Source organism: Panthera tigris, chromosome E1, assembly GCF_018350195.1.
Source record: "Panthera tigris isolate Pti1 chromosome E1, P.tigris_Pti1_mat1.1, whole genome shotgun sequence".
NCBI lineage: Eukaryota > Metazoa > Chordata > Mammalia > Carnivora > Felidae > Panthera > Panthera tigris.
In genome coordinates, this window is record NC_056673.1 from 41,632,678 (window position 1) to 41,749,182 (window position 116,505).

Sequence of the window (116,505 nt, forward strand, 5' to 3'; positions counted from 1 at the left end):
CAGAGGAAATCACCTGCGAGCTTGGCAATGCGGGATCTCAGGCCTTGCCCCACTCCTACTGAATTAGAATCTGCATCTTACCAAGGGATTTCTCCGCGTAGTAAAGGTTGATGAGTGCTGGTTTATCCCATGCTTTTTGCGCTCTGATTATATTGTAAGCATTTCCACATGTCATCAAAACATTGTCCCGTAAGATGATTTCTAATTGCGTAATTGCATAATATTCCATCGTGCGTGTGAACCACAATTTGCATATCGCTTCCCCTCTCGTCCTCCATGTTATAAGGAACACTCCAGGGAACACCCTTGAATCCACTTTGCTCCCTACCTCTGATGATTTCCCTGGAGCAATTCCTAGGAAGGAAATTACAGAGGCAAAGGCTATGGTGTTATACAGTGTTTTTCACGCTTTGGGGCTGCTCAGTACCTTTTGAATACACTTCTTATATCTGATAAATTTCCCACCACGTGAGTTCCATATGACCCTGGTAGAAGCCCAGGGGCGCCTGCATGGCTCGGTCGGTTATGTGTCTGACTTCGGCTCAGGTCACGATCTCACGGTTCGTGAGTTCGGGCCCCGTGTCGGGCTCTGTGCGGACAGCTCGGAGCCTGGACCCTGCTTCGGATTCTGTGTCTCCCTCTCTCTCTGCTCCTCCCCCACTCACACTCTGTGTCTCTCTCAAAAATAAATAAACACTAAAAAAACAAAAGAAATTTAATCGAACATTGACACAAGGGCCGAACTTAACCAAAAAGTAAAGTATAAAACCTTAGGAACAGGGGCGCCTGGGTGGTTCAGGTAAGCATCTGACCCTTGATTTTGGCTCAGGTCACAATCCCACGGTTCGTGGGTTCAAGCCCTGCATCAGGCTCTGCGCTGACAGTGCAGAGCCTGCTTGGGATTCTCTCTCTCCCTCTGCCCTTCACCTGCTCGTGCACTCTCTCTCTCTCTCTTTCTCTCAAAATAAAAAATAAATAAATAAATAAACAAACTTAAAATGAATAAACTCTCAAAATAAATAAACTTTAAAAAACCACCTTAGGAACATGGCCCACCAGACATGTACAAGGGTTCTAATCTCCTTACACCCTGGACAGCACTCACCATTTTCCATTTTCCTTTAAATTTTACATTAGAGCCCATCCCTAGTATGTGTGACATGGTATCTCATTGTGGTCTTGATTTGTATTTCCCTAATGTTTCATGATTTCAAGGTTCTTTTCATGTGCTTACTGGCCATTTGTCTATCTTCTTTGGGAAAATATCTGTTCAAATCCTTAGCTCATTTTAAAACTCAGTTATTTGTCTTTCCATTGTTGAATGTCCAACGTTTGTTATATATTCTTGATGCTAACCCTGTGAAGTATATGATTTGCAAATATTTTCCTTGTGGTTTGCTTCTTCGCTTTCTTGATAGTATTCTTTGATGCACAGTTTTTCATTTTGATGAAGCACAATTTACCTATTTTTTCTTTTGTTGCTTGTGTTTTGGTGTCATATCTAAGAAACTGTTGTCTAATCCAAGGTCATTGAGATATACAACTATGCTTTCTTCTAAGAATTTTATACTTTTAACTCTTACATTTAGGTCCTGGATCCATTTTCTTTTTCTTTTCTTTTTTTTTCTTTCTTTCTTTCGTTTATGTTTATTTACTTTTGAGAGAGAGAGAGAAAAGAGCGTGAGCGGGGGAGAGGCAGACAGAGAGGGAGACACAGAATCCGAAGTAGGCTCCAGGCTCTGAGCTGTCAGCACAGAGCCTGATGTGGGACTCGAACTCACCAACTGTGAGATCATGACCTGAGCTGAAGTCGGACGCCCAATTGACTGAGCCACCCAGGCGCCCACCACCCTCCCCTTTTTTTTGAGAGAAAGAGAGTGAGAACATGTGTGAGCAAGGGAGGGGCAGAGAGAGAATCTTAACCAGGCTCCACACTGGGCAGGGCTCAGTTTCACAACCATGAGATCATGACCTGAGCCGAAATTAAGACTTGGACGCTCAACCCACTGAACCACCCAGGCACCCCACCCCCCCTTTTCTGGATCCACTTTTTAGTCAATTTTTGTATGTGGTATGAGGCAGGACTCCAAATTCATTCTTCTGCATATGGCTATCTAGTTGTCCCTGCATCATTTTGTTGAAAAAACTATTCTTTTCCCATGAAAATGGTCTTGGCACCCTTCTCAAAATTCAACTGATGCAATAGCATCAAAGAAATAAAATACTTAAGAATAAACTCAACTAAAGAGGCGAAAGCCTGTACACTGAAAACTACACATTGCTTAAAGAAATTAAAGAAGACACCAATAAAAAGACATCTTATATTCATAGATCACAAGACTTAATGTTATTAAGATGTCAATACTACCCAAAGCAAATCTACAGATTTGATGCAATCCCTAACAAAATTCCAATGCCTTTTTTTTTTTTTTGCAGAAATAGAAAAACCCACCTTAAAATTCATACAGGATCTCCCAAATGATATTGAATAGCCAAAATAATTTTGAGAAAGACGAACAAAGTTGGGGGTTTTACGCTTTCTGATTTCCAAACTTACTACAAAGCAACAGCAATCCAACAATGTGGTACTGGGATAAGTCAGACATGTAGACTGAATAGGGAGCCCAGAAATAGACTCTCATATATGTGGTCAAATGATTTTTGATGAGGGAGCCGGGACCATTCAGTGAGGAAAGAACAATCTTTTCAACAAATGGTTTTGGGAAAATTGGATATCCACATGCAAAAGATGGGAGTTTGACCCTCACGTTATACCATATACAAAGATTAACTCAAAGCGGATAAAAGACCCAAGTTACAGTTTAGTAAGAACTAACACTACAAAACTCTCAGAAGAAAACCTTCATGACACTGAATTTGGCAGTGAGTTTTTAGGATATGACACCAAAGACACACATGACAAAAGAAAAATGGTAAATCGGACTACGTCAAGATTAAAAACTTAATGTGAGGGGCGCCTGGGCGGCTCAGTCGGTTAAGCGGCCGACTTCAGCTCAGGTCATGATCTCGCAGTCCGTGAGTTCGAGCCCCGCGTCGGGCTCTGTGCTGACGGCTCAGAGCCTGGAGCCTGTTTTGGAATCTGTGTCTCCCTCTCTCTGACCCTCCCCCGTTCATGCTCTGTCTCTCTCTGTCTCAAAAATCAATAAACGTTAAAAAAAAAAAAAAAAGTGAATCAAAGGAGGTGATCAACAGGGTAAAAAAGGCAATCCACAGGATGGGGACGCAAAATAAATGGACAAGCAAAATGAATGACAGATAAAGGGGTAAACAAAATGTGGTAAACAATACCGTTCAGCCTTGAAAAGGAAGGAAATCCTCTCACGTACTACAATACACCTGAACCTTGAGGGCATTACATTAAGTGAAATAAGCCACAAAAAGACAAATACTGTATGATTCCAGTTACATGAGGTCCCTAGAGTAGCTGAATTCATAGAAAGTAGAATGATGGTTGCCAGGGGCTGGGGGCATGCGGATGTGGGAAGTTATTAATAGGTAGAGAGCTTCAGTGTTGCAAGATGAAAAAAGTTCTGGAGACGAACGGGAAGTATGGCCACACAACAAAGTGAGTGTACTTAATACCTTTGAACCGTACATTTAAAAATGGTTAAGATGGGGGGCACCCGGGTGGCTTAGTCGGTTAAGCGTCTGACTTTGGCTCAGGTCATGATCTCGAGGTTTGTGAGTTCGAGCCCCACGTCGGGCTCTGTGATGTCAGTGTGGAGTCTGCTTCAGATCCTCTGTTCCCCTCTCTGCCCCTCCCCCACTTGCGCTCACTCTCTCTCTCTCTCTCTCTCAAAATAAATAAATAAACTTTAAAAAGACGGTTAAGATGGTGAATTTTATGTTGTATGTGATTTACTACAATTTAAAAATATATTTAGGGGCGCCTGGGTGGCTCAGTCGGTTAAGCATCTGACTTCGGCTCAGGTCATGATTTCGCAGTCTGTGAGTTCGAGCCCTGCGTTGGGCTCTGTGCTGACAGCTCAGAGCCTGGAGCCTGCTTCAGATTGTGTCTCCCTCGCTCTCTGCCCCTCCCCACTTGTGCTCTGTCTCTATCAAAAATAAATAAACATATAACATTTTTTTAAAATATTTAAATCAGGGGCGCCTGGGTGGCGCAGTTGGTTAAGCGTCCGACTTCAGCCAGGTCACGATCTCGCGGTCCGTGAGTTCGAGCCCCGCGTCGGGCTCTGGGCTGATGGCTCGGAGCCTGGAGCCTGTTTCCGATTCTGTGTCTCCCTCTCTCTCTGCCCCTCCCCCGTTCATGCTCTGTCTCTCTCTGTCCCAAAAATAAATAAAAACGTTGAAAAAAAAAATTAAAATATTTAAATCAATTCACCATACATGTATGGGTTTGAGAAACTTTTTTTTTAAGGACATTTTTCAAATGCTCAAAGAGTATACCGTTCTTTGTTCCAATAAGTGGCCATACCTTGCCAACCCGTCTTAGGATGTGGCGACCTCCAACATTTTAGCAGCTTGGCTAGCCACAAGAATTACCTCTCTCCCATTCCACGCGGTCCCAATGCCACACTGTCAGTTATGGGACACCGACCTCCCACCCCTGTCCCAGCTAGAGCAATCGGCTTAACCCCCAGGCATTTGGATCTGGAGGGGGTCATCAATGCGAAAGAGCAGGGATTCATGCCGTGAGAACCACACTGCAATGTCAAGGCCTTGTGGGATTTCTGAGAACCACACCCCATCTGCCCAGCTCTGAGACCGGCAGAAAGCCTTTGGGATATTCGCTTATGGGTTCAGTCTGGCAACATCTACTAATGACCCTTAAATCCTGTGCAAATGTATTTGAAGTGGCCCCGGGGGTTAAGAACCTGACCATTGTTTCTCCAGCAACAGCACTTCTGCCCCACAGCCTGAGGGATTTTCCGTTCTGCTTGCTATTAAATATTTGGTTATCGCATATTAATATACATCAGAAAGGACACCCTCTTTCAGCCTGTTTGGGTCACAGGATTGCAAAGTGGTACCTATCTTCTGGAAAGTGATCAGACAAAATACGTCAGGAGACACAGAAATATCCCCCTTGTGGGAAAATAGATAATCCTAAATACAGGAAAGTCGATTGGGGCAGGATGTCCAATGTCCACGGTGACACAACCGTCTGCCTTGTATCCCTCCAACCTCTGACTGGGGGACTCGTGACATAATCAGCCTCTTTCTGCTTAGGGTGGATCCTCAATGTGCCGCTCTAAAGATTTAGGATGCTAACAGATTCCCTCTCCTAGGGATGAAGATAGAGAAGGGAAAGAAGCTGACAGGGCCGGAGAATCCCATCCACCGTCCTGACAATAGTGAAAACATTACAAACCATCAGATGTTTCAAATGCCCTCTTGCATAGTCAGAGCAGGGTCCCAGGAGCTGGGGCTAGACAGGGGAGTTACTCTAAGCAACAAAGCATCAGATCTAAGCAGGGCAGGCCAAGGCCAAGGTCCAGGTCTAGAGAAGCATTCTGGATTGGCTGTTTTTTTCAATTGGGTATGGGTGTCTGGAGAGCCCTTATTCTGGGTCTAATCATCTCAATGGGTCTCACATTTAGCCTTCTGCTATTATTTGTTTAATGTTTTAAATGTTTATTTCATTTTGAGAGAGATAGAGCATGAGCAGGGGAGGGATACAGAGAGAGGGAGACACAGAATCTGAAGCAGGCTCCAGGCTCTGAGCTGTCAGCATAGAGCCTGATGCGGGGCTCGAACTCACAAACCACGATCATGACCTGAGCCAAAGTCAGATGCTTAGCCGACTGAGCCACCCGGGTGCCCCTCTGCTATTATTTTCAAATGCAGTTGCATGCTTAGTCCTAGACAGCAAGTCTAACAAGACCAAAAGAGGACATTTGTCACTTGGCCTTGATCTACCCCTGGACAGTCAGTACCACCCACGCTGCCTTATGAATCTGTTTTTTTCTTGTGAGTCTCGTAATACTGTTTTACCACCTTATTGTCTAATAAGAGTATTCATCTGTCCAATGTAAATATTAAAATTGCTGGCAATCTTCCTAACTGGTTCTCTTTCGGCATATCTTCATTTTGTAATATACTAGGAGTCTCAAAAATGCCAGGTAATTCAGGATTTTCCAGTCTTTGAGAGGGCCTTCTCGAGGCCAGATCTGAGGGTTGAGTGTGGTGCACAAACTGGGAGACGAAGCATAACATCTGCAGCAGTGAGGACTCAGGAGGGGGTCAGGGCATAAGGGGCTGGATTGACGGGAATAGGGCTTGGGGCTTGAACAGGGCTGGGCACTCTGAGTGGGGGGCCTGGCCCGGGGATAGGACACGGTGTGCTAACGGCGGGGCGGGAGTGGTGGTCAGAAGGCAACAGTCAACCCTTAAGGAAGCCATGGCCCATCATCTCAATGGCCCTGGCAGCCACTGGGAATAATGGCTATGAAGGCCCTGTAGCACCGTGAAAAATGCTTATGTTATCATGGAGAATACATAACTTTGTGGGCCTATATCACACACATACTCATGCAAAGGAAGCAAGACTAGGGCTTGTGCTGACTGGGACGGGTGGGACTGTGGGTGGGTTCATTTGTCCTGATTTTAAGATAAAATCATGGCACGAATCAGGAGATAACTGAGTCACTATCTCATCCAGCAGCCCTCAGACCCCTTGGGAGAAGCCCAGGGCAAGCCGAATTCCCACACCACGGCCGAGAAGGTCTGGGATGGCTGAGAGTCTCTCTCTCTCCCTCTCCTGGGACCCTGAGCCCCACTCCTTGGGGGACCAGGCGGGGATTAGGGGCAGATGTTGAAGCTGGCAAGGCCCGGCTGTGTGGAAGCCAGCATGCTGTGGCTCCTGTCCTGGTTCCAGCTCCCTGGCTGTCCGTCTAAAGCAGCCCTGAGGCCGGTCAGCCCTGCCCCACACATGCCCACATCCCCGGCCAATCAGGCCCAAGGGACCTCCAGGACAGCATCTTCCTCACTGATGTGCTGGAGAAAGAATCTGCTTCCTGTTCCAGCTCCTCGGGAGACCCGCGTGGGAGGTCCTCAGAGCACGGGCTGCGGTGGCACCCCACCCATGGATGGCCCTGAGCCCACCCACCATCCACTCATTTCTTCCCAGCTGCTTCCTTCTCAGAGTTCTCAGCATTCCCGGGACGGCAAGGAGACTTTCTTGGGGCCAAGGCATCGCTGGGCCTCCGTGTCCAGGCCAGGCCCCTGGCAGGGCTCCACACCTAACCTCTGCACTTACCCCCGCTGCCGTTCCCCTGGTGCTCCCCCGGTAGCCCTTTAGGAAATGTGGGAACATTTAAATCCCATTCAGGGCTTTCAGTGAAAGCAATATATGATCTCTAGGGACTTATAAATAGTTTGACAGTAATTATCGTTAATAAACTAGGTAAAAGTCATTAATTTTTCAGTTAGAAAAAACAAGAAGTTTCCTCTATTAAAGAATCCAACTCAGGGGCACACGGGTGGCTCCTCCCATTAAGCGTTGGACTCTTGGTTTCGGCTCAGGTCGTGATTTCACAGTTCGTGAGTTCAAGTCTCACGTCAGGCTCTGCGCTAACAGTGTGGAGCCTGCTTGGGATTCTCTTTCTCTTCCTTTGCCCCTATTCATGCTCTCTCTCTCTCTCTCTCTCAAAATAAACACTAAAAAAAAAAAAAAAAAAAAAAAAGATAAAGAATCCAACTTAAACTATAAAAAACAGAGTCAGCCCCCTCAGAGTCAACCCAGTGTGGTCAACTGCCTACATCAGAACCACTCATGCCGTTTGGTAAAAATTGCAGATTCCTGGGCTCAGCTCCAGAATCAGAATCTTGGGGAGGTGAGGGCTGGGAACCTGAATTTTTAAAAAATGTTTATTTTAAGAGAGAGAGAGAGCGTGAGCAGGGGTGGGGCAAAGAGAGAGGGAGACACCAATCCGAAGCAGGCTCCAGGCTCCGAGCTGTCAGCACAGAGACCTACACAGGGCTCGAACCCATGAACCCTGAGATCATGACCTGAGCAGAAGTCAGAAGCTTAACCAACTGAGCCACCCAGGCACCCAGGGAACCTGAATCTTTAACAAGCTCCTGTGGTCATTCTGGAGGACAGCAAAATGAGTAGCTGAGTGGCTTCCCTGCTGAGGGAGTCTGGCTCCCTCCCCTAAACCCCACACCCTGAGCTGGGCACTGGCCAGCCCGCACGCACCTCGGGGTCCCCAAGAGACCCTGAGAACCTGGGGGTGTGGATGACGCAGCAGGCAATGGGAGCTGTATTCCGGGTTTATGCCAAGTTCTCTAGAAGCACAGGAGAGAGCGGGACTCCGAGAGAAGAAAGATGTCTAGGAGAAAAGGTCTCCAGGGCCACATCACGAAGTGGCCGTAGAGTTGACCAGGGAGCAAGGCTGTTCCAGATCAAGGGCGCAGTGTGAACGGTTCGGGGCCAGGGCCCGGGGAGGGGGTGGGGTGAAGCAGGGATGGCTGGGGAGCTGCAGGGGGGCAGGAGAGGGGTGGTTAGGGGGTGGGGGAGGGCAGCTCCACGCGTTGGTTTGGCTAAGCTGAGAACCCCCTTCCCCATGGGGTCTGGGGCAGAGTTGCTCCAAAGAGGAACTTCCAGGAGATTTGGAAAAGAGAAGCAGCATCATGGCTTTCAGAGGGTTGTCTCCACCGCTATCTCCAGAGGCAGGGGCTTCCCCCCACCGGAGCCAGCTAGTTTGTCCTCGCGCTTTTCTGCTCCCTGTCCCGCCCGAGGGCCTTGCTGGGCAACGGCCCCCACAGGCCTCTCCATCGGCTCCCTGCACGCCTCCCCCTTGGGCAGCTGGACGCGCTTGGCGTCTCACATTTCCCTGCAAGCTCCAGCTTGTCACCCGGGCAGGACTTTCTCTGATTGTCCAACTCTCCTTGCTGAACGTTATTCAGCCCGTCCCACGTTTGGGTAAGGTCTAATGCCTATAATAATTCCCTTATTCCCATATAGGCTGCTTCCCTGGCTGGACCCTTTCCAAACAGTCCTTGTCGTGAATCTTTTTAAGAGCAGGAAAACCCTTCTGTGTAAGCATCTTACACACACACACACACACACACACACAGATGCACACAGCTCATCTGGGGCAGATCTCTTACTATGCAGGGCTAAAGAAGGAGAGGTCCCTCTCACCCTCACATGGTAGGAGAGCTGTGCCCTCTTTCCCGCCACCTGCCGGGGGCAGGAGGGTGGGGAGGCCTGGGTGGTCCAGTCCTTCACTGACGGGCCGTCCTCAGCTTCAGATCCTCTCCAGAAGCTTGGAGGGCTGTCCTCTGATGTGTCCTTCTGAAACGCAGTCATGGCTGCTTGAAGACAAGATCAGACCACAGGTTGCCTAGGGCCCCTCTTTTCCCAGAAGCCTCTAAACTCAAATCAGTTTCCCTCCCGGGAGATCAGATCTTCCTCGCCGGGATTTCGAGGTAAAGATGGTCCAATTTCTATCCTTCAAGGCTGACTCCTCCTGCAAGTTAAGTCACAGGATTTTCACATCAGGGGCTTCTCTGCAGTCCTGAGCATGACAGCCAGCCCCTGTCCTCGCCACCTGGCGATTCAAGAGCACTGTACCAAGAGCAATATGGGAGAAACTACATCGTGCCATGAGAATACGGGGGAGGGCCCTCACCTAGGCAGGGAAGCCGAGAGGGGGCTTCCGGGAGGAAGTGATATAAGCCGAGGCAGGAGCAGCAGGTGGGGCCGGAAAGGCTTTCAGGTGGGGAGTGAGCTGCATGAAGGCAGGAGGTATGGGAGAGGAGGGGCTGCGGGGAACTAAGTGGTGCCCAGTGAGGCACCTGGGAGGCGGTGGGAAGAGAAGGAGCTGGAAAGCTGGGAGATCTGATCAGGTTGAGCTGAGGGCTCTCTATTCTGGGGCCACAGTCAGCAGAGGAGGGGCAGGGTCAGATTCTGCTCCTTTGGGAAGACGGGCTTGGAGGAGGTGTGTCCGGAGGCCAGAAAACCTCAGAAGCCAGGACAAGGGAAAGGTGGCTGAATCAGGGGGCAGCCCTGGAGAGAGAGAAATGGATTCGAGGGTCATATGGCCGCTGGAAGATGGGGGAAAACCATGCACGTGGTGGTCGGTGGGTTGGAGGCCGGGGATGAAGGGGGAGCAGGAGGAGTCGTGGGGGATCCCGGGTGTCTGGCTGGAGCCCCTTGAAGGGCTGGAGGCGTCCAGTTGGTCGGCCGAGCGGAAGCTACAGTGTGAACAGTATTGTTGGTAAGGTGAAGTCTCTAACGAAGGCGTGACTATCAGGAGAAAAAAAAAAGGGAAAATAAGATGATCGAGGGGAGGGAAGCACTTCGTGCCTGAAGAGACTAAGAATGAGAACTAGAAAAGCTGAAAACGTGTTTCCGGCTCTGGGGTCTCTCACCCCTGCACCAGAAAGAGGGCCACGTGGACCGACGGAGGCGCGACAGCGTTTGGGGTGTGGTATTTAAGTGATGGCTGCCGTGGTGGGCTAACAGTGGCAGCAAGGCCCACGGCCACTTCCCCTTGCTGGTTCACTAACTCGGCAAACACCTACAAAGCACCTGCTTGCCTGGCCCTGTGGTCTCAGCACAGGGCACGCGGCCCTCAGGCCCTGCCTGATAGAGCTCCTGATTGGGTGCGAGAAGCAGACGTGAGGCGACACTGATACGAAATGACAAATCGTGATAAGCGTTGGTAAAGAGAAGAGTGGGGTCCTGTTTCAGATGGGGACAGGCCTCCAAGGAGGTGACATCTGAGCTGAGCTTGGAAGGCACAGGACTCAGGAAGAGCATTCCGGGCGGTGGGAATAGTGTCTCCTTCCCAGTGCTTTCGAGGAATGAAAACAGAGGCAGTGTGGGTGGAGGGGGGCCAGAGCTGGGTGAGGGTTGGGGACACCGATGGGAGATCGGCTGGAGAGGCGGCGGGCGCTGGCTGTGCTGTTTGGAATATTTTAGCCAAGTCCGGGCCAAGTGATTCCTCAGGGCCCTCGTTACCCCAAGTTTCAAGGACATTTTTTCAGAGTCATCCTGATCCCTTCTGTCATAACAGGCTCTGGAGTCTGTTTCCATCACCAGCTCTCCTCTGAGAAGAGGGGGCACTCAGGCTCTCACAAAACAGGTGACCCGGAAGATGCCCCTTGGTGCCCTGCCAACCGCCGGGCAACATTTTTAGAAAAGTTCCCTTTTAAACTCAACTTCTCTTAGCCAAATTGACCGGGGAAAGATAAGTCCCTACAAATAGCGATCGCCAGTGCATAAGGAGAGTCATTATCTTAAATTGAGGCTGGCTTCTAAGAAAAAAAGAAAAAAACCCGCACGCCACTGGCCAAAACCTCACCCCCACCCACCCCCGGCACAGACGTGAGCGCGGTGGCTCCATCACCCTCCTTGCAAGGACAGGGCTCGACATGGGCCTCTGTGTAAAGGGAAGGAAACAGGCAGAGGAAGGAAGGCCAGAGATTAGAGAAGTTGACAGATGTAAATAGCCTCAGAGGAGCCACACTGTCCCAGCGTTGCTCCCCAGGGAGCCTTTTGTACCAAGGAATCTGGTTGCCTGAATGAAAAATGATATCATTTATTTCTTTAGTCAGAGCTGAGCTGTTTTCTTCAGACACAGAAATAACTCAACACCGCAACACCAAATTGTTGGCCAAGTGCTAGAGGTATCTGTAATTTGGGCGCTTGGTAACATCCTAGGTAAAGGGCCAAGGACTTGGTTTCTTGGGAGGGGCCCTGCTCCCCGCAACAATGTTGCAAAGCTCAGAGGGACGGGAATGAAAGAAAAGCTTCTGCAAAAGTCCCAGAACTCTAGCGTGCTGTGGAGCTGGAAGGGGGAGCTGGACTTTTCATCACTGCTGCTCAAACCGTGCTCCGCCGACCAAACCTCCATTCATTCAACAAATATCCTACTGAGCACTGACTGGTCCAGCCTGTGCAAAGGCACGGGGGCTACAAATGTGCAAAAGCTGGGGCCCTGCCCTGGAGAGACCCAACCCAGAGGGGAGGCAGCCAAGTTCAGCCCGTGTGGCAGTCCCTGGGATGCAGTGGTCTGCCCCCACAGAGGAGGCAGCGTTCGAGTTGACTGGAAGACAAAGAGGACTTTCCAGACCAGCGAAGTGGAAAGAGAGTGTCCTAGATGGAACGAACAGCATGTGCGAAAGCACAGAGGCTTTGAAACTACCCCGGACTCTTTGGCAACTAAAAGAAATACAATATTGCAGGGAATAAAGTGTTAAGGAGGCCAGTGGTTGACGATGTGACTGGACAGGTAGGCAGGAACCGGATCCTATCTTTGTGAGCTAAGGAATTCAGAGTTTATCTTTTCGGTAATAGGGGGCCAAGGAGGAATCTTCAGCAGGGAAGTGGTACGATTAGATTTTTGTATTAGAGCACTCACTCCTTTCTGTCTTGAAACCTTACCATACATCACATCGGAAAACTAATGCAGGCAACCTCTTTACGGCATTGTTTGTAAGAGTGAGAACACTGGAAACAAAATAGATGTCCAGGAGTAGAAAAATGGAAAAACAAATACTGTGGAATTATAAAATGTCATAGGGCTCAATAGTTAAGATGACCCAGCATGGCTCGATCTTAAAAGCATGATTTTGAGTAAAAAAACAGGTGAGTTTCAGATTATGTATGGTATGGTAAAATGTGTGTAAAATTGAAAACCACACACGTTTGTATATCGTTATGAAGAATATATATGTAGAAAAGCATAGAAACATGGATTGGTGCTTCTGGAGAGTGAGGGAAAGGCATGAGGAAGGGGAGAAAGACCAAGAGGCATTTATCTAGAATGTTCTATTTGTTTTTATGGACAAAAGAAACAAGGGAGCAAAAGCAGTAAATTTCCTGCATTTAAAAAACTTTGAACTTTGTTTTTTAAAAAACCAAAGATCCATCTGGTGGTCCTGTAGAGGATGATACGGGAGAGGCTGAGAGAAGGGAGCCCAGGCTGGCCTCGCTGCCTCCATACGGCTCCTCCTGGTTGGGGGCGAGCTGGGGGCGGATCCGAGGACCCCCGGAGGGCAATGCACAAGGAAACACCCCACCTTCTTGGGCTGCTTTCAGCCTCTGGACAGAGCTGATATGCAATTCTGGCCTCTTGGCTGGTGTCCCTGGAAGACACGGCCACTGCTCGTCCCGTCCAGCTCACTGACAGGAATGTTCTTCAACAGTTCGAAGAAGTAAGAATGAATCCTTCCAGAAGGAATTCGTTTGTTTTTTTTTTTTAATTTTTTTTTTTAACGTTTATTTATTTTTGAGACAGAGAGAGACAGAGCATGAACAGGGGAGGGTCAGAGAGAGGGAGACACAGAATCTGAAACAGGCTCCAAGCTCTGAGCAGTCAGCACAGAGCCCGACGCGGGGCTCGAACTCACATACCGCGAGATCGTGACCTGAGCCGAAGTTGGACGCTTAACCGACTGAGCCACCCAGGCGCCCCCAGAAGGAATTCGTTTTTAGACAACTACTTACCTCTCAGATCTCCACCCCCTGACCTAGTGGGAGCAGGAGGAGCATGTATACATCTACATATGTTTATGTGTCTGGGCTAGAGCCATGGCAGAAAAGAAAAATCAATACATTTACGTTTGTGCTTTCCTGGGCCAAGCTAATCCTTGCTTCCATCGGAGCCTGGATTTTGTGAGCATCCAGTAAGGGAAAACTGACTTTTCTGCAATTACATACAAATCTCATAACTTAGGTGTATCCTAGAAGGAATACATCTGCCCAAAGCCCATAGCCTTACTTAAACAAACCTATCATGCTTTTTTTTTTTAAGTTTATTTATTTATTTTGAGAGGGAAAGAGAAAAAGCACCAGCTGGGGGGTGGAGGGCAGAGAGAGAAGGAGACAGAGAATCCCAAGCCGGATCCGTACCTTCAGCCAGAGCCCAACACAGGGCTCGATCTCACAAACCATGAGATCACATGACCTGAGCCGAGATCAAGAGTCAGATGCTTAACTGACTGAGCCACCCCGGTGCCCCTATCATGCTTTTTAAGAACAGAGGCATCCATAGCTACATAATTAATAATATGCAAATTATTCTTCTTGGGAGGGGAGGGAGGGCACCCCTTGGTCTTTAATACATAGAACCAGGAGAACATACCAAAGAGAGACTCACTGTCTTTTACACACACACACACACACACACACACACACACATACACACACACACACCTCCCCACTATAATTATAATTACCATGCTGGTTTCCAGATCAGGGGTTAATAGCCTTGGTATGGAGACGCCTGAAAGGCACCCAAGACAATTAGTGGTGTCCCTTCACCACCCCCCTACATGCTGTCAGAGCCTTTGCATCCCCCAGGTCCCTGTGTGGCTCACTCCCTTGCTGCACTTAAGTCTCGGCTCAAATGCCACCTCCTCGGAGAGGCCTGACCCGGCCACCTGGCTCTCTATCTGCTTACCGAGCTTTATTTTTTTTTTTTACAGAACTTTTCATTGCTGGGCATTATGCTGTGCATTTCTTTGTTTTCCAGCGTCCGTCTCCCTGCCCTAGACCGTGAGCTTCATGAGACTTCATCATCACAATAACATGTCCGGAGCCTGGGGCGGTGCCTGGCACACAGCTGGCATTCTGTCCATCATAGTGGGACGAATGAATGATCATCCCTCTTTTTCTCTCCATGCCTACTTCTCCTTTCCCCGACTTCCTCTCCTGCCCCATCTCTCCTGCCTCCGTCTTAAATCTGCTGGCAGGATCAGCCCTCAGGAAGTTGTGAGGCGGGTGAGGTTCTTGGCTCCTCTCCTCATGTCCCTTGCCCAGCCTCCCTCATGAGTACCTGTCTCCCACCTGACAGCTCCGGCCTTCTCAGGGGGCAGGACTCAAGCTCAGGCACGCCCGATGATTGTAGGAAGTTGGGGAGTGGGGCTGGAGGGAAGAGTGTAAGAAACGTAGGGCTCAGTCTCCAAAGCAGCCCTGCCAGGTCACAGAGAACAGAAGGTCATCCGGGGCACCCGTTAGCACCCAGGACCCAGCTTCTTGCCTTTCGCAAAGGAGCCAGCACTGCCATTGTAGGGACTCAGCCTCTTCCTCCTTGCCCCGGGTGCATCCTCTCTCCTGCCCCGATAGACAGTATCTGACTCTGCCCCACCCCCACACTGCTGTTCCTTCTGGCTTCTGCTGCTTTGTGTAATAAGCTGGGATAGAGAGATCTAGCTGTGTGCCTGGTTCCACGCCAGCATCACCCCCCACACCTGGTGTTTGTGCACCCCCCAACCCCGGCTCTTTTTCTTCCACTGCCTCTCCTCTCTGCCCCTCCTGGTCCTGGCAGCCTGCAAAGCTCAGCTCGGCTGGACCCCACCACTACCTTGCTCCCTGGAAACCCACACCCCCTCGGGTCTCTACCACTCTGGCAGCAAATGATCACATACTCCATGGTGGTATTTTCCACTTGATTCCCCAACAAGATTACAAACTGCTTGAGAGTCAGGGCTGTGTCTTCACCTCAGAGACCTAATCTGCAAGGACAGACTCAAGCTACTTCTTTTCCCCAGAAGCCAGATACCCTCCTCCCTCTTCCCAGCATCATCCATACATCCTGGTCCGTTCTATCCAACCTAATCTCACAGGAGAAGAAATCCTGGATAAACTGAACAACTGTGTAACCACAAGGCACATAGGCGCCTACTGTATGCTGGGTCCCGGCGGTGCTCTGGTAAGCAGCGACAGACCAAGAATCCCTGCTTTCCTGGGTCCTCCAGTCGGGGCGAGGGGAGAAATTAATCAAACACTTACATGATTAAATCTATCGTGTGACTACTAAGGTGAGTCCTTTGAAGGAAGGAAGCGTTGCTCATGAAAGGTGAAGCATGGTTTCGTTGGTCAGGGGAAGTGACACTTGTCTGAGGCCTGCGGGACAGACAGGCCTTGAGGAGGTACGCAAGGGACTTTCCAGAGGGGCCAGCATTTGAAAAAAGGCATCTGAGCCCCAGCCTTTCCACAGAAAGCTGTATCTCTTATACCTGCGTCTATAATAGCCATGTAATTTATTGCTCGAACAGGATATTTTTGAGGGTAAATGTGGGAGCTATTAATAATTTCACTGGGCCAATAGGTGTCAGTGCCTGGGCAAATCGGGCGCATGGTTCCATTAGTTAAGAGTGACAATCCCACCGCCTCCTGCCCCTTTAGCAATGAAAGGAACTTCCAACTATCGGGGTGGAAGCCGCCAGAAGCCTGAGGTTCACCTGCCGGTGGACAAGGGAGAAGACAGAGGATGCACTCTAGGAACATTGTGGGGGGTGGGGGGCAGGGAAGTTTACACAGGCCCCAGAGCTAGAACCAATGATCAGGAACTAGGGCAGACCCGCGTCAGGGGACAGGTGGGAGGTGGGCGGTGACACCAGTTTCCAAGGGCAATGACTCCAAGCTTGGCGTGTGAGCTCTCCGCCCTCTCCAGCTGCCCAGGTCCTGCCTGCTTCAAGGAAAATGGGGAAGTTTGGGTTCCTGTGGCTTCTTTGAGTTTCTTTTCCTTTACCTCCTTGTGCAAAGGTGGTCTGATTTGTACTTGGAGTGCAGGTAGAGCCTGATGGATTGTATGTGTGTGTGTGTGTGTGTGAGAGAGAGAGAGAGAGAGAGAGAGAGAGACCTGTTTCCCTCTGCCCCTCTGTCTGACTCTCAAGACTATTAATACAAACCCCATGTCTGGCTGTACCGCCAGAACATGCGCTCCCCACGGCAGAACGCCACCCCCCCCACCCCCCCCCCCAGCTGAGCCTGTTGTCTGTTCTGTTTCTGATCGGCGCCAGGCTCATAGACCCCATGTAGGTAGAATATAACTTTCCATAAATAACCCCTAGCCCGACCTACAATTTAGGCTTTGGGTTTTTTTTTTTCCCCCTCGTGGTAATGAGATTATAGCCTGGGCTGATCCCTCCTGGTCCTGGGGTCCCAGAAAGCGGACCCTAGGTCTATCTGGGGTTGGACATTGCTTGAAATTCCCCGGCTCCCCCACGCTGCCTGGCACATGGGGAGGACTCAGTGCATGTTGAGGAATGTGGTGGACCGAGTCTCACGCCCCCTTGCTCGGCCACGCACCTTCAGCCTCAGTGCCTTTGTTTGGGCCAATGCCCTCTGCTTAGAATGCCTGTGCCTCCTTCCCCACCGGGCAAACTTCTAAGCAGCACCCACCTCTGCGACAGCTTCCCTGAGCTTTCCTCCTCATTCCTACCACAAAATGAGTCCTCCTGCGCTCTGTCCCATAACGCTTTGTACAGACAGAGTGAACTGATGGCTTGCCCACGTGCCTGCCAGGCTCCCAGTGGCTTAAGTGAGTGTCAGAGCAGGAACCGAGCCCACATCTGGCCGCGGGCAGACATTTAACCCCTTGGTGCCCCCACTTTCCTTCGAATCAAACACAAGCCTGGCTCCAGAGCCTGTGTCCCCATCCACTGTAGCACATGGCCTCTGGGGCTGGACCATGTGTCTGTTTCCTACCTGCTCTCATTCCCCAACTCTGAGACATTCCTCACGGTGCATGGATTCCCTGCAGGCTCTCGCTGGGGCCTCCTCGGGGCCTGGAGGCAGATACTCACTGACAATTATCAAAAACTTGCTGCTGATGATAAGGAATTTAGGAGGGTTCATTGGGAGTTAAAGTGAAAAATCGGCGGGGCTGGGGAGGGCTTTGGGGTGGGGTTACCCCGAGAGGGGCTGGACTGGATTCAAAGCTTTGAGTCATCCCTCCTTGTGGCAATTGAAGGATATTTCCTGAGTGTCAGCCAGCGTCCAGCGCTGTGAGGCGCCTTGGTGAGGCCACGGCTGAGAGAAGGGCAAGACGTCGGCCCTGCTGGTGAAGATCGTTCATTTTTACCAGGGAGGCGTGAGATTCACGTTTGGAAAAACGCCTGAATGAGCCCCCTGTGAGCTGGAACCGAGTTGTACTTGGCTTTGCGTCTGTCCCAGGACTCCGCAGGGCTTGACCAGGTGAGACACACGTCCACGAATGAATATCGCACGGAAGACAGAATCAGGAAGCAAAGCAGTGGCATGGACAAGAGGCCTGGGGCACATGAGGAGAGATCAGTGGGGATTGCAACATCTCTGGAAGGTGCAGGCTCGGAGGTGACAAGGAACATGAACTCCGAAGTAAGAGCAGGCGTCATTGGGGGTGGTCTGAGGCGGAGGGCGGGGGGGGGGGGAGGATCAACTAAAAAGGCAGGGGCGAGTATAGTTCGGCCTCTCGGAATCAGGAAGGAAGTTTGGTAGAAGGGGGATGGGAACCCAGCAGGGGAAGGCTTCACGTGTCAGGCTGAGAAGCCCCAACTTGATCTTGGGCAAGGAGGAGCTACGGAAGGATTTTGAGCAGGGGTGAGGCACGATGAGAACAGTGTTTCTGGATGACAGTGTGGAGGGCAGGCTGCTTCAGGGAGACCAGGCTGAAGTTATTACAATGGCCGCGGGGAAGGAATGAGGTTTAGGTTTGGAAAGGAAGGGACAAACATGACTTTTCAAAGGGAGGACATAATTGCCACAAGGGCCACCACAGCCCAGGCAAAGGTGCCTCCAAGGTTGCAGTCCTAGCGCCGAAGAAAAGGATGTCAACTTTGACAGGAATGGCTGTGTGTGGTTGACAAACATGAGACCACATCCTCTCGGAAATGATTCATTGTCTTTATTAACAATGCCTCTGAAAAGAACAGACTGGTATTTCATAAAGCAATATTAACGTTGTCATTTCTCTACAAGAAAAACTTTTGCATAAATAACTTAAGTGAGAAAATAAATATGTAACTTAACTCTTTGTAAAAACCACGACTTTCATTCTTGTGGACAAATCCCACATGGAAGGATTGTGGAAAGGACCAGCCTGGCGGGATTTCACACGGCATGTGCTTCTGGTTTGGTGTGTGTGTGTGTGTGTTACACAATTAGAAACTACACAGAAAGTAAGAGGTGTCTGGAAATGACTTTCAAAAAGATTTTTGGATGACATCTATCAGGCTTTGTGGTTTCTCGGCATATGTACAGAACTTGTAATTTTTTTCCCCAAGTAATATTATTTCAGTGTAAGATATGACATCACAGGTAACAGCACTAAGAAGCTAGGTTCTAGACAGAATTGTGTCTGTGAGTGGTAGGCAGGAGGACGTCTGCAGAGGGATTCGCTGGTCTTTGCATGGGTGGTGGCTGCTCCCTTGGGCCTGCAAGCCCAGTGTCCTGGGACCTTCTCCTTCTCAACCCCAATCAATGGCATTGTTTCTGCATCCTTTGGGATGGAGGGGTGAAGACAGGCAAACATCTGGGGAGGGCCAGGCCGGGAGAGAACACAGCTTCTTCCAGGAGTTTGTCAGCCCTAAAAAAGACGCCAACCCCGCACCCCACCCCCACGGCCACACTTGTTTTTCATCTTTGGCTGTCAGATCCGGGCATCACAACTCTGAATTCTGGACGTGACCATGGCAGCATTTCAACCCAACCTCTCTCTCTCTCCTTTGCCCATTCAAAAGACACGCAAGGCCTTGGAATCAGGTGACCGTAGACTCCTCGAGATACAAATCCCACCCCCACCTCCATTTTCCGAATAGGAAATTGAGGACAAGAAAGAGAAGAGTGTGGTCCAAGGTTATCCAGCGCGTTAGCGGCAGAGTCCGGACTAGAAACCATATCTATGGACCCCGGTCCTGTGTTCTTGGCACAACAAGGCACTAAAGGCTTTTTGAGGGGCAGAGAAGTGGAGAGGGAATCTTATCGCACTTTCTTAACCAGTCCCGGGACTTTCCTCCTCCCCCACTGCCCCCTTAGAACCCCTGGGCGGTGAAATGCTTGCTTTTCTGCCTCCTCGGAAGTGGGACCAGCAAAGGTGGGCGGCCCCTGTAGGCGGGGCTGCGTGGCTCAGTGTCTGTGACTCTCAGCGCCCTCCCCTGCCCTGCGGGACCCCCTCGGAGACGAGGGAGTGGGGGCTCTGCTGGCGCCCGGGATCCGCAGGGCCTGGCTACCTCCTGCCGAAGCCCAGAAGGTCTCAGCCCCTGCCCTGGGTTGCAGGCATTTACAATGAGATACAAACAATCAAACCGCGCGCGGAGGGCAGAAACCCGGGCGCCTGGGCCGGGGCGCGGGTTGCGGGGGGAGCGCGGCGCGGCGGGCGGCCTCTAATAGGCGTTCTCCAGCTCGGCCTGGTTGGCTTTGGCGCCCCGGGCGCGGGGGCGCGGCTTTCGGCCCTTCTGCGGCCGCGCGGCCTCGGGCCCGAAGTCCTTGAGCTCGGACTGATTGTGGAAGCGGGTGAGGCGCTTGCACTTGCACGAGGCCACCAGGCGCACTTTGCGCGCGCGCGGCGCCGCGTCACCGGGGCACAGCAGCTGCACCCGCTGCGCGCGGTAGCGGTCGGGGATGCAGCGGAAGTCGGGTCCGCTCGGGCGCCACCACTTGCCGCGGCCGATGGCGTTGGGCAGCAGGCGCGCCGGGCCGCACTGGCCGGAGCACACCAGCTCGGTGACCGGCTTGGCGCTGCGGCAGGGCCCGTCCGTCACGTAGCGGGTGAAGTGCAGCTCGCGGCAGCTGTACTCGGACACGTCTGCGGGAGAGACGGCTAGTGAGGCCAGCCCGGCTCCCTCCGCGCCACCAACCCCCCCAGCCCCCAGCCCAGGTCTTTTCCAAACCTGCGGGCTCTCCAGATGGGCACCTATTACTCGGAGGGACGGGGTGGCGGCTGGTGGAAAGAACGCTGGCCCACCCTTCCCCCCTAAAACTTTGGAGCCAAGTGTCTGTTGCAGTTCGAATACCAGCTCCATCACTGTGTGATCTTGGGCAAGTCACTTAGCCTCTCTGTGCTCCTTATCAGAAAAACAGGTTGTCCTAAGGAGTTAGTTGCGTGTATATAATGCAGGGGACACTGTGAGCACACAGTAAGAGCCGGAAGTGTTGGCCGTGGCTGTGTGTTATTCTTCTTCTTCTCCAAGGGGGCCCTTTTCTCCAGATGCAAGTCACATCTGTGCCACAGAGTGCCTGGTCCAGGCAGAGTAGGTATTAGCCACACCCTTTACATGGTCTTGGCTTCTCCTAAATTCTTTTTCCAGCCACTTGGGAGGGATGGTGAGGGGATAGAGAAAGGAGTAGGGGTTAATTGGAGGTAATAAATCAGGGCAACTGCTGCCAAGGACAGGGATGGAAGGGGAGGTGGGGAGGAGAAGTCATTAGACGCGAAGAGAGCCAAAGGCAGCTTGTCCAACCCTCTCATCATCGCTGAGGACACGGAGGCCTCGAGAGGGAATAACACTTGCCCAAAAGGCAGAGTTGGGTCTCCTCACCCCAGTTCCCTGGGGCCCCAGCACCTCTGGGGTCCCACAAAGGCAGAAGCTATGTGCCTGAGCGCCCAGGTGGGAGGCTGGGCTGGGGGTGGGGGCAAAGGGCTGCCTTTTACTGCAGTTACTTCCTGCCCGAGGGGACAGAGCTCTGACTGAAAACCTACAGGTTCGCCTGCCACAAACATTTATTAAGCACCTGCTGTGTACCAAGCACTCTGCCGGGGACATCTCTTGTTTTGTGCCATTTAGATGGATCTCCGAGGGTGACACAGGCTTGTTCCTGGGTTGGGGGGGGGGGGGTACTGGGCTCTGTGGCCTGGCTTCGTGCCCTGAAGGCACCTTGATCAACTCTCCTACTGTGGGCTTAGACAGATGCCAGCCTGTCCCCCACCCGAGGGTCTCATGGGGACAGTTCCCATGTGACACAAGGGATGAAAAATAGCCCACGACCAAAACCAGAGAGAAGCAGAGAAGGCTCCACTCCCCAGGCCCTGCAGAATAAGCATGGCAGGGGAGATGTGGGGTCCGCCTTTCTCCCGTGGCTGACCTGGTTTCTGCGCTGGTTTGGCCTCCTTACCACTGTTCCCGGGCTGCAGGGGTAGCGTGTGGGGGTGGCCTGTTTGCCCAGGGAAGGAGGTGTTTTGGACTTTCCAAGAATAGTGCCCCTGGGTCAGGCACTTCCTCTGCAGAGGGTGACTTTGTTTTGAGCTCACAGCCTCCTCGGGGCCTGTGGCCTCTTATAGGAGCCTGGGGAAGTGGATGGTTTGTACTTGGGACCCAAACAGCAGCATGAAGCAGTTGCTTGAGCTTAATCGACCTTGCCCGGCGGTGGGGGGTGGGGGGGGGAAGGGGGTGATGTGCTGCCGCCCTCCTCTTGTGAAGACTTGAGGCCCCAGGCCTCCTGTGGGGTTCCCCAGCCTTCACAATTGTGGGGCAAGGAGGGATGGGTCGAGAGGGGCCTGGGCAGTGGATTCCTCACCAGCCCGCCCAACGACCGGAGGGCAGTGAGGCCCTCCCTCTGAAGTGTCATTCCGGCCCCTGCCCCCAGCCGTTCCTGCCAGCTGCAGAGCCAGCTGTCACCCCCGCCCTCCCCGGGCTTCTCTGCGCAGACCTGACCAGGAACCCAGATGTGCCCTCCAATGGGGCTGTTGCCTTGTCACTGGGGTCAGGCTCCCTCCCTAGGAACGAGGCAAGGCCTGGTCTGGGGGCAGAAGATGGGGGCACCTGTGTCCACTCCCTGCACAGAGGATGCCACCTCCCCTCCAGGGCCCGACCCCAGCTGCCGCCCAGGTCCGAGGCTAAGACTGTCCCTGCAGCTTGCATTCCTTCAAGTGCCAGCTGGCTGGGCAGACCGGGGGCAGGGGGAATGTCCCTTTCTCATGGCTCTGTGTGGGGTTTTCTCTGGCTCTCAGTTCCGCACCCCCCCCCCCACGATCCCCCTCCAGGGCTGTCTTGGAATGGGATCAAACTGGGGCCAAACCCGAGTTCTTCTCACTACCAAGTTACTTAGCGTCTGGAGATCTCATTTCTTTACTTGCCAGCTGAGAGGTCACCTCATGGGGCTCCCGCGTGGTGGATCCCTGGGGTAAGTTTCAGGTATGGCCTGGGTAAAGGATCTGCATCCGGCAGGTGCTCACAGCTATGAGGCTCCCTTGCCTTGTCCCCTCTCCCGAGGTGCCAGCTGGGGGACCTATCTCCTGTGATCTCCGGAGGGGATTCTTTGAAACTGTCTCCGTTCTGAGGCTCTGAGCCTGTCCCAGAGTTGGGCTCTCACCACCTCAGCCTCCTCAGCCTCCTTCCTGCCCCGGGCTCCCGCGGCCAGCCCCCTGCCAGCCCCGGGCCCCTGCACCTCAATGCCAAGGCTACTCCGTTAGGCATGCTGTCCTCCCCTGCCTCCAGGCAAGACTGTCCCTCCTGGAGCGCCAGCAGCGGAGGGGACTGTCTACCCCAGTCTTCAAAACCTCCCAGAGAGAACCCTCCCAGGCCCCTTGTGCTAAACATGCCCTCCTCTACCCCATACCTTTGGTCTCAAAGGGATGGTGAGGGGGTCTCCCTCCGTTCTCCGCTCGGTTCATGGTCTTGTTCTCCGGCTCTGGCGGAGGCTCGGGGTACTCGCCCAGCTCAGGGATGATCTCCGTGGCATCGTTCTTGAAGGCCTGCCAGCCCTGGCCCTCCACCACACGGAAGGCTGCGTGCACCAGCAGGCAGACAAGACACAGGGCGAGAGAGAGCTGCATGGCGCCAGCCAGAGGAGGGCACCCAGCCTTCCAGTAGCACAGGCTCCGGTCCCCAGCCTGGGACACGTTTGCCTTTTTAAAGCCCCCTCTGCCTCGTGCCAACCAATGAGGACAGGCTGGGGCAGGGCTGGTCCCACGTTTCTCTCAGCCCAGGGGGAGGGAACGGGTGTGCTCAGAGCAAGCCCTCCCCAAAGACTTCTCAGGCACAGCAAACTCCCTGGGAGCCGGTGCTCCCAGGTGACCTAGAGAGAGGGGGGCGTGTGAGGCGAGCCTGCCCTCCAGCACCTCCCACGTGCAGGCGGCTGTGGTTTTCGGATATCAAGATGAGCTCCAGCTCACAATCTTTACCTCCTTGGGCCCCTCGGGCTTTCTCAAAACAAGCTTTGGGCCAGCTTCACAAAGAAAACTACAGCCCGGAGCCCTCCACAGGGCTAAGCCCAGCCAAGTGCCTTTCTCAGGCCAAGTTCGTTTGTTACCCCACCGACAAGTGGCCCGAGGGGTATATCTTTGGCCCCCCACAGACCCAGGCAGGGGCAGAAGGATACTTTTTAAGAAACCCCATTGGTCCCGGTTCCATGAGGCTGAGCATCGATTACGCTGATCAAGAAAGCCCCCGTTGGCACCCTCTGGAAGGCAAGAGAGAAAACTGGAGGGCCGCGGGGAGAGTATCTGCTTGGGCGAGGGGGCGGGGATTCTGGTTCCAAGGCCAGGATGAGTAAGTCAACGGACAGTGGTGATGGAGCGCGAGGAGGAAACCGTGGGGATTCTGCGCATGGTGACAGGCACTTCTTGGCCAAGACACTCACTGCTGCTTGCGGACTGATGTGCCCAAGGCAGTCATTTCCCTGGCCAGGCTGTGGGTAGGAACGGAGAGCACAAAAATCCCTTTTCGTAGCAAAGACCAAGGCCGGCATTTTCAGTGCTGACATCCTTTTTTTCTTCTTCATCATCTTTTTGTTTGTTCGGCTGGTTGGTTTCTCAGACGATTCTATTTTTCAAAAACAGCTTTGAGTCCTATATGGAAAACCTTATTGGTCCATGCTATGGGGTGCATTCCATGAAGCCATCCCAGGTCCAGCTAGCCACAAAGAAATCAAAAGGAATTGCTACCTTAGCCCTGGAGCAGAACCAGGGGCCTGGGAGGGGTAGAGGCACCGGGGAGGAAGGTTCACACCTGAGGTGCAGGAAAAGAAAGGAGAGCCAGCGGAAGCTTTCACTGCAGATGGATTGTTCCAGGAGGCTGGGAAGAGGGCTGTGGCCCGGGTCCCCTTGGTATTTTCACTGGGCAATGAATCAGTATGCCCCACCTGCAGAGCCCCCGCGAGGCCTTTGCCACCTGCCTTGACTTGCAAGCCGCTGTGTCCATCTGAAGCCGTCTGTCCCTCCTTTCCTCCATCCATCACTCGACACATGAATGCAGCTGCCCTGACAGTTTTACAAGCCAGACAGAAGCCCCTGCAGGAAGGGCCCTCTCTGATACCTGCTTCCTAAGTCAGTTTCCTTCGGGGCAGACGAAAACAGCTGTGGCCATTGTTGGAGGTGATCTATCTCTCCCAACAGAGCCCGTGGGTGTTGTGAGAAGCCGGCCCTCTGCGCCCCCTCCCCCTGTCTGTGACCCTCCAGCCTCCTTTTCCCTGGCTCTGGAATGTAGACCATTAACCCTATCGTGGCCGGACAGCCGCCTTCTTGCCCTGGATTTGGGAGAGGGCAGTTCCCGATGCCCGGATTCCTGAAACTTGGCGCTGCCTGCGCGGGAGCCCCACCTGCTGTCCGGAGCTACAGACCCATCCGCCTGAACCGGAGCCCGTGGGGGCCCATCCTTGGGGCACTCCTGCCACCTGCTGGAGACCGAAGGGGGAGCCAGCGGCCGGAGGATGGCGAAGGATTTCATTCGGCTTCAGGGTTTTATTTGAAACTGAAGTGAGGTGAAAAGAAACAAGGGAAGAATCCAGTGGATTTGAACCGATGAAGTGTGTCCATCCTTTCGAATTCTTCTCTGCCAAGGTATAGCCGTGCTCTCCACGGAACGGCTCACAGATGTCATCGATGCTATGATGCTCATCTGCTTCACTTCCTGCTTATCCAGCTTTATATGTACTCAGTTCAGGAGTCTGTCTTTCTTCAGAGTTAAACCCCTAGGGTTTTAGCTCACTTCTGTTGTGGATACTTTAGGCTATTTCAGTGCTCCCCTATCCTCAGTAGGGATGCTATGAATTTCCTTGCCCAAAGCAATTTTTTGAGTTCAACTTTTTGAGATCAATTGTGAATTCACAGGTACTTATAAGGAATAATACGGAGAAAATTCCACGTACCCTTCAGCCAGTTTCTCTCTATGGCAACATCTCGCAAAGCTATAGTACAATATCATAACCAGGATACCGACATTGATACAATCCACCAATTTAGTTCAGATTTCCCATTTTACTTGCCTTCTTGTGTGCATGCACACGTGTGTGTGTGTTTCGGTCCATGTAAATTTATCACATGTGTAAGTTCAAGTATCCGTCACAGCTAAGATAATGAATCACTCTGATCACAAAGATCCCTCTCACTGCCTTTTTATAATCACACCTACCTTCTTCCCACGCCCTCCCTCTTCACCCCTAACCCATGGCACCACTAATCTGTTCTCCATTTCTATAATATTGTCATTTCAGAAGTGTTACCTAAATGGAACCAAACAGTCTAGAGCCTTTTAGGATTGGCTTTTTTCACTCCACATAATTCCCTGGAGATTCATCCTGGTTGTTGCATGCTTGTATCAATGCTCCATTGCTGGATAATAGTCCACAAAGTAATTGAACAGACAAACAAACAGAACTTTGGGGTTATTTCCAGAAGCGAACGCTGCGTCTGAGAGGGTGAACAGCTGGCTGTGTATTGCAGGGTTGTTCTCCAGAAAACTCAGCCAGGTCCCCGCTCCCACGAGTGACATACCAGTAGGCCTGTGCGTAGGTCAGCCAGGGCTGCTGAAACAAAGTACCACAAAGTGAGTGGTACAAACAACACAAATGCATTGTCTCCGGGCGCCTGGGTGGCTCAGTCGGCTAAGTTCTTGATTTCGGCTCAGGTCATGATCTCGCGGTTGGTAGGATTGAGCCCCGCGTCGGGCTCTGTGCTGACCCTGCAGAGCCTGCTTGGGATTCTCTCTCTCCCTCTCTCTGCTCCTCCCCTGCTCACGCGTGTGCACACGCGCCCTCTTTCTCTTTCTCAAAATTGAAAAACGAAAGAAAAAAGAAATGCATTGTGTCACAGTTCTGGAGACTGAAACTGTGAGACCAGTGTTGGAAGGGTTGGTTTCTTGTGATGGCTGTGATGGGAGAGTCTGCTCCATGCCTTTGCTCTAGCTTCTGGAGCCTCTCCTGGCAATCTTTGGTGTTCCTTGTTCCTTGACTTCTAGAAGCTTCACCCCGATCTCTGCTGTCACCTTCACATGGTGTTCCCCGTGTGTGCTTGTCTGTGTCCTAATTTCCCCTTTTTTATAAGGACATCAGTCATATTAAATTAGGGCCCACCCTAATGACCTCATCTTCTCTAATTACATCTGCAACAAACCTGTTTCCAAATAAAGGTCACGTTCTGATGCACCAGGGGTTAGGATTCACGATATGAAATTTAGAGGGGGCACAATTCAGCACATAACAGCATGTGTCTCCACGAGGTGGCCAACACTGGGTTTGGGCTAAACAATTTTTAATTGCATTTAGTAATTTTACTCGTTGTAACTAAATTTCTAGCAAGGCTGTTTTTCTTTTTCAATTTTTTTTTTAGTGTTTATTTATTTCTGAGTCAGAGACAGAGCATGAGTGGGGGAGGGGCAGAGAGAGAGGGGGACACAGAATCTGAAACAGGCTCCAGGCTCTGAGCTGTCAGCACAGAGCCTGACGCAGGGCTTGAACTCACGGACCGCGAGATCATGACCCGAGCCGAAGCCAGACGCTCAACCGACTGAGCCACCCAGGCGCTCCGCAAGACTGTTTTCCTACGTGATGATTTGCTGTTTTTCATTTCCACCGAGCTGCCTGTTCATATGCCCACTTGCCAAACATTTAACGAAGCAAGACCTCATCTCCTGCTAGGAGGTGTGGACTGATTCGTGCCCCCCCTCCAGGAGCTCCTGTACCAGGGAAGAAAAGAGTTCTTCCACAAAGAAAGCGGTTAGTGCCACTGAGGAAAGGTGCAGATGCTTTAGTTTTTTCTTTAAAGGGACAAAGTGTTATGAGCTTTCAGAGGGGAGAAGAGTCTCTCCCACCTGGGATGGATCAGGGATCCTCACAGGAAGACGAGGCGTTTGGACCACGCTCTGAAGGACAGGCTAAGTTTGGAAAGTAAGCTATGCTCCTTTGAATCCTCAGGATTACAGGATCTTTGATCTGAAAGGACGCTCCAAAGGCATCTAACTCTTTACTTGGTACTCAAGCCACCTGTCTATAATTCATGGGACCTGAGACTTCTTGTTGGCTGCATTTTTACACGGACTTTGCTCCCACAGGTCGGGGTAACATGGGGTCTCTGGATTCGGAGGGCGATCTGTTTATAAGCAGCTGCCTGCATTGAGGGACGTCCACACCAGCCTGTCTTTATTCACAGCCGAGAGATTGTTTCCTGGAGAGCACAGGGTCTCGGCACAGGTTGAAAGTGGAACCCTTTGACTTATTCAGTCAGCAGCTTCTGAGGGACAAAGAGGAGAGGGGTCCCAAAGACCATTGTCACTTACCCCCACCCCCTACTCCATGCTTAGAATGGGCCAATGGTTCCCCCAGCCCTTACAGGATGGAACCACCGTGTTCTTTCTGGAAACCAGGACAACTCATTCCAGAACCTCCCCAACGGCCATCCAAACTACCACCCTCTGCCTGGAGTGCCCCTGTCTGAAAACCCTAAAGAAACAAGTATTTGTGACACTTGTTAAAAATGGTAAAGTCAGGGGTGCCAGGCTGGCTCAGTCAGTTAAGCGTCGGACTCCTGATTTCGGCTCAGGTCATGATCTCACGGTTCAGAAGTTCAAGCCCTGCATCAGGCTCTGTGCTGACAGTGCAGAGGCTGCTTGGGATTTTCTCTCTCTCCTTCTCTCTCTGCCTGCCTCTCCCACCCCACTCATGCTCGCCTGGATGGCTCGGTCAGTCGAGCGTCTGACTATCCACTCAGGTCATGATCTCGCGGTTCGTGGGTTCGAGCCCCGCGCCGGGCTCTGTGCTGATAGTTCAGAGCCTGGAGCCTGTTTTGGATTCTGTGTCTCCCTCTCTCTTTGCCCCTCCCTGTTCACACTCATATTTCTCTCTCTCTCAAAAATAAACATTTTAAAAAGTTAAAAAAAAATAGAGTTCAGGAGAATATGAGTAAACTCTGGCCAAAGAGAGGTTCTATCACCCCATGTGTTTGGAGACCGATGTCCCTCTTCCAAGCCCAGCTGCACCTGTCCTCTGCTCTCCATTCTCTTTTCAACTCTTCCCTTCCTCTTCTTTCTGTCCTCCTGCCTCTCAGGGCGGCTGCCCCAGTGCTCCAGTGCATGGAGAACGTTCCACTGGAAGGCCATTTAGCTCATGGGCTTGCAGACCAGATCTCTCAAAACCTCACATTTCCATAGGGATGTCTTAACGTTTTAGTGTATGTGCTGCCGAAGAGAGCACTTAAGGTTTTAAAAATATGTACATTTCAATTATTTAAAAATATAATAAAAACACATTGATCATACATGGTGTGTATCTGCTTTTAATGAACTGGAGACCCCCCCCCCCCATTCATTGTGTTGCTCTAGGTTAACTCATTCTAGTGTAGACTGCCGAAATCGAATCTTTGCATTTGAACTTCTTATAAATGAGTCATCAATTCAGAAGGCCATGGCTCAGAGACTGCCTTTCTAAAAATTAGGCTTGGGCTGCCACCCCCATAAAACAATCTTTTTTTAGGGGTGTCTGGGTGACTCATTCAGTTGGTTAAGCATCCGACTTCGGCTCAGGTCATGATCTCGCGGTCCATGAGTTCGAGCCCTGTGTCAGGCTCTGTGCCGACAGCTCAGAGCCTGGAGCCTGTTTCAGATTCTGTGTCTCCCTCTCTCTCTCTGACCCTCCCCCATTCATGCTGTCTCTCCCTGTCTCAAAAACAAATAAACGCTAAAAAAAATTTTTTTTTAAAATAATCTTTTTTAAAAAAAAAGTCATCTCTGGGCGCCTGGGTGGCTCAGTCGGTTAAGCGTCCGACTTCGGCTCAGGTCATGATCTCGCAGTCCGTGGGTTCGAGCCCCGTGTCGGGCTCTGTGCTGACAGCTCAGAGCCTGGAGCCTGTTTCAGATTCTGTGTCTCCCTCTTTCTCTGACCCTCCCCTGTTCATGCTCTGTGTCTCAAAAATAAATAAAATGTTAAAAAAAAAAAAAAAAGTAATCTCTACATTCAACGTGGGGCTTGAACTCGTGACCCTGAGACCAAGAGTCCCACGCTCCACCGATTGAACCAGCCAGGCATCCCCCCGGGCCCCTATAAAATTGTACGAGCAAATATAAAACAATCCTCCTTAGCTCTGAGCATGGGGATGTGCTTGACAACTGTGCCACCACGAGAGATGACAGAAATTAACAGGATATAAAGCAGATAAATTGCAACTGTCACTCACCTCATTTCGACATTCTGTGCTCCTTTAAAGCAGCCTGGACCTTTAAAATAAGAGTACAGGGGCACCTGGGTGGCTCAGTCAGTTAAGCGTCCGACTTTGGCTCAGGTCATGATCTTGTGGTCCGTGAGTTCGAGCCCCGCGTCGGGCTCTGTGCTGACGGCTCAGAGCCTGGAGCCTGTTTCGGATTCTGTGTCTCCCTCTCTCTCTGACCCTCCCCCGTTCATGCTCTGTCTCTGTCTCAAAAATAAACGTTAAAAAAAATGTTTTTTAAATAAAATAAAATAAAATAAAATAAAATAAAATAAAATAAGAGTACAGAAACGACCGTATACCATACACAGCGGAACGCTACATAGCAGTAAAATGAATGCTACTGTAAGAAACAATTGTCCGTTAAGCAAAAAAAGCCAAGTGCAGAACATTTTCTATGGAATCTCTCCGTACACACACATGTGCCTGGGATTTTCCTAGCAGGATATACTTCTTAAGAGTGGCTTCCTCGGAGAGGAGGGATTAAAAGTTTGGGGGTAGGAGACTTACTTTTTGTGATAAGCCTTTTGTATTGCTTGAATTTATACTATGTATATATAGCATTAGCTTTTCAATGAAAAGGTTTTTAAACTTATATTTTAAGAAACACTTTTCCCAGTCTCCCAGATTAGTGTTTGGCCCTAAAATCCTACGTAAAGATATAAAGATTATATTTGTCCAAAGAGACTGGACAAATAACGAGTTAGTCTAGGTGCCTCTGCTACGGGGAACGAGAGATGAAAAAGGTTTTTTTCTGTCATGGAGAAAAGGCACCCAACTCTTGAGTTTTTTATTCGGAGAAAAAGAAAAAAAGCCAATGTTTACCATAAGGGAGATAAAAGCTAATGGTGGAGTCCAAGGCGTCTGAGGGTGGGGCCAGGTTTGGGGACTGCCCATTTGCAGGACCCCCCAAACCCTAAAAATGCCACCCAGTCATCTTCACGTGAGGCCACCTTGAGACTGTCACCCCCAGTCTCCTACTGTCTTGGGAACATAGATCTACCTCCCTCATTTGGGATGGGCCACTCTAGTCAAGAATATTCCAGTCAATTATCCCTCACAACAGCTGCAATTTTTAGAAATTAAATAAATAAAAAGATTATTCCTATCACAGGAAATTTCTGGTACAGGGAAGATGTTTAATAAATATCTACTGCATAGGGCACCTGGGTGGCTCAGTCAGTTGAGTGTCCAACTCTTTTTTTATGTTTATTTATTTTTGAGAGAGACAGTAAGAGCACAAACAGGGCGGGGGGCAGAGAGACAGGGAGACGCAGAATCCGAAGCAGGCTCCAGGCTCTGAGCTGTCAGCACAGAGCCCCACGCAGGGCTCAAACCCACGAACCGTGAGATCGTGACCTGAGCCGAAGTCAGACGCTTAACTGACTGAGCCACCAGGTGCCCTGGAGTGTCCAACTCTTGATTTCAGCTCAGGTCATGATCTCGAGGCGATTTGGGCTCTTTGCTGACAGTGCGGAACCTGCTTGGGATTCTTTCTCTCCCTCTCTCTGCCCCTCCACCCTGCTCGTTCTCTCTCTCTCTCTCTCTCTCTCTCTCTCTCTCAAAATAAATAAATAAACATTTAAAAATAACGAAATAAATACCTACTGCATAAATACAATCATCATGGAAATGAGAACTAGTTCAGGAGGGCTAATTTTTAGATGATGCTTATTTTGAAAAGTTAGAAAAAGCAAACAGAAGAGCAGGGAAGAAAATCAGCTGTGGTAAGAAGGACAAAAAGACCATTTCTATGTAATGTAAGACATTTATTTTGGTTACAGTTAGTGTTTTAACACTGATTTGTGATACAACAGACGTTAAGCTTACTTTCCTTTAAAACCAATTTAATACCTTCCCCTTTTCTGCCCAGAAAATTCACACTTTCACAATCAAATCACCCTAACAGCTGGCAGGAGGTAAGTTAAGCTTCCGACGGATCTGCTCTCTCAACCGGAGAGGGTTCCTATTTCCAATCAGGATAAAACCTTGACTTGGAAAGACCAACACTGTTTGTTGGCTCTTCGGTGATTCCTGACACCGGTTTTACGACAGAAAATTTCCTGCGAGGAAAGTTCGTATCTTCATATAAGATCAGTGCTTATTTTAATTAAAACATTAGCATCTTAACATTAACTTGTGACACAAAAGGCACCAACTTTCCTTTTCAAACCATCCATCACCATGGGTGGAACACAGTGCCACCTGCTGGTCATCATGTTATTACATACCCTATAATTTCCAGGTGGTGGTAAATTCCAGGTGGGGGTTCTCAGAGAACCCTACAGTGTCAGAGCCAAAGGGACCTGAGAGGTCTTCTAGATGGGCCCCCTTGTTTGACAGATGGGTGGTTTCTGCTCTCCAGATAACTCAGAGTGGCAGGGAAACAGACCAGCCTGTGGAAAGTGTACTGCTTTAGATTTGAGAAGAAAGCCATTTGGTGCTCTAATTCGACCTATGTGAGGGTCTGCTAGTCAAAGAAGGGATCAGGTCAGGGGAGGGGGTAAGGGCACCCTGAGTTCCTATTCCACCATTTCCCAGGGGTAGAGAGCTGTCCAGAAACAGCTTCCACTCACAGCTGGGCATATGCTGGCTCTTACACAAATAAGAGTTTTATTTTACTCAAAAATTAGGAGCTAAATCTCATGAAGTAAATACGGGGTTTCTGGGACTAAAGACTACCAAGAAATCCCAAATTATCAGCATAAAAGTAGCCCCAGAGTAAAGGCAGTAATTTTCTCAATGGCCTTTTCTCCCTCATGCCCCCACAAAAAGGCCTTCGAGAGGTCTGGTTAACTAGCCTAAGTAGCTGTGGCCGTCCTGTGGGATGACCACTGCCTAAGTGTGGGAGGGGGAACCCTGGCCCCCCAGCCCCAGAGCCTCTTCTGGAAGCAGAGCAGAAAGCTCCAACTTAGGGATGCTACATGTTTCCTGGAGGAAGAGCCACACATTCTAACCGAATCGGGGACCCACGTTTTACTTCCGTTTCCTGGAGCAGGGATGGGTTTGTACCAACTCCCTCCCACCCGCGTGCAGACCCCCTGGGCAGTACAGCTTGAACCACCGTACTCCATCCAGAGCACCGACCGGCTCTTGTGCACACAGGCTGGGTCAAGGGCATGTTCAGGGCACCTGGGCACTCCCAGGGAGCTCCTGTCTTGGGGGAGGAGGGCAGCATGAGACAAAGAATTCAGCTTCAGGGAGCAGCAAACTTCAAAGTCTTGCCTTGGCTCTGCCTTAAGAGGCCGGGACAGCCTGGGGGCCATGCCCTCCCTCAGTCTGAAGCCCAGCTCCTTTTTCTTAAAAAAGGTAACCATACATGAAGAAGCTCTACCAACTTGATCGGGTTACTGAAAGGATCAAGTTAGATTACGTGGGACAGTGCTCTGGAAACCGTGAGGTGAGGTACACAGGTTAGAGAGGATGGCCGTTTCACTTAGGTGGGTCTACGTGGGCAGTCCGGTATCTGGAAAAGACGACAGACCCTAGTTTGTCCAGGGTGACTGTGGTCACAGAGAAAAGGGACCATGCAGCAACAGAGGTCACGACACCCATGAGGCCCTGCGGCACCCTGCTTCTCCTTGTCTGGCCGGACGTTCCGGACGTTCCCGGTCAACTCTTGAAAAAGGCACATTCCCCGCCTCGACAGGTCAATGCTGCCGGAATTCAAATTTAAAACGGAATTTTTAACTACTCAACAAAAGTCCTGGATTTTTCCCTTCAGGCCTTCTGGGAGCTTGATACGCCCACCAGAACAACACCCTACACACGTCTGGTGCTCCAAAAAAAAAAAAAAAAAAAAAAAAAAAAAGTTTAATTCCACCAACTTTTATAGACCTCTACGTGCTAGGACCTGGGGGTGTGGCTGAGGGCCACCTCTCTGCTGGCAGGGAACCTGGAGAGACAGGAACGCCTCACTTTCCACGGTGACGGTCATGGAAAGTCCTAACAGGACCGTGTTCGAAACAAAACTCCTATATTCTGACAAGCGTGTGCACGCCTGTGCTAGTGCGTTCCGACATCATCCTTACAAAGTCCTAAAAAAGGCTGTTCCTGTTTGTGGTTTGCTCTACCAGCAGTGAAGGCTCCATTTGGACGCGCTGCCGTGTTTCATTTCTGCCTGGCTGAGTCATTTTTGCTCCCGGGGCCCCAGGCTCGCTCCTGGCATCACAGAGCCGTTAAGAACTACCTACAAGCGGGCACGGTGAGGAGCCACTGGTCCATCCTCTGCCTGTGTTTCTGAGACACACACCCCCCGACACACCCACACACCCACAATGTAATCGGCCAACTTCCTCCCGTCCTTGGAATAGCAACCGAGACAAGAAAGCAGTTAGCACGAGAGGCTGGTGCTGGCCAACATGGTCATTCAGGGCAAACCCTTTGTAATTCTTCAAATGGTGGGGTTTTTAAATAGGCTGGAACTTCAACACTCTGTTTTCTAAAAAAATAAAAATAAAAATAAAAATAAAAATAAAAATAAAAATAAAAAAATAAAAATAAAAATAAAATAAAATAAAATAAAATAAAATAAAATAAAATAAAACCATGCCCAAGGCATCGCGCTTCTAACAGACCAAGCGACCTGAGAGCAGTCCAAGGGGAACATTCCAAAGCAGGGGATTCTGAACGCAAGTCCTCCAACGATTCGCATCTTAAAAACTATTGACTTAGGGGAGTCCTCCAGGGGGAATCTGTTTGCCCCTCCGAGGGCCTCTTCGTTTAGGTATCTTTAATCCTAAGGAAATAATTACAATGCAGTCTCTTCATGGGAATTTCCACCCGCTAACAACCGATGGCTTCTCCAGGCCAGTTCAGACCTCACGATGGGCCTCTGCCTCTGAGCAAGGTGCGGACAGCTGGGAGGAGCAGGGGGAGACAGGCATGGTGGAGGGAGAGGAGCCTGCGTTTGCATAGTTCCCTTACAGGGCTCGAGGTGCGGGGGTCCCCGCTCAGGAGAGGCCCCAGGGGTGGATGGTAGGGAGCAGGGGGGGAGGGAGGCAGGGGGCAACGGAGGTCAGGAGGGACCCCTGTGGGCATCTCGAGCCTTACACTTGCACGGACCTCCTGCCTTCGGTCATCCAGGAGAAGGACACATGCCACACGCCTTCCCCCTCTGCGCCCCCACCTCAGGGAGGGGACATCATAAACTGCAGGCACAGGACACACACCAGGGAGCAAGAACGCCCTCCTTAGCAAGCTTCTTTATATGCCCCCCAGGGGGAAAGTGGCCCAGGGCTGTGTTGGGACAGACTTGTGGGCGAGTGCCTGGTGATGCTAGGAGCAGGGTGCACTGTGTTTCCTAAACATGGTGGCTTGGGACACCTCAACCGGGGGCTCCCCTGTCTGCCTCTAGAGAAGAGGTGGCGGGAGTGCCCTAGAGTTTCAATTTCCCCTCCTTGACTAGTCTGTCATTGAGCTGGCAGAGTTGAGCCAGGAAACCATCGTTGGGGCCGATCTCACGGTTCTGCCTCACGATGCTCAGCGCAGACTTGACATCCATCTTCTGGCGCATCATGAGGTACGCGATGACTAGGGTTGGGGAGCGGCTGTAACCTTCCCGGCAGTGGACAAGCACCCGGCCTGTAAGAAACAGGGACACGTGAGCTGGAGCTGGGGCCATCCAATCACAGAAGACCCTAGTCAAAACTCTCCTGGGGGCACCTGGGTGGCTCAGTGGGTTAAAGGGTCTGACTCTGGATTTCGGCTCAGGTTATGTCTCAAGATTCTTTTTTTTTTAATGTCTATTTAATTTTGAGAGAGAGAGAGACAGAGACAGAGTGTGAGTGGAGGAGGGGCAGAGAGGGAGACAGAATCCGAATCGGGACGTGGGGCCCGAACTCATGAAGCATGAGAGTATGACCTGAGCCAAAGTCAGACGCTTAACCGACTGAGCCACCCAGGCACCCCTGATCTCACGATTCTCGAGATTGAGCCCCGCGTCAGGCCCTGTGCGGACAGCACGGAGCCTGCTTGGGATTCTCGCCCTCCCCCTCTCTCTGCCCCCTCCCCTGCTTGTGCTCTCTCTGAAAATAAATAAACATTTTAAAAAATGAAAAACAAAACCAAAAAGAAAACCCTTCCGGGGAAATGCAAATGAAAAGTAGAGTAAGAAGCCATTGTGTCCCCACCAGAATGACTCAGTGAAAAAGACGGAAAACACAAGGCGTCAGTCAGGCTGTACAGCAGCAGGACTTCCATCTGTGGCTGCGGAGGGGGCTGTGCGTTAGCACAGCACGCCAGCAAACTGTGGGGCAGTATGTGCTCAGCCTGGACACACGCGGCCCCTACGGCCGGGCGGGAACGTGCGCACACATCCACCAAAAGACACCAGAACATTCACAAGGCAGCGCCCGTCACCATAAGCCCCGCTGGCAACTCCCAAAGGCCCACCAACGGTAGAAGAGATAAAGTACCAAGAATGAACACCAGAAACAACACAGATATAACACACACAGGGCATCTGGGACCCCATGGAGCAGGAGAGCGGGCAAACTGCTCTGTGCTATCAGAAGTCTGGATGGTAGTGGTGGGGGGACTGGGAGGGAACACGTGGCGGGCTTTCTAGGGTGCTGGTGGTGTCCTGTTTTCGGATCCGGGGGCTGATACATGGGTGTGAGCGGCGCACTGATCCACACGCCTGTGATATGGGTGCTTCTCCACATGAAACTGCTATTTCAATCAAGAGCAGAACATGGAAACCACCCAAATGCCCGTCAACAGGTGAACGGACAAACCGGTACATCCACATGTTGGAAGACTACTCGGCATTAACAAGGGGCGAATTGTTGATACTTGCAGCAACAGGGATGGAATACCCAACAATTACGCTGAGTGAAAAAGGCCAGGCCAAAAGAGCGTACATATAATTCCATTTATACAGAAGTCTACGAAACGTATACTCAAGTCTGGTGACGAAAAGCAGACCAGTGGTTGGAAGGTGGAGAGGGGCAGAGCAGAGAGGTCACGAAGGCATATGAGGAAACTCCAGGCAGCGGGGGAGGGGATGGATGTGCTCACGATCTTGTTTGTGCTGATGGTTTCACAAGTGCATCCGTATGTCAAAACTTCAAATTGTAGGTTTTAAATAGGTGTGATTTACCGAATGTCAATTATACCTCAACAGAATGGTTTAAAAGATAAAAGAAACATGCATGTCAACTACAAACACAAAGACAAAAATATCAAAACACCCAGGGCACTTGGGTGGCTCAGGGGGTTGAGCATCTAACTCTTGATTTTTGGCTCTGGTCATGATTTCACGGTTTGGTTTGTGAGTTCGAGCCCCACGTCCATCCGGCTCTGCACTGACAGTACAGAGCCTGCTTGGGATTCTCTCTCTCTCCCTCCCTCTCTCTGCCAGCTCGGGCATTAGTGTGCACGCGCTCTCCCTCTCTCAACATAAATAAACCTAAAAATAATAATAAACCACACCAACAAAAAAACACCCTCATGGCCCTTCAAATGGCCCACGAGGCCCTACTAAAGCTGGCCCCCCACGTCCAACGCCATCTCCCCCTATCCCATTACTAACGTGATTAACGCTATGACTATCTAACCCCACGACGCCTCAATTTCCTCATCTGGGTTAAGAGCACCCATCGCATGATGTTGTTAGGGGACTGAAGGAAATGACATATGAAGCCTTTAGGCTAGAGGGGCGCCCGGGTGGCTCAGCCGGTTAGGTGTCCGACTTTGGCTCAGGTCATGATCTCGCGACTCGTGGGTTCGAGTCCCACACCAGGCTCTGTGCTGACAGCTCAGAGCCTGGAGCCTGCTTCAGATCCTGGCTCTCCCTCTCTCCCGCTCACACTCTGTCTCTGTTTCTCAAAAATGAATAAACATTAAAAAAAAAAATTATTTTAAGCCCTTAGGCTAGAGCCTGGCTCATGTAAACACTCAATAAATAACTATCATCTGGCATCAGGAGTCCTCTAGTGGCATCTAGTATCTTCCACTATGGCAGCCCAGCTCTATGTCCCTGTTGGCCTTGCACAGATCTACCCCTCCTCTGCCAGACTGTGAGTTCCTTGAGGGCAAGGCCTGTGGGGTATTGGTTTCTGGATGCCCTACCATCCCTCGTATACATTGGTGTTCGATGAGTATTTGCTGACTAGCCAAGTAAATGATTAGCCACCAATACATGTAGACTGCCATTACTTTGAAGGAAAGCGGCTGGTCCAGGGTCAAACACAGTCTCTTCTGTTCCCATCACCCCACCCCCAAGACATGACTCTATTTCCCCAGTGCCTCCCAAGCAGCAAGGGGAAGGCCTCCACTTTCCTGCCCATTCACTCTCCGGCCAGTGTACCCAAAGTCCGCAGAGCAGGGAACTCCCATCCATGCCCTGACCCTGGCAAGGGGACCATCTGCACAGAGGCTTTCTCACCACCTGGAACAGACTCAGAAGCCCAAGACGCACAGAACCAATGGGGAAGGGGAGGGCTCGACTCCCATCCTTCCAGGCCCCACCCAGACGCCATCCTCCTCCATAAAGCCTCCTTTGATCTTCCTGGCTGGAAACGACAGCTTCCTCCTCTGAGCACTCCTGGCTGTTCCCACTTCTCCAAAGTGATGGACAGCTGGTTCCCCTGAGCCCTGCACACTGTTGGAGGCCAGTGCATTTCTGTTGACTCACTCGGCCAATCAACCCCAGAAGCATTTACACTTGGCATTAGAGTCCTTGGAATTCGTTTTTGTCACTCACTCGGTAATTATTTGCAGCGTTGTCTGCTATGTGCCCGATACGACATCAGGGGCTGGGGAGACAGACAGGGGGACCCAGTGGACCCAGCCTGAGGGCAGGCTCCATGGAAGAGAGAACACTGTGCCCAGCGATAAAACGCAAGGTGGAGTTTGCCAGAGGACAGGGTAGGGAGAGGCAGAGAGAAATTTCCAGACTCAGCCCACATGGGCTCCTGCTAAGACAGGAGGTCACAAGAAGTCAAGCTATGTTCCTAGTTGTATGGAAAGAGGAAACAAAGTCAGAAAGTTCTAAGCTCCCCAAGCGGATGACCAATCCATACACAAGATGAGCAAAATGCACCCCCTTACCTGTGCCCCTTGTTGCCATCTACACAAGAATTCAGTACAGCCGAAGCCGGGGTTGGGGGACACAGGAGACCACGAAGGGCCTGACAGTGAAGTCTGCGGATTCCCTGCGTGATAACACTTCCCTCCTGAGCCCCAGATACGCCATAATCAGCATCTGGTACAAACTGGTCATTGGAAATCATTCCGGGGCGGAGGCCAGGCACAAGAAGCATTATGTAGCAGAGACAGCCTAGAATCAGGGGGACGAGGCTGACCGTGCCTTAATGGGGCGGGGGGGGGGGGCACTTCCCCTGAGAAGGTTGTGGGGAGGGGAGGAAGAGGCTGGGGGAAGCAGCTTGAAGGTAAAGGCAGCTGCTGAGAGAAGTAAGCTAAAAGCAGAAAGGGCAAGAGGCCCAGCCTGCTCAGCTGACGTCTGCCTTCTGCCTTCTAGGATTTCCCCCAGGGACACCTTCCCTGACTGCCAGTTCCTCACCAGTTCTGTTTCAGTCTAAGGTTTGGGAGCATTTAGAAAGTAGCTGGAAGACGTGGCCCATGGGCCACAGCTTGCTGAGCACCAGCCTAAGCCAGTCACGGCTGCCCCCATTCCTCTGGCCAGGCATTCATGTAAGCCAGGTCCAGCCAGCGAGATGTGAGGGGAACCCTACTGAGGAGTTTCTGAGGACCATTCTACTCTTGAAAGGAAGGAAGGAAGGAAGGAAGGAAGGAAGGAAGGAAGGAAGGAAGGAAGGAAGGAAGGAAGGAAGGAAGGAAACACATGAGAAACAGACGGCGGCCTCGTCTTTCGCTGCACTTTGTCCTGCTGGGATGTGGTGACTGGGTCTGCCACTGCCGTGGTGGGACCACTAGGGGACTGTCCAGCACGGAGGGTGGCAAGAAAGAGAGAGGAGAAACACCTTGTCCTGATGCCATCACTGAGCTGCTGAATCAACCGGCCCCAGAGCTCCTTCACCTCAGGACTTCTTACCACGGAAGATAAACTGTTATTGCTGAAGCTGTTTGAATTGGGGGCATGTGGGGAGTGGCTGGAAATGAACTCTCAGCCAAAGTCAACTCAAACACAAGGACCCCAGGGCTGCCACCCGGTGAAAGGTTTGTACGTCTTGTGTAATGTAGCGCCACTTGACAGGTTCCAAGAGGAAGCCCACTGCGGGCCTCTTTTCCAGAAAAAAATCCAAAGTTGCCTTTCACTGTTTCCTAGGAGGCAGGTGCCTTACCGTTCTTTTGAGCCAAGGCCTGGTCAATGAAGTCTGCAGCCCTTTCAAAGTAGGCGCTGAGGTTGAACTCCTGCGTGTCATTGGCTTTGATGCCCAGGTAGGTGATGCCGGAGTCCTTGTAGAAGTTGGCGTTGGTGTTGACGTGCATGAAGGACCTGCCCTCAGCAGCATTCAGAACATGGGTGATGCCTAGTTTCTGCAGCTTGGGGATGTCTTGAGCCACAGACCTGGACAGAAGAGAGCAGCAGGGAATGATTAACTGACCCAGTGGCAGCCCCGGGGGGAGGAAGACAGAGAAGATTCTAAGTCTCTTGGCAAAGCAAGGAACCCTCCACGCTCGGCCCCTGCCAGCTTCTCCCCATCTTATGACCCACCTCCCTCACGCCAGCCATATCTAATTACCGGCAGCTTCCCCAAATAGACTGGGTGGTTTCATACCCGTGTTGTTCCTGCTCTGGAATGCCGTCCTCTAGCTTCTCCATGGACACACACCCTCTCATTTTTCACCACCCTCTGCAGTATGTCCCGGTCACCCCTCCATTCCATCTGGCATCGTGTTCCCTATGCTGAGGCGGTGGTAGAGCCCAGTGGCTAAAAATGGGCTCCAGAGCCGGACTGCCTGGGCTGAGTCCAACTCTGAGACTCGCCAGCCAGGTTAACCTTGAGCAAGTCCCTTGACCTTTTTGTGACTCCAGCTTCCCCGTCTGTAAAATGGGGATGGTAACGGCAGCTACCCCCGGGGGTTGTCACTGAGTGTTAAATGTGCTATTGTGTAGACAGAGCCTGACACTGAGGACAGTGCTTTTCTAAAGCCTCATGGTGCTTATTTGTTTTCACGGGCAGGCTGTGAGCTCCTGGAGGGAATGACCACGTCTGCTTCAGGTCTGCATGCCTAGCACCTGCTACAGCACCTGGCACATAGTAGGTGCCGAATAACTATGCAGTGAATCAGAGAAAAAGAAGGAAATCGGCGCCACCTAGGCAGCCCCCCTCCTTGGATTATAAAGCACGGCAGCCCCGCCAGTCCCCCAGAGGGACCCTTTCGGCCACAGACCACCGACCACGGTTCTGAAGCTCTCTCGGGTGAGGAAGCACTTGGGGACCAAGTGGCGCCAACAGGACTCTGGGGGTTACAAAACATTTGATCTGAATAGTCAAAGGGCTCCTTTATTTCATCTCACAACAACATCCCAATTCAGACAGCAGTGTATACTTCACAGAAATGCCTTCTCCTACAGGATCCTGTTTGCCTATCACAGCAGCCTGTAAGGAAGCAAGGACTCGGCTTAGACTCGGGCCCAACAGGACAGCGGAAGGATGTGCTTGTGCTCACATGGGCTGCTTGGAGGCAGAGCCGGGAGGAGACCTGACGCCAGCTCTGTTCTGTCTTCCCCTCACTCTGCCTGTCATGTCCACATCAACTGCAAATCCTGAGTTCTAGAAAACAAGGCTCATACAGGATCCTCTCTGCCCTGTGAACCCTGATATGGTTAAGGGGCTCCCAACATGCGGGAGCACCCCCCCGCCTCTCACACACACACACACACACACACCCGTGGCCAAGTCGAAGCCAGATTCACTAACTGGGCAGGGGATGTGTTTTCTACAGTGGCCGTCCGCACTTGCCAGTCTGGCTACCACCAGACATCCACAACCTAGCTTTTCACTTGGTAAGTGGTGGCAGCCGAATGTGGCAAACTGCCCAAGACAGTGGGTCCCAAGGGTGCCAAGGCCACTTGCTGCCTGCGTTGACTGGACAGGGGGCTGGTTTTCCTCAGAACTCTGCAATTACTGAGCCCTCTGGCTGAGGCTCTGGGACTGTTTTAGCTTGTCCCTGCTCACCATACTGCACACGGTTGTATTGTAAGGCAGTGGTTGATGAAAACAAACAACTCTGAAGGTGAACTCCCATTCACCTCCCTTCTCTATTACTTGACATTCAACAAATTTACCATTATCATTAATATCCCTATGAATGTGCATTATACAGTGCCTGACACACAGTAAGTGCTCAATATGGTGAATGAATAGATGCAATGGAGGAGACGGTCCCCCATGAAGGTGGGACCTGCCTTATGGACCCCTTTTAGCCCCGCGATGATCCCCGTTTTTGTGGCACTCCTTAGGGTAAGCAGCAGTCCTGTAGTACAGGACAGGGGGTACAGACATGAACAAGACTTTGACCCTGTCCTCACAATCCCTCAACCACTCTGGGCCACCATTTCCCCCTGGGTAAAAGGAGAGAAGAGAGTTAGTTCTGGGTTTCCAACACGCAGACCCTGGCCCACAGAGCTCAGGGCGTTGGTTAATCAAACCCTATGTGCAAGTTAGGAAAAGGAGCGAGGAAACCCCGGCCCCGCTCTCCGGATCCCACATTTGGAGTATTCCCCCTTGATCAGGCCTGCCCAGCCGGGAAACTTCCACGCCCGATTTGTGACGTCAGCCCGTTGCCATGGCAGCGAAGGCAGACATTCCGCGGTGACCTCACTGCAGAGCCAGGCAGCTGTCACATGACGCGCGGGCTGGAGACCGGCCGGGTGACTGAGGGCCACCTGTTAAGCGATCACGGTAGCCCGACCCCGCCCAAAGCCGAGCCCCTAGCGGGTAACGGCTGCGGGCCGCACGCCGGGCTGGCCGAGCGCCCCGGGCTCCGTGCCCCCCGCGAGGGGGAGGACCTCGTGGGGCCGGGGCGGGGTCTAGCCCCTCCGCCCCCACGCACGGGGGCGGGCGGCGACTCCAGCCCCCTCTGTGTTCCCGGACGGCGACCACGCCCCGCACCCCCCCTCCCCACGCCCGCGACGCCCCCACCCCGGCTTTCGGGTGGGCGGGGCGCCCCAGCGGCGACTCACGCGTTGCCCACGTAGATCCTGGGGGTGACCTCGTTGCAGGGCTGGCTCGGCAGGCTGTAGCAGCCGCTGCCGTCCGAGAGCAGGTCGTTGAGATCCTGCACCGAGAGCTCGAACGGGCCCGACATGGCGGCGGCCGGGCCCAGCACGCCGGGGCAGCAGCCTGCGAGGGGAGAGCCGCCGGGTCAGCTGGGCGGGGGCTCGCTTGCCGGGACCCGCCCCGTCCCGCCCCGGAGGCGGGCCCGCCGGACGCGGGAAAAGGCGGAGCGCGGGCGGCCGACGCGCCCCGCTCCCCGCGAGAAGGCGCGCCGCTGGGGTCGCGCGGACGCTCGGAGGCCCCTAGGCACGTGCCCCGGCGGAAATGGCGCCGCCCGTGTTGGGGGGGGGGGCGGGGTCTTCGGCCCACCCGCGGCGTTTTCTGTACCATTATCCCCTGGGAAGTGCAGTGGCTTCATTGGACTAAACTCGGGACGCAATAAATGTTTCTATTGACCAGGCTCCTGTTGACACCACAGGTGTCGCTCAGTTTTTGCAGGATTACCGGGACACCAGGGTTGGGCTTGTGACCTCTGACTGCCTGCTGCGGGACCCGCAGCCCAGACCTCGCCCGGGGAGCTGGTCCAAAAGGCAGAATCTGCGCCCCAGCCCAGACTTGCGGAATAAGAATGTGCCTTTTACAGCACACACTCCCTTCCCCCACCGCGATTCCTACAAAGGTTAGAGTTTGAGAAGCACAACTCTGAGGCACGTTTCTTCCAACAGTTATGGAGACCCAGCATCGTGCCCAAAAGCTTGGGTTCTGCGCAGCCACACTTGGCATTCTGACGCTGGTCTCTCCGAACCTGTTTGCTATTTAAAAAAAAAAAAAAAAAAAAAAGGATACTATTGATGTGGGAAACAAAGACAAAAGAAAAAGTTAAATTTCCTTGCTACTCACAGCCCATTGATCAGTCCTTGAAACAGGCAGAGTGACCTTCCTCTGGGAGCTCAGCTGTCTCCACGTTGATACTTTGCTAAGGGCAAAAGAGAATCTTAGCTTAACGTTACCCCCCCCCCTCCTGCCAGGATCTTGTGAGTCTACTTTAAACATATAGAAATTCCTTTGGAAACTTCCTTTACCTCTACCCCCCAAGATGTATGTTAGCAATCATCCTCCAAGCATATGGCCCCAGGATATACATCTGAAAGGGCTCCTGACTTTTTTCCAACAGTAATAAATGACTTTTTCGTAACAATAGCTAGCCTCCTCAGGGTCCTGGAAATCTTGTTTCCAAAATTCCTTACAGACTTTCTCTGTCCCTGACCCCTCCCGACTTGAAAGTACATATTCAACTTTCCACAACCCCAGTGCTCTTTCTCCCCACTGGTCCTGCCCTCATGCTTTAAGAAAACCACCGATGGGGCGCCTGGGTGGCTCAGGTTGAGCATCCAACTTCGGCTCAGGTCATGATCTCGAGGTTTGTGGGTTCAAGCCTCGTGTCGGGCTCTGTGCTGACAGCTCAGAGCCTGGATCCTGTTTTGGATTCTGTGTCTCCTCCTCTCTCTGCCCCTCCCTCATGTGTGCTCTGTCTCTGTCTCTCAAAAATAAATCAATGTAAAAAAAGAAAACCACTGTTTTGCCCCAAAGATGTCTCAAGAATTCTTTCTTGATCGTTTGCCCCAACATTTCCACATCATTTGTGCCTCGTTCCTAGGGTTGTTTGAAAGATTAAACGTGACGCTCAAGGAAAGCGCCCAACACTGTGCAATGAGCACTCAGTAGGTGTTCTCCTTCTACTTTAGCCAATGTAATGAGCACCCACTAGGTGCTACTACACCTGTGCTACCGTGGAGGTGAATCAGGCTCCTTTGCAGCCGGTCCAAGAGCAGCTGCCAGCCCAGGGTTGGCCTCTCCTCATTTGCTGAGATCCCACTAAGAGCGGATGACGGTCTCTGTTCTCCCCCACTGCCGACGGCAGATTACCCACACCCACTCTTACCCCTCCCAAAACCAGATGTCCTGGGAGTTCAGGAAACCTCATCCTGAGTCCAGCCCTGCCACTAACTCGGTTCTTGAGCAGCAAAGCAGGCTGTGACTCTGGACTTCAGTTTCCTCATCTGCAAAAGGAAGAAATTGGATGAGATTATCCTTCAGGCCATCTTTCACCTTCCCCCCAAAGCTGGTGGTCTCACGGCTCCAGGGGATCCATCACGGTGGAGACTAGTTAGCTTAGAGTCCAAGGTGTATAACCAAGGCTGGACTCCTCCACCCCAGCCCCCACCCGGAGCCTTCCCACCCCTCCCAGCGCACCACGCCTTTCCCCGTAGTGCTGGCGGCAGCTGCCTGCGAGGCAGGTGGGAGAGCGAGCTTCTGAGTCTCACCCCTCATCTTGACTTGGACCTAGATTAGCTTTCAAGCAGAAGCCCAGGGGTGGCCAGGTATGCTCCGCCACTCCTCTTCCTTCCCCAAGACCCATCCCTGATGTCATAACTGGGTAACTATGACAACATGTCACGGGGACCGCTGAGGACCTCACAGAGGAGCCTGGGTGCCTCATTTCTGAAGTGAGACTAGGAAGAGAAGATGAACAATTGCCTGGATTATCTCGCCTACCCTGTAATCGTCTCTAATCACAGGCAGAGCACGACCTTCAGGAAGAAACTGGACTTTGGCCACTACATATTTCACAAGAATAGGATACAAATAGGTATGTGGGCCATTGGGGCAGGACACTGTGATTAGGGGTTCTGGAAGGGTCCACGTTAGAGAGATTGACGGTAAACCAGACCAGGACAGGGCTTTGCAGTGATGTGGCCTTATCTGTTGGGTTGGGTCAAGAGAACAGCGTCAGTGACAAAATTTATCGTCCACCGGGAGTCCAGTGGACGGAAATGCTCATTTAAACTCGTTAAAGCCAAAGAAAACTAGAGAGGCTCCCAACAGGCTAGTCCTATTGTGGAGGATAAGAGAGGCTCTTTTTTTTTTTTTTAATTTTTTTAATGTTTATTTATTTTTGAGAGAGAGAGAGAGAGAGAGAGCATGAGCAGGGGAGGAGCAAAGAGAGAGGGAGACACAGAATCTGAAGCGGGCTCCAGACTCTGAGCTGTCAGCACAGAGCCTGATGTGGGGCTTGAACTCCCGAACCGTGAGATCAGGACCTGAGCTGAAGTCAGACACTTAACCAATTGAGCCACCCAGGCACCCCGGGAGAGGCTCTTTCACTGGGTGCAAAGAACATTGATCTCTACGTTTTACTTGTTCCCGCCCTCACGTTCTTTCACGTCTGCTAAAAAACTCATCAAAGATGTCAGCTTGGGACAGTTAAACTTCCCCAACTAGAGTAAGGTCGGAATTCAAAATCGTAATGTTTATTAGTCGGACGGTCATTTAGAATGAGTGGGTTTTCCGAGGTGGCTGAGGGGACTCCTGTGTCGTAACGTGGCTCTCTTTTATCCTTCTCTAGTGAAGCCTACTGTCGATACCAAACCTCCGGTGGCACACACGCATCACATTTTAAAACTGAGCAAACTACAGGTATTTGTTCTTGCCATTTGCAGATGTACTTGACTGATCTTTATCTATGTCCTGAAGGGGTCCAGCTTCCCAGAGCCTCATAAATACCCACCTAACCCAGAGATTTGTTACTCCTCCCCTCCCCTTGCACACCAGCCATTTCCTGTGCTCTGCTCCCCGTCTCCATGGTGGCCCCCAATTTGCCCCTCCCCCGCCATCCCAGAGGACGGTGATCCTGAGCCGTTGGGTGTTGGATGATGTCACCATGCTGGGGTGTGGTTTCTTACCAGGGTGAACAAAAGCGAATCGACAAAATCGAATATGAAAACAAACAACTGTGTCAGAAAATCGCAAACGCCCATCGCGGCCCTGCCAGGGTGGATTGCTGGAACGAATATTTTTCCAAGAGGTAGTGTCCTTTCTCCCCTTTTCATTTTTGGAAAGTCAGAATTGACTTGCCCCTTATTGAATTTTAGTGCAAGCTTCCCTTGAGCAGGAGGACTCAAAGGAAGGTATCTTGACGGGTAAGCTGGAGAGACCAGATTAAGGAGAATAAAAACTACTCAAAAGGGGGACCTTCCTCTAGCGTTAAAGACTCCTAACTTTTATTGCATCTAAGAGACTTTTTGGAGTCCTATTCAGAGTTTGTCACGGGAAAATACCACATAGTTTTGTCAAATGGTGACCAGAGGTGGGACTCTGACACAGTGTTCTTAAGGATCGGTTCCTCAAATATTTCCTGAGCAATTACTATGTGCTAAGTGCTATGAATAGAGATGAAATATATATATATATAAATGATGAAATATATATAGATGAAATATATATATATTTCCTTGTATATCTGAAATAGTTGAAAGCTGAAAAGAAGCGAAGCAGAACTTGTCCCTGGCCCTTTGTGATGTATCCATAGGCAAGCCCCTTCCCCCATGACATAAACCAGACATTCTCAGTCCTGGTTTCACATAACCATTCCTGGGGTGCTGCTACCAAGTGCCAATGTCCAACCTGCACCCCAGACCAATAAAGTAGAATCTTCTAGCGGACATCAGGGTTGAAAAACCACTGATACAAACCTACCAATGCTGTGCACGTTCGCCAGAGTATAGTCGATTTCAACAGGTATATGGGGCCTCAGGGATCAGCAGGACAGTGTGTTCCCTGCCCTTAGGCAGCCTGGGTTTATGACATCACGACTTCATCCGAGAGGGGTATTTTATTCTTCAACCATCTCAGGATTTTGTGTTTTTCAGCTTGAACAGAGAAACAAGAAACCGGGAGCTAGTGAGAATCACCGTGGAAAACCAGGGCATTCTGAAGAGGCTTGGCGATCGAAAACCGCACTATGACCGCAGATCATCCGAGATAGATTGGCAGGCACGTGGATACTCCGCCCTATTCCCTCGCACACACAGAGTTCGCCTGTGTTCAGAGTAGAGTCGGTCTCAGAAGAGACCCCTGAGTGGCTGAGGGAGCGATCATGAGAAATGCAACAATCGGTAAAAGGGAAGCTGCCCAGAGCAAACAAAACTAACGACAGGAGCAAGCCACCCTCCTTGGTAGCAAAGCTGCTATGCGTCAGTTTCAGAAAATAATACCTCCTAGCGTCTTCCTTCAGGCTTTAATTCATTGAGGAAAGCCAAATGTACAAGCAGAGAGGAGGAAGGGTATACCATTCAGTGTGCGGGTGATTTCCTTCATTTAGGAATGACCCTTCAAGAAGGAAAAAAAGAAAAAAGGCATCTGCGGTGTTTTTAAAACCCCCCCACTCCCTGGCTTTGGTCTGTAAGCCTTTTCTAAGCTAGCCTTAGGAGTTAGACATTCAACTTAAAAAAAATTTTTTTAAACGTTTATATATTATTGAGAGACAGACAGAGAGAGAGCAGGAGCATGGGAGGGGCAGAGAGAGGAGGAGACACAGAATGGGAAGCAGGCCCCAGACTCCAAGCTGTCAGCACAGAGCCCGACGCGGGGCTTGAAATGACAAATCCTGAGATCATGACCTGAGCCGAAGTCGGACGCTTAACCCACTGAGCCACCCAGGCGCCCCTAGACCTTCTACTTTAGCACCAGCCCCCTGGCACTGACATAATTCTCTCTGATTTTTTTCTTTCAAGAATTCAAGGCGCTATATCAGAAATACAACAAAATATCTTCTCTCCCGAGATGAATAGGTATGTCTTCCCGTGGCCGCTTCTTACTGTGAAATAACAGTGATCACAGTTGATATCAAAGCCCTAAGAACTGTGTAGATGAAGAACAAGGGGCCCAGTTAAAGGGATGGATTTTGCTCTTCTGTTAGTATAAGGGAACTTAGGGCTGTGTCTTCTCTCCCTATGAGTAGGAAATGACTGGCTTTTGTCATCAGCTTTTGAGTCTTCATGTGAGTTTTAAGGGGAAGTGATTTGTTCCAATAAAACATAAACAGGAGGTCTCGTGGCTTTACTGTTGTGCCAAAAGTTGAATTATATGTCTCTGTCACTGTTCAAAAGTACCGTTGTGTTGGCATTTTGTATTATTTAACTTTATTAGTAATGGCCAAGTTTGGGATTTTTTTTTTTTTTTTTTTTTATCCCTGGGGAGAAGGATAAATGGACACGCAGGCTTTCCAAAGAATAGGTCTGTGTAATTAATGTGTCTCTATTTCTCTCCCTCTCTTTTCCCCTGAATACAAGGTTACTCACAGTGGAAAAGATACAAGAGAAAGCCCTAGGATTTCTTAGCTGCTTAGACTCTCAAAACACTCCTAAGTGGCTGAATGCTCAATCCTAGGATGCTACAATAAAGCTTGGAACATAAAATGAGTAAGTTACATTTAAGGTACCTGAAGGCTTTCAGTCCCATCCCAAAATGGAGACAGAGTGGGGCAGGCAGAAGGAAGGATACAACCATTTTTATTTGGGGCTATGAAAAGAAGTGTCTATGAGAGAGAAGGCAAGAGAAGCATACACCATCACCACCATCGTAGAGGGGAGGAAGGCGGGGTAAGATGACCCAGCCACAAACACAGCTCTGTCAAAATGGAAAACAGAAGCACGTGATAAGATTAAGGTCCTGACAACACAGAGAACAAATGCCATTTCTCTGTGAATACACAGAATTGGAAAAGAATGCTTCATTGAAGTTTCCGTGTACTCTGTTCATTTATAAGGGGGCGGCCACAGTGAAAATGTCACACGTATCTCAAAACATATGGCAAGACAACATTCCCTGACTGCTGTGACTGGTCATGCTGGGGTTGAGCCCGACTTTATTTAAACTTTTTGTTTCGAAAGAGAGTAGATCTTAAGTGTTGTCATCACAAATAAATGAACTGTTTGTTTTAAAATAGATCCACAGGAAGTTGCAAATAAAGCATGGGGTGGGAGTGGGGCACTCCTGCACCCTTCACCCAGCCTTCTCCGCAAGTTAGCATCCTTTTTTTTTTTTTTTTTTTTTAGCATCTTGCATAACTGACAAGATGTAGTTTCTAGCTTTTTGGACTATTACGAATAAAGCAGCTATGAATATTTGTTCCAAGGGTCTGCATGAAAATCAGTTTAACTTCCTTGGGATAAGCACCCAAGAATACAATTGCTGGGTTGTATGGTAAGTCTATTTTAAAAGGAACTCAGGGCGCCTGGGTGGCTCAGTCGGTTGAGCGTCCGACTTCGGCTCAGGTCACGATCTCGCGGTCCGTGAGTTCGAGCCCCGCGTCGGGCTCTGTGCTGACAGCTCGGAGCCTGGAGCCTGCTTCGGGTTCTGTGTCTCCCTCTCTCTCCCCTCCCCTGCTCGCCCTCTCTCTGTCTCCCAAAAAACATTTTTTAAAGAAACTACAAAACCATTTCCAGAGTGGCTATACCATTTACCTTTCCACCAGCAGTGGATGAGTGCTCCAGTTTCTCTATGTCCTCATCAGCGTTGGATATTATTCTTCATTTTAGCCATTCTGATATGTGTGCAGTCACATCTCATGTGGTCTTCTCATCTGCTTTTCTGTAGTGATTAGTGACGCTGAACGTCTTTCACATGTTTGTCATCTGTATATCCTCTTGCATAAAATGCCTGTGAATATCTTTTGCCCATTTTCTAACTGGGCCATTCATTTTTTTAATATTGCATTTTGAGAGTTCTTTATATATTCTAGACCAAATCCTTCGTTGGATCTGTGATCTGCAAAATATTTTCTCCCAGTCTGTCATTTGTCTTTTTGTCCTCTTAACAGGGTCTCTCATAGAGCAAAGCATTTTATTTTAATTTTTTTATTGTTTATTATTTATTTTTGAGAGAGAGACAGAGAGAGAGAGAGAGAGAGAATGAGCAGGGGAGGGGCAGAGAGACAAGGAGACACAGAATCTGAAGCAGGCTCCAGGCTCTGAGCTGTCAGCACAGAGCCTGATGCGGGGCTTGAACCCACGAACCCCGAGATCATGACCCGAGCTGAAGACGGACGCTTAACTGACTGAGCCACCCAGGCGCCCCAAGAGCAAAGTATTTTAATGTTGATGGCATCCAATTTATCAATGATGCAAGTGTTCTGTGTTTTGACTATATCGATGTCAATATCCTGGTTGTGATATTGTGCCATAGTAATGTGCTACCCCTGGGGAAAATGGGTAAAGGGCAGACAGCATCTCTCTGTTACTTCTCACACCCACGTAAAATCTACAATTATCTCAAAATAAAAAGTTTAAAGAATAAATCCATATACCCAAATATAAATTAACTGGGTCCAGTTTATCTCAGTTTGAGGAATTACCTCAATCTAGATTCTTCTAAACATCCAGGTTAGAAACCCGGGGTCATCCTTTACTTTGTACCTCTTTCTCCCTCCCCCGACTACATATTTTATTATTTTTTTAGTGTTTATTTTTGAGACAGAGAGAGAACGTGAGCATGAGTGGGTGAGGGGCAGAGAGAGAGAGAGACACAGAATCCGAAGCAGGCTCCAGGCTCTGAGCCGTCAGCACGGAGCCTGATGCGAGGCTCGAACCCACGAACTGTGAGATCGTGACCTGAGCCAAAGTCAGAGGTTCAACGGACTGAGCCACCAGGCGCCCCTAACTAGGTATTTTAAATCCAGCACTCCTATCGCTCTGTCTCTGGGTGTGCTGTTAGTTTCCCTTCATCTGAGAATGTCACTTCCCTTTCATTCCTTAAGGATAATTTCATCACATATAGAATTCAAGATTGACAGTTCTTTGCTTTCAGCACTTTATAAATGTTGTGTGACTTCTGCCTCCATAGTTTCCTTTATAGGCAATACTAAAATAGAACTTGAATTGGTATTCCTTCCTGGTTGTTTCCCCCCTGTTTTTCATACTTTAGCTAAGTGTTCAGCTTTCAGAAGATTAATTATGATCTGTCTAGTGGATTTCTTTGGTCTCAACCTACTTGGGAGTATATCAGCTTCTTGAACCCACAGGTTTCTAACTTTCACCAACTTTGGGGCGTTTTCAGCCATTATTTCTTTGAATACCTTTCAGCCCCACATTTCTCCTCTCCTAGGATTCTGATGACACAAATGTTAGCTCTTTTGTTATTGTCCCATGGGTCCCTTATCCTTTTTCTTTGCTGTTGGGATTCAGTAAATTTCATTGATCTGTCCTTAAATATCCTGATCTGATCTTTTGTCATTTCCATGCTACTACTAAGTTCATCCAAGTTTTAACTTTCATAGTAATTTCTCATTTCTATCATTTCCATGTGGTTCTTTCTCATAGCTTCTATTTCTTTGCTAAGATTTTCCAATTCAAGACAATTTGCAGTTGATTGTTGCAGCATTTTTATTACAACTGCTTTAAAATCCTTGTCAGATAAATTCTAACATCTGAATCATATCAGTATTGGTATCAGTTGACTGCCTTTTATTTACATTGTTGTTTTCCTGGTTTGGGGTATGATGAGTGATTTTCTATTGTATCCTGGACATTTAGGTCATTACGTTAGGGATCTTTTAATTCTATTTACATCTTCTATTTTAGCAGGTGGGAGTCCTATTTAGGTGTGGCATACTGGTTCTTTTATGGGTTTTACTTCCAACGACCGTTGTTTCCTTCTTTTCTTTTTCTTTCTTTTTCTTTCTTTTCTTTCTTTCTTTTTCTTTTCTTTTTCTTTTTTCTTCTTTCCTTCCTTTCCTTTCCTTCCTTTCTTTCCTTTTTTCTTTTCCTTCCTTCCTTCCTTCCTTCCTTCCTTCCTTCCTTCCTTCCTGTTTCTCTGACTTTTCTTTCCAGTTTTATGTTTTATTAACACGAATATGACATGTACATAAGCTGTCTATTTTCTTCTCTGAGCAGCCTCGCATTGGGGTTGGTGACTCCGATGGCCAGCTGGGCTCCTCTTTCCACAAGGACTTTGTGGTTCTTGGAGGAGATGCTGTAAACGATCTCTGCACAGTAAGGTTTGCTGCTCTTCAGCGGTACTTCCAGCTCCTTGGCATTGTAGACTAGGAACTTCCAGAAGCCACTGGGCAGCATGTACTTTGTTTTCTTGTCACTCCCATAACCAATGTTGGGCGTCAAGATCTGGCCCTTGAATCTTCTGTGCACCCTATTGTCAGCGCCTCTGGGTTTCCACCATTTGTACTTAACTGTGACATATCAGTCTGACTGGTGCCAGATGAACTTCTGGGTCCTCTTTTTCACGATCTTGGGCTTCCCCAGGGGTCTGAGGGCAGCCAGGGTGCCGAGTAAGAGCTGGCTGCCACCTCCACAGGCAGCGCCGAGGAAGAGATGGCAGTTCGGTTTGTTTTTTGAGCCCTTGCAATACTATTCTGGTCTGCGTTGTTCTTTTGGTGCAGCTGGGGTTCCTGCTCAATCCCTGCCGGTGTCTTCTGTGGTGTCAGAAGGTGCTTCCCTGGGTCGCATGGTGTTGCTGGGCCTTCTGCAGAGGGACAGGCAGGGAGACACAGGGCTTTGCAGCTGCTGTGAACAATTTGGGCCACCTGCTGGCACGCTGGTCTGAAACTAGGGCTGGGGGTCCCCGTAAGTCTCTACTGGGCTCCCCCTTTCTTGTCCTTTGGCTGAGAAAGCAAGCTTTCCACTTTTTTTTTTCTTCCTCCTCTTTCTATCGGTGGCTCTGGGTTGCAGGCCCCTTCAGAGCTTAGTCCAGGGTATATGGGAAAGGAAAAGAAAACCCAGGGAGATTCACCACTTTGTTGTTCCTCGACTCTCAAGGGCCCAAGCCAGCCCACCGTCTTCTTTCTAGCTTTCAAGGTTTCTAGCTATCATGGTTTTTAAGCTTTCAAGGTTTTTAGTCGTACTTAGAGAAGGAAAAACTGATTCTGCACCATCTGGCTCTAAAACCATAAGCCTGCCTTTTAAAGGAAGCAGTGGTTAGAGACTGTATTCAAAGGGCAGGAACAAATAAAATAAATAAATTGACCCACATCAACTCCCCCAGTTGGTTCCTTGGTTCTGAACTGTATGACTCAAAATTGGGCCTTGTGCTTGGTCTGGTCTGTTGTCATTAAATAAGTCATCAAGGGCTATCATTTTGGTATGCATGATTCCGGGGACTGGTGGCACAAATGGTGTGACGCTGGGTAAGTGGATGTAAAACTGTGATGGGCTACGTGTCTTTATGTGCGTATTCAAGCACACAATGGTTTTAAAAGCACAATTGGCTAAGGTTTATCATAGCTGAGCACTGCCTGAAGGACGGATGGTTGTAACTTTCTTAAACCCCTCTCCTGCAGAGAGTGGGGGGGGGGGGGTGGCAGGCATGGTTACAAATTACTGGATCAGGGATGGCAAACAGGATTAACTCATTTGCTAATTCTGCTGAATTGATGCCGGATACTTTGTCCTGAAAGATCCAAAAGCAGGGCTTAGATTCAGGGTCATGTTCCATGAGTTCTGTGTGCCATGGATACAGGAATGGGTGGTGGCAGCACATATGCCTCACCCGTTTAACATCCCCGATCTAGAAAAGTCCTCCAGAGCTCACATTCTTCCCATAGACACAGGCAGGGCTTACCTGAGTTTGAAGGCCCAAGGGTGGAAAAAAAAAAAAAAAAAGCGATCTATCTTGAAGAGTATGTAATAGAGAGATTTCTTGGCGTGGGGGCCCAGAGCGATGGGCTTTTGCAAAGATTCTGCCCAGTGGTTCAGCACGTAAATCGTTCTAGTTGGAATGAGACTTGGCCTGATATTTACACAAGTCCTACCAACATCTATTTGTAAACAAGTGCGTGTTTTGTCTTGTTTTGTTTTTTAGCAAGACTTTTCTGCTTTTTACAAAGAGTAGAAACACTTTCCAAATGACCTCTGACTCTGGGGCCCTACCTGTTCTACTCACAGACTCAGTAGCAGACAAACAGCCGTAGACACAGCTCATCTCAGGGGCCAGGAGGTGATTCGGACGGGAAATAAAGCAGGAATCACATTTCCACGCCTTGCTTCATCATATACAGGAAGAGAATTATTACCATTTTATCTGACAGTTGTGTAAAAATACTAAGAAGCCAAAAACGCCTGTTGTGTAAATGAAATACAAAAAAAAAGAAAAAAGAAAAGAAAGGAAAAAAGAAAAAGAAAAGAAGGCTTTAGGTGCTCAACCACTGTTCATATACTGGAGGAAAAACCTCTGGAGGGGACTTGGCTAAGAGTTGGTTATTGTCTCTCAAGGGTCCTTTTGACCTCTGCGTTTTCTGCCTCGGTGCTGACTTTAGATCCTGGCTCTCCTGTGTAACAACACAACTTTGTACGTGACATTCACACGTCAAGGGCCAGCTGCCTCCCTGCCCTGCTGCCTTGTGGAAGAGGTCAAGACTCATTTCACTTGTGAGGAATCTAGCGCCTGGTCAGTGCAAAGAAGTCTGCGTCCTTTTGCTTTTTTAGAATGTGATCCTGGCAGGTGGACCTACTAGGTTAGTGAGCTACAAAGTTGCAAAGGTGTCTTTGTAGGAGAAGGCAAAAATGGAACTTTCGACATGGGCAGCAAATCTCACGAGGGATAGAACTTGCAATGGGTAAGCAGCCACTTCACAATCTTAACAGTTACACACCCCCCCACACCCCTGCATTTTGTTGTAAATTCTAGCTGGAAACACAGCCCTCACATATAAGTCAATTCTTTAACGGGTAGCCTCAATTATGGGACCACAAAAGGACGAGGCAGAAGATACGGATTAATGACCATCTCTGGTAGGGAGACTTGAGTTCAAATCCTATGGCTCTGCCATTTCTTTAGAACTATGTGAGCTTGGACATGTTGCTGAAAACTTCTAGGCCTGTTTTCCTCATTCGGATAATGGGGTGATATGCCCACGTCATAGGCTTGGTGTATGTGTCAAAGTAATGTATATAGCGGCCTTAGCGTAGCTCCTGGCACAAAATCAAGACTTATACACACTGGCTATTAACAAGAAATCAAATTCTCTGAGCAGCTAAGATATATCACAAATCCTGTGACGTTGAGCACTTTTGCTCAAGGACAACCCATTAGGCCCGCACTGCATCTTCATACTTTGATTTTGACAGTCAGGACCGATTTGTCTTTGACAGGGGATATCATTTGGTTTCCCACGACCTAGCATGGCAAAAGCCTCTATAATCTGAAGGTGGGGGCAGGGGAGAAGCAGGGCAATTGTCAGGGACAAGAAGGACAAGTGATGGAACAGAACAGAGCAAAGCCAGGGCTCCATTCTAGGAATCTTGAGGGTATTTAGAAAAGGTACAAGCAGCCTTGTATTCCTCCCGAGTCCCTGAAAACACCACTGTGTCATCCAACAGCCCAGTGATTCATGACGACGGTGAAGTGTGCCTTAGGCTTCAGATAAAGTTTGTGCTCGATATTTAAGAAGGCAGAGAGCCAAGTTTTCCACTGCCAAGCAAACACTATCAGGGAGGGCAAAATCAACACGTTAGTGCTTGATGACAGGGGAGTCTCAGTTGCATGGAACATCTCGGTGGGCAAAACAACTCAATTCCCAACAAAGCTGAATAAATGAAGCGTCGCTCTGTTTATAAAGCTTCAACATCTCTGGGGCACCTGGGTGGCTCAGCTGGTTAAGCAGCCGATGTCAGCTCAGGTCATGATCTCACGGTTGGTGGGTTCGAGCCCCGCGTCAGGCTCTGTGCTGATGGCTCGGAGCCTGGAGCCTGCTTTGGATTCTGTGTCTCCCTCTCTCTCTGCTCCTCCCCCACTCATGCTCTGTCTCTGTCTCTCAAAAACAAATAAACGTTAAGAAAAAAAATTGTTTAAAGCTTAAACATCTCTGCGAATCGGCACTGCATAAATTCACCCCCGCCTCCCCCAAAAGACAGTGGCCACTTCACTTTGGTGCAAAGAATCAGGGTCAACTTGCCTGTGACACTTTTAATGAATGAAATGTGTTCTTTTGTGATATGCCCCCTCTCAATTCGTGTTTTCCGCTCCGAAGGGGCGCAGCGAAAAACAGCAGACAAAATCCAGTAACAAACAAGACCTCACGCACGTGCTCTTCTCGACAATGGAGTTTATGGAAAATTCTGCTCCTCTCCACACTTGAGGTTGCTTGATGGTTGGCCCGGGGAGGCCGGACTGGGTGGTGTTCCAGGTCCCCTCCGACCCGGCCGTTCTAGGATACAGTTACCTGACCCAACTAACAGGTACCCAGTGAGTGTCCTTGGTCAGCTTCTCTAGGAGCGCTCTGAGCTGGCTGTGTGCGCTCTGGAGGTCCTCCTTCACCAACACAGAGTCCACCAGGTGCCCGTAGTGCTGGTCTATGAAGGCGGCGGAAGCGGCCATCTCCCGCTGCTGTTCATCCTGCAAGGAAAAGAGGCCGTTACGGAGCAACTGGGTGGTTCTCCCTCAAAATAAGACACCTCCAGTCTTCTTCTCGGGCAGTGTTCCAGCCTCTCATTTTCCAGCGATGAGCGGGCGACTGTGGCCCGTGAGTAACCGACGGCGCGCACAAGAACAGGGTGTAGTGGTGACAACCCATCACGGCCCCAGAAATGTCGCCAGGCGGTAGACCTCATCATCGTTCGTTCTCTTGAAATACCTACTACGCATCTGTTCACCTCCAGCCATGGCATGTGCTCTGGGGGGGTGGCCGATTCTCTACCCGTGTGTACATCTATGTCAGTATCACACTTCCTGTTGGAAGAGATTTCCAAAGAAGCGGTACTGTCGTGCTGCACGTCAACTTGGTTGCATAGTTACAGCAAAGCACTACAAACACTACTAACTACAAGCAAAGCAAGCATTTCTGGAATCGACGAAGGGGAGAAAGGAGAATGAGTAACTCTAATGCCTTCTGAAAACTCCTAAAGGAGAATGAGTAACTCTAATGCCTTCTGAAAACTCCTAACTTCAGCACCTAGAACTGAATTCTTCTGGTCATTTCCTCAGACGCAGAGCCAAACACTAGCACAGCAGCTAGAGTTTTTTACGCAAGGGCTGGGATAATCCCCACCAAATGCCCCATTTCCTTTCATCAGACTGCTTTCCTGACACGTAACGGTAAGGGACAGGTAGCCAGTGACCCCTCCTTTGCTCAGCCTGCTCAGGGTTTGCTTCTTCATTCAAAAACACTTGGAATAAGCAGAAGCTCAAGCGGGTAGCTGACTGACAATGAGCTTGATTTGGGCGGGGAAAGGCCAGCGGCAGATCCTACTTTAAGTAACACTGCAAAATGAAAACGGGCCTCTGGCACTCACCCACCTCCCTTTCTATCTCTTTCCAGTCTTTTTTTTTTTTTTTTTGAGTTTTATTTATTTTGAGAGAGAGAGAGAGAGAGAGAGAGAGAGACAGCATGAGCAGGGGAGGAGCAGAGAGAAGGGAAGAGAGAATCCGAAGCCTGACGCGGGGCTCAAACTCACAACCTGTGAGATCATGACCTGAGCCTAAATCAGGAGTCAGACACTTAAACCTGACCGAGCCCCCCAGGCGCCCCCACCGCTCTCCAGTCTTGGGCTTACAGAGACTCAGTGCTTTTACAGAGCAGGGCGAGCTGTCCTCCCCCAAAGAGACCCACATTCCAAAATTCTCTCTCCTCCTCTTCTCTCTGTTGCCAATCAGCCCCAGACTCCTATTTTGGTTTAGAAGATATGTTCTAAAGGTCTAGGAAACAGGTTGGCATGCTACCACAAAAACGATAGAGACACGAGAAAGCCGAGGCTCCTTCTTCTCCTTACTTCTTTCTCCCAAGAGGGGAAAAAGTAGATGACACTGGGAGAATCTTTCCTTTTTTTGTAATTAAAAAAAATTTTTTTTAAGTTTGTTTATTTTTGAGAGAGAGACAGAGCACGAGCAGGGGAGGGGCAGAGAGAGGGGGAGACACAGAATCCAAAGCAGCTCCAGGCTCTGAGCTGTCAGCACAGAGCCTGATGCGGAGCCTGAACTCACGAACTGCGAGATCATGAACTGAGCCAAAGTTGGACGCTTAACTGAGTCACCCAGGCACCCTCTTTTTAAAAAAATTTTTTAAAGTTTATTTATTTATTTTGAGAGAGAGAGTGAGCAGGGGAGGGGCAGAGAGAATTCCAAGCAGGCTCCACACAGTTAGTACCTAAATCAGGAGTTGGACGCTTAACCGACTGAGCCACCCAGGCGTCCCCAGGAAAAGCTTTCTAAATCAGTACTCTCTCCCACAGGGCTCCTCCCCTACTCAAAAGCACTCTTCAGTAAGCCAGCGCTGTCCCTGGATGTTCAACCCCACCTCCCCATCCACCCCACAGACACACCTCCTGTGCACCTGTCCCCCGCTTCTGGAGTTTCCCCACCTCCAGGCACCCTCGTTGTTCATCTTGGAAGCATTTAGCTCTTTAAGAAATCATAGAAGGAACATTTTTGCCACTAAGTACCTCAATCCTCCTAATATTTGCATCTCGAAGGAACTCAAGTAAATCTCTCATGGAGTAAAATGGATGGCATTTGTTTTACAGCCATAAATCCCCTGAACCCTTTTCCTGGCCTGTAAAGGCGGAACTCAACCACCTGTGGCTTTAGCAAGAAAGTCACAGGGGCACCTGGTGACTCAGTTGGTGAAGCGTTTGACTTCATCTCAGGTCATGATCTCAGAGTTTGTAGGTTTGAGCCCTGTGTCGGGCTCTGTGCTGACAGCTCAGAGCCTGGAGCCTGCTTCAGATTCTGTGTCTCCCTCTCTCTCTGTCCCTTCCCCACTCACACTCTGTCTCTGTTTCTCAAAAATGAATAAACATGAAAAAAAAATTTTTTTTTAAAGACCGTCACAGTCCTGAACAGCAGACAGGACGGATTCCTGCTGTGCTGTCGTTTGCCCCATGTTGGATTCACTTGCTGGATCCAAGTTGGTATTTTAATTAAAAACTACTTGGGTTTGGCTTGGGAATTGAACAGATTCGTGTGATCAAGTTCTTGACAGATGTCCTTGATTTTCTGGGAGGGTGCTTATATGAAAGACTGAAGCGTGGGGAGCCCAGGCAAAGTCATTGCTGTCTGAACTGGGAGGAACTTTCAGATGCCCCGTTTTGTGCCTTCTGGTGACATGGCCATCTAAGTCTGGCCAACAGGCAAATGGAAAGACGGTCCTGTCCAGAAGGTACAAGCACCCTTATGCAGCTGGAACAGGCCTTTTTAGGCCTTCAGAAATGATCAACTTTAAACTTACAAGTGGGGCTGCTGTGTCCTCACAAGCTGGGGATGTAGGTGGCGTCTTCCTTTTTTCCTGTATTGCAGGCTTTACAAATATAACATAGGGCTTGAACTCTGAGGTCCTCAGTTGTTGCAGTACCTGTGAAAGAAAGTTCAAGAATAGTATGCGTTTCGGAAATATGTTATTGTGAAAACGCTTTTCGAATGCTCAGGAATGGTGTGCTTCATCACATAACCTCGGTGGCAAACGTCCTGAGCACACGGTCCTAGGACACTGGACTTCAGCCGAGCAGACCAGCTGCTCCTTTTCCCGTCCTCCACTTTGACACTGGACTTGGCTGGGCCCCAAAGGCCCACTTGCTGAGAACGAACGTTCCAAAGCTCCAAGAGTTGCCATTTCTTTAAGCCCTGACCCCACAAGCTCTGATTAACCTTCTTATGCCCTTCTCCACCTGCCCAGTCGTGACAGAAGAGGCAGCAAGATTCAACGTGCTTCTATTTAGTCAAATGTCGTCAATTTGGACTAATCCAAAATATGTGTTATCACACAGGCCTCCTTATGATATTCAAAGAAGAAAAGGTTTGCTAAGCAAATGAGGAGACGAAGAAATCATTTGAAACAAACCCTAAAGACTTTAGAAGATGTTCAATATGCAAATCATCCTGTTCATTAGCACATATGACCTCTAACATTAGGGCATCAATTTGGAAATACTGCTAAATGTACAATCTGTACCCCGGCCCCCAAAATCAAATAAATCACTTTTCAAAGAAAATGCTGAAATCTAGACTTTTAATTTCGATTACCAACCCCCAGTAAGTCCAAATGAGAGAGGGTTTTCCTCCCTAGACGTAATGTGCTTTCTGGAATCTGTTTCAAGCCAACTTCTGTAAAATAAAGCCTTACAGCTTATAGCGTAAGCTGTGTCTATAGAGGAAAAAAAATCCCCAGATTGGGTTCATAGCTTAGAAGTTTTTCTCAAAGACAAGGTTAAAAAAGATGGTTAGGTCCCGGTCAAACACACAGCATGCAGCGTGTGCAGAACTGGAAATGTTTTTGAAGCACTTCACGGGGTCAGGTCTCCCTCTCTTTTCCCTTTCAAACTGCTCTCCTGGTCGCCTCCTTCGGTGATTCCCTAAGTCACTGTTTCACTTGTCTGGGGAGGCGGGGGGGGGGGGGGGGTGGGTGGGAAGGAGGCACTAGGGATGTGGGAGGGGGGCGGTGTCCTGACACCGAGAGCTGAGCCCCAGCCTCCACCTGCGCATGGACATCTAATTCCCGGTCACGTCACGGGTGACCACTCGGTGCCGCCATCTACTCCATGATTTACTCCACGCAGAGGCTACTGTCCGAGGTCTGCAGGCCCGCAGAGGGTCCACGAGCGCCCTGCAATTAATGCGGCTTCGTGTATAGATGGGCACAGTCGGGGGTACAACAAGGCTTCCGTTAGATTCTCAAAGGGAGACTGAAGGACATGCAGTACTCTGGACTAGAAAACCCTAAAACTGAGGTTCAAATGTTCTGTAAAACGCACAGTCCTCTCGTTTACGTATTCCGTCAACAGAAAATGCCCAGCTGGCCCAGAAACTCACGTCCGGCTCCACGTCCACCAAACACACTTTGTTTCTGGCCATCACGGCCTGAATGGCGTCCAGGCTGGTTCCATAGAGATTTTCCTTATATTCACCATGCTCCAGGAACCTAAAACACCACCAACGGGGATCAGGCCTGTAGTTCCCAAGCTTGTCGGAGTGAGTGTGGAAAGACGGGCGGACTTTGCACCGCGAATTCTCTCCCGCTTCCCCCGTCTCTTCCGAGAGCCCTCCCACGAGGTCAAGTGGACCACTGGACACGCACAAAGAGCCCCAGCCGCGCCGGCAAGTCCACGTACTTGTTATGATGTAAGTCGGCCTCGAATGCTTGCTTAGAGACGAAGTGATATTCCACGCCCTCCTTCTCGTGGCTCTTTCGGGGCCTGGTGGTATCTTTTAAAGAAAGGAAAAGGGAAACTGGGCAAAGAAATGTCACCTCACGGTGAGAACAGCAGCAAGCCCGTGGCCGCCTTCCTCTCCGGAACCCATTGCTGCTTTGCGGATAAACCATTTGTCTGTGTCCCTGTGGGGCAGGCACAACCTGTGATGTAGGAAAAGGAGGCCTCCCACTTTGCAGGTGAGGACACTGAGGTGCAGGCTGTGGCTTTTATTTATTTATTTATTTAATGTTTATTGATTTTTGAGAGAGAGAGAGAAAGAGAGAGAGAGCATAAGCGGGGGAGAGGCAGAGAGAGGAGGAGACACAGAATCCAAAGCAGGCTCCAGGCTCTGAGCTGTCAGCCCAGAGCCCGACGCGGGGCTCGAACCCACAAACCGCGAGATCATGACCTGAGCTGAAGTCTGACACTCAACCAACTCCGCCACCCAGGCGCCCCAAGGCTGTGGCTTTTAATGAATCACAGAAGGGATCCCTAATCCTAACCTCTGATGTCCAAATTGTTTTTCTTTTTGAGAGCAATGGGGCCCCAAATAGAGAGGACGCTGCTGTATGCTTTTAATTCCTTATTCGGCTAGTTCTCATTTTGCAAGAAAAGGCATCAAGACAGTCCCGTTATGGACTAGATGTGTCTCAGCAAAGCTGGCTCTCACGCTAATAATTTAAAAACACACAGCGTTTCCCCACTGATTTCTCTAGCGGACTTGAGATGCACACTCTGGGGAAAATCCAGTCCTTCACAGAACAAGAGCACACATGAAGTAACACACCGTTTTCCGGAGCATTCCAAAAGAAAAGATGGGATCTTGAGGGACGTTTTCATGCCCTTGAGAACTACCCGGGGATGCTCTGTGCTCCAAATGTGGCATCTCTGTCCAACCTCTGGCAGAGCTGCGGGGTCACTTTTCTGACCATGCCATTCACTTGCTTAAAACGCTTTTTATTCACCGCCGATTACACTCTAAAGACCTTAGATGAGCCTCTCCTCCCACATCACCCACACTAACTTCCCCAGTCCCTAACGCTGCTACCCTGGGTCACACCTCCATCCCCGTGGATGCACAAAGGGAACTATTCCTTTCTTCTCTGCCTGGAAAACTCCTATTTATGCTTCAAAACTCAGGCTAAGAGTCACTGCCTCTCTAAAGTGGGAAGAATCGGGAAGCCCTCCTCGACTCTCCTAGTTCTTAAAAGCACGGGGGAAAGTCACCTACATGTGGTGTGCCTGGAAGCAGGTAGGCCGGACCATCCATATACCCCTGCCCCGGGGGCTGGATCTGGGGGTCTCCAAAGGACCAGAAGCAGTAGGCCACAGGCGAGAGGCCTTTTGTGTGGCCTCATTAAGGACACGACTGGGCAGGCTGCCCGGTTTGAAACTTGGCTCCACTACTCACCAACTGTGTGACGCTGGGCAAGTTACTTAACCTTTCTGAGCCCCATGTCTTCCTCTGCAGGACAGGGTGGTGGTAATCCTTCTCCTCAAGGGTACTGGGAGGGCTGTCCAAGCTACCACACATAAAAGCTCTTGCTACAGGTCCTAGACTCTTCATTCTCCTCTTCCTTATCACATCCGGAACCAGGACCTCCTGCCTACTGGCTCTCAGCATCCACAGCTGCTTCTAGACTCAGGAACTGGCAGGGGCGTTAGCACCTAGGAGGATGCCCAGCCCCTCCGAGGGGCTGGAATCCAGCTACAAGGGCTCTCTGGCTTCTCTGAACTGCTCTCTTACCCAAGCAGAGGGCAGCGGCCATCGGGGTCGGAGTCATTGTGAAGAGGAAGCTGGGATGCCCCCCTGAGGTTTCCACTTTGCCTGCAATGTGCTCTAGACTCGCCTCCCACCCCAGGAAGGAACTGGGCAAGTGGACTGGACTGAGAGTGGGCAGAAGTGGCCTTCTGCCTCAAAGGGTCCTAGTGGACCACTGAGAGTGGGTTTCTTATCATGTCTAGGTCTCATGAGCTGCATATAGCAGGCAGTGTGTCCATCGGTCCCTCAGACCCAAAGTAAGGATTAGGATGGATACGGGGAGTCAAGCCCCCATGAAATATCCATGCACGTGCGCGTGCGCACACACACGCACCGCCCCCCCCCCCCCCCCCCCCCCCACCGCCATGTGGGCCCTCTTCTCTTACGTGGAACAGCAACACCAAAGTGCTGTGGGTTCTCTGCCACCACCTTCTGCTTCAGCTCGTGCAGTCGGGCTCCCAGAGATCCTGGGAAACAAAGGGAAGGTGACCAGGGTCCCTGCTGAGCAACCTCCCCACCCTTCCAGGAGGAAACCAGGGAGGAAATCCTGCATTTGTCCCCGGAAATGCAGGACATCACCTACCAATCAGAACCACCAGGCGGGGCCGCTCACCAGGCTGGTGCTGGTACCTGGTTACCTCCTCATAGGTCAGCAGCTCTGGAGACTCGGCTACTGCAGACACCTTTCCCTCCTGGGGGCTTCCCAGTCTCTCCCTTCGGCCCAGCCGGAAGCTTCTCCGAAGACCAGCTTTGGGGGAAGGGCAAGGGGAACCGCGGCATTAGTCCCAGGATCTCCCGGTAAAGACTTTCTCCCCCTGGCCGGACATTGGAAGGGGGGCTGAGTCCCACCGGCCTGCATCCCTTCCCTCCCAGGGCTCTGCTCCCAGTGTCTGCACCCCAAAGCCCGGGCAGGTCAGCGCCTCTTCTGGCTGACAAGAAACTGAAGGGAAATGTGAGCCCCCCAGGCTCAGCTGTTCCTCAAGGATTCCTGGGGATGAGATCACCCTGCCTGGTTTGGGAGCCCACGGCCGGCTGTGCACGGGCAGGGCAGCGCCCCCACTACTTACCCACATAGTGCCCTTTGAGGTACCCCTCACAGTCAGACGTCTCTGGGAACCAAACAGAGAAAGGGCGGCCAGTGAGCCATGCTGGACACATACTCTGACCCAAAGGTTCCCGGCCCCCTGGGGGGCCAGGCGGAACCCACTGGGATGGTGTCTCAGGGGGGTCAGGAAGAGACGCCATATCCAGGCCCCCCAGGAAAACAAGTTCTTCTGTTTCACTCAACGCTCCATGCTGAGGCCCCAGACAGCCTTTCCAGGCCCTGGCAGGGGTTTCTGGGCCAGCAAGCCCCTCTGGGCTAGGATCAGTATGCATCGGGAGGGGACATTCACTCGCCCTGTCCACCCCCTGCAGTCTCCTGCCTCCCACCAGCACCGGCAGCCCAGCCCAGCCGGCGGGGGGCCCGTGTGCTAGGCGGGCAGGGAGGAGCTCTGTCCCCAGCAGCTCTTCACACCTCAGGGCACAGGGAGAAGGCAACAAGCCCTTCCAGACATTCTACAAAAAAGGAGTCTCATCCGGGTGCACAGGGGATAGATACCAGCCTACCTTTGTCACAAGGCTGATCATCTGCGGTTTGCACAAAAGACAGATGGAAGAGCGTTAGCGGAGGGGAACCCGGAGGCCCTGAGGCTGACAGGCAGCCGTGGCCTCGTGTGCGGAAGGAGCCCTCCATCTGTCCCCTCTTTCTTTCCTCCGACAAACCTGTGATCCGAGCTGCGGTGCACTATTAAACTGAGACTAGCTCTAATTAGTCTTCCTGTGTGTGTCTCATTAGCGGCCCCAAGCAAGCCAGCTCATCACCGGCGTTAGCAGCCTCAAGGCCAATTTACTCAGCAGTCCTTCTGACTTGAGAGCAAGTCTGGACGAGTGGCCGTGGGCGGTGGCCCGGAGCCAGCAGAGCGGCTCACTCCAGGATGCCTGCCGGCAGCGGGCTGGAACCTGCTCTCTCTTTTCCGGGGCTTGAGACCTGCCTGGGCAAAGGCAGGTGCCAGAGGATGGAGTGGCACCGAGCAGGGCTGCGGGCCAGCTGTCCCCCGGTCCCCTGACACCCGTTTGGCCCCCTTGCTTGGTTCCGAGCCCCCCTGAATCCGAAAGGCCATACCACGGGGAAGCTTCCTCTCTATACACGGCTCTAACCTGGACACTCTGGCCACGGGCCCTCTGAAAACCTGACACCAGCCCCCACTCCATTCTCCCATGTTGGAAAAGAGGATGTCCTGACTCCCCTACCTCACACTGTGATGATTAAAAGGCAAGGTGAGTGTGTTTTCGAGAAGGTAGGTGCTACACAGAGTAAGCTGCCAGATAAAAATACAGGACACTCAGTTAAACCTGAACTTCAGATAAACAACAATTTCTTAGCATAAGTATATCCCAAATATCGCATGGGTTACACTTATATTAAAAACTCATTCATTGTTTATCCGAAATTCAAATTTAACTAGTCATCCTTTATTTTTACTTGCCAAATTTGGGTCACTCACAGCCTTCTCCACTCCTCCACCATCAGTGGCTCTTGAATTGTCAGGGTCAGAAAGCCCCTTGGGAATCTAATGAAGGCTGTGGACACTCTCCCAGACAACACAAACACACAAACACAGACACACACAATTTGCACACAATTTTGGGAGAGATGTTTAACATGTCCCCCAGTATCATCTATGGGCCCCAAATATAGTAGCTTCTCTCCAGGGACTAGCCCCCCTGACCTACCCCATCGCCCCTCCGCATCCTTCTCCCCATCCCCTCCTTCCTCTGGAGGCCTGTGAGCTCAGACAAGACCCATCGTGCCCTCTCCAGTCCAGTGCTTGCTTCTTCGGGGCACAAACCCCCTGAGTCCCAACCCCGGCCCCTCCCTGAAGTGCTTCCCTGCCCATCTACTCACAGGGGGGCTTCCTGAGGCTCTGTGGGCTCGGCAGGGTGCCTGTGGCTCTCCGGTAGCTTAGTCGCCTATGAGAACACAAGGAGATGGGCAGGCCCATGAGCTGGGCCACAAAACCAGTCAGAGGGACTGTAAAACTTCTGTAAAACTCAGGGAAACTAAGGCCTGGATTGCACAGATAGGAACAGCCTGGTACTCCAAGGGCCTCCCAGCTTCACAGTCAGTTTCCATAAAGAGAGACACTTTCACGGGAGCTCAGTGGTTCACAAGGAGGAAGAAACCAAGTCTTTTGCTCTGGGAGAAGCAAGACAGTCCGGCCCAGGACGGTCAAGCGATCAGTCGGTACTTTCCTATGACTGATTCTCAAGGAAAGGAGGTCTTTTCCTCACTCTCCCCTGGCCTCCCCATCTCCAAGAAAGCTAGGAAGCAGCAGAACAACTCCCAGGAGAGGTCAAGGGCAAAAGTGACTCTAATTTAACAGCCTTTTCCCCCCAAATCAGAGAGCTCAGCCAGGCACGTTGCCCAGTTTGGCCATCAGTGGAGAGACTGTCACCAAGGCCTCATCTCTGATCTGAGAAAACACTCAGGGCTCTTAGAGGTGTCTAGAGTTCCATATTGAAATGCAGCTGAAGACCTCTCCCCCAAAACCTGTGAAACCAAAGACGCATATGGGTCTGAGGTTCCCCTGAGGGAATAGGGCAAAGGTTCGCAAACTTCGCCACCTCAGAATCACCTGGAATTGGGAATTGGGACACAGAGCTCAAGTCTGCCCCTAGAGCTCCTGATGCAGCAGGTCTGGCGCAGGGCCCAGGGGTCTGCATTTCTAACACGCTCCCAGGGGATGGTTCCCAGGGGATGCTGATGCGCCTGGCCGGAGACCACACACAGGGGCACCGAAACAGCTGAAGCCTGAAGTCTGTCCCTAGAGCATTCCATACCCCAAAAGATGGAGGAGGGCTACAGGCCTCAGAAGAGGTGACGCGCTCATTACTGCCACACCCTCTGAGGCACGATTTACGCTTTTGGAAATCTATCCTAAGGAAATAATTTGAAGCATGAGGAAGAGTCTAACGTGCAGGGTGATTCCTGCAGTCTCGTAGCACTGAAACAGTGCAGACACCTGAAAAGTACAGCCCCAGGGAAGCAGTGAAGTCACCCAGGTATGATCCTTCCCCAGAGACACCTCCCTGCACGCCCCGATGAGGGGCGACCCTCCTACGATGTGACCTTGCAGAGCATGGGTCCTCCTCCCCAGCACCCGCCACATTTATATAAAGTGTTCGTCTGAACCCTGCGTGACTTTCCTGCTAAACTGTCAGCTCCTCGGGGGCAGAAACCATACTTGCTGCCCATGAGTGAACGGTCTATTTTCTGATGCGATATTATACAGCCATTAAAATCACACAGTAAAGAAGAGGCAATAATGTGGGGAATGCTGACGTCAAAATACTGAGTTATATACACACAAAAAGCATGACTTCTGGGGCGCCTGGGTGGATCAGTCTGTTAAGCGTCCGACTCTTTGATTTCGGCTCAGATCATCATCTCGAGGTTCATGAGATCGAGCCCCGTGTCGGACTCTGCACTGGCAGTGTGGAGCCTGCCTAGGATTCTTTCTCTCCCTCTCTCTCTGCCCCTCTCCCACACACTCTCTCGTTCTCTCTCAAAATAAATAAACATTAAAAGAAAAGTAAGACTTCCAATGCTACGTGCATCACTTACATAAAAAGCACAGGAAGAAAATAAATGATGCTGTCTCAATAGGGGCAAGACTTCGGGCAATTTTCTTTTCCTCGCCCTTCCCTTCTGTATTTTTATGTCTTATTTTTCAACTTTCTTTAGGTGTGTGTTATAAAACATACGTTAATTTAGGAACATAGATTTCCATATGTTTATTTAAATCTCCAACAGCCATCACCGCTGGTTAGGGCACAGAAGACAAAACACACAAACAACCAGCACTTACCTCAGGAGCAACACCCAGTGCGCCCCTCCGGCCATGGTGGCAGAGATTTGGGGCTCTGCCAGCTACCTGTGCCTCTAGCCACTCCAGAGCGCCCCCCCCCCCCTTACAACATACCCCAGACCCACCTTTCCTGGAACTGCTTGGAGGGGATGAGACCGGCCCGGAGGTTGGTGTCCCCTACTCGCTTGGCCTGCCACCACGTGGGATCATCCTGGCTCACCACCTCCAGGACCTGCCTGCGCTGGAAAGGCAGGCCTGCCTCCTGGCAGGGAATGGCCCGGTCCTCCCGAGGGTTGTAGTGGAAAAGAGCCCGCATGAACACCTGAAGAGGGCGTGATCACAGACAGGTCTAGGCTGCATCGAGGGCCAAATGACAACTATCGCCCACGGTCAGGACAAGCAAGGAGCCTCGAGAGCAGAAAGCTACTCAGAAACATGCTGCACGTATTTTCCTAGCGTTCTTCAGCCATTTTGAATCTTATAGTCAGGAAACCCATCAAGGTTCAGAAAATTAATAGATGGGCTCTATATCTGAATTTCTCGTTCCAAAACTAAATATTTCCTTATTTACCGGATCTGCTGTCCTTATAACAACCTCTTAGCATAGACAAAGCGGCGATTAGTCCTGGGAACAAAAAGTAAAGGCAAGCACGATTTTAACTAAAATGTTATTTTTGATATGCTAACTGCCCCTGATGAAGTCAGCAGCCATCTGCTAAATAAGTAATCTAGATGTTTTGGTAAGAACCCAAATACTAACAAAACTACTGTTACTGACTCCTCACCATCCCCTTTCAGTGGGTAATTGACATCCACATTTTTTACAGCTCAGTCCTGCCTCCTCTGTCACATACTGGGCCAACCCCCAACTCTCCCCTTTACCCTGAAGTCACCCTCTAGAGAAGATGATGGGAAAACAATAGCATTTTGTCACACTTCCCTGTTCTATAACTTAGTGGATAGATTTATTTTATTTCTATTTCCAGACCATTAAGGCCCAATTACATTAACAGCAAACAGGAAAAAAAAAAAAAAAAAGCCAGGGGGCTTCCTTAAACAGATCCAAGTCATATTCCTTTATGCACCAGTCAGAAAAGATCTAGTTAGACAACAGTAAGAACTTTCTGGCCAGATATTGCAAGGACAGACACCCTCAACCAGCCACAGATGTCATCAAGGTCCCAGGTACCTGTAAGAGAGTATAATCTTACATGCCCAGCCCAGATCAAGCTTCTGGATCAAGAATATTTAGGAAGGATGGGCTAAGGCACAGGCTACCCATTTTATCCTCCAGGAAAACCAAGTTTTCTCCCTGTATCGAGTTAGAACCTGCAAAAGCTGCTTACGGAGATCACATCAGCATGTCCAAGAAAGAACCACCTTCCATCAGATAAGAGTCTACATTAGGTAAGCCCTGGGATTTAATCAAAGTGTGCAAATAAGAAACAGTCGCGGAAAGACTATGTGTTCATTTGCTGTGAAACACGGACATCAAAGACGTTGTCCATTACTGATCCCCATTCACCAAAATGTTTATTGACAGCTACTCTGTGCCAAGTGTTGCAATGTCCCTTCTTTCATGCACTTAGTGCTGGGAGGCAGGAGCTGGGAATCACCTTTCTTGAAAAATTGGCATGCTTCCTTCCACCTACTAATGAAAAGTATGTTGTGTATTTCATCTCCTTTCTGCCTTGGCTGCCAGGAAGACCAGATCCAAATTTATTTGAAATCAGAGCAACGCCCTCTTTTCCGCTCTACCCACCACCTCAGCTCGGGTCATAATAATCTCTCACCGAGGCTTTTACAACAGCCTCCCCACCAGGTCTCCTTGCCCCCAGTCTCTACCCACTCTAGCCTCCCCCACGGAGCTGCCTGGGAGCTCCCACATCCTCTGGGGCCTTACCATTCCAGTGCGCGCCAGGCAGACTTCCAGCAGCCAGCCCCGGCATCTCTTTGTCCAAGGGCTTTCTCTGGCCACTGCGCTACTCTAATCCAGCCAGCAGGGATTGCTGGGAATTAATTCCCGGGTGCAGCCTGGTGTGAGTTGGTGCCCTGATCTCCCAGCTGCCCTAGTGCCCAGATCTCCCAGCTGCCCTGGCTCTTGGGTGGGAAGACGGAGGGCGTGTGTCTATAGGGCAGCCCTGAGTTTGTCCCAGCAGGATTACACCCACAGTGGGAACTTCCTCCTCTCCACACCCTTGAGCCTCCGTATAACACAGACCCCTCTGCCTGAACCTCCCTCCTCCTCATCTTCACCGGGGAAGTCCTACCAGTCCTCACCTTCCTCCAGCCCCACTTCTAACACCCTTGCTACATGACACCTTCCAGGGCACCTGTAACTCTGCTCGGGATCCTTCTGAAGCACCAATCGGCTAGCAGTGAAACACTTGGTCCCCTGACCGCCCCCCTCCCCCCCCGCCCCTTCTGAACTAGGAATCCTCAGAGCTACTAACTGTCCCTGTCTCCAGCACCTGGCAGAGCGCCCGGCACAGAGGAGGTGCCCAAAAAAGGGTGCCTCACGGAAGAATTAAACAAATGGCAGTTACTTAATTGGTCCCGAATCCAGCACATTTGGTACCTTCTCTTCGTGGCCCTGATTTTCTATTTCAATTAAAATAACCTTGTCTTTTATTAGTAAGCTACGTCAAATCCCGTTTAGAAAGAGACAGGTACAAATACATGAATCACACTGTGACTGAATCACAGTTCTCCACTGAGCGTGCGGTCCAAGGACCAGACACGTGATCTCTTCCGGAATGACTGTTTCAAAGCCCTCCCCCACTTCCAACCCCACCATACCTTGCTGTCCTTTAACCGGCCCTCCTCCTGGGTGGCTGGGATGATTTTCAGGGTAATGGATCCCTGGGACTGCGCCTGAAAGGGGAGAGGGCGAAGCTTACCACCTCCCACGTCCCAACCTCCGTGAGTTCGAGTCTTACTGTCCAGATCTGGAAACTCGCGTTCAGAAGGAAGTCAGACTCGCCACCACCCCTGTGGCCCACTGTCCCGTGGTGGCACCCAGTTGGATTAACTACAGGAAAACTCAAAACCAAGTACCATTTGCATTTTCATGGGACAAAGGGACAAAGGAGCACCAAGGACAGCGCATGCAATGAATTCCACTTTCCCATCTCTCCTGACCTCCCGTGCCCCAAAGGGCTGACCTCTCATGCCTCAAAGGGCCGCCCTTCTTTCTATTCTCTCAGGTTATTTTAATAACCAAGTGCAGTTTCCTTTCCCTCCCTTGCTTCCATTTTCCCCACACGGGTTCTCCAATCTCAAGCCACTCCTCCTACCTTTCCAGGGGTTCCCCTTCCCTCTACCTGACACAGACTCTGCACCCCCACGTGGGGGCCCACGAGGCAGAATGCTGGCAGCCCACGAGAGCACGTCTCGCCCAACGGTCTCCCGGGCCCAGCACCACCCTAGAACACAAGGAAGCCCGTGCCCAGAACCAGGGAAAGGGCAGTGGCGGCAGGAACACCAAAGAAGCCTGCCCGCTCCCTACAGCGGGGCCTCCTCTCTTCGGATCTTCCCATTTCTGCCCCTTCCCGAACCATCAGAAGTTAGAAAAGAGGGTCATGTTCGGGGAGGATGCCTTAGGGTAAAGAAGACAAAACTGTGATTGGGGCTTTTTACAACTGCAGCTTGACTTGAACTTCCAGTATGGGCTCTGGAGGTGGTTTGCGTCCCAGCACGAAACACCCTCTAGAATCCCCTTACAGATGGGAAGTGCTGTAGCCTTTCCCAGATGTTTGCATCCTAATCATAACCGCACACTGGATGAGAAACCACCCCTGCTCCGACTTTACAGGAAAGTGAAACGCAAAGTGAACTAATGACCTGCCCGAGGCTGCACAGCTAGAAAGTTAGTGCAGGCAGGATTCAAACCCAGGACCGGCTGACCCCAAAGCCCTTGCTCTTGGTCCTCCCTGTGCTGCAGCTTCTTGTTCCATATTCCTCAGCCCTTCGGAAGAGGGGGCCCTTTTGAGGGGATCTCCCAGAATGGTCCTCGGGAAAGGGACAGGGGGAGGGGGAGGGCTGTGCTGAAGAGACGGTCTGAGAGGCAGGAGGCCCAGAAGCGCCATTCTTCCTGTTCCCCCCCCACCCCCGCCCCTGGGCACACTGCAAGGCCACTTTGCCTGCAGCCTCCAAAGATCCCCCCCCCCCCCCCCCCCCCCCCCCCTCCCCCCCCCCCCCCCCCCCCCCCCCTGCCCCCAGCATGCGTGCAGCACAGACCAGAATCTGGCTGATCTCGTCCGGGCGCTTATGCAGGACTGTGATCCCGTTCACTTCTCGGAGCTCATCTCCAACGTGGACCAGACCTAAGAGACACAGGGGCTGCCCCTCAGCACAGGAAGGGGCCTCAGCCCCAGGGCCCCACTGGCGCCCACCCGAGGAACCCGCCGCACGCACGGCAGACCCAAGGTGTAAAGGCAGCGGGTGGGCCCGGGACTGGCTGAGCCCTACTGCGCGCGGGGTCCCTCACTCGGCACCGCGGCCTCAAAACCACCCAGGGAAATCCCCAGTTTACAAGGGCGCAGCTGAGACCCAGAAAAATAACGCAGCTTGCCCAAGGCCGCTCTGCCAAGAAATAAAGGAGCCTGTGTTCGAACACATTTATTTTGACACAGAAGGCCTGTGTTCCCTCACTTATAACCTTTGCTTCTTTAAAAACATTAACTCTTCACCTTCCCGGATTAACAGACACACTCTAAGAATGTCTTTCTCCAGTCTTAACAAGCAAAACTGAAGGGCCCCGGGAAAGATGGCGTTACGTCAAGGGTGTTACACACACCTGTCCACTGGCCTCTGCTTGAATGACAAGAGTCTCTACACACTGGGCCCTCTTTGCTAATCAAAATGAGGCCGGCAGCAATGGCAGCCAGAAGGCAGGCAGGAGTGCGGAATCTTGGGCCCGCCCTCGACCTGCTGAATCAGAATTGCATTTTAACAAGATGCTCGGGAGGGTGGGGGGGGGCTTCTGTGCTTGTTAATGTTTGAGAAATCACTGGACTTCACAACAGCGATCCCCAGACTTCTGGGGTAACACCTCTCTACACCAGAAGGTTTGCCTCCCAACGGAGTAGCTCTTTCACACAAGTGATTCTCAACCTGTTTCCCACCCAAACAAATCTGGGGCGTGAACACCCTTCCCTCTGTAATAGTGACAACCGGGGTGGTGGGGAAGGGTGTCCCGGCTCCTCAGTTAGAAATTACCCGTCAAGCCCGTGCTGTGGGCTGAGCTACCATAGCCCTCGGCTAGGCCACGGGGCAAGAGCCCGACGTTCTCCAGGCCCAAGGTATTTTCAGACGATCAAAATTTCTACCAGGCTTGGGAAGAAGAGAAATCCAGCCACACTTCCCGAAAGCTAAGCACATCCCAAACAGGGGCCAGAGAGGAGGAAAGGAGACTTGTGGGCCAAAGGGAGAAGGCTGGGGCACGCTGGCCATCACCTCGGCCAGGCCAGCACTGACGCCACTCACCGCTCCGGTCTGCTGCGCCCCCTCGCATGATCCGGGCCACCACAACAGCCCCTGAGTGCTCATCCCGCCGGATGGTGGCACCCTGCATCAGAGACAGAGCGGGCAGGATCCTAAGAGGCAGCCCCAAACCTCACACCCCAACTCTCTGGACCCAACAGAGTGTCCCCATCTCTCCTTTTCTCACCCCAGAGGGCAGATCAATGGGGCTCTTTCCAGTGCTGAGGACATCATAAAACCGGCATCTCACATCAACACAGCACAGCAATTCACACCTTACAAAGCACAATAACACTGGGGCGCCTGGGTGGCTCAGTCAGTTAAGCGTCGGACTTCGGCTCAGGTCATGATCTCACAGTTCGTGGGTTCGAGCCCCGCCTCGGGCTCTGTGCTGCCAATCACAGGGTACTGGGCCTTCTGTGGTTGCCGAGGGGAACCAGTTATGCACCAGCCAGAGCTTCAGGACCAGGACTTGGCCCGTGGACCACAGCAGAGATGATGTCTAGGGTGAGAGGCGCTAACAAGCCCTCAGTTTCGTGCACCATGCAGGCGGGACTGTGGCAGGCAGGGCAGTGTCAGGTGAAGGGCTGGAGTTGGATGACCCTGGATTTGAATCCTCTCTGCCATTCACTGAAAGCATGCAGCCTTAGCAAGGAAGCTCCTTATCTTCTCTGAGTCGGTTTCCTCTAGGGTGTGGGATAGCACTTAACTCCGGGGGTTAGTACAAGGGTTCCATCAGGTAATGCAGGCAAGCCACGCAGCATACAGTAAGCACTCAATAAACGTTAACCTTTTATTGGCTGTTCCTGCAAACGCATTGGCACACCCATTCACACACTTCATTCACGCCGCCTATTTGAAGTCCATGGGACAGATACTGCCAGAAACCATCAGCCAAGAACCCCACGGCTTCTTGCTCCCTAGACCTTCAAACTTTCTAGCATCTCTGTCCATCCTTTCCTTCTTTCCCCCCTCTCAGAGGAGGGGCGCCTTCCATCTGGGCTGGTCCTTCTGTTCCCTCCCTTTCTCTGCCGCAGTCTCAATGCCCCATCTCTGCTGGCTCCTTCTCCTGGCTCCAAAAATATCACATCCCCTTCATCAATAAAAAGCCTGCCCCCATCCCCCCATCCAGCAGCCACCGGTCTCTTCCTTTGGAGCAAATATCTTTTTTTTTTTTTTTTTAATTTTTAAATGTTTATTTATTGAGATTGAGAGAGAGAGAGAGAGAGAGAGAGAGAATCTCAAGCAGGCTCTGTGCTATAAGTGCAGAGCCCAACACAGGGCTCGAACTCACAAACTGTGAGATCACGATCTAAGCCCAAACCAAGAGTTGGATGCTTCACAGACAGAGCCCCCCAGGCACTCCTGGAGCAAGCTTCTTAAAGAAGCAGTCGCATCTGCTCTCTCCACTTCCTGCCCCCCCCCCCCCAAGTCCCACCGGCTGCCAGCTCCCACGTCCCATCTTCTCTCCTCTCTCTCCCATCTGACTTTGGTGCCCGCTCTCCCTTCAGGATCTTCTCTTAGCCTGGGCCCTGGTGATACCCCTCTCTCCTGGGTCTTCCCAGTGACAACTTGTCCTCCTCAATCTGTCTTTCAAATGGTGATTAAAAGGCCAGGATCTAGCCCTGGCCCCCTTCTTGCTTCACTGTCTACTCTCTACCCAAGCAGTCTCGACCTCTCAGGTGTGATTTTCACCTGTCCGGGATGCTGGCGGCTGCCCACTCTGTATCTCTGAACAAATAATCCTTCCACTTCCTGGATACCTCCACTTTTGAATTCAATGGGACCTAAGCTCCCTATTCCTTCCCTTGAATGATGGCCCCAGTGCCCACCCGGCCATCCCAACTGGATACCTGGGCACTATCCCAGGGATCCCCCCCAGACTCCTGCCCAAAGCGGTGCAGCCACAAAGTGACATTAATTTTTTTCTGAAATACTTCTTGGCTTTCTCTTCCCCGTTCCCACAGGCCTAAGTCAAGCCCTCTTTCTGAACCTCCACCTGTCTGGTCCCCACCTTCAAATCAGTCCTCTGCTTGTGGCCTCCTCCTCCAGGCCACTTTCTATCTGGCGACCAAGATGATCTTTCTTTTTTTTTTTTTTTTTTTTTTAAATAATTTTTTTTAATGTTTATTTATTTTTGAGAGAGAGACAGAGTGTGAGTGGGGGAGGGGCAGAGAGAGAGGGAGACACAGAATCCGAAGCAGGCTCATGCTCTGAGCTGCCGGCGCAGAGCCCGATGCGAGGCTCGAACTCACAAACCGTGAGATCATGACCTGAGCCGAAGTCAGACGCTCAATCGACTGTGCCACCCAGGCGCCCCTGGGATGATCTTTCTAAACTGCAAATCTGACCATGTTATTTCTTACCTAAAACCTTACAATAGCTCCCCACTGCTTTCAGGATCAAGCTATGACACGCTGCAGGGACAAACAGCATCTCCTTCCGATCCGGCCCCACCTCTGTCTCTCTTAACCACAACTTAGCATTCTACATCCACACTGGGAAGCCCAGAGCTCCCTGAATATGACAGAGCAGGCAATTAGCTAGATATAAGCAGGGAACAAGTGCTTTCTGACTGATAAAATAGCGAAGACCAAGTTCCAAACAGCCAGGACAGACCCTAGGGGATACGCCCCAGTTCCTCCCTCTGATCACTTCCCTACAGTAACCGATGGCTTCATTGTAATGCATTCACATCGTGGTTTTTAACCCCTTGCCCCCGCCCTCCCCCATTGTTGCCCTGACAGGTCAGACAAGGACCATATGGGGCTAAAAACTCCCCCTCCCAACTGACAGGAGGAGTCCCTTGGATGCCTGGCTGCAGCCTTGGTCAGGAACCGCCCTATCTCTGACCCATAACCTATCCAAACAGAAAAATGAAAAGACAACCCTGACCCACAGTGCAGCTGTCACTTCTGGGCCTGCCAGCTCTCCAACGGTGGAGAGTGTACTTTCACTTAAACTGCTATGAAACCCTTGCTTGCGGGGCGCATGGGTGGCTCAGAAGGTTAAGCGTCCGACTTCGGCTCAGGTCATGATCTCACGGTTCATGGGTTCGAGCTCCGCGTTGGGCTCAGTGCTGACAGCTCAGAGCCTAGAGCCTGCTTTGGATTCTGTGTGTGTGTGTCTCTCTTTCGGCCCCTCCCCTGCTCGTTCTCCTGCCTCCCCCTCTCTCTCAAAAAAATATATTAATAAACATTTTAAATAAATAAAAATAGACTAAAATAAACCCTTGCTTGCTTTAGAGTTTGGTTCTAAATTCTTTCTTGGCCAAACTCAGGAACCAAGGCCGGAGAACAGGACTGCCCGTTGACAAATACACCATGCTGTTTCCCTCACCGTGATTTTGCTCAGGTAACTCTAATGTGCGGAGGGCCCTTCCTCTCCCTTTTCCTTCTGGGAAACTTGTTCCCTCTCTTGGAATTCAGCCCCGGCATCACCTCCTCCGGGACCACCCCCCCACCCCGCCCCGTCACTCTCCTGTGACCTCCCAGAGGGCAAGGACTAAGTCTTGGTCGTCTCTGAACCTCCGGTGCCCAACACGGTGCCTGGCACACGATATGCTCACTGCATCAGTGGATGCCTGCCCCATTTTGCAGGTGGGGAAACAGAGGAGCACTCCTCTTCCGTTTGCAGAAGTGGTTTAGCTGGGGGTCCTTGGTGAGAGTGGAGTGGGGGTCCCTGGAATGCCAGCTGCAGTAATTATCCGGGGCAAACACTCAATTCTCTGGACTTCCTCCACTTCCCTCCATCTAATAAACACCCCTGTCCCTTTGCTCGGTAAATCGGTGCTGAACTAGGACCAGAATGATGACAATGTGTCAGCTGGGGAGAAGAATGGCTGCTGCCCCGTGCTTCCTCAGTATTCAGAGCAGGATTTGGCCAACTTTTTCTGTAAAGGGCCAAATGCAAATATCTTGGGCTTTGCAGGCCACACCATCTCCGTGGTAACCACTCAGCACCGCTGTCACGGGGAGAGGCGGCCACAGACAATGCGGAAGTGAAAGGGCATGGCCGTGTGCCAGTAAAACTTTATTTACAAAAACTGGCAGTGGTATTTACAAAAACCTCTGATTCGGAGCAGGATGATCAGGGTGGCCCTGGACAGCTGCGAAGGTTATTTACTGCACAAAGGAGCTCGGCCACAGTTGAATGAGGCCGTATACACCCACAGAAAGAGGTACCCTGTACACAGTGGTGCCACGGGGACTTGTAGCAGCCGTGATGAAGCTGCCGTCACTCACTCCAAAGACTTCGGGGCTGGGGGGGGGGTCTCTTCCCAGTTTTCTGGGTGGGTGAGGGACGGGTACAGCGACGGGGGGGGGGGGGGGGAGAGGTGAGTGTCACATACCAGGGGCTCCTTGTTCTTCACCAGGCGGACAATCTTCACTGATTCTTCATCAAAATCCTCGTCAATATTCTCGGGCAGAGGGGGAAGAACAGGGTCGAAGTTCTTTTGGGCAACCGTATCGTGCACCATGAGCATGGCCTGTCAGGAAAGCGAGAGAAATGAAGGGCTCCAGCCCCGAAGCTCAAAGGGGCCCGGGGGGGGGGGCCCTGACTGGGCAATGATTTGGAGGTCCCCGATCTCAGGCCAGAGAGACCACCGCCCCCCAGACACCAGCACTGGGGACCCCTCCGCTCAGAATTCTCCTTCCTTCCTCAGCCTCCTGGCCGAGCGCTCCCTCCTGCCCCCATCCCAGGAGATGCACGCTGCGGGGGCAGGCAGGGACTGTGGCGTGACTACCTTGAGGTGGGGGGTGGACAGCAGCTGGAGCAGCTCCCTCTCGTCGCTGTGCACGGAGGCGGCCTGCAACTCTTCTATCACCTGTAGAGAAGGACCAACACAGAACGCGCCTGCCGGAAGTCGCCCAGGGAAAGACGCCGCTCCCTGAGCTTCAGACCCAAGGGCCCTCGCGGGAACCGTGACAGCACCCAGGAGTTCACTGGCACCTCAGCCACCCCAGGACGGTCGCTCCCAGGGAAATCACAGCAGGGATCAGAAGCGCCTCGGTAGCTCCGTAAGGTATTCCTAACGGGAGCTAACTTCTTAAGCCCTTCCTACGAGCTCTTCTGCTTTATGTGGAGCTCCTCGCCCAACTGGCACAGTGAACTGAACACAGAAGGTGCTGTTGTTTCGCCGTTTGACAGGGGAGAATTAAATAAGAGAGATGAAATATCTTGCACGAGGTCAAAAAGCCAGGATTTGAACCTGGGCTTAGCTGGCCCTATTATCTGTGTCCTCACCACTGTGCTATTTTATAGATGAAGCAGCTGGGGCTCCGAGAGGTTGACTGACTTGTTGAAGGCCACAGAGCTAGTAGGAGAGGCAGTGCTGACAACCTAACGTGCTCTCAGTCACATCACAGGAGCGAGGGAAGGTCCGCACCCACAGGCTGCAGCCGGGCCTCGCCAGGCCGTCTCCTGAGGTTAGGTGAGTTTATTCAGGAGCTGGTCTTGGCAACCAACTGGGACGGTTTTTCCCAAGCCATGCAACACAGAGGACAGGTCTAGAAGAAATTAGGAAGCATTCCTTTTTTTTTTTTTTTTTTTTTTAATTTTTGTTAATGTTTATTTATTCTTAAGAGAGCGACAGAGCGTGAGCTGGGGAAGGGCAGAGAGAGACAGAGGGCAACAGAGAATCTGGAGCAGGCTCCAGGCTCTGAGCTGTCAGCACAGAGCCTGATGTGGGGCTCGAACTCATGAACCGAGAGATCATGACCTGAGCCGAAGTCAGATGCTTAACTGACTGAGCCACCTAGGCACCCCTAGAAGCATTCCTGTAAAAAACAAGAACGCTGGGGCGCCTGGATGGCTCAGTCGGTTAAGTGTCTGGCTCTTGGTTTTGGCTCAGGTCATGATCTCGCAGTTTGTGGGTTTGAGCCCCGCTGGTAACACAGAAACTGCTTGGGACCCTCTTGTCTCCCTCCCTCTCTCCCCCTCCCCTGCTCGCCTTCTCTCTCTCTGCCTCTCTAAACAAACAAACAAACAAACAAACAACAAATAAATAAATAACAAGAACCCCGAACCAGTAAGCAGGGACGCACTGCAAGTCTTTGGATCCTAGGGCTTTACATGGGGCCTCCCGAAAGCACAGAACAAGGTGATTGTTTGACCTTCATATCGCCAGTCCTCAACAATGTGAGAACTGCTGATCTGATCCTAATGCTCTCATTTCACAGCTGGGGGAAGAGGCTTTCTCGGGAACACACGGTAAGTGGGCGTCATCGTGTCCCCGTGTCCCCTGGCCTCGTGCAAGGCTCACAGGTTCTTTCCTGCCTGTTAGGAGGCCCAAGGAGGAGCAAGAAGAGAAGGGAAGGAGATGCCTCTTCACCTCTGGGCTCCGAGCCCCTCGGTCCCCTAGACTACGCGATGGTGACAGGCAACGTGAAAGAGCCCTATGGGGTAGGGAGCAGGGCTAACACCGTAAGGAAAAACCTGGCTTACATCCTCAGCAAGGGCCACAGCGCTGTGCAGAACTGGGGTTGGACTTTGCCTCTCGTAATAGCGCAGCTTCTCGTGAATCTGCAAAGACAGCCGATTTCAGGCTGGGGCCTCCCCAAGTCAGCTGCCCCGGTGTGCCCCGGATACCACACAGCCTGCCCATGACTGTGGGGCTGCACGGGGCTGCACCCGTGGGGTCACCGGTGGGGCAGCAGGAGAGAAAGCCATTCACAGTGGGCTAATGAAGACCTTCCTGGGGGAGGGAAAAGGTTGAGATGAAGTGCATGGGCCGCGGCTAGGAAAACCTCTAGAAACCCTCACGAAACGGGATGAAATGAGGCTTTACCTTCATTAAGTAACTGAGGCTTTTTTCACTGAACACATCCCTCAAGAAGCCCATCTCTTCCTTGTGGTTGGAGTCAGGTCTGAGCTGAGAAGTCAACAGTGCCAGGGTTTCGTGCAAACCTGAGGAGCGTGGAAGAAACACAAAGTAAAGCCAATGCAATGGGTACTTCCTGGGGACCCCAGGGGACCCGAAGTGGACCCTGCCATATGGACATGTTCTCTCCCCAGGCTCTGGTTCCCAGGGTTCGCAGGTAAGGCCGCTCCCGTGAGCCAGGGCTGGGTCCACCTGCTTTCTGTCCAGCCTCAGGCTGCTGAGCAGGCTCTTGTCCTTCAGGGCTATGGCAGCCCAGCCAGGGGTCACACTCACCGGAATCCTCAGACAACACTGGCATGTCTGTGCTGGTCAGCTCCCGAGCTCCGCCTGGGGATCCTGGGAGAAGGAAGGTAAGCGCTGTAGCTCCGTCAAGCATGTTCATTCAACAAACAGTGATTACACGTCTGCTGTGTCTGTCCGTGATCAATCTGGGGACAGAGGGGTTGGGAACAAGTAACTGCTCCCTTTTGTCAGAGAGCAAAGGAAGACTAAGATTTGTTAGTACCCCCTATGTGCCAAGCATTATGCTGGGTGGTTTCACATGACATTTTTCTTAATCTGCACAAAGCTCTGAGAAATGGATACTAATATCCCCGTTTTAAGCTGATGACGCCTGATCAAGAAACAGGCTTGGAGGAGTTCAGCAGCTTGCGGGTCAGAATCCATGCTCTGGTGGCCCTTCCAGGCTGGTCTCAAAGGTACAAAGTGGCTTCTGCCCGACAGTGGGTGCTCTCCTCTGCAGCATCCCCTGTGCCCTGTTACCTTCTAAGAGGTCGTGGTCCGGTCCCTTAGCCTTCACAAGTCCCTCGTTCACCTCCAAGTCCCTTGTCACACCTTCAACAAGTACCTGGCTGGGCCTACGAGCTCCCTCCTTCCCCACCACCCCCAAGTCCCAAACTGAAGGGAGCCTCCCCCAGAATGGAGTGTTAGAGAGGAGCTGGAGAAACAGGAGTCGGGTTTCTACTCCGCAGGACTGGGGAGCCCTAGTTCAGGAGCCACCCCCCCCCCAACGTGCTCTGCAGCACGTGGACCTCAAAAAGTCCTCCTTCAGAAGGGGACAAGGAGAGTAATGATTCATTCATTCCGCAAACATGGACCACCGGTGACACCAAGATGCCAAAGAATGATCCTGGGCTCTCCAGCCACCGCGCCCCCCCACCTCCATCCAGACTCACCCTCCGGTTCCTTCTAGCCGTGCCCCCCCCCACCCCCCACTCCCCGAGGCGGCCAGCCACGCACTCCAGCTCGCTTTCGGAAGGAACCTGTGGGACGAACAAGGAGCGCGGCTGGCCGAAGGGGAGGCGAGCCCCAGGGTCCGCTCGGGGGCGGTCGGGAGAATGCCGAGCGGCGGGAAAGGAGCGCGGCACACCGCCGGTGGGGGGGGGGGGGGTGGCGAGCGCGGGGAGTGGGCCGGGGGCCGAGGGGCGGGGACGCGGCGCCCCCTCCCCCAGGCGGGGAGCTCGGGGGGGCCGCGAGGCAGCAGCGCGCACGAGGGGCGGGGCTCGGCCCAGCCTCCCCGCCCCCCGCCGCGCCCCTCCCGCCGCAGCCCCGCTCCCGGGTCCGTTCCCCGCCGGGGTTCCTACCTGGGCGCGCCGGGATCTCCGCTCCACCGCCGGGAGCCGCGCGGGTGCCCGGAGCCTCGGCCGCGGCTGGCTCCGCCTCCCCGGCCCCTCCCTGCCGCGGCCGCGCGGGGCGGGGGTGGCGGAGCCGGAGCGGGCGGGGCGCGGGAGGAGGCGGGGGAAGGGGGCGCGGGAGGGGGCGGGGGGAGGAGCGCGGGGAGCCTGGGCGCCCGGCCCCGCCGGTCCTCTGCGGACCCGGGCTCCGCTCTCGGGCCTCGTATACCCCCACCGGGTGCCCACCCACCGAGCCCCGAGGAGCCCGCGCCTGTGTCCTTCTACCCGTCACGCGGCCAGCTCTCCCTTCTGCCCCCACCGCCCGCACATCCCCCACCGCCGCGAGTTGAGGGCTGGACGCTTGCTTCACGTATTATTCAATATCGCAAACATTTATGGAGTGCTCTCCAAGTACCAGGCACTGTGCGGGGAGGCTGGGGGTTCAAAGACGACCAAGACAGACAGCCTGGATTTAAGGAACTCCTAGGCCGGACCGGGGACAGTCAGACGCGAGGGCAAGTGGCTGTAACAATGCAGCGTGCTGGGAAAGATTTATCGGTGCACCGTGCCCAGGGGGCGCGGAGAAGGGAGGGAGGAGAAGTCGAGCTGGGAAGACAGCCAGGCTCAATTCTGCCCCGGTGTAGGGGGTGGGGCTGCGGGGCGGTGGGGGCGGGGGGCGCGGAGGCAGCTTGTATGCTGGGACTTCTGGGCGACAGGCACTGTGAAATGGCCGTGAAGATCACTGACTTTTATTGTGCTGTCTCTATGCCCAGGTGCTCCTTAGATCGCTTTGCATCATATCAGCCCCTGAGATAGACACCATTATTATCTGGGCTCTGTAACCGAAGAAACCGAGGTTTAAGGGTGGAAGGATGTGTATGGAGGAGAGGGCAGAAGCTGCTGGGTGAGTGAGCAGGTGGCTGTGGGTATTAAGAGGGTGAGGAGTAGGCGAGTGAGTTCCCTCCCCTGTCTCCCAGCAGCAAAGAACGCGCCGCAGCACTTGTCGGGAGTGGTGGACCCTGAGATTGCTTCTGAGAGTAAGCCTAGCGTGTAAGAAGAGGAAATGAGTTCCCAGGACCCCGCAGCCTGCAGTAGGATACAGGGAGGCCGTCCGAGGTGGAGTGTCATAATGACATTTCCCCCACCTTCATCAAAAATGATCTACACCAGTGGTTCTTTCTCAAAATGTAATGTGCCTGTGAATCATCTGGAGGTTGTATAGGACTGGAATGGGGCTGGAGTCTGCATTTCTAACAAGCTCCTAGGTGGTGTGATGCTCCTTGTGCTGGGTATTCACTTTTGAGTACAGAAAGACTGCACAGACACATTTTTACCAGAGAGCTGTGTTGGAGAGATACCAAGGGCCATCCGATATAGAGTCAAATGATTTTTTATGAGCACACCAACAAATGATGCTGTTACAACTGGGTATTCATGTGTGTGTGTGTGTGTGTGTGTGTGTGTGTGTGTGTGTGTGTGTTGGGGGGGGGGCTGCAATCCTTACTTCACACCGCAAAGTTCAATTTAAGACGGACCATAGTCCTAAGCATAAACTGAATTGATAAATCTTCAAGGAGAAAACATAGGAGACTATCTTCTCCATCTTTTGGTAGATCAAGATTCCTTAGAAAGGACATAAGCAAGAGAGACACTAAAAAAAAAAAAAAATTGATAAATGGACCTCATGTGAATTTAAAACTTCTGTTTATCAAAAAGCACTATCAAGCCACGGACTGAGAGGAACTATTCAGAGCAGATATATCTGACAAAGGACCTGTACCTGGAATAAAGAACCCCTGCAACTCAGTAATAAAAAGGCAAACCACACAGCCAACACACACACACACACACACACACACAAGCAAAAATGTGAATGCACACTTCACAAAAGAAAATATATAAATAGCCAATAAGCGTAAAAGAAAGTGCTCATCCCATATCGTTTGTCAGAGGGAAATGCACCAGCCGCCAGCAGGTAGCACTATCCATGCACTGGAGGATGAAAGGGAAAAGTACAGGTAAGGCGGTGAGAACGCGCAGCACCTGGAACTCTCCCAACTGCCATGTGAGTACAACATGGTACGACCACTTAGGAAAACTGGCAGCTTCGTTGAAAAATTGAACATGCATCTACCGTGTGATCCAGCAATTCTAGCCCTACGTGTTCATCCGAGAGATATAAAACCATGTGGCTACAACAGCTGTACAAGAATCCGATGCATCTTTATTCATAATAATAAAAAATGGAGAACAATCCAGATGTCCTTCAATAAGTGAACGGATAAATTGTGGTGTATCCACATGGGAGTATCATCCTTAAAAAGAAACTCCTCTTCGAAGATTATCCTCACCATGCAACAACACAGGTGAGTGTCAAAATACATTATGTCGAATGGAAGAAGGCAGACACAAAAATACATAACAGTATGATTCCTGGAGTGTTAGGATCTTTTTTAAAGATCTCAAAAGTGAGAGAGAGAGAGAGAGAGAGAGAGCAGGTGCACACCAAGGGGAGGGGCAGAGAGGGAGAGAGAATCCCAAGAAGCACGGAGCCCAAGTTCATGTTCCCATGAACAGTGAGACCATGACCTGGGCTGAAACCAAGAGTTGGACGCTCAACCGACTAAGCCACCCAGGTGCCCCATGGGGTATTAAGAGCTTGATGCTGTCACTGCACCCAGAGGACTTGATTGGTCCAGAAACCCAGTTTATTATTATCATTATGCAAATTACCTAAATTATCCCAGAGGAGAGAGAGCTATTAACAGACCCATTTCAATAGAGTGGAGTTGTTGGGGCACGTGGCTGACGCAGTCGGTAGAGCTTGCGACTCTCGCTCTCAATCTCAGGGTCATGAGTTCAAACCCCGCATTTGGGCGTGGAGCCTAGTTAAAGTTAAAAAAAAAATAGAGTGGAGTTGTCAAAAAATTGCTCCTTCAAAAAGCACCAGATAGTGCTGCAGAATTTAACCACCTAAACAGATACCTTAACCTCTTCTAAAACATAGAAACAGAAGGAAGTCTTCAGAATTCTTTTTATGAAGCAAACACAGCACTGAGATAAAAACCTGATGAAGAAAGCAAAAAACAAAGAAACCCAACCCCAGAAACCTATCTCACTTATTCCTGAAAACTGCATGAACTGACAATTTCACCAGAACACCAAAAGAATAATACATCATTATCAAGTACAGTATACTCTAAACGTGGCTTAATATCTGGAAATTAAGTGGCCTACCGTTTGTAAATCTATTACTGTAACTCCATGTAAAGTAATATATTAACATAATAAAAAGTGAAAATTAATATTAAGTCCATAGATGCATCCGTACATTGATTTTCTTAATATGTTTGAAAAATGAAGGTGAACAAAAGGTTAAACCTAAAGTTACCATATGAGCCAGCAACTCCACTCCTAGACATGTGCCTAAGAGAGATGAAAATGAAAACACAGAATTTGTACAAGAATGTTCAAGCAGCATTATTTGCAATAGCCCCAAAGTGGAAAAAACCCAATGTCTATCAGTTGGTAAATGGGTGAATGTAAAGGGGCATCACCATGCAATGGAATTTTTTTTGACTTTTTTCAATATTTATTTTCGAGAGGGGGGCAGAGGGGCAGAGAGAGAGGGAGACACAGAATTCGAATCAGACTCCAAGCTCTGAGCTGTCAGCACAGAGCCCAACGCAGGGCTCGAACTCGCGAACCTCGGGATCATGAACTGAGCCAAAGTCGGACACTTAACCAACTGAGCCACCCAGGTGCCCCACGGAATACTATCAAGTAATAAAAAGAAATGAAGTACTGATATATGCCACAACCTGGAAGAACCTGAAAACGTGATGCTAAGTGAAAGAAGTCAGTCATAAAAGACCAATTATTGTATGATTCCATTAATAGGAAAAATCCAGAATAAGCAAATTTACAGAGACAGAAAAAGGTGTGGTTGCCTAGGTTGGGGGAATGGAGGTGAGGAGTGAAAGCTAATGGGTACCAGCTTTCTTTTGAAGGTGATGACAATGATCTAAAATTAGATTATGGTGATGGTTTTACACCCTCTGTTGAATATACTAATCTCTGTGAATCTACTAAAAATGCTACTATTCAGTCTCTGAATAGACTACAAGCCATTGAGTTGTACAGTTTACATGAAGAGGTTTTATGGTGTGTAAATTATATCTCAGTAAAGTTGTTTTTATAAAAAGTAAATAGACTAAATCTGCCAATTGTAAGGGATTGTCAGACTGATTTAAAAAGCAAGACTTGGGGGTTCCTGGGTGGCTCAGTCGTTTGAGCATCTGGCTCTTGACCATGGTCTCGCGGTTTGAGACACAGCCCCACACTGGGCTCTGAGCTGGCAGTGAGGCTCTCTCTCTCCCTCTCTCTTTGTCCCCCCCCCCCCCCCGCCCCGCTTGTGCTTTGTCTCTGTCTCAAGATAAATAAATAAACTTAAAAAAAAAAAAAAAAAAGCAAGACTTAACTGTAGGCCAGCTAGAAGAAACTCACTTTGTACATAAAACACTTGGGTTCAGGTCATGATCTCTCGGTCTGCGAGTTCGAGCCCCGTGTCAGGCTCCGGGCTGACAGCTCAGAGCCTGGAGCCTGCTTCAGATTCTGTGTCTCCCTCTCTCTCCCCCTCCCCTGCTCATTCTCTGTCTCTCAAAACTAAATGTTGAGGGGTGCCTGGGTGGCTCAGTCGGTTAAGCGTCCGACTTCAGCTCAGGTCACTATCTCGTGGTCCGTGGGTTCGAGCCCCGCGTTGGGCTCTGGGCTGATGGCTCAGAGCCTGGAGCCTGCTTCCGATTCTGTCTCTCCCTCTCTCTCTGCCCCTCCCCCGTTCATGCTCTGTCTCTCTCTGTCTCAAAAATAAATAAAACGTTAAAAAAAAATTAAAAAAAAAAACAAAACTAAATGTTGAAAAAAAAATGTTTAATAAAAAAAAAATTTTAAGTTTGGTACCGAAGAAACCACCAACAGCTAGACAAATAGAACAGACTAGAAAGTGCAGAAATAATCCTCATGTATATGGTAATTTAACTTTTTAGAAAGATGACATTATAAATAAGTGTGGAGAGAGGAATTACTAAAAAAAAAAAAAATAGTGTGGGGACAACTAGCTTGTCTTTATGTAAAAAGAAAAAAAAAAGAAAGCTGGATCCCCACCTCACTTCTCACACCAAAATCCTTCTCCAGTGGATTTATTTTTATAATCTTGGAGTGAGGGAAGGCCATTCTAAGCCAAAATCCAAACCCAAATCTATAAAGGAAAAGATAGACACGTGTAACTAAGTGAAACGTAAACACATTTCTGGACAAAACATTATTTGTAACATGATAGGATATGGTACGCAACATGACCCATAGTTAAATTCCTTAATTTATAAGCATTCACACAAATCAATAAGACGGATAAAAGGGGCACCTGGGTGACTCAGTCGGTTAAGCAGCTGACTGGTTTTGGCTCGGGTCATGATCTCACAGTTCGTGAGTTCAAGCCCCACATCGGGCTCCGTGCTGACAGTACGGAGCCTGCTTGGGATTCTCTCTCTCTCTCCCTCTCTCTCTGCCCCTCTCACTCTCTCTCTCTCTCTCTCTCTCTCTCAAAAATAAATAAATTTTTTTTAAAAATTTAAAAAATAAGATGGAAAAAGGAAAACTGGCTAAAAAAAGTCGTTTGCTACAAAAGAAATAGATACAGTCAATAAACATGCAAAAAGATGCACAACTCATAATCACAGAATTCTAAACCAAAATAAAAAGCGATGTCCCTTTTCACCTACTAAGGCAAAAATGCTTAAGTTTGTTGACATCCAATGCGGTCAAGGACATACACGGAAATAAACAGCTTTATACTGGAAGGGGCGTTGGTGCACGCCTTCTGGCAGATGATTTAGCATATTAGTTACTAAAATGTTTATATGTCCCTGTCCTTTAGCCCAGGGGATATTTGGGCCAGCAAGTTGGAAGGAAAAATACGCAGAGAGAGAAAGAGAGGGATGCCTGGGTGGATGAGTGCCTGGATTGGAGAGCTAGGGAGAGGCCTGCACCCCAGGACAGAGATGAGATGGCTCAGGGCAGAGTGGGCCAGGATGGCTGGGGGCCCAGGCAGGGCTGGCGTCAAGGGCCAGGTCGGGGATGCTCTGGGCGGGTCAGCTGCACGCGGAACGGGGAGAGGAGCTTGGTGGCAGAAAAATGAGTGGCTTGGTCCTTACAGGGAGAGGAGGGTAAAGGAAGCAATTCTGAAAAAGACAGACTGTCAGCGATCCTCAGAGAGGTGACGCAAAGAATCCTTGATGCTACAGGTCTGCCTCGTTCGGTTTGGCGCTCGGCCCAGACACCGAAGGGAACAGGGAATAATTCCAAGAGGAGAAATGGGCTCCCTCCCAGACACACATCAGGAGGGTGAGTCAGAAGGGTCTGAAGAAAGGGCGGGTTCAGCCCATTTACATCTCACGGAGAACAAAGGAAAAGTACTTGTAACTACTTTTTTTTTTTTCCTGGTAATGTTTCCCATTTGTTGCTATTGTTATCCCATCTCCAAAAAAAACAACAACAACAAAAAAAAAAACATAAAAACCCACGGTTTAGGGGCTCCTGGGTGGCTCAGTCGGTTAAGCTTCCGACTTCAGCCCAGGTCTTGATCTCACAGTCCGTGGGTTCGAGCCTCCGCGTCGAGCTCTGTGCTGACAGTTTGGAGCCTGCTTTGGATTCTGTGTCTCCTTCTCTCTGCCCCTCCCCTGCTCATGCTCTCTCTCTGTCTCAAAAATAAATAAACACATTAAACAAAAACTAAAAAAAAAAACAAAAAAAAAACGGTTTAGATTCGTGAGATAGAATGCGCACACAGGAAAGTGCACAAAACAAGACAATTTCACAAATCAGTGAAAAGTGAACACCTGTGGAGCCACCGCCTGGGCTGGGGGGAATCAACTGGGAGCCCCAGAAGCCCGGGGGTGCCCCCCCCCCTGCAGATTACAAATGCAACCACTACCCTGACACAGAATCCAAAGCAGGCTCCAGGCTCCGAGCTGTCAGCACAGAGCATGATGTGGAGTTTGAACCCACGAGAACCACGAGATCATGACCTGAGCCGAAGTCGGATGCTTAGATGACTGAGCCACCCAGGCACCTCTGCCCTGACTTCTATAGTCATTATTCCTGCTTTCTGGTTTTACCATCTAAGTGTATGCACGATGTGTCTGGTCCGTTTTTAAACTTTTCTAAATGGAATCCTACAGTATGTCTTTCGTATGCCTGGCTTCCTTCACTCAGCGTAATCTTCTTTTATGATTTATCCAATTTATCCGCGTTGACTGAGATGTATGGCCAATGTTTCTCCCCCATGTGGGGACCTAATTGTCCAAACACTACTTAATGAAAAGACCACCCTTCCCTCACTACTCTGTTGTGCCACCTGTCACCACTGGGTGTCTATACTGTGCCTCCCTGAGACCCAGGCAAGAGGGTCTCCTGCCCCGGGCAGCAGGTGCTAGCACCCCAGTTCGCTATTATCATCTCAACTGTGTCTGATCCGAACCCCATCCGTTGGATTCTTCATCATAATGATCACACTTTTTTCAGTTCTAGAATTTTATGTCATCCTTTTTCAAGTCTGCTATGTAATTTTTTATAGTTTCCACTTCTCTGCCCAGCATTTCAAGCTTGACCTGGACCTCCTCGAACATAGTAAGAATCGTTGTGTTCAGGCTGCCACTGCTGTTTTCAACATCTGGAGTCTCCACGGGTCTGTTTCTATGCTCAGCTGTCTCTGCACGTTCTCGCTTATGGAGTCTTGTCTCCTCATACAGCTGGTTATCTTTGATGGTTTATTAGATGGTATTTTCTTTTTTTTTTTTTTAATTTTTTTTAACGTTTATTTATTTTTGAGACAGAGAGACAGAGCATGAACAGGGGAGGAGCAGAGAGAGAGGGAGACACAGAATCTGAAACAGGCTCCAGGCTCTGAGCTGTCAGCACAGAGCCTGACGCGGGGCTCGAACTCACGGACCGTGAGATTATGACCTGAGCCGAAGTCGGACGCTTAACCGACCAAGCCACCCAGGCGCCCCCTAGATAGTATTTTCAAAAACAATTTTTAAAATAACTTGAGACTCAGGCTGATGCTATTTTCCTCCAGAAAGGATTTTTTCATTGGTATCTTTAAGGTATCTTTACCTGGGGGTAAGGGTAGGGTCTGATACCAGACCGGACAATTTTAAATACAGGTTTAAAGCCTGAAATTTCCTTTTTTTTTTTAATTAAAAATTTTTAATGTTTATTTTTGAGAGAGAGAGAGAGAGCAGGGGAGGGGCAGACACACACACACACACACACACACACACACACACACACTATCCAAAGCAGGCTCAAGGCTCTGAGCTGTCAGCACAGAGCCCTACTCGGGGCTCAAACCCACCACCTGAGAGATCATGACCTGAGGCCAAAGTCAGATGCCCAACCGGCTGAGCCATCCAGGTGCCCCAAAGCTTGAAGATTCCTGAGACAGAAGCTGAGTGAAAGTCCATGGTGGCCTCATTTATTTGCAGGTTCACCCTTCTCCCAAAATGCAGCCCTTAGGAGTTCTAGCCTAATGTGATATTATGTATAGCTATGTATGATACCTAAGGGTGGGCAATCTGGTGGATACGTATTGAGAGAGAGGGCCACAGACTCCTAGCGCATCTTCTTAGCTGCTTCTTCTGAATCAGTACATACTCTCAAGGACAAAAGCACCTTGAACACTCAGCTCATCTTTCTGGGTTTCGACTTGTAGACCTCGGCATAGTAACCCCTCACACTCTTATTAGCTCTTCCCTGCTTGCTCTAAAACAAAAAACAAACAAACAAACAAAACTTGTATTGTGAAACAATCTTAGATTTACAGAAAAGTTGCAAAGGTAGCCCAGAAAGTGCCTGGATATCCCTCACTCCGCTTCCCCTCATGTTAACATCTTACATAACCTGGTACATTTGTCACAACGAAGCAATTAACATGGGTACGTTACTATTTAGCGGAACTCTAGACTCTATTAGCATTTCACTAATTTTCTTCCACTAATAGCCTTTCTCTGTTCTGGGATCCAATCCAAGCGACCACACTACTGCATTTAACTTCCAAAGTTTTTTGAGATTTTAAAATCTATGTCTGTTTCATCCAGCTTCTGAGGGAGGATGGTCCTCATCAGCTCATGTGCTTTGCTGCCCTCCCCCCAGGATTTCACAGCTACTCCTGGAAGTCAGATGTGTTTCAGTGGAAGGGATTGAAAACTTCAGTTTGCGACTGGCTGGGGATGGGGGAGCCACAGGCGGGCTAGAGAATGGGATGTGTGTGAGGAAGCAGACTTTGTGGTGGTTTAGGCTATGTAGGCTCTCTTTGCTGTAGCAAAAAACAAATTGAAGAGCTCAGTGGCTAAACACATCAAAGCCTGCCTCTTGTTCACACCTAGTCCGCTGCAGGCTTGGAAACTCTGGGGCGGTTGCGGGGGCGGGGCGGGCAGCTTTCTTCCAAGCGGTGATTCAGGGATGCAGACTTTTTCCAGCCTGTGGCTCATCCATCTTAGAGTTGGGGGACACTTCTTCCCTCTTCCTGATGTTTCTTTCCTTCCAAGAGGAGAGACCCCCAGTGGTGTTGGTCTCTCTCCACGCCTTTATTTATTTGATTTGAATTTGGAAGGAGAAACAAGGCGTGTATCAGGCAGCCTGCTTTTCTTCTCTTTCTCCTGGGAGCTGGCTCACCCTGCGGAGGGTGTGTTAGGCGCTGCCACTCCCCGGCTAGGGTGTGACAGGGACGGCCCGGCCCTCGGTGGGGGGAGGGCTGCAGTTTTCTAGCACGGCCTATGACGGTAGAAAGTCGGTCTGATTCTGGGGTTCAGATGAGGAAGCCCACTCTGCTCTACCCAAAGCCTTGTGTGTGCACCTGTGTAAACACAACTTACAAAATTTACACTTTTTTTGAAGAATTTCCTCTTTTTTTTAAATTTTTAACGTTTTTATTTATTATTTTTGAGAGGGAGAGAAGGGCAAAGAGAGAGGGAGACAGAATCTAAAGCAGGCTCCAGGCTCTGAGCTGTCAGCCTAGAGCCCGACGTGGGGCTCCAACTCATGAACCATGAGATTGTGACCCAAGCCGAAGTCGGACGATTGACCCACTGAGCCACCCAGGCACCCCACGCTTTTTTTTTTTTTCCATCGATTCAGTCATCATCCAAGGCAGTGGCTCTCCACCTAGAGTAGTTTTGCCTCCCAGGGGGGCATTTGACAATGTCTAGAGACATTTTTGATTGTCACGACTTGGGGGGCAGGGAGGACACTACTGGCATCTAGTGGGTAGAGGCCAGATATGCTGCTAAACATCCTGTAATGCACAGGACAGCCCCTCATAACATACAATTCTCCAGTCCAAAATGTCAATAGTTGTGATGTCCAGAAACCCTGATCTAAGAGGAACAAATCTCCGTCTTAGATCAGTGGAAGCGGCTTATTCCAGGCACGTCCAATCCAGAGGGGAACCAGACCCGGTGACTGTCAAGCTGGGCTCTTTTCTGGCCAGATGTTGTCTGCCCTGCTCACAAGGCTTTCTAAACCCTGCCCCACAGCTGGAACTTCGGTTTCAATGAAGGTTTTCTCAGATGGCTCAGAGTAAACTTGAGAGTATCTGCCCCATTCTCCTTTCTCCCTAAGGTGGTTCTGAGTCCTGGAGGTCATTAATTACCATTAGGAACTAGAAAAGTAGGGGGCAGCCTTGACCATTATCTACCTGTGCCAGCACCCGCTGGGCTCTCCACTTCCTGGGGGGCTGTTCCTTCCTCCCCGGGTCTGCCGCCCACCCCATCACCCCAGCCGTGGCACCTCCAGGCTCACGGATGTCATAAGGATGTGATGAGGCTGCCACAGAGCCACTAATCCAGGAGCCCCTTTCCCCCACTGCTCTCCCATCCTGTGATGGCTGGGCACCTCCCAGCACTCTGGTAGGAAGCAGGACACAAGGGCTGCTCTCAGATCTCCAAACCCATCGGAGGCATCTATCTGATGCTCCTCACATCCCCCATGGGATAGGACTAGCCACAGCACCCACACCAATCTTCACTCTAGGCCCTTCTCCCCAACTCACGCACTACTTTGGGGCCTGAGGATCTATTTCTAATGGAATCCTCAAGCCTAGCTCCTGGCTAGGGGTGGGGCTGGGAGGGCAGAGGGAAGGACTTCACAATACGCATGCCTGGAGCAGGGACGATGCATATTGTACCCAAGACCATTTTCATAAAAATAAAATTTTTGTTAATGCCTCCTTTACTCTCCATAAATGACAACCATAAATAGTATGCCTTCTCATACACTTAATTTTTAAAAATCTTAATACCGTATCTGTACCGTAACGGGGGGGGGGGGGGAGGAACAACTTGTAACCATATAACACATATTTCAAAATGTCAGTGCTCACGCCCCATGACACTGGAAAACATAATAAAGTGTCAGATGCTTGCCTCTGCTTATAATAAGTTCGGATTTAAGAAAAGTAAGAAGATCAGAATTTACTCTGTATAAGGACAGATCAAAGATCAAAGGCTAGAATAAATATTATTTTAACCTGTGTTTTTATTTTATTTATTTATTTTGAGAGCGACAGAGAGAGCAGGGGAGGGGCAGAGAGAGAGAGAGGATCCCAAGCAGGCTCCAATGGGGGGGCTTAAACCCAAGAACCGTGAGATCATGACCTGAGCTGAAATCAGAAGTCCAACGCTTAACCCACTGAGCCACCCAGGCGCTCCAGCCTGTGTTTTTAAAACTGCAAAAATTGGGGCGCCTGGGTGGCGCAGTCGGTTAAGCGTCCGACTTCAGCCAGGTCACGATCTCTCGGTCCGTGAGTTCGAGCCCCGCGTCAGGCTCTGGGCTGATGGCTCGGAGCCTGGAGCCTGTTTCCGATTCTGTGTCTCCCTCTCTCTCTGCCCCTCCCCCGTTCATGCTCTGTCTCTCTCTGTCCCCAAAAAAAAAAAAAAAAAAAAAAAAAAAAAAAAACGTTGAAAAAAAAATTTAAAACTGCAAAAATTGATTACCTTTTGTAGTCTGTACATGTGATGGGAGTCAGGTTCCCAGGTCCCTGCGCATTCAATGCCAGCCGTGCCTCCTAGTCATTGTGAAATTAAGACATGTCTCCCCACATTGCCAGAATCACACGCACATACAGTCACGGTTCCTTGAACCACTGAGTTAATGCTTCAAATAAATATTAACCCACCAAGTGAGAAAAATTCCAACTGTACGTGTGGCAGCATATATCCCAAATGTTAACCGTCGTTTTCCAGAGGGAAGGGGAATTACAGGAAACATGCCCATTCTTTTTTCCTTTATTTAACATTTCCCAATAAAATGTTGCTTGCAACCAGTATGAAGTTTTGCGACCAAGAAACCCCCGACAGAGCTATCTTGAAGAACGATGTGCCAGGGCTCCCTCTAGTGGGCGTGTTTGTTTTTGCTCCTTTAAAGGCGGATTCAATTCTGTGATGAGACATTGTCAATTCACTTTTTTTTTTTTTAATGTTTTCATTTTCTTTTTGAGACAGAGAGAGACAGAGCACGGGCGGGGGAGGGGCAGAGAGTGAGGGAGACACAGAATCCGAAGCAGGCTCCAGGCTCCGAGCTGTCAGCACAGAGCCCGACACGGAGCTCGGGCTCACGGACCGTCAGATCATGACCTGAGCTGAAGTCGGACGTTTAACCGACTGAGCCACCCAAGCGCCCCATTAACTCACTTTTTTTTTTAATGCCAAGATAACGCAGACGGGGAGCCCCGCCTCACAGCGCGGTCTGCAGGTGGCTCCAGGTATCCCGCTCCTCCCAGTCCTTCTGCTTCCCTCAGCCCCTTCCGCATCGCCGCCCGGTGGCCAAGAGCGGTACTGCGTCCTCGGGAGGCGACGCAGAGGGAGGGGCAGTGGGCGCTGCCACCAGGACCGCTAACCTCGGTACCGTTGACCACTTAGTCTGGTAAAGCTTATGGACCTCCTCTCCGAAGAACCGTCTTTTAAACATGTAAGATCACATACATATGCCTAAAGGAAAGCCAATAATATTGACGTGATTATCAAAGTACTTATAATTGTGTAATATAGTAATAAATGTGTTCCATCAGCGCTTTCAAAAATCAGCTCTGGTGGCAGGCCTAGTAACTCTTTTCCAAGTCCTGAGGGACACATACGGTATTTGGAGCTGTCGGCGACAACTTGATGTGCTCTATCTAGTGTCTGCCTTTTTTTTTTTTTTTTTTTTTTTTTGTGACAGAGTCACAGGCACTGCTAACACTCACCCTAGAAGGAAAAGATAAATCCCTTAAAGGTTAGTAAAAGTCAATGTGCAAGTTTTTCCCATCCAAATTCTTGGACTCCCCGAACGCTACACTCAGACCTTCTGGGGTGCACGGCGGCGGGCATGGTTAAGACCCCTCCCCCTCTCCCCCCACCAGGGGCACGGATTTGGGTGAAGCGCCCCGGGGGGCGGGGCTGGGGAGGGAGGGGGACGGTAACCCGCGGGGCTGGCGCTGCACGGAGGGTCAGTAAAGGGAATGGCAGAGGCGCCTCCCCCTGGGCGCGGAGGGGGTGACCGACACGGCCCCTCCCCCCCTTCCGTGTCCTGATCTCGTGCCTCTGGAGGAAGTTAAAGCCCCGCGTGGCCCGGAGAGGAGCTCCCAGTTCCCGCGTGTGCTCCTGCACGTCTAGGGCCCACCATGTGGCCCCTCGTCCTGGTCCTGCTGTGGGGCTGCCTCTTGTTCCCAGGTGAGGGGAGGGGGGCGGGGAGGGAGTATGGTGGAGGGATGCGGGGCTCAGGCCCCAGCTGGCAGGGAGAGGACCTCTTGATCCCACCGTCCCTTTTTGGGACCCAGCCTAGCCGCCCGAACCTTCCAGGTTCAGTCCACCGCACTAGCCCTCAGCCCGCAGAGGTTTGGGGGGGACCGGGGGGGGGGGTGCTGTTTCTTAGAGCCGGGTTTTCTCCCTGCCCTATCCGTTCCAAACCCTCCCTGGTCAGGTGGCCATAAGGGAGGTTTTACCTCTCTCATCTTTCTTTTCCTACTCCACACTCAGCCTGGAGGGAGACCGGATGCCCCCTATGTGGTTGCCATGGTAAACTCTGCAAACATGTCTAGAGCCTCCGCTGGTGAGACATAAAGAAGTATCCGGTCTCATCACTTCACGGCCGTCGTATTATTATTTTTTTTTTTTTAACTTTTTAACATCAAGTATCAGGACGCATCTTGTCCCCGGTGACAATTGTTCGAGTGACGATGCTTTTTCTTAGTGGTATATAAAATTATGGTGTCTCTTCCATGCGACAGCGTCTTAATTTCAATGAAATAGGACGGTATCATCATCATCACCTATAGATGAGAAAACCCAGATGGCCAGGGAGGTCAAGCAACTTCCCCCAAGGTCGCACAGCTACTAAATGGCAGTGCCGGGATTCAGACTCTGGGCTGTGTGAATCTAGAACTTCCCCCATCACCATCCTTCAGTACCCCCAGTTTAGGGGACCAGCAACAGCCCTGTCCTAATATCCCTTGGCAGGGAAGGGACTACCAGCTCTTAGAGGGCAGCCGCAGGAGGGAGTGAGAGAGGAGGCGTCTTGTGGTCTTGACCCTGGTACTTGCATCCAAGGGATTCCGACCTCCATCCCTGCTCTGGTTGCAGGTTGTGGAGCCCTGGTGGGCCCCAAGGAGATCAGCGGATTTGAAGGTGACACCGTGTCCCTGCAGTGCACCTACAGGGAGGAGCTGAGGAAGCACAAGAAATACTGGTGCAAGGAGAGTGGGTTCTTTATCTCCCGCTGCTCCAGCACCGTCTATGCGGGGGACGACGGCCAGGAGAGGACGGAGGGCAGGGTGTCCCTCCAAGACAACCCCCAGGAGCTCACACTCAAAGTGACCCTGAGGAAACTCACCCTGCAGGATGCCGGGAAGTACTTCTGTGGGGTCTCAAAACTGGGCCGAGATGAATCTTTCCTGGTCTCTCTGCTTGTCTTTCCAGGTAACAAATGTCTCTCCTTCCCCGGATGGGGCATGGGTGATATGGAGGGGAAGAGGGACAGGTGGGCAGCTGATCGGTGCTGGACCCGGTTCCCCATCACCAAAGGGTGGAGTGCTCGCATAACCTCATCAGGGCGGGGCGCGGGCTGGGGTGGGGGGGGGGAAGGGCGGGTCTCAGGGACTCGGTGAGGTGACACCAGGGTGGCGTGAGCCTCAGCGGCTGTTTCACAAGGTCACATCTCGCAGATCCGTCAAACTCTGTGCTCGGTGCCTTTCCTTTTTGCCCAGATGTGGGAGAGAGATTGCGATGGGCTGGGGTGGGGGGGGGGGTGGGGAACAAGGTGAACATCCCACAGAATAAAAAAGCCTCCCTCCTCGGAGTCAGAGATATTCCTGAGGATTCCGCAGGCAGGACCCACCATCGTGCATCCCAGACCCACTCCACCGCACTGCCAAGCCATGGCCACACGGGCCTCGCCTGGCTTGTGGCCCCAGCTCTTCCTTCTTGCTTCTCTTCCCCAGATCTTGAAGTCCCAAAGTCAAGTGTGAGGAGGGCCTGGGAACCAGCCTCGGAGGAGCTCGTTGAGCTCAGGGACACTAGGGGACTGAGGCTGGAGTCATGGGGCTCTGGCTGGGGACTGAGCATTTCTCTGGATGCCCAGAATCCTACCTGGCTCTGCAGAGCTGAGAAGAAAGAAGTCAGAGAGGACCCAGGGAGGTGGGCAGCCCCCGTCCACTAGCCAGTGAGGGTGAGGCAGGTCTTTGCATCTTGTTTGACAGATCGGGGGGCTGAGACTGCAGAGATGGAATGATTTGCCCAAGGTCTCATGGCAGGGAGTGGTGGAACCAGGATTCCAATCCAGATTTTTGCTGGCTTTGGTGTCTCCTCTTGCCCTGTCCTGGCCCCATAGCTGAACCCCATCCCATCCCCGGCCCCATCCCCACTGCCAGATCCCCGACATCCATGGGTCTTTATTTTCATTCAAGGAAATAGAAATGCGCTCACGAAATAATAACAGCAGCACCCAACCACATTGAACCTGTTCTCCATGATTTACAAGATTCTCTGATTTCTTCTGATTTTCTTCGGTATTCAGACCTCATTCTTACCTAGTGGTGGTCAATTTTATCTGTATTTGGGCTCTCTATTTTCAATTTTTACCTCACTTGTAAATATTCATTTGTGTATGATGTATGCATTATTATGTTACCCTGTGTCAGACGTTGTTAACCTTTCTCTGATAACATTTGGGATATAGAACATAAAGAAGATTGACGGCCGTGGCATGCTGGTGAATGACAACCGGCTGCAGAAGCTCTGATTTGCAATGTTTGCCAGTTTCTGTGGTTTAAATGCCCCTGCCCTTGCCAATTTCCAGCCACCAATAGTTTAACAACCAGCTCACAAAATTCCTGAAAAGGTGGACAGTCCGCTCTCCCGGGTCAGTGTGAGCTGTCTCCAGCGCACCGCCGAGTACGGTAAAAGATTAGAATTTCTAGAAAGGTCAGAACAAGACAAGAACCCGCTCTCATTTCTTTTGTTCACCATTGCCTGGAGGCTCAAGGCAATGAAATGCGACAAGATAAAGAAGTATAAATATTGGAAGGGAAGAGATAAATACTCTCTATTTGCGGAAGATCGGAGAAAGCTTGACCTTGTGTTAGAATAGAGAATGGTGGGGAAAGGGAGTGAGTGAGTCCGGGATGGCTTTCCAGCACAGAGGTGACTGAGGGGCACTGGGGAGTCAGGGAGCTCGGCGGCTGCCGGGGGATCGGCCACACCACGTTTCTGCCCACTGTGCTGGCAGAAGCTAGGCATTTTGTTCTTGAGGGGTCCTAGCCTCGCAGGGAGTCCCAGGAAACTACGTGTTGCAACATAATTGGGCGCAGGGTACTGTGGCTACACAGGAAGAAGGGACTTGCTCCTTCTGGGGAAGGCCTGGTGGAGGAGGGGAGGACAGAAAGAAGGTGGTTTAGGCCAAGATGGAGAGGAGAGGCAGGGGACACGCAAGGCATAGAGGCGGGCGGGACACCCTTAATTAGGCACAGAGGGCAAATAGTGGTGTGGCTGGTATACCAGATGGCAAAGACATAAAGCCAACATAGCGAGCGGAGATCTGAGTTTTAATGCTTATTTATTTTTTTGAGCGAGAGCGCAGGCAGGGGAGGGGCAGAGAGAGAGGGGGACAGAGGATCCGAAGGGGGCTCTGTGCTGACCACAGAGAGCCCCCAGTGGGGCTTGAACTCCTAAACCGTGAGGTCATGACCTGAGCCGAAGTCAGCCGATCAGCTGATCAACAGACTGAGCCACCCAGGCGCCCCAGGGTCTGAGTTTCAAAGACTTTGAAAGGCATGTGGCAAAGCTTGAGCTTCCGCTTATCGGCAATGAGGGGGCCATTAACTGCTCTAAAGCAAGAAGTGATGGGATCCGGTATATTTCTAGAGACAAAACCCGTATTGGTGCAAAGCGTGCCTTGGAAAGGGCAGGCTGGTGGGCAGCTGGGGACAAGGGAAGCCGAGGGTCTGAGCTGAGTGGGAGGCCAGAATCAGCTAGAATCTACCACCCATGGCTCCCAAGGGGCTGAGGGGAGACTGCGAAAGCTGTGAACCGAGGCGGGGGCGGGAAAGCCACTGGCTGCAACCGAGGCAGGAAATCTGGCCCGGAGCAGTGATCCTGGCCTCCCCTGAGACCAGCCTCTCCCTTTCCCTAGGTCCCTGCTGCCCTCCCTCCCCCACTCCCTCCTTCCAGCCTCTTGCTACCAGGAGCCTCCAGCCCCAGGCAAAAGCTTGGCAAACTCCGCTCCCAGAATTGAGTGAGTGAATGGTTTTTCTGTCTCTCCTCCATTCCTCTCTAAAGAAGCACCCCGGGAGTGGCTGACCTGGTGCCAGGCACTGCCCTTTATGGGCCCCCAGAGCCTGGGAGCTGTACTGTCCGTGGAGGAATCAGGGACTCAGCGGGGTTAGTTCAGGTGAGAAGCAGTACAGCCTGACCCCTGGAGCTGTCCCTGTCGCCCTGCCCTGTGGACCCCGTGGCTGCTGAGGGAGGTCAAGGCCTGCAGAGGCATAGGTGGTGAGGGTGGGCCTGTGATGGTAACATGAGGTGAGGGCAGAGGTGATAACTGGCCAGGACCGTAGGGGGAGGGCGGGAGGGCGCCTGTGTACTGAGTGGTCATTGGATAGGTCACAGAGGTAGGGGCGGGGTGTGATCACACAGGCACCAAAAGGGGCTGAAAACCACACACGGGTTTGGGGTGTGCCTGAGATGAGGCCTGCTTGCTCAGATGGCTTCGTCTAGGACACCCGGGGTGTCCTTTAGCTGGGATTGTTCTGAGAAGTTGGTCCTGCGTCCAGGGATCGAGGGTCAGAGGTCTGGGAAACGCTGGGATTCGAGGATCAGAGGAGGTGCTGAGGCATTGCTTTTGGACTTGTAGCTTCTCCTGGTCTCCACCAAACAGTCACCACAGCCACACGGGGGAAGACAGGGGCCGAGGCCTCTCCATTCCCAGGGACCACTCCGTCCGGGCCCACAGGAACCACCCCGTCCAGGCCCACGGGAACCACCCCGTACGCAAGAACCTCTCCATATGCAGGCACCTCTCCTCACGAAGCAACCTCTCCTCATGCAGGGACCCTCCGCCCATCCACACAGCCAGAGCCCACCTCGACGGAGGACACTCGTCCGGCCCCCAGCAGGACCTCCCTGTCCAGGTGAGCCCCAGGCGACCAAGGTCACCTTTCAGGCCATCCTCAAAGCATAAGGTGTCTTTGAGCAAGTGAGGTCCTAGCACTTCCCCCAGGCCAACACAGCCTCCTGTCACAGTGCGGAGGGCAGATGCAGCCCCCAGCCCCCTCAGCAGGGCCCTTGAGCAGTGAACAACCTACACTGCCCAGCCAGCAGCCCTGGTGCTGTGGACACACAGACCCACCCCCCCCAGGTGAAGGGTCCACCGTGGCCCCAGTCCCCACCTCTCTCCCTGCCTCAGCCTAAGAGGCAGCCACCCCAGTTTTGCCTGCATTTTGCCTGCATACTTTGCACTGGGCCCTGGGCCAAGCATGAAAATATGGAACCCTACCCCCCAAAATTGGTTTTTTTTTCTTACCCAAATGGAGTCCCAGCCTGAAGGATTGGTTCTTGGGGGTTATATATCATTGCATTCAGTTACTGACTGAGGCTTCCTGCCTGACTGTTGCCAAGTCCAGACCTAGCTGAAAGTGTTTCCTGGGGTTGGTAGTGGGGGCGGGGGTGCTTTCCACTGGGACCAGACGCTGCGGTCCCTGGTGCCCTCTGATCTCCTCGGGAAAGTCAAAGGATATGGCTGGGAAGCAGACTAAGAATGCCACGGTGCACGGCATGCCACTGACGTCTGGTGACAGCTGCTGGGCTCCTCCCGCCTCACCCGCAGGGTCTCCATCCCAATGGTCCGCATCTTGGCCCCGGTCCTGGTGCTGCTGTCCCTTCTTCTGGCTGCGGGCCTGGCTGCCCTCGGCAGCTATCTTCTCCGCTGGAGGAAGGAAGGTGAGCAAAAGTAGGGAGGAGAGGATGGGAGGCCAAGGACCTCACTGAGACCTGCAGTCCCCCCACCATTGCAGGGACACCTTATGGGTCAGTGTTTCCCTCTGAGATATGGGCATCAGGAGCCCCGCCCTTCCCTTCAGAGGGAGCCCCAGGTCAGTCAACATTAGGAAAAAGCAATTCAGACGTGGGAATGGGAGAATGGGAGCTCTTGGCTTGCTCCCATCTGTCCGAACTCATCAGTCACTTCTGTCCCTACCGATCCCAGCAAACCCACGTCCAGCCTCCGCAGATCTAGCTCCCTGTGTGACTGCTGTGGGGGCGGGGCGGGGCGAAGGAGGGCTAGGAGACTAAGCACTTGACCAGGATGGACCCTGCCTCGGGGTCTTGAGACGTGCTCAGCTCCCGTCAAGGCGTGGCTTCAGATCCCAGCTCTGCTACTTTTTATCTGTGTGACCTTGGGGAAGTCACCTAACTTCCCTGAGCCACAGCTTTTCAGATCACAGACAGAGAATACAGCAGAAATAGAATACAAGCCACACATGAAGTCTCAACTTCTCGAATCGTTAACATGAAAAAAAGTAAAAAGAAAGCGGAGCTGTTCATTTTAATCATATACTTCATAAACGTGATATTTCCAAAACGTTACCCTTTCAGCGTGGAATCAGTATAAAAAGCTTAGTGATACATATTCCACATTCTACATTTTTTTCATATGGAGTCTTCAAAACCCGGAATAATTCAGAGTAGTCATGCCTGCATGACTGCGGCCGTCGCGGCTCGTGGCTCCTTTGACGAACAGCACAGTGTAAGAGGGTTGGCTGAAATGACGGTCACAGGAGCTGCTGTGTGCCTTATGTCGCTTCTGTCGCTTCTGTTGCTTTTATCCCCTTTAATGCTCTCAATACTGTGGCATTAGAAACTTACTACAAGTGCCCCCGTTTTACAGGGGAAGAAACTAAGGCAGGGTGGTTACTCAGCTTGCCCCGAGTTTGCACAGCCAGGAAACGGTGGAGCCAGGAAGAAGGGTGCCAGAGCCCTTTGCAAATGAGCAATGTTGTCCTAGTGCAGGTGGCCATGGGGGGGATCCTGGCCATGGGAGGCGGGGAGGGGGGGATCCTGGGCCTGCCTCCGACTTCTTCCTGTGTGGCCCCCAGGAAGAAATGTTGGCTTTGCCCATGTCCCCAGGTCACCGCAGAGGAGTCAGGGAGAGCACACAGAGTGGGAGCATTCCTGATCAAGAGCTCAGAACTTCTTAGCACCTTGCCTCTCAAATTGTGGTCCCCAGCTAGCAGCAGTGACATCCCCTGGTAGCCTGTTAAAAGATTCTCAGGCCCCGAGGTGCCTGAGTGGCTCAGTCGGTTGAGCGTCCCACTTCGGCTCAGGTCATGATCTCACAGTCTGTGAGTTTGAGCCCCGCGTCGGGCTCTGTGCTGACTGCTCAGAGCTTGGAGCCTGCCTCAGATTCTGTGTCTCCCTCTCTCTCTGCCCCTCCCCTGCTCGTGCTCTGTCTCTCTCTGTGTCAAAATAAATAGAAACATTAAAAAAAAAATTTTTTTTTTTAAATAAAAAAAAGACTCTCAGGCCCCACCTCCAACCTGCTGAATGGGAGTGGGCATTTTTATAAAATGTCCCGGGATCCTGTATGCACACTGAGGTTTAAAAGCAATGACCTTAGCCCATGGAATTACTTCCCCAGCCAGTTTCCGGCCCACACAAGGGGATGTCCATGGACTGATCCCAAAAGGCTGGACCCGTGCTGAGGCACCGAGCTGGAAGGAGCTTCTCTGCACAGCCTGTCTGCCTGCTTCCTGTAGGGAAGGCCCTGCTCTAAAGTACAGGGGGGTCAGTCCACCTCTGTGGGAGCCGGTGCAGGCTTCAGGGTATTCCTGCTGGTCTCTTTCAGCTCAACTGGCCACAGAGACACAGAGGAACGAGAAGGTCCACCTCTCACACTTGGTAAGGAAGGCAGCTGGCCCAAACTCGGATCCCTGTGGGGTAGGACATCAGGATTCCCGGCCCTGCCTCTGCGTCTCCCTACCCGGTTGCCCATGACCGTCCTCCAGGCAAGGCTTGCATTCCATCTCTGGGGAGTCTGAGTGAGCCCCAAAACCAGGTGCAAGCCACAGAGTGCCCCTCCTCACCCTGACTTCCCAGCGGGTACCAGGCAGGGGTCTTTCCCGGGGACCCAGCGCCCTCTTCCCCTCCCCCTCTTAGAACCAGACATTGTCAGAGCAAGATCCGGAGGAGTCTTTGGAAGGGCTGCAGAACCACGGGCTCAGGACACAGAAGCCACACCTGCCTCACCCAGCCCCCCACCCCTCCCTGGGCTGTTTACTGAGATGCCTCCACTCCATTCTCTTAAACATGGGGGCAGGAAAGGGGGGCCGCCATTGCCTTCTTTCCTGGCGCCAGCAAGGACAAAAGACTCAGGCCTGACCCCCCCGGGAGGGGCTGGGGCAGGAATGGGGTACTGGGCTTTGGCTTAGGAAGCAGCTGCTGTTGTCTCAGGAAGCTCGACAAGGCCAGAGATGGCAGACAGAAATGAGAGAAAGGTCATGGACAAGGATGGGAGGGGGGCTGCCAGAGCCCCGCCTCCTGGCTATGCCTCCTGGGGTGCACCTTGCCTTCTAGAAGAGGGGCGGGGCAGGAGGGAGAACTGCTGGGGAGGCCAGAGTGCCTGCACCAGCCCCCTGTGCCCACACTGGGGAAGGGCTGCATGGGACTCTTCCTGCTCAAGTGGGAGGAGACAGGAAAGGGCACAGGGCCGAGAGGCTGGTGGGTGGCTGGGGGACCCTTGTCGAGGGAAGGATGAGACAAGGTCTCCCGAGAGGGTCCGAGGCAAGAACCTGTGATCATGACCAATTGAGAGCTTTTGGTTTTCTTTGGTTTATTTCCCTTTTGGCTTCTTTGCAGTTTTTTCTGGCAGAGTCTGCAGGTGGAATTTAAAGGGCTTGGGGTTTTCTTCACCCACATTCAGGTCAAAGAGGGAAGGGGACGCTCTGCCGGCTCTGCCAGAGAGCCCCAGGGGTGTGTAAAACTCAGAGGGAAGTATGAGGGGTCAGACCAGCATTTCCGCTGCCCAGAGAGCTATCGCAAGAGGTTCTCATCCCGAGAGGGCAGTGCTGGGCTGCGATCAGGACTCGACTCCCACTTCCCAAGGCTTCCCTGATGTCCTGCTATTTTTCTAGCGCCTGGACCAGGAGGCTCTCCTATATAGCTTGTATGTTCAACCACACAGAAAACGTCTCCACACTTGCTGGAGCGGGCCTGTGGCCCATGGCGTGGGCAGAGGGACCAACGAGGGACCCGCCCTGGACGTCAGGTGGTGGTCCTGGCTACTGCCTGCATGCATGTGTGGTTTGGTCTCTGCTCCATGAGGCTCTTTCCTCAAATTCAGTCACCCTTGAATAGGCGACACTGGCGTGGCTGCTGGTGGTCAGCGGTCAGCAGTGGCTGGGTTTGGGCCAAATCACAAAGCTATAAATATGGGGTTAATGGAGAATGGATATGACAACGGGAGTCCTCTGATCGAGCCCCAGCTATGCCGGGTCCTCACCGTAGGCAAGGCCGGGAGAGACCAGGGCCATGAGTGACAGGATTTGTGACTTCTCCTTCCCCTTCCCCTGTTCCCTTGTCCCCTCGTGTCCCCAGTCCTAGCCTGCCTGAGAAATTGTGCTCTGATTTTCACCTTGTCCTGTGAGCCTGGATGTGTCAAACGTCCGCCTCTGTCTCCATCCCCTGCCGCTAGGGCTGTGATAACAACAGGGGGAAGGGGGCAGTTAGGAGACAAGGGACATGGAAACAAGAAGTGTGAGTCACGCCCTGCCAGGTCGGCAGGCAGGCAGCGTGGTATAGGAAAAGAACTGGGGTCTGAGGTCACATGGTCGTGAGTACAATTCCCAGCTCAGCTACTCAGCAGCTGTGTGACATCTGGCAAGTTACATCACCTCTCTGAGCCTCAGTGTCATTGGGTTGTGGTGAGGCACAAGTGAAGTGAGACACTCAGAGACCGGGGGTTTCTTTGTCTTCGGTGCCCACTGGGCCATGGGACTTACTGGCTGGGACACCTAAGGGCAGCTATGCCCTTGGGAGACTTGGCTGGGGGAAATGGGGGAGGGGCTGGCATTCCTGACCTGGGGACCTGTGGGGACCGCCAGGCCTAGTCACAGGATGACTCCTACTCACTCGGCCTTGGTTTCCTTATCTGATCAAGGAGGGGGTGCTCAGACTTAACGATTTGTAAAGAAGTTTTCCTTTGCGGTTTTGTTAATCGGTGAACCTTTGAGGTATTGACATTTGCTCCCCCTGCCCCTCCCCCCACCAGGGCCTGCAGAGAACCTTGAGCCTGTACATTCTTTCTGCCTCAAGGATAGAAATAACAATAATAAAAACAAAATCATTCCAGGAGTTCCCAGGTGTTGAGCTGTAAAACACTACCATGAATAGTCATTACAACTCCGAGGGAAGAAAAATTCTTATCCCCATTTTACAGCTGAGGAAACTGAGCCTCAGAGAGGTTAGGAGGCTTGCCCAAGGTCACTCTGAGATGTAGGAAACAGGACGGAAGGACTCTGACTCTACGCCTGTGTTCTCCACCCCCCCTTGTTTCCCTCCTCTCGCTGTGGTGGGGGAACATCACCCCTGCCAAGAATGGACTGTTCTGAGTCTCTGTTTCAGTCGCTGGACTACGCCGTGATCAACCTTGCAGGGCCCCTTGGGCCTCGAGCCAGCCCAGAGCCCTCCGTCAACCCCTGCACAGAAATCCGGGGCCTCAGCCAGGTGTGAACAGAGGGCACTGGGGGTCTGGAGCCACCCAGTCGGGCTCCTCTCTGACAATGCGGGGAAATTGGTGGGTGGAGGGGGGACGCTTTCTTCGGCATCCGCTCCCTGAACACTGCCCCCTGCATCCACCCACCTACCCTATCATAACTCAGGACTTTTCATTCAGAACTCAGGACTCTTGACCTTACATCCTCTTTTCCCCCCTATCCAGAAAGTTCTTGAATAGCTTGTTGGTAGTCACAGTTGCAAGAGCTCTGGGCTGCCAGAGGCTATGAAGATGCTCTCCCAAGGGGTGGATGTTTGGGAGGAGGTGAGGGGCATGAATCAAAGCCTGAGAGGTCTGGGGAGAACTTGTCAGTCTCTGCCCCTTAGATAGAGGCCCAGAACTGTGGAAAAGGCTAGGGTCGACCCCGCAGGCACCTGGGCCACCCCCCCGCCCCAGCTGGACTCTGCTTTTCATTGCCTGACCGTTGTCTTTACAGACTTCAGAGGAAGAAGAAGTCTATTTCCAGGACCAAGAGGGGGACATGATCCCAGGGCCTCCCCTCCACATGTCTGGGGAGGAGCTCGGCTTCTCGAAGTTCATCTCAGTGTAGCGGCAAAAATGCTTAGGGGGGATCTGAATGGCTGGCTATGCGCTAACCCGGATAAGTTTCCTGCTACAGTTTTCAGAGTTCACCTGCCAGGCTCTGGGGCTGTCCCCTGACCCTTTCCAGGCTCTCCTCCTTCGTGCCCCAGCCCGACTGGAAGTTTTTGTCAGCCCTGGAGCCTGCAGTGGGCGTCTCACAGTCCCAACGGGAGCCTGGGACCTGCCCAGTTATGTTCACATGCTGGCCTAGTCGTGCAGCCGAGGAACTTACAGCCCGTGGAGCTCGCCAGAGCCGGGCCCAGCTCCGGAGATCTGGTCTGACTTTGTATCTGTTGCAAGAAATCCCCTGGGCCTGGGCGCCCAACAACAGCCACCCCCTCCAGACCTCACCATCTTCTCTCTTCCTTCCTGACTCAGCACCACTGTCTCCTGCATAAGTGAGTGAGAAAGAAATCTTGCTGGGGACAGACGGGGTTCTGATTTTCGAAATGTGCCTATAAACCACCTGCACCGCAGTCCTTCAGGAGGCTGGTTAAACATGTGATTCCCTGGGGGTGCCTGGGTGGCTCAGGCGGTTAAGCATCTGACTCTTGATTTCAGCTCAGGTCATGATCCCAGGGTGGTGGGGGTGTTGAGCGTGGAGCCTGCTTGGGATTGTCTCTCTCTCTCTCTCTCTCTCTCTCTCTCTCTCTCTCCCTCTGCCCCCCCAATAAAATTTTTAATTTAATTTAATTTAATTTAAAAATATGATTCCGGGGACCTACTATGGGCTGGGCTCACAACCCTGCCTTTCTAACAAGTGTCTGGTGACTCTAATACTTGAGTTTGAGAACCAATGGGCCTGTTAAATTTTCGGGTTCATCCAGCTTAGAGTCTATATTCGGTGTCTGGGGACTCCCACCTGCACCCCCGCACACACACACACACAGAGGCTGCTATGTCCACGAGAGGTGAGTTCAGGGCTGGCAGGGACGGTTGCCTTTCCCAGATCCCCACCCAGACATGCATCCCAGCTTTGGAAGTAGGATGGAGAAAAGTTTGGCTCCTTCCTTGTCTGGAAAGGGTTAATTGCCTATGGATTGGGGCTGGGGGCCGGGGGGAGGCAGGGGGTGGGGGGTGGAGGTAGGAAACCACAGGGTGCAGGTGGGCTTCTGAAAGGCAGGAAGGAGAGGACTGGACAGGAACCTTAGAGGAACCTGAATGTGACCCTGAGTCTGGATCCCTGGGGAGGGGACAGGGGTGGGGTTAGAATACCAGAACTGCTATATTTTCTTTTAACACTTTCTTTAAAAAATGAAATGAGGGATTGCTCAGTATAGATAAGTTAGAAAGACAGAAGGGGAGGAGAAAAAAACAGGTCGCCCAGATTCATTACTGCCGGAGACCATCATTGCTGCATTTTGTTGGATTTCCTTCCAGTTTTTTTTTTTTTTTCTCCACATCATTTGCTGTTGTTCTCTTACAGACTCTTTTGGATATACAACTTTATAGCCTGCTTGTCATGTCCCACTTAATTCTTTTTTTAAAAAGATTTTTCGTCGGGCTCTGTGCTGACAGCTCAGAGCCTGGAGCCTGTTTCAGATTCTGTGTCTCCCTCTCTCTGACCCTCCCCCATTCATGCTCTGTCTCTCTCTATCTCAAAAATAAATAAATGTTAAAAAAAAAAATTTAAAAAAAAAAAGATTTTTATTTTTACATAATCTCGACACCCAACCTGGAGCTCGAACTCACAACCCCAAGATCAAGAGTCGCAGGCTCCAGTGACTGAGTCGGCCAAGGCACCCCAGGAGAGATTTTTCTAAGTTCCTCCAGGAGGCGGTGGCTCATAGGCTAAGAGAAAACAGAAGCAGAGAAGGTAGAAGGGGTCGTGATGAGCTTTCAGGCACCTCCAGAGCAGGAGACACGTGCTCTCCAACCGGAAGCACTTTGCAGAAGTGACAGGCACCCAGCGCTACAGCAGGGGGAGGCACCATGGGGCTCGATCTGAGCGTGAGGCCCCCGAGCCTAGCGCCAGAGCAGGAGGTCTACTCCTCTTGAATGGATCACATGGGCTTATCCCTTTTTTATTAGGTTTATTTATTTATTTATTTTGAGAGGGAGAGAGAGAAACCTAAGCAGGCTCTGCAATGTCAGCGCAGAGCTTGATGCGGGGCTCGAACCCACGAACCGCGAGATCGTGACCTGAGCCGAAGTCAGACGCTTAACCGGCTGAGCCACCCAGGCGCCCCCCGAAACAAATTTTTTTCATAAAAATAAAAAGAGATGTTGAAAGCAGACATTCTTGCCTTGTCCCTGATCTTAAGGGGAAGGTACTCGGTCTCACCAAAAGTGTGATATTGTCTATAGGGTTTTCATCTTTTATCAGGTTGGGAAGGTTCCCTTCTGTTTCTAGTTTACTGAGAATTTTGTTTGGTTTTTTTTTTAATGAGAAATGAATATTTTGTCAATGATTTTTCTGCAGCTGTTGAGATGATCATATGTTCTTTTAGTCAAAAACCAGAGTCAAAGACTCTGTTCTTTGACTTTCTAATGTTAAACCAGCATTGTGTCCTTGCTGTTACTTTAGCCATGAAGAATATTGGCTGGTAGTTTTATTTTGTTGTTAAGCACTCTGTCTGGGTTTGGTATCAGTGTAAGCTGGGAAATATTACCTCCTTTTCAAGTCTCTGGCAGAATTTGTGTAAATTACTAATAGTTCTTCTTTATACACTTGGTAGAATTCAGCAGGAAGGCATGTGAGCCTAGAGTTTTCTTTGTGAAATGGCACAAACTAAACATTGTTGTTGTTGTTTTAAATGTTTATTTTTGAGAGAGAGAGAGAGAGAGAAGGGGTGGGGCAGAGAGAGGGGGACAGAGGATCTGAAGTGGGCTCTCTGCTGTCAGCACAGAGCCCAATTTGGGGCTCAAACCCATGAACTGCAAGATCATGACCTAAGCCAAAGTCGGACACTTAACTGAGCCACTCAGGCGCCCCTAAACATGTTGTTAATTGCTATTTTACATGGACGACACTGGCTTAGATTCTTGCGTTTCAATTTTTCTTTTTTTTTTTTTTTTTAATGTTTATTTATTTTTGAGAGAGAGAGACACAGAGCACCAGCGGGAGAGGGGCAGAGAGAGAGGGAGACACAGAATCTGAAGCAGGTTCCAGGCTCTGAGCTGTCAGCACAGAGCCCAACGCAGGGCTCGAACCCACCAACCGCCGATCATGACCTGAGCCGAAGTCAGACGCTCAACCAACTAAGCCACCCAGGCGCCCCTTGAAAATATATTAAAAAAAAAAAAAAAAAAAAAAAAAAAAAAAAACACACTGGTCCTTTGTTCACCACTCTGCCTGAACTAGATTCCAATTCCCATTTTCCAGGCACTAAGTCCTTTCGATCTTTGTAGGACTCCGGGGAAGGGAGGAAGCCCTCCAAAACAGGAGTGAGATTTCATTTCTTTCTACTCTGATGAGCAGAGACTCAGGGAAAAATAAGATTCAAGTTAGAAAGAAAAGGAAGCATTTCTTACGTTGGCACATAAGATAAAATTCACAATCACTGCGTCGGAATAAAATAGAATTCTTAAACTTAAATCTGTTCGGCTTAATCGTAAACTTTCCGCTTTGTTCTTAATTTCCTCGTATCGTCACAGATGAGATGGTCCGCAGACCGGTGCCTGGGCGCCTCTGCCGCACGTTATGAGGGCAGGTTTCTGGGGAGCTGCAGAAAGGGGAAGATGTGTTTCTGGAAGGAAGACGAAGCCCCCAAAAAAAGATGGGTGGGGTGGGGGCTTTAAACGCTTAGGTAATTTGTGAAATTGTCCGGCACCGTGCCGACGTGCGCGGAGATGAAAAAAGAGGGAAAGAAATCGAAGCGACCTCCAGATGCTGCCGACACGGCCCTTCCCCCTTCCTGGGCAGGGATGATGGTCAGAGGGGCACATTCACGCCTCACGCCTGCCACATCTGGTCCCCACGGTGCACCGTGGCTCCAGCGTGGTCTTTCCCAAAGACGTTTGGCTGCTCCCGTGAACTGGACTCCCGCCATGAAAGAGATGTCCTTGGGTAAGCGGGTTCAGAGGACTGCTGTAATCATCGGTTTTGTCTTCTGGCAACCCTCCAGAAGGTTGACCCCTCGGGGTCAGCCTCGTTTTCCGAGAGCTTTTCTCCCTGGGCCTTAGCATACAATAATTTTCTGATTTACCTGCTGAGAGTCCTGAAAATGGCTATCCACCTGTGATTTCATGACTATTACAGTCATTATTGAAATTACTAAGTACTTTGAAATGTCCCTGTAGCGGACGGGGCCCATCCCACGGGTGCAGCTGTAGCTAAGGGTGTCTGTGTTTCAAGTTTCATACTATTTGCCTAATTGGGGCCAAATTTACCTTTATCCTTTTGTATTGTCCCAGAAAGGTCATGCTTCAAGATGCTTCTAGGTCCTTTGTCACGAATGCATGCTGCAGGCTGACTAATGGTGACAAAGAGAATTAAGCTCCTGTTCAGAACTTATACAGGGTGCACCCACCTCCTCCATGTAAAATCGGGAGTCACGCTGTATCTTATAAGGCCCTTTCCTATGCAGAAGTTCAGAGACCACTGCCCAACTCATACATTTTTTAAGTTTATTTATGTATTTTGAGAGAGAGAGAAAGTGCGCGCTCGTGAGCGAGTGCATGTGAGTGGGGGAAGGGCGGAGAGGGAGAGACAGAGAGAGAGAGAGAGAGAGAGAGAGAGAGAGAGAGAATCCCAATCAGGCTTCACATTCAGCATGGACCCTGATGAGGGGCTCCATCTTCCAAACCGGGAGATCATGACCTGAGCCGAAATCATCAGTGCTTAACCAACTGAGCCACCCAGGTGCCCCTACAATGCGTACATTTTTAACGGAAGAAAACCTCAGCAAATGTACCTCGGATGGTTGTATTCACTTGTTCAAAGATGATTTGGGATTCATTATAATTGTACTAAGATTTGTGCCAAAGTATAGGAAAGCCCTTTTTATAAAAAGGAGACCCTTTTGGCCCCTAAGAGTAGGGTAGAGGAGACAGAATTTTAGGGTCAAGGGCAGTCCTTTCAAAGGAACGAATTTTGTTTTACAAGACAGTCACGGGGTCTCCTTGGTATCAGTCTGCTGCCGACTGGAGAGCACGCCAGTCGGACCAGTGCTGCTTGGAGGGCAGGTGGGGGGTGGGGGGCCTGGGCCGGAAGGCAGACCTGAGTGAAAGGGAGACAGACCAGGGTCTTGCAGGAAAAGACTGCAGAGTGAAAACCCTTCTCAATGAGTGGCCCAGTTGCATGCAATCCCAATTAGTATCCCCACGGGAAAAGGGCGTACTCCGACAAAATGATCCCAGAGTTCACTTTCTAGAAAAAATAATTACTGAGAAAAATAACACTGATCAAGAGAGTAGTTGAAAACTTTCTTTACTAGATAAGTAAAACATAGAAGTTTCTAAATAATTAAAACCTTGATCATAACGACTAGATTAGATACACAGATGAATGGAATAAGCTAGAAGTTCTCCCTGCTCCCTTGCACATCCTGCTCAGTCCCTCCCAGGGCTGTGGGGTCACCACTAAACCCAGTTCTGAGGGAGGAGGGGCCGGGGCTGGGCGAGCTTTAGACCGTGGGCACCCTCAACCACCTGGCATGCCTGGATCTCTTGAAGAGTTGAATCTGGGGATGGCAAGGTAGCCCACACTTATGCTCATGGTTCCCTTTCTTATCCCATGTTCCTCCTCCACCAAGAGCACCCCACCCTGACTCTGCCAATCTGCCTCGATCTTTGGGAAGCAGCACTGGAAGGAAAGCCCCAGCCTGAGAACCAGGAATCCAGGGGTCTGTTTCAGCTCCGCCAACGACTTTCTGTGTGACATTGGACAAAGCTCATCACCTCTCTAGGTCAGTTTCCCAACTATAATATGATAAGAATCCATTCTGCCCTACTAACCATATGCTACTGTGTCAGGAGGGAAAAAGAATTTTTTAAATGGTGGCAGAATTCCTTTTAGAAATTCAACTATCTTGGGGCGCCCAAGGGGGTCAGTTGGTTGAGCGTCCGACTTCAGCTCAGGTCACGATCTCACGGTTCGAGAATTCGAGCCCCTCATCGGGCTCTGTGCTGGCAGCTCAGAGCCTGGAGCCTGCTTTGGATTCTGTGTCTCCCTCTCTCTCTGCCCCTCCCCTCTCTCTCTCTCTCTCTCTCTCTCAAAAATAAACATTTAAAAAAGAAATTCAACTATCTTTATTGGGAAAATAGCTTGAGGCCAATTCGGGGCTAAAAGGAGATTTCCTCCACCTCCAAAGTTATGGCGAAAATAGGTGAGCGGTGGTTGGCAATCTTGGCTACAGATTAGAATCACTTGGGGAGCTTTTAAAACACAGGCCTTCCCAGATTCCACTCCCAGCCTGGCAGAGACTCGCTAGATCCCAGTTCCTCTTCCTGAGTACCAAGGAAAACTACATTTCCCAGGCTCCTTTGCAATAATCCAGGGCAACATGATGAGATTCTGGCCAATGGATGTGGACAGGCTGACCTAGCCAATAAAATCCCTGAGTAATACGCTACACTTTATTCCTCTTCCGTGACCTCGGTGGAGCCTGTTAAAGACGGTGGAGTCAAAAATGGAAAGAGGCTGGATCCCTGAGTCACTGCTAGGAGTGACACCCAATTCCTACCAGATGTGATGTGAGCAAGACATTAATGTGAGCGAGAAAAAACAAGGGTTGCTAGGTATGGCAACGAAATATCCATTTTCCAAGGACGCCCTGGAGATGGGAAGAAGGTTGTTCAGCAATGAGAGGAAGAGGGTCCAGCAACACGGAGGGAGGCGGGGGAGCCCAAAGAGAAAGGTTGACCAGAAAAATATTCTATGTGCTGGGAATGATCAGGGAACATTCAGAGTTGGGGTATTTAACATTCAATTCTAAATTCCCATCAGAGCTGTTAGGTGGAAGACGTAAGCCCCTATGGTTGCCTCCAAATCACCAGTAAAGTCAGCCTCCACGCTTGTCCTCGTGCGAGTGGATGCTTTGGGGGAAATGGAAGGAAGAAAGCCAGTTCCACATTTGGTTGTTACAGGGAGAAGGGAACAGCTAGAGCCCCCTGCCGAGAATCCCCAGTGAACATTCCAGGCTCCCCCGAAGAATGCAAGGTGGGAAGGAAGGCTGATGCCTTCACCCTGAAGGATGACACACACACACACACCCATGGTGACATGTGGGTGACATTTCAACCAGCTCTCTATGGCATGTATGGTTGAGCACCTAGAACCAATCCTAGCATTAGCGCTGGGAGAGTCCATGATACTTTTACAGAGAACGAACCTAAGAGGTACAGGGGCCTGCTCCACACAGCAAGTTCTGGGTGAAGTGATTAGCCATGGAGTCCCTGGGTCCCCTGGCTCCCATGAATATTCGCAGACCCCCAGCTCTGAGCATTTAGAACAAGCATTTTCTGGGGACGGGGCATGTGGAATGGTGGAATGCGAAATCTTAGAAGACATCACAGGACACAAGACGATTCACTCCAACTCCCATTCCAGAATCACTTGTGCTGGGTGCCCCCCTCTCACCCTGTCCAGAAGCCATCCACCGGGCCCCAAGCAAAGACAAACAGAGCCCAGAAGCCTTTGTTTTCACATTTAATCAAAGGAAAAGAAAGAAAACTAGTCAGAGCAAAAGCTCGAGAATTGACTGAGGGAGGAGAGAAGAGGGGACAGGGCCACCAGGCTGGCACTGAGTGTGGACAGTGGGGGGCAGAGTCCTCATTATCCTGAGGTGCCTCAAATACAAGCGTCTGGGGCGAGGTGGTGGGGGGGTGGGGGAGATGTAACATGATGGGCACACACCTGTTCCAACCCAGCCCTGGGCCAGGGTTGGGGGGGTGGTGGAGGGGGGTTGGGCAGGGGAGGTAGGATGAAGTTCAGGGAGGGATGAAGACAGGAGAGGAGGGACCCAGCCCAGCCGCCCAGGCATCACTAGAGGTGACAGAACAGCATCAACACAGGAGATCTGACCTAAAAGGCCAGGTGCCAATACTCCAGCAAGGTGCCCAGCCTCCTATGCCAACCTCCCTCCACCCCCGTCGGAGGATGGTCTCTCCATCAGGGCACTTTGGAGGTTAACCAAGGGCAGGGGGTTTGCACCAGCAGATCCTCGGGTGCCTCTACTCCCACGTCCTCCAGGGGAGGCGGGAACTGGCAAAGGATACCGCTGATTGCCTCGGGTGTTTTCCTCCCACTCCTGGTCCCCTTGGGCTGTGGGTAAGGGTGATGCAAGGAAGAGCTGACTTGAGGATGAAAAGAACACTGGCCAAAGGGAAAAGGGGAGTGTAAAGGCGACTGCATAGTGGAGGCAGAGCTACGCAAACGAGACGGGAGCAGGCTTGACCTTTACATCTCATTTGCATATCCTCTGCGAATGCAAATGAGATCCCTACTATAATAAATATATTTCTAACTTTGTAATAAATATTCTGTCTCTTCTCCCTCCCCTTCCCTACGAAATGGGCACACAGTGGTTCAGGGGCCAGCTTGGGCTGAACCTGCAGCGAAGACGGATTAGACACTCAGCAGAACTGGGAAGTCACGGGAGGGGGGGCGGGGGGGGGCCGGTGGGGGCGATGGGGTGGTCCCGGCAAGGACAGGCTGACCCCAGGCAGGATCACAAAGAAGGACGAGGGACAGATGCCTGGGGAAGTCTAGGACGGCATTATTTTCTTAAAAGGGATTCTCCT

The 116,505-nt window shown here is 51.1% G+C and overlaps 5 protein-coding genes, 1 long non-coding RNA gene and 1 pseudogene across 10 annotated transcripts; 2 read left to right on the forward strand and 5 right to left on the reverse strand.

Annotated features, from left to right (window-relative positions):
- Positions 1–20,085: 20,085 nt before the first annotated feature.
- Positions 20,086–23,474, reverse strand: SOST (sclerostin). The gene is made up of 2 exons (XM_042967769.1): positions 23,258–23,474; positions 20,086–20,507 (listed from the first exon to the last, which is right to left on the reverse strand). The coding sequence occupies exons 1-2, from the start codon at positions 23,472–23,474 to the stop codon at positions 20,086–20,088; spliced, it is 639 nt and encodes a 212-aa protein (XP_042823703.1).
- Positions 23,475–34,806: 11,332 nt separating this feature from the next.
- Positions 34,807–44,204, reverse strand: DUSP3 (dual specificity phosphatase 3). The gene is made up of 4 exons (XM_042966384.1): positions 44,165–44,204; positions 43,231–43,390; positions 40,382–40,608; positions 34,807–35,696 (listed from the first exon to the last, which is right to left on the reverse strand). The coding sequence occupies exons 1-4, from the start codon at positions 44,169–44,171 to the stop codon at positions 35,491–35,493; spliced, it is 600 nt and encodes a 199-aa protein (XP_042822318.1). The 5' UTR covers positions 44,172–44,204; the 3' UTR covers positions 34,807–35,490.
- LOC122233536 lies at positions 44,201–45,697 on the reverse strand. 2 transcript variants are annotated; one of them, XR_006211129.1, is made up of 3 exons: positions 45,589–45,697; positions 45,045–45,324; positions 44,201–44,240 (listed from the first exon to the last, which is right to left on the reverse strand). It is a non-coding gene; the product is annotated as an uncharacterized LOC122233536 (long non-coding RNA). The 2 variants fall into 2 exon arrangements; XR_006211128.1 differs by having other exon boundaries at positions 45,207–45,324; positions 45,589–45,694.
- Positions 45,698–45,721: 24 nt separating this feature from the next.
- CFAP97D1 (CFAP97 domain containing 1) lies at positions 45,722–49,831 on the forward strand. The gene is made up of 6 exons (XM_007093787.2): positions 45,722–45,914; positions 46,671–46,741; positions 47,011–47,129; positions 47,974–48,097; positions 48,838–48,894; positions 49,396–49,831. Exons 1-5 carry the CDS (start codon positions 45,791–45,793, stop codon positions 48,892–48,894), a joined length of 495 nt encoding a protein of 164 aa, XP_007093849.1. The 5' UTR covers positions 45,722–45,790; the 3' UTR covers positions 49,396–49,831.
- A 3,113-nt stretch (positions 49,832–52,944) lies between these two features.
- LOC107180690 lies at positions 52,945–54,615 on the reverse strand (annotated as a pseudogene).
- A 2,396-nt stretch (positions 54,616–57,011) lies between these two features.
- On the reverse strand, positions 57,012–82,248 carry MPP3 (membrane palmitoylated protein 3). The gene is made up of 18 exons (XM_042966386.1): positions 81,545–82,248; positions 81,179–81,297; positions 80,836–80,913; positions 79,136–79,216; positions 78,740–78,877; positions 74,392–74,473; positions 73,144–73,229; positions 71,704–71,778; positions 69,030–69,226; positions 66,942–67,006; positions 65,603–65,623; positions 65,062–65,103; positions 64,578–64,742; positions 64,381–64,461; positions 62,152–62,245; positions 61,853–61,961; positions 60,276–60,398; positions 57,012–57,448 (listed from the first exon to the last, which is right to left on the reverse strand). Exons 1-18 carry the CDS (start codon positions 81,651–81,653, stop codon positions 57,272–57,274), a joined length of 1,842 nt encoding a protein of 613 aa, XP_042822320.1. The 5' UTR covers positions 81,654–82,248; the 3' UTR covers positions 57,012–57,271.
- A 14,288-nt stretch (positions 82,249–96,536) lies between these two features.
- On the forward strand, positions 96,537–108,393 carry CD300LG (CD300 molecule like family member g). 4 transcript variants are annotated; one of them, XM_007093790.3, is made up of 8 exons: positions 96,537–96,650; positions 97,560–97,895; positions 100,606–100,707; positions 101,326–101,602; positions 102,298–102,410; positions 104,314–104,366; positions 107,088–107,189; positions 107,675–108,393. In XM_007093790.3, exons 1-8 carry the CDS (start codon positions 96,602–96,604, stop codon positions 107,786–107,788), a joined length of 1,146 nt encoding a protein of 381 aa, XP_007093852.2. In that variant the 5' UTR covers positions 96,537–96,601; the 3' UTR covers positions 107,789–108,393. The 4 variants fall into 4 exon arrangements, with proteins under 4 accessions (XP_007093852.2, XP_042823364.1, XP_042823363.1 ...); XM_042967430.1 differs by having other exon boundaries at positions 101,521–101,602; XM_042967429.1 differs by lacking the exon at positions 100,606–100,707.
- Positions 108,394–116,505: the final 8,112 nt, after the last annotated feature.

What these genes read in the sequence shown, in the direction of transcription:
- SOST (XM_042967769.1), bottom strand. Translation starts at nt 23,474, where the DNA reads ATGCAGCTCTCTCTCGCCCTGTGTCTTGTCTGCCTGCTGGTGCACGCA. An exon ending in CCATCCCTTTGAGACCAAAG is followed by an intron (nt 20,508 to 23,257) that starts GTATGGGGTAGA and finishes TCTCTCCCGCAG; the next exon opens with ACGTGTCCGAGTACAGCTGC.
- DUSP3 (XM_042966384.1), bottom strand. An exon ending in AGGATCTACGTGGGCAACGC is followed by an intron (nt 40,609 to 43,230) that starts GTGAGTCGCCGC and finishes TCTTCTGTCCAG; the next exon opens with GTCTGTGGCTCAAGACATCC. An exon ending in GGCCTTGGCTCAAAAGAACG is followed by an intron (nt 35,697 to 40,381) that starts GTAAGGCACCTG and finishes TGTTTCTTACAG; the next exon opens with GCCGGGTGCTTGTCCACTGC.
- CFAP97D1 (XM_007093787.2), top strand. Translation starts at nt 45,791, where the DNA reads ATGAACAATTGCCTGGATTATCTCGCCTACCCTGTAATCGTCTCTAAT. An exon ending in TAAAACTGAGCAAACTACAG is followed by an intron (nt 46,742 to 47,010) that starts GTATTTGTTCTT and finishes GTTTCTTACCAG; the next exon opens with GGTGAACAAAAGCGAATCGA. An exon ending in CATCCGAGATAGATTGGCAG is followed by an intron (nt 48,098 to 48,837) that starts GCACGTGGATAC and finishes TTTTCTTTCAAG; the next exon opens with AATTCAAGGCGCTATATCAG.
- MPP3 (XM_042966386.1), bottom strand. Translation starts at nt 81,653, where the DNA reads ATGAACATGCTTGACGGAGCTACAGCGCTTACCTTCCTTCTCCCAGGA. An exon ending in GGGCGCAGCAGACCGGAGCG is followed by an intron (nt 73,230 to 74,391) that starts GTGAGTGGCGTC and finishes TGTGTCTCTTAG; the next exon opens with GTCTGGTCCACGTTGGAGAT. An exon ending in ACGAGATCAGCCAGATTCTG is followed by an intron (nt 71,779 to 73,143) that starts GTCTGTGCTGCA and finishes CTCCCCTTTCAG; the next exon opens with GCGCAGTCCCAGGGATCCAT.
- CD300LG (XM_007093790.3), top strand. Translation starts at nt 96,602, where the DNA reads ATGTGGCCCCTCGTCCTGGTCCTGCTGTGGGGCTGCCTCTTGTTCCCA. An exon ending in CTCTCTGCTTGTCTTTCCAG is followed by an intron (nt 97,896 to 100,605) that starts GTAACAAATGTC and finishes CCCTTTCCCTAG; the next exon opens with GTCCCTGCTGCCCTCCCTCC. An exon ending in AAATCCGGGGCCTCAGCCAG is followed by an intron (nt 107,190 to 107,674) that starts GTGTGAACAGAG and finishes TTGTCTTTACAG; the next exon opens with ACTTCAGAGGAAGAAGAAGT.